Source organism: Brassica rapa, chromosome A01 (assembly GCF_000309985.2).
Source record: "Brassica rapa cultivar Chiifu-401-42 chromosome A01, CAAS_Brap_v3.01, whole genome shotgun sequence".
NCBI lineage: Eukaryota > Viridiplantae > Streptophyta > Magnoliopsida > Brassicales > Brassicaceae > Brassica > Brassica rapa.
In genome coordinates, this window is record NC_024795.2 from 20489567 (window position 1) to 20633745 (window position 144179).

Sequence of the window (144179 nt, forward strand, 5' to 3'; positions counted from 1 at the left end):
GTCAGGCCCTAAATGTAAAGAAAAAACCTTTTTTAACTTTTGGTTTGTGTTTGGAAGCTAACCTTCCAAATTTTTAGGAATTTCTTTTCAAACTTACCTGTCCAGGATGAGAGTCTTTACAATTAATGTGTCATCTAATGTTAAAATATACATTAGCTTAGTGTGATATCTCGTGTAGAATATAACTTGAAAAGGAAAATAGATAACGGTTAGGAGTAAAAAGTATTTAGGGCCTGACTGGTTTAAACGCAGCGGTTGTGGTTGCGGTTGTGGGAGTTTGTGGATGCGGGCGGTTGCGGTTTCTAGCGGTTTTAAGAGATTTGTACGACTGGTACTGCGGTTAAAAATTGGTGCGTTTGCGGGTGACTTATGACTGGTTAACTACCAAATGCGGTAACAGTCAAATAATAAATTAACAATATTTACATTTAATATAATTATAAAAATATCAAAAAACTCAGAAAATTATAATACATATAAAATTTATATTTAGAAAGTTATAATTTTAATTTTTAAAAATTTATTGAAATTGTTTTTATTATAAAATTTTATAATATTAATTAAAATATAATAGATATATTTTAATATTTTCATAATTTCAATTTTAAAATTTTTATTAAATATTTTTACTTTTGTATATATATTGTTTTAAAAAAAGAAAAAAATTTTACCCTCCCGCAACCGCCCGCAACCGCAAACGCTAGCTGGAGCCAGCTTTTGAATTTATGAGATTCGGAGCGGTTTGAAACGGTTTAGAGCGATTTGAGTGATTGTTGCAAACCGCCGACAACCGCTACCAACCGCAAAAGCTGCGTTTGCGGGTGGTAGCGGGAAAACCAATCGCCCCCTTAGTTATACAAATTACATATATTTAATCTAAAATTATCACAAAATAATACACATAAGAGAAAATGACTAAAATATCATTTATTATCAAATGAAAAAAAGATTAATAAAAAATATTAGCGATATACATGTTTTTAAATATTAGAGATGCATATAATATATGGAAGAATAAATTATTTTTAAACTTAGAGATACATATGTTTTAAAATCTTTTCGTGAATATTATTTTTTTATGATTTTTATGTGCTATTTTTTTGAACGATTGTATGTGCTAATTTTAAGACAACCAAATATAATCTAATGTTTATGTAGCCAAACCGGAGTCATTGTTTTTTTTTTGACAAAAAAAAAATTCTTTCTCCACATATCGCAATCACATGTGTCAACATATACTTGACTTTCATCTAAGCTATTAGGATAAGTGAAATGCTACCAACTTAGTAAAACCATTTGACTCTTCTCGTTCTTTGAAAGCAACGAAGGTTGCCTAGACTTTAGGAAAAAAAAAATCGATCCCCAAATTTGAAACTTTAATCTTAGGGTTACTCATGGGCCATATCCATTTTCAGAATCATTTCCGTCTCGATTCAGAATCATCTCCATCTCGCCATTGCTAGCGCTTGATCGGATTGATTTGCTTCAGGCGAAACATGGTAGTGATTCCTCCAAAGATTTTGAATTTATTAATCTTTGTATGTGAATCATGTAATTCCCTTTAGATGCTCCGTCGCGGCTGTGGTGTCCAAATCGGTGGGTTTGACAGTGAGTTAAGAAGGGTAGTTCTGGTCAGTTGCCTCTGTGTTTTCTCCACAGCTCCGGTGAATTAAAGTTTGTCTCTTTGCTTCGTTGTCGTTTCTGCTTCATATGCCTCGGGAATGAACTACATAAAGCTTCTGGCCAGAATCCATGGTTCTCCGGTGAATTCCAAGAGAATTCAAATGGAGACCCAAGTAATCCACGTTTACGTCTCCGGTGAAACTTTTCCGCAATAATGAAAATGATGGAAATTCTATGAATCTCCACTGGCTTTCTGCTATTCTCGAATCAGAGAACACTTACATCGTTTCTATCGTCTGCAGGAGATGGGAATTCGCTAATTGTCGTAGCATATTATTTGAAAGGTAAGCAAAAGCAACGAAGTGGATTAAGCAATGAGATTTGTTATCATTTACATCCCTTTTTATTGATCAGAAAATCTGAATGACATAGAACGTGAGGAATCAAAATTAATTACACGTAATTAAGTTCTTGGAGTAAAGGCCATAATTGAGAAGAGTAATTTCTTGGTGTGAAAGTTAAAAAGAAACTTTTCGATGGCCCATCGACGATGGGGTTTGCAGAGTAGGCGAGAAGACAACGTTGTGAAAGATTATAGTTTTTCTATAATGGGGACAGGTGTCAGTCTCTCCTTTATCCAATTGATGATGTGGCATCACCGGGAGAGAGTGAACTCTACTTTATATAATTAGATTCTGATTTATTTCGATTAAAGTATACATAAAATGCATACTTGCTTTTGAAAAGTTTAAATTCAGGAACTATAAGGAAATGCACATCACGATTAGTTGCATCTATTATTCAAGATAATTCTTCAAGATGATGAAAAAACTAAATAAAACTTAGTAAAACTGATAAAATACAAAAAAATTGAAGATAAAAAATTCTAAACTTGTTTGGTTGTTTACAAGCATTATGCTTATTTTTTTTTTTTTTGACAGCAAACGGCTCTTCTATTACTCAAACTTGAGGTGGTCTGGGAAGCCAGACCGGAATAGAACAACCAATAAAACATAATGATCTATAAAAAGAACGTGCATTTCTAGCTAGCGCATCCGCAATCTCATTCTGCGTCCTTGGAATATAGATAATCTTGAAGTCTGAAAAACACAACCGAAGAGTTTGAATGTTTTCCAGCTCAGTTGAGAAGTTGGGCCAATCTTGTGGCTGCTCCATCATTGCTATCAAATCCTTGCAGTCTGTCCCAAACTTTTGACAAGTCGAGTGTTGTATCATGCTCTCCATTGCCCACTTTAAAGCTTCCAGTTCCGAGTGTAGCGATGTCTCCTTCCTCCGTAAGTTTCTTGACCCCATGAGTTGTATCTTTCCTATTGCATCCTTCCAGACCCATCCTATTCCACTAAATTGAGCTGTGGAAGTCCATGAACCATCCACCATGCAGATATTACCCAAGCTTAAGACTTGGGATTCTTCAATAGTCTGTACATTTGGCATAACCGGTACAGAGTCTCTTGCATTGTACCAAGCTTGGCACTCACTCTCTGCATATCTGACTAGCTCCAATGGATCTCTGTCTATGCCTCTGAACAACTTATCATTCCTAGCTTTCCAGATATACCAAATTATCCAAGGATAAGGATCTCTATCCTCTTCTGGTTCCAGAATATCATTCTTTCTCCAAAAAAGAAAATCCATATTAGCGTAAATACTCGATACAAGAAAGATTTCAGAGCTCGATGGTGTTGATGATAACTCCCATGCTTGTAAGGCCGGTGGACACTCGAAGATAGCATGAGTAACGGTCTCTTCTGGCGCTCCACATCTTGGGCAATAATTATCACATCTCATGTTGCGGCGTACCAAATTTCTTGTTACGGCTATCTGTCCAGATATTAGTTGCCATATAAGATGGCAGATCTTTTGTGGCGCATTCACCTTCCAATCAAAGGCTTGAAGTTTTGTGATGCTAGGCTGTAAAACTTGTAACTCCTCTTCGTCTCTCATCAAGTTTGTTGCAACCCAATATCCCGATTTGACAGTATATTGTCCAGTCTTTGTGTAACTCCAGCAAAATGTATCACGTCGATGAGTAGGACTAATGGTCAGACTCAGAATCATCGGGATATCTTCTTGAGCTACATATTGTTCCAATAGTCGAGTATCCCACTCTTTGGTAACAGGATTAATAAGGCTGCTGAGAAGCATCTTAGGATTCACCGCTGGAGCTCGGGCATGAGCCGGCCTAGCTGGCATCGTAGGGATCCAAGGATCTTCCCACACATTAATTTTGTACCCTGAGTGCACCTTACTTCTAATTCCCAGAAGTAATAACTTCCTCGCGGCAGTTATACTTGTCCATACATAAGATGGAGAATCCACAGTGCCTATTCGCAACGGCGAACTGAGACGGTAATATCTTCCTCGGAGAACTCTCGCTACTAGTGAATCCGGAAATTGCACAAGTCGCCACAGCTGCTTTACTAGAAGAGCTAGGTTAAATTCATGGATCATACGGAAACCAATTCCTCCCTCTTCTCTAGGTGCACACATCTTTTCCCATTTTGCCCAATGAACTCCTCTTTTCGGAGGATTCGAGCTCCACCAGAACTGTGCAATGGCACTTGCTAAGTTCTCACATATCTCCAAAGGAAGCAGGAAGCTGGACATAACATAGGTCGGGAGAGCTAGCAATATCGTTTTAATCAAAACCTCCTTCCCACCCTTCGATAACCATCTACCAGTCCAGCCATTCACTCTATGTAGGAGCTTCTCCTTTAGGAAGGCAAATAATTTGCACTTTGAACCACTAATATCCTCTGGGATTCCTAGATATGAGCCCATCCCACCTTCATTTTGTATACCAAGAGTGTCCTTGATCTGCTGTCTAACGTTCGCTGGAACCCTTTTACCAAAGAGTAATGAGGATTTGTCAAAGTTAATGCGTTGACCTGATGCTTTCTCATATTTCCTTACTACTTTCATAACTTCTTCACATTCACGGGGCTCCGCCTTACAGAAGAAAAGACTATCATCAGCAAAGAGGAGGTGGGATACCGAGGGACAAGCACGAGCGGCTCGCATCCCCGTTATCTTCCCTTGATTCTCTGCTTGATTTAGAAGGCTAACGAGCGCTTCCGTGCATAGAATAAATATGAAAGGAGACAAAGGATCTCCTTGTCGTAAACCTCTCCCTGGGACTATGTTTCCCCTTGGTTCACCATTCATGAGGACTTTATACTTGACCGAAGTAATGCATCGCATAATCCAATCAATCCACAATTCGGAGAAGCCCATCTTTCGCATGACTGCTTCAATGAATGACCATTCCATCCTATCATATGCTTTACTCATATCAGTCTTAATGGCCATCCGTTTAACTCTTCCTCCCGGCTTAGTTCTCAAAGCATGGAACATCTCCTGAGCTATCATGATATTATCCGTGATTTGTCTCCCAACAACAAAGGCTGACTGGGTCTCTGATATTCTTTGTGGGAGAACCTTCTTCAACCTTTGGCATAAGACCTTAGATATTATCTTGTAGCTGACATTACATAGACTGATAGGTCTAAATTTAGTCATCTCATTCGGTTTTGTCGTCTTAGGGATTAAACAAATATTCGTATCGTTAAGGCCCTGTGCCATTGTTCCTTCAAAAAGGAATTGATTAACCATACGAGTTAAATCATCTTTGACAATATCCCAGAACTTTTGATAAAAGAGAGCTGTCATTCCATCTGGTCCTGGGGCTTTTTCCGGATGCATAGCGAATAATGCTAATTTTACCTCCCATTCAGTTACAGGGGCTGTGAGATCTGTGTTTATTGCCCCTGTGATCGTTGTTGGAACCTCTGATAGTGCCTCAGCTATATCCTCTGGGTCAGAGGATTCAAATATTTGCCTAAAATAACTAGTAGCAATGGCTACTAGTCCCTCCTCATCCTCCACTATATTTCCATTCTCATCCATGAGTTGCGTTATCCTATTCCTTGCTCTTCTTTGCTTCACCAACGCATGAAAATATTTTGAATTCCTATCGCCCTCCCTTAACCAAAGAACCCTACTTTTCTGTCTCCAAAACATCTCTTCTGCCTTAAGAGCAGTAGATAATTCCTTCAGAGCTGCCGATATTTCCTCTGTAGTAGCATCATCATCCAAATACAGTCCCTCCACCTTCTCCTTTAGCTCCTCGACTTGCTTTGCCGAATTCACATTGTTTTGTATCCTCCATTGACTCAGTGCTTTCCGACAGCTAGCAATATGCTCCATTATAGTCGCATCTGGAGGCAAGTCCTCTGACTTCCAACCTTCGAGAATGACATTCCTTAATTCCTCATTATCCAGCCACCGCTTATCAAATTTAAATTTTTTCTTTCTCCTGACTGGCTTTGTGAGAATATCCGCAAGGATCGGACGATGATCCGATCCCCACAGCCTAAGGTACTTTGTCACGGTGTGGGGGAACTTTTCATGCCAATCCTCATTACCCACTGCTCTATCCAATCTGCATCTAACAGTTATTCCCCTTGATCTTTTCCCCACCCATGAAAGCTTATTCCCAGTAAATGGAAATTCCAGCATTCCACAGTGACTTAACATCTGCTTGAAAGGTAAGAAGGAGCTATCAGATCGCTTTCTCCCTCCCTCTTTCTCGCTGTGGTCCGTTATTTCGTTAAAATCACCTATCATGAACCAAGGTCCATTTCGTGTTGTCGAGAAACGCGTAAGACGTTCCCATACTTGGTCCCTACGTTCTAATACAGGGTCTCCATAAACAAACGTCATGAAAACTTTTATTCCATCAATGACTGCCACAATGTCAATCATTCTGTTATTTGAAAATAAAACATTAACTTGGAGTTCATCCATAAATAAAATAGCTAAACCTCCGCTAAGGCCAAGTGGCTCAACGGTAAATAAATGATCAAAGCCTAAGTCGGTCTGAATGTTTTGCAACAACAGCCTCATATTCTTTGTCTCAGAAAGAAACACAAGTCCTGGGCGATGCTTCTGGCACATCTCCGTAAGGCGTCGAACTGTGAGGTCGTTTCCAATCCCTCTACAGTTCCAACTGAGTGTCTTCATTGATATCTGTGTGATGAGTTTTTGGAACTCATCGATCCATCACGTTTGGATCCTCCACATCTAGTACTGTTTGATTCCTTCTTTGAACCTGACCGGTATCGTCTCGACTTGTCAGCTTTCTCTGAGACAAGTGACTCAGAACGAGCCGTGCGTTTGCTTGGAGAACCCCGCCGGAGGATCTCGAACTTCCGGCTTGAGCTGCCCAACGGGACACCTCGCCTGACGCCAAGCTTCTTGTGCTTTACCGTCCTTTTCACATCATTCGAACCCTTCGCCTTCGTGACATCGTCAATAACACGATCAGCTTTCCATGAATCATCACCTTCCATTTCCATGAGTTCAACACCCAAGAGATCATCATCATTAACATCAGTTTCCATCGATTCATTACCCTGTTGTTCCACCAGCTCCATATCACTTAAAGCTCCAATAATCTGTTCATCCATGGGTTCCTTCGCTAGTGGAGAGAACGTAAGATTCCTTCCCTCTATCACATCAACAGCCCTGCTCCGAACCGTCACATTATCTGTAGATCCCAATCTTGACGGAGTGACAATGGTGCTTGCCAGCTTCCTAGTACCAAATGAGTTCTCTTTGTGTTCCTTACTGTGCAGCAGATCATTACCAATACTCAAAGAACTTAAAGGTTCCGCGCTGGAGAGATGTTCATATGGAACCATCACATTGTTCCTAACAATCACCTCACCATCATTCTGTTCCACATTTGTTATGTTAACTTGCTTTGCCTTAGCTCGCCACGACTGACCGTCTTTGCGGTCATAAGGCCCTGATCGTGCACGTCCACCACCATACCTGTCACTCCTCTTGTACTCATCTCTTCGCCGAATAATCCTCTCAGCATGACTTCCAGCACGTCGATCATTTTCCCTAGACCGAGGGTAGTTATTGTGACTCTCACGTAATCTACTACGCAGGTCCGGCCTTGCCCCAGCAGCCCGATAGTTACGAGAATACATCTCTCTTCTCATCAGCGAAGACTGATGATTGTTACGGTCCGTTCCTTGATTATCACGGTCGTTTTGACGCGCCGGTAACTGCATACGTGCGAATACATCTGAGTGGTCAACTGAAGATTGTCCGGTCTCAATGTAAGGGCAATGCGCTTTCTCATGTGAGAGCATACCGCAAGTAGCGCAATGTTTAAATAGCTTATCATACTTGATCTCAATCGTGACCTCATCACCTTCATATTCAACCTTCCGGGAGAACTTTAAAGGACGTCGCGAATCAACATCAATGAGCATACGTCCTTCCGTGAGCTCAATAGTATCAATATGACCAATTCTGCGGCCTATATTCTTTAGATTCGTGTCTGTCCACAGATGGAGAGGAAGCCCGATCAACTGGACCCAAAACGGAATGATCCACGGGTAATCGTCATGCACGATAGGCTCCCACCGAACCAAAACGATCATACAAAAGTTATAATGGAACGGCCCCTTAGCCATTACATAGTTAAGGTCCTCCTCATTCGTGAAGTTGAACAAAAACTTCCCATTTCCTAGATCGTTGGCTGTGATTCTCTCTGCCAGACCCCATTGAGAAGGCATCGTCTGTAGTAACTTCTCCACGTTCTGTTTCTTTGGGTTTAAGACCTTTCCGATCAAGGTCAAGCCAAATTCTTTAATAGCAAATGAATCATCTTGATCTACCAACTTGATTGGCGTATCATCATCATCTTCGTAGAGAATTCCCTTGCCTTTGATGTCCGCATGGTGAGCCGACTTGTGACGAAATGACGACCCCATATAACGATATGGAGTGTTAACCACCGTTGCAACGGTACGAAGTATCAGCAAAGGCTGAGAGATAGACTATCCCAGCTTGAGATCTCAGCAAAGACTGAGATTTGAGAACACACCACTGAACGATGATCGGGCTGCAGAGATCAACAGAATACACCAAAGAATGTATTTCTAAAACGAATCAGAGAAACAGAGACAGTGTCTTGGGGACTACGTTAGTGATCTATCTCCTCCGTTGCTGCGAATCCAAGAAGGCGACAAGGAGTGTATGATAGTCTCCCTTGTGCCGGAGAGGAAGCTGTCGAGTGCGTGTTGAGGCTGAATCGACGTCGAGATCAGATAGATCTTGAAATCGCCATCTCTGTCGCTATCTCGAGAGCGGCTAGGGCTTCGTTTTTTTATTTTTATAGCATTATGCTTATTATTTGTTAGTATTTTCTGATTTATATTCAAAATAATTATAATCAAAATTTTCATCACATAGTTGTGTACTATTTATAATAGAGAAAATACATGTTCTCTTATGTTTTTTTTTTTTAGTACTGACCTTGTGACATTACAAAACTTGTATACGCCACAAAATTAATTATATTACAATATGATTTGATGGGAAATGATTGTAGAAGACTAAATATAAATGGTATAACTATAATATAAATCTTTTGAGTACAGTAAAACTAAAAATAATGCAAAAAATAGAAAATTAAAACTTTGAAGCTTTTTGTAAAACTACAAACTTGGTAAAATTTCGACCCTAAAAATGCTGTAAAAAATTTTCCTGCCCAAATTTCAGAATTTTTCCTCTCAAAATTTTCTTTTTTTTCAGACCTCAAAAACAAAGTTGGTAACTATAATTGCTTTAATTTTTAGGGTATCTCATTTCTACTATCTTCTCAATTCTCTCAACCCATTTTCTCTCATCCCATTTCTCATTTTTCATCTTTCTTCACCTAATCTGCAATTTTCAAGTTTTTTTTCTAGAAAATAGTGGTCAATCAAGAGTCAAAACTCTGAAGCTACCTATTAAGTGTTGATGCAGCGGCGAGGGTATCATCGAGAAGTTCTCCAAATCTGATCCAAATTCTTATTTCCAATACTATTGATGTCTTTGTGTGGTTTCTCAAATGACCATGCAGATTAATAACCCAATAATGAAGAAAAGTATTGATAGTTGTATGTTGTCTTATTCCTACTGTCATGGTATTTATGAGATTTTGGTTATACAGTTAATCATAACTTCTATCAAATTAGTTCAGTGACGAGTTTTTTTTTTTAATTTTCGAATTTTAACAAATGAAAAACAAAAATTCTGACAAAGTTTACTGAATTGTACAAAAAGAAAAAAAAATACTAAGTTATACAAAGTTTGACGTACGAAAATGGAAAACTTTGGCAAATTTTTACCTAATTACACAAACATGAAAAGAAAAAAAGTAATACTAAATTTTACGAAGTTTGACAAACAAAAATGAGATACTTAACCAAAGTTATCCTAAGTTACACCAAGTTCTACGAACATAAATAACAAACCAAGTAACATAAACACAAACAACAAATTTAGTGTGTTAAAAGAAGAAGTTCTATTTCTTAAGGCAATTATGAAGATTGAGAAACCCTATAGTGCAAGGAAAATAATGATAGTTCTATGTTGTCTTATTTCTAGTAGTTGAAAGAATTTGGATGTATAACTAATCAAAATTTGTATCACCTTAACCAAATTTACACAAACACTAAAATAAAGTAATAATAAGTTTGACAAACAAAAATATGAAACTTTAATAAGTTTTTACCGAATTCAACAAACACAACACAAAGTAATCTCAAGATCTACAAAGTGACAAACAAAAATGGAGAACTTTCGCAAAATTAAACCGAGTTACATAAATATAAATGACAAAATTTTATTACAAAAACCTGTATTGGTTGACAACTATTGGTTTTTTTTCTTTGTCACTTGTATTAGTTACCAATGGTTGATTTGTTCTTCATTGCTTCTTTCTCGCTTTACTCATCTCCATGATAATTTTTCTCCATATTACTTCTATTATCATTCTCTACACACTCTTATCCACATTCTTTTTTCATCTCTCCACTACCTAAACCACCATCATTCTCACTTTACTCCATGTCTCTATTATCAGAGGTCAGATAGTTTCATTTTTGTCCTTTGTAAGCAACACTTCATAAAAAAACATAACTATCAAATTAAGTCATCATCATAAAATTCACAAAGTATTACTAAGTTATATAATCTAAACTATTTAAAGTTTTACTAAGTTGTACAAAGTTTTATAGTTATATCAAACTCAACGTCATATAGTTATATCAAAATCAACATCATATTCTTAATTTGTTACCGAAAGATGGCTAGTGGGCAAATAAGCCCTTTTATAAATCCATGCCAATTTTTTTTTTTTATTCATGCCAAAATTTGTTTAACAAGCACCCACCAACTACACATAATAAGCCTAACTTCCCATGAAAATTAACTCGAACGGAGGTGTAGTCACATATGCTTGGAAAAGAATATCCTGAAACATGGTGGCCAATAAATAGAAGAAGTAAAGGAGAGAGGGCCCTCTGACTTCGAGGCTTCTCACTACTTGCCTCTCTTTGTGCTGACGTGTACTTACCTCCCTTATTTAATTCAGTTTATTCATCTTCACAAATCAAAATTCTCTTCTTCTAACTCTTCTATATCTTCTTCTCCCGTTCTCAAGTTCTCTCTGCAACCAAATTAAGCAAAAATGCTTCATCAAGAAGATCCCATGGCTGATCGCATCAACACGGCCACCCCGTTGTTAACTGATCATGAAGGTGGAGGAAATGATAGAGGAAGGAGAAGCTCATCTTGGGTTCAAAAACTGATAGACGTAGAAGAATCAAAGGCTCAGATTATGTACTCTCTTCCAATGATATTCACAAATCTTTTCATCTATTGCATCCCTTTAACCTCTGTGATGTTTGCTTCTCACCTCGGCCAACTCGAGCTCGCTGGTGCAACCCTCGCCAATTCTTGGGCCACCGTCACCGGTTTTGCCTTCATGGTACCATTCCTCCCTATCCCTCAAGCTTTGTATCCACCATTTTCTATTTATTTCAAGGTGCATAGATTACTTAAACGGTCAAGTTAAACCCACTTATTTCATCTCAATGGTTTTAGGAGTCAACAAGCTAAGTCTTTTTTTCTAATAGTTGCGTGTAGATCTTGACCGAATCATAAGGGACGTAATGAATCAATTTCATATTATTTAAGGCCTCTATAACGAACCTATGGACGGCTTGTCTGAATTTTCTTCAAGAATATATTGCTCATTAATGATTTATACTTAATATTTGGCTCATTAATGATATTACTTGTGGCTAAGCATGTGAAAATATACTTAATACTGTACTTCTAAATAACATAGATTAATGTTTTTAAATTTATTTCAGACAGGGTTAAGTGGAGCACTTGAGACATTATGTGGTCAAGGCTTTGGTGCAAAAAGCTACAGAATGTTGGGGATTCATCTACAATCATCTTGCATAGTATCATTAGTCTTCACCATCCTCATCTCCATCTTCTGGTTCTTCACAGAACCGGTTTTCGGACTAATTGGACAAGATCCCAATATCTCAAGACAAGCTGCACTCTATATGAAATACCAAGCTCCCGGTCTACTCGCTTACGGGTTCTTACAGAGCATTGTGAGGTTTTGCCAAACACAATCCATCGTTACTCCACTAGTCATCTTCTCGTTTGTTCCCCTGGTGATTAATATTGGTATCGCATATGTTCTGGTCTATTTAGCTGGCCTTGGATTCATTGGTGCTCCAATAGCTACATCTATATCATTGTGGATCGCTTTCCTTTCTCTTGGAACTTATGTGATCTGTTCAGACAATTTTAAGGAAACGTGGACCGGATTTTCATTAGAACCATTCAGTTATGTAGTCATAAACTTGACATTGAGCCTCCCTTCTGCTGCTATGGTATGGTAAGTCACATCAATAACCATTACTAACTACTTAGCTTCGTATGCTTGTTGAAGCTTAAGAGTGGACTATGTTGTTGCAATAGTTTGGAATATTGGGCGTTCGAGATACTTGTGTTCTTGGCAGGTTTGATGCCTAATCCAGAAATCACCACCTCTTTGGTAGCTATATGGTAAGCCTTTATATCACTCTTTAGTTAACTAATGTTGTATTTCATATCAACAAGAATAGCTCATCGTTGCGTAATGTTAAAAAATAAATTCAGCGTCAACACGGAGTCCATTAGCTACATGTTAACATATGGACTTAGCGCAGCTGCAAGGTCAGCCATCTCATCAATTATTTAAAAACTCTGTTTTCCACTTGTTATAACATTATTTTGAAAAGGTAATAATGAAAACTTAACTAACACCCCATGTAGCACGCGTGTGTCCAATGAACTTGGAGCAGGAAATGTACAAGGCGCAAAGAAGGCGACTTCTGTAACCGTTAAGCTGTCTTTAGTCCTTGCTTTTGGTGTAGTGCTTGCTTTACTTGTAGGTCATGATGGTTGGGTTGGGTTATTCAGCAATAGTCCTGTCATCAAAGAAGAGTTTGCATCATTGAGATTCTTTCTTGCTGCCTCTATAACTCTTGATTCAATCCAAGGTGTTCTATCAGGTATAAGATCATTCTTCTTGTCTGGAATTGCCAAACATAGAAAAGATCATGTTTTCTATCCATCTATCTATCGTTCGACAGGAGTGGCTAAGAGGATGCGGATGGCAGCATGTAGTCACGGTTATAAACTTGGGAACATTCTACTTAATTGGAATGCCTATTGCAGCCTTTTGTGGTTTCAAGTTGAAGTTATATGCCAAGGTACTCTCTTATGAAATTGGTAACAGTGAAAAAAATTATGTTTTTTTATTTGTGGTGTTGTTTCTTTATTCACTGTTTTGGTGAAAATAGGGTTTGTGGATTGGTTTGATAAGTGGAATACTTTCCCAATCTTCATCACTCTTGCTTATGACAATTTTCCGGAAGTGGACAAAGATAAATGCGTCGGTCTGAAGATTGTGTCGGAAGTGGGCAAAGCTAAATGCTTCGGTCTGAAGATCATGAGAACAAATTTAAGCAGTAATCCTATTCCTGAAGTCTACCTGTTTCCATGGCATTATATTACACAGGGCAAAGGCTTTCCTCTAGGTCTTTCAACTACCATGTAATGATTATACTGAAGAATATTTCCTCCACTGTTTTTAACCTGCCAAGGACGCATCCGAATAACACACTTAAGCTAGGAAAAGAAAAAAACAAAACAGCTAATGAAAACACTTTTTCCTTACTAATTAGGATTTAGGAGTTCACTTTTGTTATTACCATTACTAAGGAGTTTCCTTGCCTCATCCGAAGAAATAATAATCTTAAATATAATATTTTTTTTAAACTTAGTTTACATTTGACATAAATATTTTTTATATTTAAAATTTATAAATTTGGAAAAAGATAAATCGTAAATATATTTTTTATTTTGTTTCTTTTTATTTGGTTTAACTATTTCAATGTTATTTTATTTAAATTTTAGTAGAGTTATAATTACATTTAATAAAAATAATTTTATTATATCATATTTATTGATTATTTGTTTTAAATATGTCTCTTATCCCCTAATCTTAACTTTGTCTATATTAAAATATATAAATTATAATAAATTTTAGATTTTCATTTGTTTAAGTTAAAATAATTTTAATCAACAGCAACAAATAAATTCTATAAAAGTTTTAAACATTTAATCATCAGCAAAAAATAAATGATTAGTATTGTTTTAATTATTTATTTGCTAATTAACATTTATAATTAATTTTAATATAATATATAATTATCAAATATGATAAATAAATTAATTTAAAATTTATAATGTAGTTATATTTAGTTCATTTATATTAATGTGATATATATATTTATTAATGTGATATATGAGTTTTTAGTCATTAATATATTTCAAAAGTCTTCCCAAAAAATAAATGTAAATACATAAAAATTGCATTTTTAATAATTATATAGGAATTAATAGTCATTATCATATTTAAATTCTTTTACAAAAAAATATAATTTTTTATAAAAAAAAAGTTTACATGTCACTATTAGGTTGAAGACATGTCACTTTTTTGCAAGTCATGTCATCTTTTTTTGGTGAAAATAAATGTGGTGATGGCTCGTATATAAATAATTTTGCAAATAATATTTAGGAATACATACAAAATATATATAGACACAAACAACTGTGGAGACTCCAAAGTTGCAAATCACATTATTGGTGATTGGTATACATTTGAATATAATATATATATATATATATATCAATACTATTAAAAGGGAAGGAGTCTAAAAAAATCTACCTATAAAAGTTGTTTGGACCCTTTCATTTAACTCATTATTTTTTGGTCTTACCTTAAATTTATACTAACAATATATTACCATATATTTCTCTAACAATAATTTAGTCAATTATTTTATTTATTTAAATCTCACTCCTAAATCTTAATCATTACTATTACTATATTTATCATTTTGATTTTTAATCGTAAAATCATTGAAACTAATATTTTATATTATCACTTTTATCATATAATATATGATTTAAAGCAAGATAAATTACAAGACATATATGTGTACATTCTAATAATCATATCATATATAAATGTTTCCACTAAAATCTCATATCATATACTAAACTTTCAACCGTCTATAGTTTGATAATATTTTCATATTTAAAAATAATTTTTCTGAATATTCATGTTACCTTCACAAAAATAAAGAAATTCATTAGTTCTATTAAAGCTAACCTGACTTCACGATATCAATATTGATTATTCAAGATTTTGAAAATTATTTGTTTAAATATTATACTTTTATATACTTTTCACTTAAAACGAATCAAAACTATTAAAAAAGAAAGAGTTTTAAAAAATCTAATATAAAAAAGTTATTGGAGTTATGTGTAACTATTTATTATTTTTCTGATAATACATTAATCATTCTAAACATACAATATTTTAAATATTTTTAACAGATCTTAATATTATTTCTTATGATACCTTTACTCAGAAAAATATTTCATCAACCATGTTTTTGTACAATAACGTTAAAAATCTATATCAAAAGGTTGTTGGACCTGATATGTACGTAATGGGTCTACATCTGTTCGAGTATTTAAGATCCTAAAAGAATTTGAAATATATGAAAAATCTGAAAAATATCTGAAACACGAAAAGTATTTGAAACTCCAAACAAATACCAAAAAAATTCAAATACCTAAAAATTTAAAATTTTATTCAAAATCTGACACGATGAACTGAAAAATACCCAAAATTTTATCCAAATACCTTTTTTTTTTAATTTGAAAAATTTACCTGAAATCAAAACTCTAATCGTAAACCAAAAACTTAAAAACAATATCTATAATACCGGAAACATATTTGAAATATCCAAATATACCTAATAAACACATACTTATGATCGGGTCTAGGGTAGGACCCGGACTCAAACAAAGACCTGCGGGTAAAAAAAAACCCAATAGGTTATCTTCTCCGGACCTGAACTAAACCTATAATTTTGAGTCGGTTCGGTTTGTTTTTTTGATCCGGATATAATTCTCATGTCGAAAAGAAACTTACGTAAAAGTGTACATATAAAATCTCAAATAAACTAATTTGTAGATTATATAGCTGTTAAAAATTATGTTTTTTCGATATAATAAAACTTTGTATTATAATATAATCCAACAACTCCGCGCTTTCCAAGCGCGGGTCAAAATCTAGTATATATATTATTTTCTATAAGATTGGGTTTAATGGGTCCACTTGAGACATTATGTGAACAAGACAAGGGTTCATCTTGCATTGCCTCATTAGTCTTCAGTCTTCACCATCCTAGCATCCTCACCTCACAAATATAACACACCATCACAAACAAACAAAAGCATAAATGTTGCTGCTACTTACCTTCCATATTTAACTCTCCTTCACGTTCACAAATATTATACCTCCTATTTAACTTTTATTCTAGACTCTCTTCTTCTCATTCTCAAGTTTCCCCGGCCACTGAATTTAGAAAAAAAATGCTTCATCAAGAAGATTCAGTGACGGATCCTCCCATCACGAAGAGCCCCCAACTGTTGGATGATCATGAAGATGGAGGAGATGATGGAGAAAGGATAAGATCATCTTGGGTTCAAAAAGTGATCAACTTAGAAGAATCCAAGGCTCAAATCATTTACGCTCTGCCAGTGATATTCACAAATCTCTTCATCTATTGCATCCCTTTAACATCTGTGATGTTTGCTTCTCACCTTGGCCAACTCGAGCTCGCTGGTGCAACACTCGCCAATTCATGGGCCACCGTCACCGGTGTTACCTTCATGGTACCGTTCCTCCCTATGCTTCAAGCATTTCATACAGAATCAAACAAAATAATAATAGTATTACTCTGAGAAGTAGAGAAAGATAACTTTGACTAAAAAGAAATCATAAAGTTATCTCGAGTCTTCATGCTACACTCAACCAAAACAAAATTAAAATGAAAAGATTGAGAATAAAAGAAAGATGAAACAGGATGAAAATAGAGAAATTTTGGAGAAGATGGAAAAAAAGAAGAAAGATAGTTAAAAGCCACTTAATAATGTGTTTGATTCTAAGATTTTTTATAAATCAGAGTTATTAATTTAAAAATAATTGTTTAAATCTATTTTTTAAAAATTTTCTATTTAAAATAATTAATTTTAGGTATTAAAATTTTCTGTATCGTGAATAGATATAATATAATATAAATATTTTTTGATGTAATTCGATAAAATAATATTAAAATATTAAATGGAAAAGATAATTCAGAGAAAAAAATTAAAGAAAAAACAATACAAGATGTTGTTTATGCAAACTTTAAATAAGTTTATTAATTTAGAATTTTTTTGAGACTATATAATTATCTTTTTTTTAAAGAAAATATTTTTTATTTTTCAAACTGTGTCATATTTTATAATAGTTCAATTAAGTCTGAATTTTTTCTATCGTATCTGTTAATTTATTGATTATTAATTTGTAGAGCTTATATTGTATTTCTTCTCAATGATTTGCTCAATTTCATATCATGATTATTATCAATTTATTGATAATTTATTTGTAGAGTTTATATTGTATCATGATTTGGTTTCTGGAATCAACAAAGATTTTTAAAAGTCTTGACGAAAATATAAGAAGGGGAGTGATTAATCAGTTTTCTTGTTATTTAAAGTGTCTAGAAGACCACAACGTAACGAACGTGTAAATCCAGTTTTGTCTGAATGTTTTTTTAACATATCTACAAGAATATCTGGCTCATTAATGATGATTTAAAAGTTATGGATAACACTCAAGGAGGTGGTTATGGTATGTTAAAAGCATTTGTCTTAGGCTCCCATATAATAGAAAATTATCAAAGCTTTGTTCTATTATGTTTTAGCTAAATTCTAATATTTTTAATTTTATTTTTTAAAAATATCCAATATAGTGTTCTTAACTTTCCATGTCACGAACTTAGTTTCCAATTTACAAATTTAGATTCGTTCTAAATAGCTTTATTATGCTTTAGTGATAATTTTATTAATTCTAATTTAGTAATTATTGGTTGGGATGTAAAATCTGTATATAGTTTAATTTTTATCTACAATCTTTAAACTTTTTAATCATGCCTTATACTGATTTTATAGGTATAGCAAGAAAAAACTATCAAAACTTTATTTTCTTAAGCAATATATTATTTTTTTTAATTTTTGAGCTGTAGAAAATATGTGTGGATGACTTGTTGGGTTATAACTATAGAAAATTTGATGTATAAATTATTTCGCAAAATATTTTAATGTATGTGTATTTAATGTAGGTATAAGATTAAATAAAAAAAAAAGATATTTCTACAACAATAATTTTGTTCTACAACTTGCTAAATAGTGTTTTAGAAAATAAAGTTATTACATACATTTTGTACCTTTAAAAATTAAATAAATCATGATAGATTATTTGATACAGCCCCACCAGTTAACCCTTGTGCTAAATAAAAAAATCATACTGACTAAATTTTGGAAAAATAATTCTACAGTTACTTTATTAATTACAATTCAATCAATCATCACCATTGTCGTCCCATGATCAGGGGCGGACGGAGGAGAGGAGTGGGTGTGGCACATGCCCCACACTCTTTTTTTTTTCTTTTCTTAATAGTAAATAAAACTTTTTTTTTAAACTTGGTTTAAGTTAAATTAATGAAAAAAATAAGAAAAATGCCCCACCCAATTAAAACAAAAGATTGCTCCACTCAATCAAAACAAAACAAAAATGTTTTAGTCCAATTACAAATAAAATGAATATGCTCCAGCCCATATAATTACCCTAATATTTTCTAGTTGAAGTTGAATGTTACGAGTCCTATGTCTATTTTCTTTTGTAAAAAAAAATCTACACACAAAAGAAGCTTTCTTATTTCTACTAAATTTTTTTTTGTTGTAAAAAAAAATATTTGTACTAAATAGCACAAATCTTTGTACATGGAATATGGTGTTGACATTAATTATAGTTATTAATTTAACAATTGAACATTGTTGAATCCATCAAAATTACTTCTTTAGATTATCTTCTAAGTAAGATTATCTATCATTTCTAATAGTTTACCATATATTTAATTTCAGCTAAATTATTCACTTACTTTTCACTGTTTACCGTATTTGAAATACTATTATAGTTATTTTTATTAAGTGTTTATGGAACAATATTTTAAGAAACAATGTCAATCTACATTGAAAACCAATGTCTATAGTATAATATAAGTTTCTTAATTATATATATTTTTTATGTTTTTGGTTTGTTGTATACTTTTAGTTTATTTTGAGCTTTTATATATATGACTATGTATATTTTGAAAAAATTATTATATTGGATATAATGAATATAATTATGTGCCCCAGTCTAAATCAATTTCTGGATCCGCCCCTGCCCATGATTATCTTTTGTTTTAATGAAAAGTTCAAATTTTCTTGCCATGATTTGGAAACAAATCATAAAATAACATTTATGTGATCGATTTTTTTTAATTAATTTTTTAAAGATGTTTCGTGTCATTTGAATGTAAGTTATAATCATTATTTTAAAAATCTATAAAGTGATCTCACTTTAAAATCATACCTAAAGCCTTCAAAAATTGTCATTCGTCACGTGCACTGACTATAATTAATAATTAAAAACATATAGATTAATGACCTTTAAATTTTTAGATAGGGTTAAGTGGAGCACTTGAGACATTATGTGGACAAGGCTTTGGTGCAAAAAACTACAGAATGTTGGGGCTTCATCTACAGTCATCTTGCATTGTTTCATTAGTCTTCGCTATATTCATCTCCATCTTCTGGTTCTACACAGAATCCGTTCTCCGACTTGTCGGACAAGATCCTAACATATCAAAACAAGCTGCCCTGTATATGAAATACCAAGCTCCCGGTTTACTTGCTTGCGGGTTCTTACAAAACATTCTGAGATTTTGCCAAACACAATCAATCGTTACTCCTTTAGTCATCTTCTCGATTGTTCCCTTGGTGATTAATATCGGTATCGCATACGTTCTGGTCTATATAGCTGGCCTTGGATTCATTGGTGCTTCAATAGCTACATCTATTTCAACGTGGATAGCTTTTCTTTCTCTGGGAACTTATGTGATATGTTCAGTCAAGTTTAAGGAAACATGGACAGGATTTTCGTTGGAGTCATTCCGTTATGTAATAATAAACTTGAAATTAAGCCTCCCTTCTGTTGCTATGGTATGGTACGTCAGATCATAACCATTATCAACTACATGTATGACTTCATATGTTTGTCGAAGGTTTAAGAGTGGACTATGTTGATGCAACAGTTTGGAATATTGGGCGTTCGAGATTCTTGTGTTATTGGCAGGATTGATGCCGAATCCAGAAATCACCACATCTTTGGTAGCTATATGGTAAGCTTTATAATATCACTATTACGTTAATTAGTGTTCTATTTCATATCAACACAAAGATGGCTCATTGTTGTGTAATGTTAAATAAATTTCAGTGTCAACACGGAAGCGGTTAGCTACATGTTAACATGCGGCCTTAGCGCAGCTGCAAGGTCAGACATCTCATCAATCGTTTCAAAATTCTGTAAATGTCCTCTCTATGATTAGAAAAATATAATTTTGAAAATGTACTAACGATTGTTGCAGTACGCGTGTGTCCAACGAGCTTGGAGCAGGAAATGTAAAAGGCGCAAAAAAGGCGACTTCTGTTACCGTTAAGTTGTCTTTAGTTCTTGCCCTCGGCCTAGTTGTTGCTTTACTTGTAGGTCACGATGGTTGGGTTGGGTTATTCAGCAGTAGTCATGTGATCAAAAAAGAGTTTACATCATTGAGGTTCTTTCTTGCTGCCACTATAACTCTTGATACAGTCCAAAGTGTTCTATCAGGTAAAAGATCCTTGTTGTTTCGAATTACCAAACAAAGAAAAACTCATTTTTTCTATTTATATGTTCATCGACAGGAGTGGCCAGAGGATGCGGATGGCAACGTGTAGTCACACTTATAAATCTGGGAACTTTCTACCTAATTGGAATGCCTATTGCAGCCTTTTGTGGTTTTAAGTTGAAGTTGTATGCCAAGGTACTCTCTTATGATGAGACGGTGATAAGGCAAAAAATTATATTTCTATTTTTGATTTATTGTTTTGGTGAAAACAGGGTTTGTGGATTGGTATGGTAAGTGGGATATTTTGCCAATGTTCATCACTCTTGCTTATGACAATTTTCCGGAAGTGGAAAAAGCTAGATACTCCGGTCTGAAGATTTATGTCGTTGTGGACAAGATTAACAATATTATTGTTTTTTACTATTTTTGAAGTTTCTTTTTTCAAAATTTTCTCTGTTCCGGATAATTTTTTCGGCTAGACATTTAATAAAAATGTATATTTTTTTAAAAAAAATTGGAGCATATATACCAGAATCAATGTTTTATTAGGTGTATACAAAACCTGTCCTGGTTGGAATTAAGAAAAATGGTCCTCAAATTGGGACCGTGGTCTGAATATCGCTGATCACTCGAAACTTATCTTTCAAACTCAACTTCTTCTAGAAAACCCTCAAATACTTTGGACTGGTCCTCAAATAGTAGACAAATACACATAAAGAACTAAAGAAGGTTATACTGTGGGGGTTGAATGCACTTTGATCGGTAAGTAAGCGGATAAAATTGCAAAACGAAAAAAAACATTAAGGGTTCGACTCCAATTACTAATTAGCGATCATTATAATAATGGTAGGAATGAAGAGGAAAAAATGAATAGAAACAAAATAAGAAGAATGAAAAAAGAATGACGGTAAAAAACTATTATTACTCCCTCTATTTCAAAATACATAATAAAGTTTTAAGATTGTACACAATTATTAAAAAACTTATCTTTTATCTTAAAAATATTATTAAAATATAAATTAAAAATTATTTAACTAATCACAAAATAGATTACAAAATATCATTGATTACACAGTTTTTAATAAAGTGAAAAAGTGCATTGATATATGAAAACATTATATATTTTGAAACAAAAGAAACTCCCTAAAACATCATCTATTTTGAAATAGAGGACGTATTTTTTACCAATTTTATAAGAAATATTTATTGTTCTATCTATACTACTAAAACGGAAGTACAATTTGGATAAATATTTTAACATTTTAAAAATAAAATAATTTTAAGCAAATTCAAATTGATTTTTCTAATTTTTCTAAAACTGCAATTCTAATAAAATCTTACTATATCATCACAAAAATAAATATGCATTTTCAAAAAATATAAAACTTTATAAATATCTAACAATTCAATAATTTCAAATAATTAATTTACATTAATATTAATTTGACTTATATACACAATAATGTAATATATTATTATATATATTAAATGCATAAAATTATTTAAAATTAAATTAAATAACAAATATAGCTCAATAAAATATATACAATTAATTAATATCTCTATGATTTATCAGTATAGCGAAACATACTGTTGATATTTTTATGATTACATATTTGTATCGATTTATCAGCAAAGAAACATTAGCTCATTTATATTAAAAATTTATTAAAACAAAATTTAATTATTGCAGCACATATTAACAATGTATTGATCCACTTAAATTTTAAAATAAATATGAGACACACCAAATAAACAAATTATTCAATTTTTAATATTTGATTATTATGTGTTTTATTTATATTAAAAATTCATTTGAGTATCGAATATTAAAAACACAAATACAATTTTATATGAAAATATGTTGTTTTATAAAAAAATTAATTATAAATAAACATAATACATATTAAATTTACAAGATTATTTATCAAAAGAAATATTACTTTTTAAAATCATGATATTGCGTTATAAATATTTTTGTAAATTTTCTTTTAAATTAGTCTTCACAAATCTAAAAACATGAATATATAATAAACATCTCTAATTAGTGCTTTAATTGCCTTTTCACAAATTTAACACTGAAATCCAAACTTGCATCTAATAAACTAAAAATTGATATTTATATAATTTATTTTCATCTAATTTCAAAATATATAAATTAAGAAAAATTATATAGAACAGTGATTATGTTTTTTTAGAATTTAAAATAAAAATAAAAATAAATAAATAATGTGCAAAAATTCTAGTAAAATTATGTAAAACTTAAAATACATAAATTATGGATAAAATTATAATTTTAATTAAATAAAATTTGTAAAAAAATAAGCCTGCATTTTAAATGTGGGGGTCAAAGTAAACATGTCAATTAGAGCTGAAGCCCGAACCCGCCCAGCCCTAAATATTATCGGGTTTGGGTTTAGTTTTATAGGCCCAAAAAAAATTGGGCTTTTTGGACTTTGGGTATTTTGGGCTTAAGCCCGTTTGAGCTAAGGGTAGCCCGAATATCTAAAATTTTATATTTTAGCATAAATATTATCGTTTTTGCAATCAAAACCATTATTATTATCGACATATTATTTTAATATTTTTATCCGAACCCTAATGAAGCAAATATAAAAGTTGTTAATGTACTTTATTGTTTGATCATTACAAGTGTCACATTTTAAATTTTGCAAATGTACCATATTCTTTTATGTACAATATATTTTTTTTTAAATACAAAATATGTAACGTTGAACCATGTTTATTATAACTTTTTTTCTCTTATATACTTAATTTTAGTTTATATTTGATTATTTAAATCTTAATAAATTTGGATTGTTTGTAATAAATTTTTAAAGCATACGAAAAAATAAAGCCTTTTTGATAAAGAAGAACAGTTTAAACTCACTTCATATTCAAAAACAACAAAAAATGAAACTGTTTTCTATGAAAATTCACATGTATTAAAACGATGGAAGTGATAATGACAAAATTTTTCAAAAACTCTAAAAAGTCTGAAAATCCCTCTAACCCTATAAGGCCCGGACCAAGCTTTGAATTCTATACCTAAAATATTTCTGGGCTGGACCGTGCCAAACTCAAATATTTAAGGACTTAGCAGGTTTGGACCGGGCCAGCCCGGACCAGCCCGAATTGGCACCCCTAGTCAAAATATAGTTGTTCATTAAAATTAAAAGAAGGACAATGAACTATATGTAAAAAAATAATTCTCATAAATGGTGTAAATGTTAAGAAATGAATATGAATGTATTACTCCCATTAATTCCTTGTCATTATTTAGAGCCTTCGTTTTTGCAACACTTTTTTTTACATAGCTCCAAGAATATTTTCCTTATTAATGGTGATTGTTATACATGAGAATATATATAATATTTTTTTATAAAGAGAAATGAAGTGTTAGCCCTTGAGACATTATGTGCACGAGCCTTTGGTGCAAAAAGCTACTGAAGTTGTACAATCATCTTGCATCGTCTCACACGAGTCTTCACCATCCTCATCTCACAAACAAGCACAACGTCACAAAGAAGCAAAACATAAATTTTGCTTTAACCAGTGGATCTGACTTCAACTCTAAACTAGTGGCTCGCCACATGCTTTGTGTTGCTATTTAATAACGTGTTGCTACTTACCTTGCTTGCTTAATTCTTTATTCATGGACTAACATAGTCCACCATCACTCCAAAACTTAACTTTGAAACCAACTTATTGTCTTCAAGAAACAAGACAGAAAGCAGTACAATGCAAAAATATAATTGAATCATCATATGAAGTAAACTTAAGCAAATACTTGGAATGAACAAAGGTGCAGACCCAAGAATACAAACATTTGGATGAAAACCATAACCAAAGACAAAGAATGTTAACCTATCATGAACAAATCTTTGAAAAAGAAACCAACTATTTTTTTGGATATATATGCATTTGCATTGACTTCACCCAGTTCCAAAACCAAACTCAATAACTGGAATTATTTGCTGTTTTTGAAGAAGTTGAAATCCCATTTACTACTACTACTACTACGTTCAACTGTCACCGTGGGCTTTGCAACCGCTGACATGTCACCTGTCTCGTTTACCTTCTCGCTCGAAGAGCCAGACACAGGTAGAGAAGAAGCAGGCGTCTCACTTGGTGCACTGGACTCGGAAGAAGATGGTAATGCATCCCCGGAACCAGAATCAGTCTCTGGTTGGTTCGCTTGAGTTGAAAGGAGGGATTGTTGTGCGGTTCGAAAAGCATTGTTTCCGTAAACTCTCTTCTCTGGAGCTTCTTTATTCTCAAGACTTTGCACTTCCAAGTCCTTCAATGATTCCATCACCGCTCTCATAAGCATCTGAAATGAAGTAAATAACATTATTAAATGAATGTCAAAATAAGAACAAGAGACATATTAGTTAGAATTAATATGTCTGCTTTTTGATCGATCTCACCCTTTCTTCTTCCTCTGCATTAGATGGGATGTCCTCCAAGTGATATTCTACATCTTCATCGCCGTTTAACAAATCAAAGCTTATCATATCAGGAGATGATGAACTGTCACGACCATCATGATTCTCTTTTTCCTGTTTACAAAGAATATTAGATGGCCACTATGATACATCTGTCTCTACTTTTCTTTTGTTGATCAAAGTTAACATGGTGAGTAGTAGCAAACTAGCAACCAATAAAAAACAACACAAGAAAAGCAAATAAGAAAAAAGGAAGAGAGTGTTTCAAAGAAAAAAGAAAGAAAGAGAAACTGATCTAATACCTTAGTTTCTGATGCAGAACCGCTAGATGTAACATTCGAAGGAACCTGATGAAAGTAATATACAAACCCCATCAGAACTGTCTTAGTGGGCATTAGCAATTTTAGAAAAGCTCAGATTAGTCAGAGAATTACTGACATCTGTGCGACTCATCGGTCTTTTTGTACGGACTTCATTAATTGCGTCAGAGATGCTGCTACTCGAGGCTAAACCTGAATAGTAGACAAAAAGATGCGTTTGAGCTCAAAATATCAGAAACTCAAGAGTATGTATGACTCACTTTTCTGCATTGAGGATTCTGGAATAGTTGTGTCATGCATACTACTCCAACCGCCCTGAACATAAAAAAAAAGAATAGACATCAATATTCTGATTAGAGAAGAAAAATAAAATAAAATAAAATAAAACAGTCATAGGATGCGCCATGGTTGGTTGCATTACCTTTGCAAAGTAATCATCCAATGGGTCATATAATGTTGGCCCCACCACCTCTGGAGGTTGAAGGACGTTATGGAAAAATATATTTATCGAATCAATGAAGAACTGAGGCCTTGGTGAGTTATGGTCTCCCTCAAACTTTACTATATTTTTGTCTCCCTACAAATAATCATACAAAGCCAGAGATGTTTATGGCAAAATCACATAGAAGCTACAGCAGAAGAGAACATATAAGACGAAAGGCTATCAACTTACTACGTAGGCTTCATATATACGATCTGAATGATGAGGGCGGATAAAGTCATCATTTAAGGCATGTCCAAATAAAACTGGAACAAAACTAGATTTTGCCACCTGCAGCAATGGAAGATAAACAAACCAACCAACCAGCATCATGATCATGACAAGCAAAAAATGCTGCTTGTTACAAACATCATAGTTACACACAACCTTGATGGTGTTCAGATCCATTATATCAAACTTGGCTTTTTTCTGAATAGCTCTACGCATAAATTGTATTGCAAATTTCACCTAAATATACAGTGGAAGACAGAAAAAGAATCCGACAAGGAAAATTACTTACAGTGAACTTTGGTAGAGGGAATTTATAAGTATCTACAAGTTCCATCATCAGATCAACCAAATCGGAGAAGGGGCTGTCTAGAATCATTCCTGCAATGGAAGGATCCTCAGCTCCATACATCAAGCTGTAAACAGAGAGGATGATTCAATCAGAGTTTAGCATGCAGGACCACGTGATTGCAAGAGACAGAAGAAGGAACCTAGTAACAGCACCCATCGAACGCCCCCATAACCCAATCAGGGATACATTTCCATCCTGCCGCAAATACTCAACCACAGCCTTCAGATCATCCTTCTGCAACAACTCCCAACAAAATATTTAACAATTATATATTAAAGATCAGAAGAGATAAACAAGGACGAATAAAGAAGCACATTACTTCGTTCCAGCCCAAGGTGACATGTTCCCCGCCAGAGAGACCAGATCCGGAAAAGTCAAGGGTGAAAACTGTGATGTTTGAAAGAAGCAACACAACTGCGGCTTCACTACCATCCGCTCTACATCCACTGAATGACAGAAAATTGCAGTACAATTAACAAATACTAAAAATGAAGTTAAAACATATTCGTGATTCACTGTGTGTGTACCTACCTGTTTCCATGGCAATATATAACACAGGGCAAAGGCTTCCCTTCAGGGAGTTCAACAGGCATGTAATGACTACACTGGAGAACATCTCCTCTGCTGTTTTTAACCTGCTATGCCATTCGATTTAATTAACAAGTAAAGAAAACAATTTTAAATAGCTAATGGAAACACTTTTGACTACTTCCATATGCTACTTATAGGAACAGAAACTATATAGAGACACCTTACTTGAATAAATGAGATTTGACTTTGCAAGAAGAACAACTATAGGGACCTACCTACCTAAATCCCATTTATTACAAGAAACAAATGAAGAAAGGATTGGTTACCTCTAAATCTTTCCTGTGATACCATCTGCCTTTCATCATGAAATCCTTTTCCAAGAGATCATGTTCAGGGTCGTACTCAGCTCTGCATCACACACACACACAAAAAGGTCAAAATATAACTAAACTGACAATTTATTGATGAAGTGTTTGTAATCTCTTTATCTCCAACCTAGTAAACAGTGAACATGGACACGTTCTTGAAGATTTAGAATTAGGACCCAGTAGAATCTGAATAGTAGTAACTAACTCTTCTCACAGAGAGAGAGAGAGAGAGAGAGATCACGTGTGTGACAAAAGAACAAAATAAAAAAAAATGATTCTTGTAATGAGAAGAAGAAGGTCAATTAAAGTAGTTTTGTCAGGGAATCTCAAATTCAGAAGAAACCCAATTCCTAAAACGATTGAATCTCGAAATGGAAATCGAAAGACAAAAACTTTCAAAATCAAATCGTAATTGAAGGAGAGAGGAACCTTGGAGGTCGAATGATGAAGTTGACAAACTGCTCCATCTCGAGGAATCGAATCGAATCACTCTTTTCTCATATGCGTTCTCTCGATTGGCAATTCGAAGAAACCCGAAACGAGATAAATTCGATTAATTTAAATCCACAATTTCGCCTGAAGAAACCCTAATTGAAAGAGACGAAGATGCTTTAGTACGGATTTTGTTCTTGTTATATTGTGTTATTGTTGAGGCTCGACTCTTGTTTGTTTTTCCTTTTTTCAATTTTCTGTTAACATATTTTATTTTTAAAATATTTAAACTCTTTCAAATCCACTCCTTCGATATACCCCGGAAAAAAATAATGGGCAAATCTCTAAAATAGCACATTTCTAAGTTTATATCACAAAAATAACATTCAAAAACTAAAATTACCAAAATAACATTTTATCTTTTGAAAAATTTAAATTTTTTTATTTTTCAAAATTTGAAATCTTATCCCCAAAACCTCACTTCTCAACTCTAAACCCTAAAACCTAAGCTCTAAACCCTAAACTTTAAATTATAAACCCTAAACCCTACTCCTTCAGTGCTATTTTTGTGACTTTTGATCTTAAGTGCTAGTTTGAGAACAAAAACTTGATTTAGTGCTATTTTAATCTTTTTCTCAAAAATAATCGTTGGAAAAAAGGTAAATAAAATCTAATAAAATTTTTACATCTGTTTTTAAAATACGTTATTTATTTTTATTCCATACTAGATTTGTTACTAATTTTCTTACAGTAGATTGCTATATATTACATTTACTTTAGTCAAATGATTCAACAATATTATCTTCTGCTTAATTATTCATTTAACTATAATAATACTAATATAATATGGGGAAAAAAAGCAGTTGTTCAAAAAAAGAAGAAGCAGATTTGATCCAACAATCAGAGGTTTCACATCATGATCATTAAAAAAAACTTTATTTAGTCACGGTAATAACTCTAACAACCAAACAAAATTACTCATGATCTATATTTTAACAGAAAATCTCTGAACAATTCCAATGATAAATTTTGATGGAAATACCATGGCATTAAAAAAATAATAATAAAAAATTGAAAAAGTGAGTAAAATGAGGTTCTTAAATGGAAGACTTTTAAGAACTTTTTTAGAACTTCATTCAACACATGTCAATTTACTGATTTAATTTTTAGTTGAAAACTTTATTTTTTATTTATCTATCTTATTAAAACAGAAACATTACAACATTTTTTAGGTAAATTTTAAAATTGGATATCACATTATTATTCTTAGTGTAACCTTACATTTAAATATTTCCTTAATCAGTTCAATATCAACCAATTATCATTTAACTCCACCATATCTCCATTTAAATCCACCGTAAGATCTATATTATTATATGTTCACATTATACATCTATTATTTCGTCACATTATGCATCTATTAAAAAAACATCTATTAAAAATATCTATTTTATTGTCACATTAGCTTTAATGTGAAACGTTAACATATATACATATAAATCACAGTGTCATACTTATATTATATCATATTACAATATATCACAAACCCTCTCTTTACATTGGTCCATATCACATTGATGGAAGCAACATTGAGTAGTTATTATATTATAAAAAACTTCATATTGCCGTATATCTAAATCATTGTTTGTCATTATTTTTAAAAAACTGTCTATGGTCTGTATCACATTGATGGGTTAGCAACATTGAGTAGTCATTATATTTTTAAAAACTTCATATGATCGTATAATTTAAATTTAAATCTCCGGATTTGATTTTAATGTACACTAAATATAATATATCCCCGTATATTCTTATTTCAATAACAGAAACATCAGTTTATACTTACAAAAAACGTTTATAACAAAACCCCTTCTCCAAGTTGTGCATTATATGCCTAAAATCTCGGTAACAATCAAATATGGAGATTTAAAATTCTCCGTCAAAATCGATTTGCCAGATTTTAAAATCATTAATATGGAAAACCCCCTTCTCCAAGTTTATTCCACTATACCTAAAATCTCGGTTTCAATAAAATCATGAGATTTTGTATTTATTATACCTAACTTAAGAGGTTAGCGAATATTCATTACCTCCCACTAAAATGTTTATGTCTGTAGAAAAAATAAAGCAAAAAAAAGAAAAATAAAGGGTAACCGTTTTTATTCTTTCTTTTCCTGGACAACTGTTGTTACTAATGGGCTTATTGTTTTGATATGGACATGTGCATTTACAATAAAATTTTAGTTTATGGATCATAATAGTTAGATTGCCATTAAATATAAAACAAAAACAATTTTATTATTGCACTTAATTTTTTAACCAAACACATTGTTATTCTTTATTTATTGGAATTCTTGCATACACATTGAAAATACTATTCTATTAATAAAAACAAATTAAAACAATATTTTTTCCGATTAGTACACTTTATTTAAATTACTTGACCAAATAAAAATTGTTATATCTTTAAACATTTATATATCCGCATGGGATTAATCTATTAATTATTTTTTTAAAAATATACGCATTTGTTTGTTTATCTATCTTATTATTACAATTATTTTATTAGAATTATAATGAAGACTTCAGGGATGTTTGGTTAATATTAGATTAGTATTTTCACCTTATGTTTATGTTTATAATACATATATAGATATGTTAATCCAAATCGTATTGGTTACTATTAGGTTAGTGTTTCACAGTACATCTATAATACACAGTTTTTTTGATCCAAATCGTACTTAATATTATGTTAGTGTTTTCACTGCAAGGTTATATCTCTAATACACCGATGAAAAACTACTAATACAAAACACAGTTTTAATATTGTTCTTTAAACAAAAAAAAGGAATTGAACAAACTCGAAATGTATTAAAAAAAAAATAAAACTCGCGCGGTCGCGCGGATCATGATCTAGTAATATATTAAAATATTAATATTTTTTGTTTAGAAACTCCAAAAAAAATTTCATGGAGGGGGTTGTTTTACGCCGGGTGATAGTTAATCATTTCAACTCTGAATAACACGTATGACAGTTTTATGAACTAACATCTTCATAAACTATTTTAAAATACCATATTAGTTAAATAATATAAGGTTGTACAATGTATAGTTTTTGATATTAAGATAGGAAAATATTTTGGGCAATTCTCCTAAATACACCATTTACAAATTTTGGTCACAAAAATAGACCATAAGGAGGAAAATGACCAAAATGTATTATTTAATAGGTAAAATTACACTAATACTCCAGATATAAAAAAAAATTAAAAAAAATAAAAAATTGAAAAAATAAAAAAATAAAAAATAGTTTTAGATTATATGTTTTCAAAATCAAACTTTTTTCTAAATTTTTTTCGAATTTTTTTTTTCAAATTTTTATTTATTTTTCATATCAAATTTTATTTTTGTAATTCGAAAATACTTTTTGAAACTATTTTTATAATTTTTATTTTCAAAATTTTAATATTTATTTTTTATTTTATAAAATTTTAAACCTTAATCCCAAATCTCCACCGCTTAACTCTAAACCCTAAGGTTTGGATTAGTTAATCCTAGGGGTATAAATGTATATTTACCTCTTTAATGAAACATTTTGGTCATTTTTCTCCTTGTAGTCTTTTTTAGTTCTATCCTAGGGTATTTCTCAAATATTTTTTTCCAATAATTTTGAAAATTTTAATTTCCAAAACTTGTGAACTCATTAATACCTTGAAAATATAAGTTAAATATGGATTTTGTTGTTTGTTGCTTGCAAGTTTGCAAAAACCTGTTGACTGACAATTTCATATTTTCTAGGTGGAAATACAGTACAATCTCGTGATCTATTATAAATTTTTGCTTGGCGATTTTCAAGTCGAATTTGATGTGTTAATCAAATCATACTTGATTATGTTCTTCATGTTTCTTATCCTTTTCGAGTTGGTTTGATTTAATAAAGTTTCGTTTTCTCTCTTTTCTCCTCTATGTTTCAAATCAAATCCCATTTGATACTCAAGGTATGTTACTCTAGCTGGTTATGCTCAGACTTTATTCTCGAGATGGAATCAATCTTTGTAGTTATACTGACATATGCAAAGTCTCCAAATCAGTTTAAGAAATGAGCTGTTGGTTTTATTTTCATGGTTTTATATAGATTCAGCAGAATCGAAATTTTCTTTGAAAACGTTTTGATAAAATATATGTTATGAGCCATTGAAAACTGATCGTTGTTCTTTAATACCGTCTACCGGCGACCAGTGATTTGAGCTTGTTGATATCGATGGCGATAGAGAGGAGGAAGAATGCAAGTGGTAGCGGGTTACGCCAGCACAAAATCTTCGCTAGAAGAGTTTCGTGGAGGAGGCTGCGGAGGAGAAGCATAGCGGTGGGCCGAAGATCGAGAGTCCTGCATGTTTGGCGCGTATTTTCAGCCTCTTTAGAAGCTGCACGTGAACACATAAAGATAACTCTTTTGATTGGGATTTAAATTTTGTTGTCTTGTTGGGTTTGAAATGTTAAACCGATTTTCACTTGTATTTATACTTATCCATTGGGCTTTATCAACGAAGTTGTTGGGTTGACAAAAAAAAAATAAGTTTTTTTTAAACTTTAAAATAAACAAGTTGATAATGAATTCTTGGAAAATGAGAAAGTTTGGCATTTTAGGACCGTACAAAATTGTGCATAGAGTGTATGGATCGGATCAGGCTTGGACCAATGTTAAGCCTATGAAAATGTATTTGACTTTCGGTTTGCTAAACTGAGGGGAGAAATTTCCAAAACAACTAAAACTAATAAAAATCTATCTATTTTATTAAAAGAAAAGTACAAATAAGAAATAATCCTAAAACTTACAATTTATTTACAATGCAATGCCACTGAATTAATTTTTTAACCTACCTTAAATATTTATGTGTCTTTTTTCTGTTCATTAATGCATTTTCCTAAATCAAATTTTAACCCAAAAAATAATACGGCAACAATCAGTTAACAAAATGAAATTGACATTGCTCTTATACGGATATTACTTTCCACACTTTCAAATGTTCAGTCTACTGTTATGGATGTACATAACTTTCTTAAGTCATTGATATACGTAACTTTCAAATTGACATAGCTTTCTTTTAATATAAGCCACAACAATTTATCTTTTTTGTTCTTCTTCACCTATAGCTAGCTGATGGAACTTGTATACAGAGCAATGGAAGATTTAAGTTAGTTATTTTTTTTATCCTTTCTAAACAAACAAAATCAATATATTCAAAATCCAAACAAAGTAGACAAATTAATATATTCATACATATATATTATTAATTTTTATATTAGATACAAACCAACATATTCATATGTATATATATATATATATATATATTTATTTTTGTATTAAATTCAAACCAACTATACAAATCAATATGTACATTCATGCGTATATATTAATTTAGTTATTTTTTACCCCAATTTTTTCGTAGCCTTTCTAAATAAAAAAATCAATATATGAAAATCCAAACTATAATATATTTCTTAGTCCCTCCATACGTATATATCAATGCGGAATCTTTATTATAACATTAAGATTTAGAAACTAAAACACACAAAAACAATTATAATGTTACCTATTACTAAATCACATGATTTGTTTCCAAACTCATTTTTTCCCTCGACATGTATAAAATCAATCCAAAAAATCTACACCTTCTGTATATCGATAAATTAGTTCCAAAAATATCTATATTGAATACTATGAATAATTAGCATCCACACTATTGCCTAAATTTGTGCTAACCAATATATTTTATACAAAATTTACGTGATTTTCCTTGCAAAGCTGTTGAAATATATTTTCTACTCTAGTGTTTTTTTTGGTAAAAAATGTTAAGATTTCATTACCAGTTTTAAGTTTTTTTACAGACTTGACAAAGATAACTAGTAGCAGACTTGCAAAATAAAACTAACAGAAACTCAAACCTAAGGAAACAAATGAAATGACTCAAGCACATACGCAGTACACGAAGGATACATCGGAGAGGAACCGTCACTTGCCACAGAATCGACCCGCAGTTATAGCGAGAGCTGGACCCGGAAGAGTTTGGCATACCCGGTGACCAGTTCTTTATGATCGGGTTGTCAAAAACAGCTCGCTAAGCCCTCCCAGTCAGCAGACTTCATATCCCTATTATATATAGTTTCACTTGATTTACACCAAATAATAAGATAGAGAGAGAAAGAGAGTATTTCAAAAAAACGTTCAACTACAGACACATTAAAAAAATATTTGGTTATTAACTCGACAGAAATACATGTTTTGTTATTAGGTTTTCCGGACAACAATCGGTTTTAAATAGGCTTTGAACTAATGGACCACTAACAATTTAATATTACGAAAATTATTAAATGAAATATACACAAACTTAATCCCATTATTAATTTATTATCTGTTAAATTAAATTTATATTTTTATTTTTATTTTCTTACAAATTATAATCTTTATTTGTTTTATGTTACAAATTTGATAGAAGTTGAACAATCTTTTATTTTCTCATAAATGTTATAACTAATGTATCAGTTTAAATAGCATACTAGCTCATAGTTGTCTATTGCTGGTACTTTTAATTCAGAAAAAAATGTTTTCTATATATCCTAGAAAAAAGTCTAATTATATAAATTTTGGCATTTTTATATGATATCCAATATAGGTGATATATAATTTACTGTAAAACGCAAAAAAAAAAAAAAAATACTCGATGTAGTTCAAAAAATGTTATCTTTCGAATGTTATATTATAAAATTAATGTAATACGATTAAATTTTACAACTACAATATTTAGTACAAATAAAAATAAAAAATGAAAATAAATATATGCGCGGTTACGCGGATCAAGGTCTAGTTATTTTATTAATTGAGAGTATTTTTAACTGGTCCCAAAGACTAAGTAAATTCTAACTTCAACATTTCTCATTGTTTTTTCTTACCTGAATTTTGTTATCTCGTCGGTTTCATCATAAACTAACATTTATTTCAAATAAATTACATGAACTATCAAACTCAAGCCGAAATCAATTTTGACTGAAATAATGTTGGTCAAACATGCTAAATCAAATGCCACACGTAGACTTTCCGTTGATTCAAATACAACATATTTAATTTATTTTTAAAAAACATATTTAATTTATGCTGAGTCAGCTACCACATATAATTTTTTCTTCAAAATTTACTCAAAAATTCAAAAATATACCGATTTTTTAAAAAATAATCTAAAATCCGAGAAAACCAAAAACAATCCAACATAAAACCAAAACCCTAAAAATATAGTCAAAATCCCAAGCAAAAAACAACAAGTATCTAAAAACTCAAAAATATACTCGAAACTCCAAGAAATCTATAAATACCATATATATATATATATATATATATTAATAACCAGAAAATTTAAATATATTATATACCAAAACATATCCAAAACTCCAAATTTACTAGAAAACTCATGAAGACAAAAAAAAATTCACGAGATTCTAAATATATATTTTGATACCAAAAGATAAGTGGAGTACATTAGATTATTCATGTATTTGATTGAATAAATAGTCATATGTGAACCCGGATCATGTACTCTCAGAATTTTTGTTTTCTCAGATTTATATTTTAAAAAAAAATTGGAACATTTTTGGATCTTTGGGTAAATTTTGAAAAAATATTACATGTGGTAGTTGACTCGGTAGATATTAGACATGTGGCACTTGACTCAACATAAAGCGTATATATATATGGTGTCTGGCTCAGCATAGTTGACCAATATTATTTCAGCCAAAGTTGATTTCGTCTTGAGTTTAATAATTTAGGTAGTTTATCTGAAATAAATGTTAGTTTAGGATGAAATCAGCAGGGTAACAAAGTTTAGGTATAAAAAGGTACGACTGAAAATTGTTGAGGTTGGAATGAACCCTTTTCCCTATTTTTATATACTGATAAAAAGTTATCATTTGTTCCACTAGAACACAAGTCACATATAGTTCCAGTTTTCAAAGATTTCAAGGCAATAGTGGAAAATCGCTTCAACAAGAAAATCAAAACGATATATTCAGATAACGGAGGAGAATTCGTGTATCTTGGTGAATTCCTTTTTCGGAAAATGGGATCTCTCATATAATCTCTCCACCACACACACCGAAACATAATGGTATGTCAGAACGAAGACATCGTCACATTCTTGAAACCGGGCTGTCACTTCTTCGTCACACATGGATTCCGAACACTTATTGAACTTAGCTGCGGCGGTTTATTTAACAAACATAATGACAACGGCTGCCTCTCCTCCTCTCTCACCATTTCTGAAGCTGTTCAACATCGTACCAAATTACTACAAGCTCAAAGTCTAGTAATTAAAAATGCCACAATTCGTCTAGTTCTTGGTACAGCAGTCGGTAAAGGGTGGCCTCTTCGCCAAACTAATGTTAACAATGCATTTTTACAGTCATCTTTCAACAGAGGTCTATATGATGCAACCACATGGCTTTGTTTATAAAGATCGTCATGATTCTGTCTGTCTATTGGTTTGAATAATTCGGAGTTCATTTTGTTGCAGAGATGGAAAATATGGTCTCAAGGCTGAACCACAAGGGAAGTGTTAGAATGAGAGAATTACTTGAGAGTTTATTTCTGGAGAATGAAGAACATGAAGAACAGGAGAGAGAGAGAGAATAAGAGAAATGGAGATTTCAAAATATAAGAGAGAGAATGAGAGAATAATTTTCAAAATGTAAGAGAAAAAAATGAATAAACAAAAACTAGAGGGGACCACTTCCAAAAGCTCCAAGATCCAAATTCAAATTGTTTCTCTTCCCTTCAACGGTCGCCGTGGATTGGGTGGCCCTTTTCTCTTGCCTCCAACGGTTATGCAGATGCGTTGCCGTGGATGCGTTGACGTGGTTCTCTTCTTCAAGGATCCATGTTTCTTCTTCTCAATAGGAAGTACAAACGAATGATATGAATATAAGCAAAGTGATCTATAACAGTGAACAAAATAAAAACTATAAACCCTTTTTTAATTTCCTCTTCAACATTTGTAAATTTAGTTTCTTATTCATACTGAATATTGATTGAACAACTTCCTAGCAGTCTTATATTCATATCACCTAATAAAATGGGTACCTCATTAATCAAATGTTGTAAAAGGAGTTTTCAGGGTCCAAGTAGAATTGATTTGTTGCTCCATCAAATGTTAAGTAAAAGTGTATGATATTACATTGTAGAAGAGATATTGATATATGGTCTTGAACAAGGTTGTTTAATCAATGGTGAAAGTAGATCTTTCGACAATACAAATACTTTTGCAAACAAACAAGGCAAGCTGACAAGGAAATAACAAAAGCAATGATTCATCTACTCTTGTTTTTTCAGAGCAGAAGGGAAACTATGGAATGGATGTCCGAATGCAGCAATGTTCCCTGGACGTGAAAAAACTATCTGCAATGTTTCAGAAAGACATAAAGTTATTTAAATGAAGTCTATGTTGAGTGACACTGAGGGAAGAAGCATGCTTTTAGTTCTGAATAAGGTTTGAGTGTGTGTGTGTGTGTTACCTGGTAGCTTCTAAGGGTAAGAGTTTTGAAACCAGCGGCAACATAGTCGAAATAATACTCCCATGTCCTTATGAATTTATCATCGAATCCAAGCTCCATGATTTGTCTACACAAATAATAGTTAATTGTCCTGGACGAATAATACTTGTTCCAATAGGGAAAACATGGGAAAGGTTTTCAAGAATTAACTTACTTTTGGTTCTCCAAGAATCTCTTCCTCCAACATCTCAGTGTATAGTAGTAATGAATCCCAATGTTCTCGACGTCTTCAATGCTGTGTGTTTTCAGGTGTTATATGGGTAGAGAAAGCAGAGAAAGTACCTTTGAAGCTAAAACATGATAAAGTACAGAATTTACCATAGCCTAGAGGAGGAGGACATGGCTGAAGTAACTCTGGCTAAAGAAGGAAGACAGCCACCTGGAAATATGTATTCCGTTATGAAACCTGAACTTAGTCTGGTCTCATCGTAAAGCTCTTCAGGTACAGCTGTGAACTGTTAAACATTAAAACGATCAAGGGTTGTGCAACCATGAGAGAGCCGTGATGGAGAAGCAAATGTTACCTGCATGACAAAAATGCCGTCTTTTGCAAGCGCAACTTCACAGCAGCCGAAAAACGCTTCATAGAACTCGTGGCCAACCGCTTCTATCATTTCGCTGAAACATCCGAAAACATGTTTCGTCATATCACAAATTTATTTTAATAACGAGGGACAAAAAGAAGTGTTTACCAAGCTATGATTCTGTCATGTTTCTGAGCATCAGACAGTTGGCGATAATCGCAAAGCTGAAATGTAATCCTATCCTGTCGTTTCAGAAGTAATATTGTTAATCATAAAGCTTGATTAATGTTTCTTGTATTAGATGGATTAGACAAAACCTCAAGTCTAGCTTCTTTCACTTTGGCTTCTGCATATTTAAGCTGTTCAATAGATAGAGTAATGCCAGTGTATTTGCATCCAGTTCTTCTGACAACTTCTATGGCCAAGGTTCCCCATCCGCATCCTAGCTCTAAAACCTCATGATTCTTTTCTATCCTTGCCTGAAATTTTCCCACCTTCGATTAGAAAATAACAAAGAAATATCGCAGTTCTTTGTTATTAAATCAAGAAAATGATCTTACCTTTTCAATCAAAAGAGTTATTTTTCTCATTTGTGCAGTTCTTAGATCCTCATTCACTGACTATAAACATGAAAATGGAGAACGGTTGACGTCAAATTCATAATCAAGTAAGACCGAAGCCTAAAAATAGAAAATCCTCTGATGTTTTTCAGTGGCCACCTTGAATACTGCAGAGGAGTAAGCCATGGTATCATCCATGAAAAGACTAAAAAGCTCGTTGCTCTGTGAATGAACAGAGAATGTGATTATAAACCCATAAGACCAAGGAATGTTTTATCAAGATTTCAAGAGCGATAGAGATTAAAGCCACTAACAAGGTCATAATGACGAGAAATGTTCCTTCGAGCTTGTGTTAGAGTGTTTTGCCTAGAGACATGCTTAAAAAAATACTTTGCAGATGCTAAACCGGCAGTTAAAAACATTGGTGTCCACCATCCCCTGTTAAAACCAAAAATAAAAATGAAAGCTTATTCCTTATCTTTGTTAATTTTGAAAAATCAATTCGGTAAAACTTTTAAATAAAAAGTTGATTCCTAAAGAAAAAGTAATTTTTTTTGTGGAGAACATCATTTAGTTGGTAAGATGGGATTCCTGAAAGGAAAAATAATACTGGGTTTCTGAAGAGTATAAACAACAAATCCAAAAACTAATATTTGTTTCAATCGAGTTTTGCTTCTAAGTTTGTTTTGCTTTCTTCCAGTTTAGTTGCAGATGTTTCAACAATCTTTTGTGTAGAGAGACCAAGTCCTTTACCTTTTCTTAGCAAAGTTTGGTTTTCTTGAGCTCAAGTCTCTATTAGCAATGAGAATCTGCAAAAAGTTTTGTCTAGTAAGCAGATAAACATTGGAAATAACTCGAGTGATTGAAGAAGTAAACATATTATGTACCATAATCAGATTCAACATTCCCAACTCTTTATCCACGAAAGAAAAATCTCCACTGATATAAGCATCTGCCAGTCCTAAATCCGCTTGTGTCATCACCTGTGAAGCAGGTTCTTTAGCTATCGATAGGCTATATTCTATTTTCTCATTGTCTTAAATATATATATATAAATGAACCTTCCAGTAAAACTGAGGACTGTGAATCTTGAGGATAGATTTCAAAAGACAATTAGAATAATTTCCTCCGAACGTGAACATTGTTCCTCCGTCTTCTAGTATCCTGTTCAATTTAAATCGGTAACTATTAGTGTAACATATTGTGCAACATTATATTATCTAACTCCTGGAGATAAGGGTGAGCCTCACGTTAAACAACCAATCGATATGAACTGTCTCAAGAATCTAGTAACGAAAAGCCGTGCCCCTGACTCGGTTACGGAAAGGGCCATATGTTGCAGGTTTTTTAGAAGAGTAATTCCTTTCCCTAACAAACTTCGTGCAGCTTCCATACCGGCCTAAAGATAACAATGCTGTGAGTATTTAACATAAGCAATATGGAGTTGAGAGATGGTGATTTAACTATATAGGATTTGATCATTGTCTTTAGTACGTCTTCATGGAAATTCAGCTAAAATTTAGACAAGACAATTTATGTTCTTAATAAAACAACAAGAAGAAACCAAGAAAACAAAACTAATTACTTTAGAAGTAGAGAAAACATTTATGGAAACATTTTTGATAATGTCCTTAGTAAAAATATTCAAAAACATGGATATGATAATACTTTTTTTAGTTTTTATTTTATTCTTATCATTTTATATTATTAGTTTAACTATGATTTTATGGATCTAAATTTGATTCATTTCCGGGTATCTACTGATATGAAAACTCATTCGGTAAAAAGAAGAGATGTAAGTAATATAAGGAATTTATGAATGTTTGAAAATATTTATGAAAATCAGTTCGAAAATCTTATATGACAACTTTTATTTAGTTTCTACCATTTATATTACTTAATATTATTATTTTAATTCATGGATCCAAATCCAAATTTAGATTCGGGCAGTTTCTTATACGCTACAAAAGAAATGGATCGTGAAACCTAATTTTAAAAATGTTGTTAAATACATATGTTCAAAAAAAATTGATGATATTCAGTTTGAAAACTGTAATATGACAACTCTTATTTATTTTATATTTTTATATTATTTTTAAAATTTGATACTGTTATTTTAATTTTTGTACAGATCTGAACACGAAATATAAATGGTTACAGTTTTGGAAAAGAAAAAAAAAGTTAATAGAAAAAAGAAATGTTGTAAGCAATTTTACCTTTATATTTGGGAATCTGGGACAAAATGGATTTAGATCTCGAAATAGTAAGGAAAGTTTGGTGGACCGAGTCTAGAGAGATACCATACCAAAATACAAAATAGAAAGAAAAGTTTGGTGGACAAAATGGATTTAGATCTCGAAAAGAGATATGTTGTAAGCAATACTCCCTGTTCTGTATTTATATACCACACACATGTGTACTTTTCCTTCAAATCTTTCCTGTAATATATAATTAAAATTATTTAGAATAAAATGTCTCATCTAACGTTCTCCGATGCTTCACGCCTTCATGTGAAGGATCGTGATCGAAGAATATAATTCCGTCCAGACAAACTTAAACCAATTTCGTCCCTTTTATAAATATGATGGCCAATGAAAGTTTAACCAATTTTTTTTTTTTTAAAAAGAAGAAAAAAAGATGGCTGACAAATGTGTTAAAGATCATGATTATCTAATAATCCACCACCTCATAAAACACTTGTCTTAGTTTTGATAAAGGTCACAACATCATCAGCAAGACACACGTCTCTTTCTCCTTATTAGTCTAAAAGATCAAAACATGTTTCCACACAAACTAAGATTGGCTTAGTTTTAATGGTTTATGGCGTTAACCAATAGTAAACCAGTTGGTATCAATTGATATTGAAAACTCGACCCAAACAAAGATCCAACTACAAATTGATTAAGTTTTAATTGGTGCATAAATTACACTTGATTAAATTTGAGTTAAGAGTATAACTCAAAAATGTTAGTTACCAATCATAAATTAGCTTTAATTTTTTGAATTACTGTTTAGAGTTAAAGTGTGTTATGTTTGAGTTATCCCTTTAGTAAAATTGATAATTCAATTGCTAACTCAAAATCAAACAAAATCTCATGTATTAGAAATTTGAGTTAGTATTTTTTTTTGCATTTTGTTAATAACTTACTGTTAATTCTGTTTTTCTAATATCTTTAATTTTTTAAATACACTATAACATGATTGATCACGTGGCTTGTCATTAGTTGGTAAATCAGTTTCAAAAAACTGTATAGTTATTAATTACATAAAATAAAATAAAAGCCGACGAGCTATTTTCCCACAAGAAATATCGTATAACATCAAATGTCTCCCAAACTATGACCTTGTTTTATATATCTCTGAATTAAAAGTTTTAAACTTATTTTCCCACAAAATAAAAGTTAAATATATAAATAACTTAATTAGCTTTAATTATGGGGTTATCAACATTCATGTTTATTAATGTTTCTAGATAATTCTAGAAGTCTTCACGGGAAGTCTAATTGGTTTAAGTTTTTGTAAAACTTGTATTTTCAGCTTCAAGATATATTTTTCACTTTCAAAAGTATCAAGTAACTTCAAGAATATCAAGTTATATGGTTTAATGTGTCTTCTTAGATCATAAGATATACTTTTAACTTTTATAAAATTTGAAATTTTAATTTTCACTTAAAATTTGAGTTTCCCGCTTAAATTTGAATTTTCCGCTTTAAATTTAAGTCTTACGAGAAGTCTAGAAGACTTCCCAAAATACTTCTAGTAAAACTGTTATATGTTTGAACTTATGTAATGTTTGATCTTTTGTGAATCCGACTAAATTTTCTTGAAAAAAATTCTTCCTTAGTTGTAGTAAATTTGACTAATTGTTTTTGTTATTGTGTTTTGCTACTGAAGTTGTATCAATAACTTTTGGCAATATAATACTGTAGACATGAACATATTTATCAAAATGTTTTATTAATATCTCTTCAAATTTACAAAATAATTCACAACTTAATGAGTACACCTACAAATCATAAAACATGCCATAAACAAAATTATTATAGATCATTTCTCCTCAAAGACAAACTTGGACTCCACTTGATATGGTGGAAGATTCCTGGAAGTTTTCTAGTACATTAAATGTTATAAAACTTCCTAAGAAGTCTTCCAAGTCTGTCTCAGATCTGAAAAACCTACCTATCCATAAGCATTCAAATGACTTTAAAACATAGAAAATTTTCAAAAATAAGGTAAGAGCTTAGAACAACCAAAAGAGTTCTCAAAAGGTAAGAGATTTAAGCAACAAGAGGTTACCAAATGGAAAAATATGATTAAGAGTTTTACCTTTAAAGGAGTGGAAGATGAGAACCATGTAATAAAAAACTTACAAAACAAGATGAATTAGTGAGAAAGACATGAGACAAAAAAAGATAAATTGATATAAAGTTTGGTGTTTTCAAGTTCTTAGAGATTATACAAAGATTGGAGAGTTTTAGTTTGAGAAAAATATAAGAGCTTTAAGCAACCAAATGTTACTAAATAAAGAAAAATCAGACATAAAAACTTACCAAAACACACATATCTGTTATGAAAGAGAAGACATGGAAGAAAACTTTTTCTAGTGCATTAAATGTTAGAAGACTAGGGAAGTCTTCCAAGTCTTTTTCATATCTGAAAAACCTGCATATCCAAAAGCATTTAAATGGCTTCAAAACATTGAAAAACTTTAAAAATAAGGTAAAAGCTTAAAACCACCAAAAGAGTTTTCAAAAGGTAAGACCATCTCCAATGGCTTACTCTATTTTACTCTAAAATAGAGTAATTCTATAATATAGTTTAAGTTTTCTCCGATTGTACTCTATTTTAGAGTAGAAAATAGAGTGATGAATAAAAAAAAAACAATTTGCTCTATATTTGGAGTAAACCTATTTTTCACTCTATTATAGATGAGGAATAGAGTACCATTGGAGTATTTTTACTCTAAACTCTATTTTAGAGTGAAAAATAGAGTGGGGTTGTAGATGCCCTAAGAGCGTTAAGCAACAAGAGTTTACCAAATGAAAAATATGATTTATAGATGTACATTTAAAGGAGTGGAAGATGAGAACCATGTAATGAAAAACATGTAAAAACAAAATAAATCAGTCTGAAAGACCTGAGATAAAAATGATAAATAAATATAAAGTTTGGTGTTTTTAAGTTCAAAGAGATTAAAGAGAGGTTGAAGTGTTTTAGAATGACAAACATTACATTTTTGTTGCAACCATTCGAGATGAAGAGAGAGAATGTGTAAATCTTCTTTATATATGGAGACAAAAATTCTAATAAAGTAAAATATTTTTGATACATACTTTCTAGAAGACTTAGTTGAAAGTCTTCTAGACCCTACATTTACTATTCGCCCACATGTCTTTCGCGAAAGTCTTCTAATGCATTATTTGTTAGAAAACTTAAGTCACATAAAATCCTAAATTCAAAATAACTAACTAACTACAGTATAACTTCTTTAAATTAATACTCTATAAATTAATATACACTAAAAATTTCTATAAAATAATATAATTTTATAGTCCCAAATTGAGTTTTTGGTTCAATTAGTATATCGATAAATTAATATCTCTATAAATTAATAAAAAAACTATAGTTTGGTATAGTCCCAACTTTATTAATTTATAGAGGTTTTACTGTAGAAACAAATAACTCATAAAACTTAAAATCAATTTTAAAAGTGTTTAATATACACAAAACTAAACACATATAAGTCAAAATTTAATTTTTCAAAAAAAAAGGTTATGTTTTCAAAATCTAACTCTAAAAATACATACAATACTACAACATATGTTACCAAACCCTTAACCAAAGAATACCATGACACACTACATTCACCCATCTATGTCAAATGTTTATAATTACATCATTTCAATTTTTTCTCCATCAAAATATTTCTTATAAAATTTATAAATATTTTTAAGATCTACTATATGAGAAGACTTACAAAATCTCAGAATACTTACAAAACCTCATAAATTAATAAAAAAACTATATTTTTGGTGTAGTCCCAACATTATTAATTTATAGAGGTTTTACTGTACAAACAAATAATTCATAAAACTTAAAATCAACTTTAAAAGTGTTTAATATACATAAAACTAAACACATATAAGTCAAAATTTAACTTTTCAAAGAAAAATGTTAAGTTTCCAAAATCTAACCCTATAAATACATAAAATAGTACAACATATGTTACCAAACCCTTAACCAAAGAATACCATGACACACTACATTCACCCATCTATGTCAAATGTTTATAATTACATCATTTCAATTTTTCTTCCATCAGAATATTTCTTATAAAATTTATAAATATTTTTAAGATCTACTATATGAGAAGACTTATTGAAAGTCTTCTAGAAGACTTACAAAATCTCATAAGACTTTACGAGATTATATTCGTAAAGCTGAATTCTGGATTTTTGTTTGGTCATAAGGCGCTTGTAATTTCACTAGCTTTTTGGGTTACTTTTGCATTTGATTCAAGTTTGGGTATACTTTTGAGGTTAAAATCAAGATTTGAGTCATATTGGAAAATTCTCCTTAAATATCTGCATTTAATTTATGCCTTTAATTTATAACTTTATATTTATGCTTTTAAATTTCTGTCTTTATTATATTTTTATATTATTTTATATGAAACAATTATCATGTCGAACTTGAAAAAGCTCGAAATAACTCCCCTGATATTACTCAAAATATTATATGACCTGTACAGTAGGTGCATAATTCAAAAATAGTGTCGGATGAGAAAAAGTTAAAACCCATGATATTCTTACAACACCACATACATGATTTTCCATTATATTTAAAAAAACATAAATTAATAAAACTATTAAAATTATCATATTAAAGTTTTGTTTCAAATGGCTTAATTTGTTTTTTTATAAAAGGATACAATGATCATAAAATTTTACAAGAAGGAAGTCTTATTTAAGAGATAGCTATATTGAAAATATATTAAAAATATATATTAATATTAATTAAATTTAACTATACACCATAGAAAAAAGGTAAAATGATTGTTTTGACTTATTTATCATAAAATGATTATAAATTAAAAAAAATATTTTTTGATTTATGTCTTTGTACCAATTTAATTATATATGTAATAGTTACAGGTTTTTCAATTATTCATAATATGTAAAAAAATAAAATAACAGTATACATAAAAGTAATTTTTTATAGAATGCTTATCCCGCGTGAAGCGCGGATCTTAACCTAATTTTAAATATCATTCTCAACTTATCATTGTTTTTGACACCAAAAAATACTTTTAAAAACAAAACAAGCTACTTACATAATAAATAAATTATAGCCATTTCCATTTCGCATATGAATATTAAATATTAAAATAAACTACTACCATTAAAAGTATATAAAGCACAATTTTAAAAATAATTCAAAAATGTCATAATTGTGGTTAAGATTTCATGCATAATTTATTATTGTTTCTAAACCTTTAAAAGGTTGGAGTTCGTGGTGTTTAGGTTTTTTGGTAATATTAAAAAAATAATAATGTGAGAATCATCATAAAATTCAAGTTTTGATAATGTTTATATTTTATGAAATTTTTGAATTTTCAATATTTTTTTTTATATTTTGTAAACTAAAAAGCATATGAAAATAAATTATTATTTTATTATTAAATATTATTCTCTCTTTATCATAATACTCTTTTTATTTTGTTTATTTTTTAGTTTCAAAATAAATGTCATTCAACAATTTTATTGTTACTTTGTACATTAAATTTATTTTTTACTCTTTTTTTGGTAAATCCTATCGGCTGATCCAGTCGGTATTGGAAGGGAATACACTTAGTGTACAGAATGGACTGGCTACCACACTGTCTGACCCGAGTTTGAAATACCTTCTGACTAATGTTAGTGGGTGAATTGATCATTTGTTACGATTTACCATGTAAGCCACTTGAGCCGAACCCCAAGTCCATACTGGCCAAGTGATAGATTATTTAGCTCTTATGGGTTCATTTTTACCTTTTTGAATAACTAATAAGCTTTTCTCTAATTCGTTTTTATTTAATTAATCATACATTAAATAAGAATATATTAGTCTACTACATAAATTTTTTTAACCTCCGTAAAAATGTTAAAATAATACTTAATATGAAACGGATGAAGTATATGTTATAATATAATTTGCTCCCAGCTAAAAGAAATTCTAGATATGAGCCAGCATCTTTGTTCTTTGGTTGGGCTTTGTTGATCTGAATCAGAGCATGAGTGGTAGCTAAATCGAACTGTCGATTTTGAAAGGCAACCCAAAACATTTTCCAAGATTAATCACCTTTGTAGACACAAGTCATGTGTAAGCAATTAATCTCTAACACGCTTTTTCTATGTCATCTCCCTTTATCATTGATTTGATTTGATTCTCCGGAGTCCACCATCATTGAAGTAATCTCCAAAGATTTCATCGTCACCACTTTTCTTTTCACCTTGATTCATTATTAGTTTCAATAGGGAAATGACACAAGTAGCAGGAAATGGGTTGAGATTGGAGCAAGGGCATGGAAAGGCGACAGGTGACTGTGGCAACCTTTATGTTTTGCTTTGTTTATGAAATGAATAGGGCACTCTTCATGCAGTATGTATTGTACCGATGGTGTCCGTTGTTTCAAACACAAATTTATATTATGCAAGCATTTGCATTTTATATGGTATAACTTTGTACAGGCCTGATATTACCTTTTTTTTTTACTTTTGTTCTTGTAACTAATGAATTTCAGAAAATAGATATGTTGTATTAATTGATCAAACTGTTACACGTAGAGAATAAACATGATTCTTTCTCTCACATGAACATGATTGACCAACTAAATGATATCCCTCTATTCTCACGATCGTGATCTTGATATACAACCCTTCACATGCAGTGGCGGAATAGAGAGGGGGCAGCTGCCCCCAGAAACTTTCAATATTTATAAACATTGTTACTAACATAACCAAATTATCATTAGATCAGTTGGTGTTGCCCCTATTATGATAATGGTTTTTAGATGATTTTATTACAAGAGCAATGTTCACAATATATACAAGTACAGAGGAGATAATTACGGAATACAAATATATACAGAGTTATGGTGATTGATCTTAAGGAATATATGATAATGAATGAGTATCTCCTCTCTATATCCTAATACCCCCCCCCCCCCCCCCCCAAGACGGACGGGCTTGGGCGAGTCCGATCTTGTTGCATAATGTCTGATGTTTGGCGCGAACTAGGGGTTTGGTCAAGGCGTCTGCTAGTTGGTCAGCTGATGTAACGTGAGAGACACGCATATGACCTGCTTGAACATGATTCCTGACAAAGTGATAATCAAGAGAAGATGTTTCATCCTAGAGTGAAAGACAGGATTTGCAGCAAGGTACGTAGCACCGATGTTGTCGCAGTAAATTGTAGGCTGAGTTGTAATCTTCAATCCCATTTCAGTGATCAGGGAAGTAAGCCAGCATACCTCAGCTGCAGTGTTAGCAATGGACCTGTATTAGCTTCGGTGGAGGAGCGCGCAACCGTCGTTTGTTTCTTTGAGGATCAGGCTATAGGGTGCTTGCCATAATAGACAATATAAGCGCCAGTGGAAGTGTAGTCGTCATGGTTCCCAGCCCAGTCAGCGTCAGTGAAGGCGTGTAAGGCTGGTGTGTTTGTAGTTGACATGAACAGGCCGGTTGTTATGCTGCCTGCTAGGTAGCGAAGGACACGTTTCACTCCATTCCAGTGTTCATCTGTGGGAACATGCATGAACTGAGATAATTTGTTGACAGCAAAGGAGATGTCGGGACGCGTCAGTGAGAGATATTGAAGGCTCCCTACAGTCGCACGGTATTGAGTGGGATCGCGCATAGGAGTGCCTGACTGAAGCGTGAGGGGTTTGTACGGACACATTGACGTAGAGACAGGATTGCAGTCCATCATCTTGGTTCTTTGTAATAAATCTGCAATATAACGTTGTTGTGTAAGAAGCAAACCATGAGAAGTGTGATGAGCTTCAATGCCTAAAAAATAAGATAAAGTGCCAAGATCTTTAAGAGAGAAACGAGAAGATAGGGCCTGGATAAACTGATCGAGTTGTTGCTGATTGTTTCCGGTGAGAATTATGTCATCCACATAAACAAGCATGTATAGCAGAGTGCCTTTGGCGTTGTAGATGAAGAGGCTCGCATCTGCAAAGGAGTTCTTGAATCCAGATGCAAGTAAGAACTGTTTGAGCTCATTGTAACATGCCCAAGGAGCCTGTTTTAAGCCATATATTGCTTTATTTAGTCTGCAAACTGCTGTGGGATGATCTTTGTTGATGAAGTCTGGTGGTTGCATCATGTAAACTGTTTCTTGTAGTTTTCCTTGTAAGAAGGCATGGTTGACATCAAACTGACGAATGGGCCATCTGTGAGAAGTGGCAACACTGAGAACTAGTCGGATTGTGGCAGGCTTAACCACTGGGCTGAAGGGTTCCTGATAATCAATACCCTGTTGTGACTGAATCCTTTTGCAACAAGACGTGCCTTGAATCTATCAACCGAGCCATCAGCTTTTCTCTTGATTGTAAATACCCATTTACAACCAACAATGTTAGCAGCATTGAGTGCTGACTCCAAATCCCAAGTGTGGTTTCGAAGCTGGGCATTTATCTCTTTACACATCGCTTTACGCCAGCGAGGGTCTTTCAAAGCTTCAGCTACGGTAGTAGGAATCTTCTCTGATAATGGAAGAACAACTGCTGAGAGGTTAAGTTTTTGAACTGGCTTGCGCGGCGTGTTGAAGCCCTTGTTGGTTGTTGGGCGATGGCTGGAGCGTGTTCCTGAGAAGCATTGGTGATCTCGGGTTGCAGGTCTGATGAAGATGGAGTCAGGTTTATTCCAGTGTCTGTGGTAGAAGCTCGTTGAACATTTGTTTCCGGAGCAGTAGGTGTAGATGTGGGTTGCGATGCCGTTGGAACAGACGAGGTTGATGGAACCGTTGCAGGAACAACAGGAGTAGTAGTTTGCAGAGGCGGAGATGATGTTGCCAATGGAGGAGATGACTGAACAGGAACTGCAGTGACTGTTGTAGTACCTGCATTTTCAGTCTCTACATCTAAATCAACAGCAGGAGCTTCAGAGATTAATGTGTTAGGCAAAGCACAAGGAAACACATATTCACGAAACACAACATGCCTAGATGTGTAGATTCTAGATGTTGTTCTATCTAAACAAAAATATGCACTTTGAGTTGTAGAGTAACCAAGAAAGGTACAGGGAATTGACCTAGAATCAAGTTTATGAGTAGTATAAGGCCTAGTCCATGGAAAACACAGACATCCAAAGATTCTCAACTTAGAGTAATTGGGTGCTTGACCAAAGAGACACTCAAAAGGCGATTTCAACTGTAAAACATGAGTAGGCATACGATTAATTAAATACACGGCTGTAGCTAAGGCATACGACCAATATTCCTTAGGTATTGAAGCGTGGGACATGAGAGCAAGACTAGTTTCGACTATATGCTGATGCTTTCTCTCAGATATGCCATTATGCTCAGGTGTGTGGGGAGGTGAAGTACAATGGGAAATGCCATTACTAGCTAGAAAAGCTGCAAGTGCAATGTACTCACCTCCATTATCTGTATAAAAAGTTCTAATTTTAGTTTGAAACCGATTTTCAACGAGAGCTTTAAAACGTTGGAAAACTTCAGAAACTTGAGATTTTCTTTTTAAAGGATAAATCCATGTATACCTAGTGTAATGGTCAACAAAAATAACATAATTTTTGAAATTATCAATTGAAATCAGTGGAAAAAAAATTGGATCTTTAGTGCTCTAATACCATATTATGATAATGGTTTTTAGATGATTTCATTACAAGAGCAATGCTCACAATATATACAAGTACAGAGGAGATAATTACGGAATACAAATATATACAGAGTTATGGTGATTGATCGTAAGGAATATATGATAATGAATGAGTATCTCCTCTCTATATCCTAATAGCCCCCAGGCCCCAGTAAAAAAAATTTCCCCGCCCCCAACAAACCATGGTTCGACACTAAAATCCTCTTCATTTCAGGCTTTCTTTTTCAAAATATTTATCAGTTATGGCAAATTATTGTTTCATTCCTATTTTGTTCACGTAGACAAATATCTATGACAAAATACTTAATGCATTTTTTTCTTTCCATATTTTTTGACATCTTCTATATTTTATTTAAAGAAGTTGTTTAAATTTTTTTATATATTTTCAGTTGGTTAACTAGTTTGAACTTTGAAGCTATAACTAGTATTTAAAAATTATTTCTCCATGTTTTGGTTTTTTTGGTTAATCTTAACAAATAAATAGTATATATATTTTTATAAAAAATATTAAAGTTATATGTTATAAACTATATAATAATAAAATATTTTGTTTTAAATACCAGTAGTTATCACTTTATATAATAATAAATATATATATATATATATATATATATATATATATATTTTATTAAAATATTAATTATTAGTAAATAATTTAATTATTTTTCCTCCGATAAAGAATATCTCTTACTCCGCCACTGTTAACATGTCACACATTTTCTCATGACCCCAACATTCCATATGCATCCAAGTCACACCTTTCTTGCATGATCCCAACAATACATGTGCAACAGATCTTTGCTAAGCCACATCTAAAAGCTTTATTCCCTCACTAGTAAAAAAAACGCTGCCATAGCCATGTGCAACAGATCTTTGTTTTCATGTTCTTTCTTCGGAGGCATAGTATTGTCAGAATCAGAACTGCTCTAATACCACTTTGTCATGATTTTGTACTTTGTTCTTGTAAACAATGAAATCAGAAAAGAGATATGTTGTATTGGTTGGTAAATCTTACACCTAGAGAATCAACATGATATCTCTCACAGATGAACATGATTGACCAACTAAGTGATACCCCTATATTCTCACGATTGTGATCTTTACTAATCATACAAAGATTACTAACTTGCTCAAAATAAACTTTAATTATGGTACTTCAAGATCACTAATTTATGATCATTTCAAAAAATTTAAAGATCTTCTAAGATAACCCAAAACATCTCTTATTATAAATGTCCAGTTTGGAATACATAACATTGTAGTCGTTTCAAGATCTTTCTTCCAAACAAACAGTTTGTTATAACTCTTCAAGAGTTTGGATTATATTCAAATTAATGATTCTATTGATTCATAATCTCTTGATAAATACAAATGAATACATTAGTTAACCTCATAATATTTTATATATCCTAGAAAATATTTTGTTTCATGGGGAACATAGTTTTCATATAATCAATCCTTCATGGATTTTATCTTTTGGAAATTATCATTTTTAGTGGATCGTATAATTCAAGTCTTGCTTTATTACCAGACTAAAAAAAAATCTTGAAAGTAGTTGCTTCTACCACATGAGACTATATCTCTTCATAATCAATTTTATTTTGAATTTTCTTTGGTGCAATGACTCATTTCTATCCTACTTATTTTACACCATTTAGTGGACTACTGGTCTAAATACTTCTCTCTTTCACAAGAGTGTATGGACTGCATGACCCCAACATTTCATATGTGTCTAAGTTACACCTTTCAAGTGTAATCCTAACAGTACATGTACAACAGATCTTTGCTAAGGTGTTGATTGTTTGCAGTTTCTACATTGGTTTTTGGTTTTTGTTTTTCAAAATCTACATTTTTGTCCAATCAAGATTTCTAAAAAAGTGATTCCCTACAATTTAGGGAAACTAAAACTTATATTATTGCCAATCAAGATTTTAACAAAGTAGATTTCCTAGAAAATAGGAAAACTAAATTTTAGATGTTTAACTAACTTTTCAATGAAAAACCAAAATCCTTGTTTTGTTGGCTTTTGAAGATATGCACGAGTACTACTTTTTGGCAAATATATAAATACAATATATTAACACTACTTAGATGTATATGTTTGTTAAACTCTACACTCTTTTCTTACGTATTTTATTGTATTATTTTTATATTAAAAAATTTAATCAGTAGGAAAATATTTCTTTTTTACAAAAATTCAATAATTAAAAAAAAAATAATATATTTTTCAAATAACATACATAATATTTTAATACATTTTAATAATAAAATATAAACTTTTACATAGTTTATTTATGATTTATTTTATTGCTATAAAATTCATAAAACTGAAAAATAATTCAAAAAAAAAATCAAAATCAAATTAAACATAAATATAAAAATAAAAATCTAAAAACTAATAACTAAAAATAAAAACTCTGAAAACCATTTTGTGTTGATTCTTTTTAGATTTTCTCAGTCATAGTATTTTGATATATTTTAATGATAATTTTAAAATTTTATTGATATTTTCTACATTTTAATATAAATTTCAATAATTTTATTAGTATTTTTTTTGTATTGTCTTAAAATAAATCATCTCATTTTATAAAAACAAAACAGTAATTTCGAAAAATAAATTTTAACCTAAAATACACAAATCAAAAACCAAAAACTAAAACTAAAAACCAAAAACTAAAAACGAAAATCAAAATCAAAATCTAAAAACTAAAACTAAAAACTAAAATCAAAAACTAAAATCTAAAAGCCAGAAACTAAAACCAAAAACTAGTGAAACAATCATCACCTAAGTCAGATCCCTTATTCTTCAGCTCTTCTAAAGCTTTATTGCTTTATAGTACCAACATTCATTTGGACCACATGCAGATTCCTTACTCGGTCTTTAAGCTTGCGGGCCCTTCCTCTTGTACTCGACAAGATTGGTGGGTGACACTGTTGAGATGGTTATGAACTTTTGATGTAGAATGAATTGATACATGGTCTGGACAGTACAATATTGTTGGTAAAGAGCGCATAATCAATCATGCAACGATTTTGTTTTAAAAAAAAAAAATTACATATCTACTTTCACACGCAAACTTTGAATCTTTTATTGGAAACAACACAAATAATGAGAATAGTGCATAAAGATTAAAAATGATTCATCTACTCTTGATTAACTCTGAGCAGAAGGGAAGCAATGAAACGGATCGCCGAGTGCAGCTACATTTCCCGGACGTGAAAACACTACCTGTAATGTTGTTGATACGGATCGATGATCAAGTACTCATATAAAGTCTTAATCGAGTGACACTGAGGAAAGAAACATATATGGTTCATGTTCATATGTGTTACCTGGTAGTTTCCAAGGGTAAGTGTCTTGAATCCAGCTGCACAATAGTCAAAATAATATTCCCATGTCCTTATGAACTTATCATCAAATCCAAGATCAATGATTTGTCTGCAAAGATAATAGTTGGACGTATAAGCAAGCATTTATGATTCCATAACAGTAATCCGAGGATTTGCTTTGGCTTACTTTTGTCTTTCCAAGAAAGTCTTCCTCCAGCATCTCAGTGTCTGGTAGTAATGAATCCCAATGTTCTCCACGTTTTCAACGCTGTAGTTTCTTCCGCATTAGATAGGTCAAAGGAAGAGAAAGCAGAGCAAATTTCACTTGAAGGCTTGAATTTAACATCTGATAATATAAATTTTTTTACCATAACCTAGAGGAAGATGCCATGGCTGAAGTAACTCTGCCTAAAGAAGGAAGGCATCCACCAGGGAATATGTATTCTTTAATGAAATCTGAACTTAGTCTGTACTCATCGTAACGCTCCTCCGGTATTGATATGAACTTTTATGGTCAAAACATTATAAAACTTTTATGGTTGTGATAACATGAGAGTAGAAATCATAAGTGAAAAAAAAAATTGTTACCTGCAATACAAAAATGCCGTCTTCTGCAAGTGCAGCTTCACAATGAGTGAAAAATGTCTCCATGAACTCGTGGCCAACAGCTTCTAGCATCTCGCTGAAGTATCCAACATTTTTATGCCATAAACAGAGATTAAAAAAGTTATATATAGCTGAGAAGAGAAAACCATATTACCAAGATATAATCCTGTCATATTTGTGAGCGTCAGATAGTTGGCGATAATCGCAGAGCTCAAACTTAATCCGATCCTGGTGATCCAGAAGTTTTATTGTTAGTCATAGCCTTAGACATCAGAAACAAGATCCAGAGATGGATTCAGCAAACCTCAAGTCCAGCTTCTTTCACTTTTTGCTCTGCATATTTAAGTTGTTCAATAGATAGAGTAACGCCAGTGTATTTGCATCCAGTTCTTCTCACAACTTCTATGGCCAAAGTTCCCCACCCGCACCCAATTTCTAAAACCTCATGGTTCTTCTCTATTCTTGCCTGAAATTTCCCACTCTGGCCATTAAAGAAAAGAGAAGAAAAAATCCTGGTTCTTGTTCTAAATCAAAAAATGATATTCCATATATGTTACCTTATCAATCAGAAGAGATATTTTTCTCATTTGTGCAGTTCTCAGATCCTCATCATTCGACTAGTACATGAAAATGGACAAATTTTAGTTAGATTTATGGGATAGTAACTAAAAAGCAAACAAAAAATAGTGTCACCTTGAATACCGCAGAGGAATAAGTCATGGTATCATCCAAGAACAAAGCAAAAAGCTCATTACTCTACAACAACACCCAATCCATGAAGCAAATTAATCACAAGCTTGGCGTGTGAATGTTTGTTTGAGACAGAGTCAATGTGGGCATAAGGAAAACTTACAAGGTCATAGTGACGAGAAATGTTCCTTCGAGCTTGAGTTAATGTGTTCTGCCTAGAGGCATGCTTTAGAAAATGCTTTGCAGATGCCAAACTGGCAGTCAGAAACATTGGTGTCCACCATCCCCTGTGAGACCAAACACAACTTTTTGTAAGCAAGTGAGAGCCTACTTAATAGCTTAATAAATTTAGGTCTTTCTTTACCTTCTCTTAGCATGATTTGAGTTGTTTGAGTTTAATTCTTTGTTAGCAATGAGTATCTGCAAGTTTATTGTGATCAAGAAGATAGATGTCATAAGGTTTTTTAACTCAGTCTTTATGCTTCATTAATTTGTGTTTTTACCATACCATGAGCAGATCCAAAAGTCCTCTTTCTTTATCAACAAACGAAAAATCTCCATTGATATAAGCATCAGCAAGACCTAAATCTGCTTGTGTCATAACCTGTGTGAAAAAATAATTAAGAATCAAGCTCTTGAGACAAAAAAAAAATAATAATTCACTGATTCAAAGAGCTCTTCTAGAATCTGTGTCCTAAGCGCTAACCTTCCAGTAAAACTGAGGACTGTGAATCACTAGGACAGATTTTAAGTGACATCTTGAATTCTTGCCGGCGAAAGTGTACACGGATCCTCCTTCTTCAAGTATTCTATTAAGGCCCAACTAATTAGTAAATGTAACACTGGAGAAGCTAATGACAGAAATAAAATATGAAGCTAGCCATTTCAGACAGAGGAGAGGACTCACGTTACACAACCCGTCGATATGAAATTTCTCAAGAATCTAGTAAAGAAAAACCTAGCCCCTTTCTCGGTTAGAGACAGGACCATGTGTTTCGGGTTGCTCAGGGGAGTCACCATCTGTTTCCCTAGCAAACCTTGTGCAGCCGCCATACCAGCCTGACATAATATTATCAAACTTCCAAAGTTACCGAAAAAAAACTCATCAAGAGGAACACTGAACTGTATTAATTATGTAATTGAGCAATGCCTTTAGTCCGTCTTCATGGAAACCATATCCTGCAAAAGGGTAAAATGAATATTGACAGGGATTAAACGAATGGTTAGCCATTTTATTGAAAGTTCTTGTGGATCACATGTACAAATGGGTTAGTCATTTTATGAATAAGAAACAACAAATGGGATTTTCTAGTCAAATTTTGTGTCCGGCTTTTCTAAGAGAAGGTACAATGAGTAATTTTTTTCTTAAAACAAATTTGAGTAGCAATACAAAATCAACTCGTTACCTTGATATGCACCACAGAACCATATACCACGCTTCCCTTGAATCTTGTGCAGCTCTTGAGAAGCTTTCCAAGTGGAAACAGAGGGCAGAGGGTGACCAGTGGTCCATTTGAACAATGTTTCCTTCGGGGTATGTTCAGGATTAATGGTGAGAAAGAATGGATCACGTTCTTCTCCAAGATTCTGCAACAGACACACACGCTTTCAATATCATTTTATGGTATGCTAATAGTCCAATTGAGCCAGTTTACCTGAATTATATTGAGCCAATATGTGAGGCTCGCTTTATTTTCAGAATCTCCTAGGAAATTCCAAGCGCTCCAAGCAGAAGTGTTCCGTGGCATCAGATCAGTGTCACGATGGAGATAAAGATCGCTACATATGTACGAAACTGAAACATATTAATGAATCTAGGTTAAGCTGGGTATTACAGATATGAGGTTACCTGTAAGCATACTGGAAAGCACCGAGAACCCTAGTTTCATCATGTGTAACTTGATCTCCAAGCAATTTCAGAGCATCTGGTGCATGCACAGCTAATATGCATTTATCGTATACTTCTTGAGATCCTTCTTCAGTAGTTACTATGACACAACCATCCTCAGATGTCGCAACAGATTCTACTTTGCAACTTGTTCTGATTTTACATCCTCGTTGCTCCAGTTCTGCCCTTACCTGATCCGCACGTAATACCCAAATATCTGAGAAAGAAATGATAAACGAAGTTAAGAAAACACTTCATTTTGGGTAAACACTTAGAAAACAGTTTAACAAATTTATGTATTAACCTGAAGCAAATGGTGATTGCGACAAAATGAAAGAACAGAATAAGCCGAAAAGTGAAGGACACTGTCTGCTGGACATGACCATATCAAACTACATACTGGTACCTGTCCAATAACATAACTTGAGCTTTGAGTGGATTTTTATTTTAAACATTGTTTAGGATTTTATCTGTTGTCCAAGAAACTCGCAAAAACATAATAACCCACCAAGTAAGCCTTTTGAAATAAGTCAGAGTAACCATGAGACTTGAGAAACCCTCCTAGGGTTTTTGTTCGGTCCATGTCAAGGTTACGCTCCTGATCTTCTAAATATTTTAGGACGTCTTCCTTAAACTTCTTTATTTCTGTGATCATTTTCCAAAAATACGGACTGAAAATGTTTCTCTTCTGAGCAAACAAGCTGGAAAGGCTGCGGCATCCCCATTCGCAACCTCGGCCACTGTCAAGGCTTACTGAGAAAGACATGTCTGAAACCTCCATGTCTACTCCTAGGTTCTTGAAGAATTCTATCATGTTCGGATACGTAACCTAATCACATATACAACTAGTTTATTACTTATGAGTTACGACCTATCATATCATAACCTAGATCGAACCGGCTCAGGGAGAACATAAACACCATAATCAAGCTACAAGAAATTTTACACATTTAGCCCACATATACATCATTTTATTTTTATCATTGGGATTATGAAATTCGCCTATATACAGTACTATAGTTTTTTTACTTAAATGGCAGTTTTGTTAAGTTGCTATTAACAAATAGATGATAACTCGCGCGCATGCGCAGGGTGTTTGTTAATTAAATGATTTTAACATTTTGAAACACTACAGTTTTTATCGATTGTAAAATGACGAATACAAATGTTGGTCTCTTAAATTTATCATCATTGTTGGAGAGTTAATGTATTACAAATCATTTTAATTATTCTTAAGACTTCACATGTACAAAAGAAAATTAAGTTTTTCGGCTGACACAAATCACCAAAACCAAATAGGCAAACATCGATTGTATAATGACGAAATATGATTAGGTTTTTCTGCTATCGATTTGTTTATTATTGACTCTTCATAAATGATTTCATTTTCTACCTCTGTAAAATTCTGTTTTCGTTATCGCCTCTGTTTAATTGATATGAGTTTAATTTCTTTTTTAACTTATTCTATGAATTCGGTAAATTACATAAGTGTCAATTTAAAAAGATGGTCATCTGTAAAATTAGTTTCACTCCAGATACATATCTAAGAATAAAAAATTTGAAGAAAATCACCGATAAACTCTTTTAACATGTTAGTGTTCAAATCTAATATGTCAAGTTGTTATAGAATATAAGTGCATATTTGAAATATAAATGTCTGTCTAGTATATATTCACCAGCTCGGTCCTAAAATCATCTAATTCTACAATAATAAAACAAATTACTTATTTTATTAGCCTACGCTTTTGAGGTTTAGTTATTTAAGAGTATACATATAAAAAAATATATAATCCTTTATAATTCTAGTATGTGTAAAGTATGTATAAACTAATAACTATTTGATTTATTAAATGAAAAACCAGAAAACTTATACTAAATAGTACAAATCTCTCATTTTTACAATTATAATAGCTAGATAGAGTATTAGAGAGAAACAAATATTAGACGAATGATCAAATCTCTCATTCTTCGAAAAAACTCAAAAGGAGATGATTAGAATTTTGTCATGATATTTCATTAAAACTTTTTAGGAATAAAATGCAAGACTAAATTACTTAATATGAATGAAATAATATATATAGTGCTTCCAATATTAAAAATCACTTTGATTTGAGGAAGTGTGTTTTTGGGATTGTCATAATCAAATAAGATATTAAAAAATACCTATTAAAAAAATAATTTATATACATAAGAGTAACACATAAATCAAAACCAATACCTTTTGTTAATTAACAATCATGTTTTTGATAAATAAATCAAAACAATCATTTTATTTACTTTATATGTTATAAATTAGACTTTAGTAATATTGACATAGATATATAGTATATTTTAATATAAATATTTATTATTGATACTTCCTACTCATATGATTTTTTAACATTTGTATATTTACTGTAAAAAAATTTAAACCGTTAATTACAAAACTTTTAATGTGATATTTTTCAATACAAATTTCAAAATTAATATATTAAGATCTCAATAACATTTTCATTGCAAATTTTGAAATTAACATATTTATGTACTTTTATATAGTATATAATTTATTTCAAAAGATATTAATATATAATATATATATTATATAAATATCTATTAATGAAACTTCATATTCATATGATTTATTAGGGATGGGCATTTTATCTGATACCCAACCTGTATCTGAATCTGATCCGAAAATCTGAACCGAAGTAGCAAAATATCCGAACGGTTATTGAATTCGGAGAGACTGGATATCCGAACCTAAACGGGTAATATTCAAACCCGAACAGATATCCGAAGATAACCAAACATAAATATACTTAACCATATATTTCTACTTTACTTCTCTCATTTTATTCAAAATAGTTATATTAATGATGCACATTGCTCAAAATTAGATAATATATATATAATTATGGACAAAATTATTTGCTACTCACTTAAAATACATATCAACCTCTTGTTTCTTGCATTAACAAAAGTTCATCTAAAATTTTAAAAAACAACTAAATTAGTTTCTGTCTATTTTTAAAGTTTTATCTTCAAACTTATTAATAGTTTAATCTTATAAACATTTTAAAATCATTGAAGTTAAAAGTACATTTTAAATACAAAAAATTAAACAATAAATCATTTATTTATTTTTTCTTCAAAATTAAAATATTCGAATCCGACCCATAATATTTGAACCCAAACCGAAGTGTAGAAATACCCGAACGCGGTCTATACCCTTATACTGAAATATCCGATACGAATCCGAACGGGTATCCGAATGTCCACCCTACGATATATGATCATTTGTATCTTGCTTGAACAAAAAAAAAAGTTAAACCATTGATCACAAAAATTTCAGTGTGAGACTTTTACCATTTTTAATAATTTGAAGTCATTTTAAAAAATTCAAAATATAACATATAAAAAATATAATTTTTTATTATATGCTTAATGTGATTGTTTAATTTCTTTAATAATATAAAATTAAACAAAAGAGAGAGAGATGATACAAAAATTGTTATCAAATATGTATTATTCATAATCATTAATTGTCATATATATGTTAATCATATTAGGTAATTCCGTAGCTTTTATTTAAGGAAAGAAAAAATATTCTTTTGTACACTATTAATTATTTGATAGTTAGTTTAATAAAAGTTATAGTATATGGTTATATGGACCCTACAAGAATATCGATCGACGAGCGTTAGTCAAGCTTTACGCACGGATTGAATAATGCTCACTAGGCTTCCTATATCAGCTTTCGCCTTACTCTAGCAATCCTAGCTCAATTAGGACAGATTCATGGTGAGATACAAGTGATAACTTGTGTTTACAACTTCTAGGTCAAGTTCTAACTAGCTAAACTAGAAACATCTACATTAATGACAATCCTATTGATGAATATCACAACTAGCAATCTATAGTTGCGGTTAATCTCTCATAACCTATTTAAACCCTAAAACTAATAATTGAACTACTCAGACATTGCTTAGTAATTCATAACATCAATGATAAGGTAAGAAAACTGTATGAATAGATAGATAGATAATAATAATTGAGTTCCTATCACAAATCTCTTTGGATATTTTCTCCAACTCTACTAAAATCCTAGAAAGCCTTTGTTGTGTAACTAAAAAAACAAGAAAACACACTATGCCTCTAACATGTTGGCAAGCTATAAATATTAGGTTAAAACTCGTCAGGGGTAATCTAAATGAATTTATATTTGTTTTTCCATCTTTGATTTTATAGTTTAATAAGTACATCTAGATGATCCATTTTAACGAAGAAACGAACAATCCCTTAAATTACAGATTAAAATAGTAACATCATAGATATCATGCAAGTTCATATGATGGAAGTTCATTTCATGAGAAGAAAATTTCCTTATTGGATTACGAACCTCTCATAGACAAGATTCGGAGTAGACTTCTTTCTTGGTCCCATTGGTCCAGAGTTCTATTGGAATCATGTATGTGAGTTTTACATTAAAAAAAAGTGCAAATTAAATAGTATGAACACATTTATGAATATAGTGTGAACACGTTAGCATACTTATTATCAAATCATTGTAAAACTGCCACGTGTCTATTATAGTGTGAATAGATTTATTACAATGCTTCATTGTAAGAGCACCTTCAATGGTGTTCTCGGTAGCTCGGAATCATAGGTAAACTTTTTAGAATTTTTTATTATTATTATTTTTGTCTGTTTTTTTAAAATAAAAAATAAAAATGGAACCAATCGCGGGTCGCCACGAGTCGTGGGACCCACAAATAATGTAAGGATTTACTAACAATCAGTCTTTAATTAAGGATTTTAAGTACCTAATCTTTAAAAAAAATGTGAACCCCACCAAATATTTTAATATTATGTTGCTAAGGATTCTTGTTTAAAATCCTCCATCGGAGGTGCTGACAAACATACAAACAAAAGAAAACTTTGGGTGGCCAAAATGATTTCGTTTTATAACAATTCCAAAGAGTAAGGCAGAGCTAATTATAACAAGCGTACGTACAGTATTGAAGACTATGAATCCAATGTCGATGTCAACGCCATCAAAACGCACCGTTTTAGCATGACCTCCTAAAGACTCCTCCTTTTCGAACAACACCACTTCCTCGATTCCATATTCTTTTGCAAGAACGTAAGAACTTCCCAACCCACTTATCCCACCTCCGATCACCGCCACTCTCATTTTATGCTTTTTCCTATTCTTGGACAAAACCGACTATAGAATGATTCAATGAAGAATTAATCATGTAACCAAGAAAAGTACCTTCGTGTTTCTTGCACAAAGTAATTTTAATCTAAAGATGGGGATATGTTGAAGCAACATTACATCCACTCATATCCGGCTAACTTATATAGAAATAAGCTTAGAAACTAAAGCGTGTGGGACGAAACATTTTATTTATGACTTCTACAAATCAAGTCTTTAACAAATAATTTCAGATCGATAAGTTCATTGTTGTTTAATGCAAGAAGCAAGACCACATGATCCGGTTTAAGCTTGATCGCCGCCACAGTTCATTGGTTCCTAAAACGATATTAAATTTGCTATATGGATATATTTAAGCAAGAGTAAATGACAAGTTCATTCATGTAGTATCTTAGCTGGTTATTTCTTAAATGAAAATAGTCTATATACCAATTCATAACAGCAACTGTCAAATATTTTAACGCTCTACTTGTGTTATATATATCATGGATTGATGTTAGATTGTCAGTTTTGATACTATTGAAAGTTGAAAATAATTTGATAATATTTTGAAGCAGAAAAGATAGGTAGTTCTTCGAAATATTCATTTGACCGTCACTCTTTCTTACAGCAGCAGCTTTAGTTTAAATAATGGAGGACCTTGACGGCGAGAATCACATTGATATTTCATCGAATAATTTTTTGTTCAATAATATTATAAAGATTATTATTTTTGATTTGTTCATATTTTACTCTCACTATCAAACCAAGTGTACGTGAGGCATGCATTCAATACAACGTAATGTGTTTCAGCTTAGTGATGTCCGATTCCACCACCCCCTCCACCTCCACCTCCACCTCCACCTCCGCCTCCAAAGCCTCCACCGCCAAATCCTCCGCCCTTACCAAATCCACCACCTCCACCAAAACCCCCTCCTTTCCCAAATCCACCCCCGCCACCAAATCCTCCGCCTTTGCCTATTCCACCACCGATTCCCCCGCCTTTGCCAAATCCACCTCCACCGCCAAAGCCTCCTCCACCTCCAATGCCTCCGCCTTTGCCTATGCCGCCACCAATTCCTCCTCCTTTTCCAATACCGCCACCAATGCCTCCGCCTTTGCCTATACCTCCCCCTTTCCCAAAGCCGCCATCGCCGATACCTCCACCTTTGCCATTTCCGCCTCTAATGCCTCTTCCTTTGCCAATTCCACCACCTTTTCCAATGCCACCGCCGATACCTCCCCCTTTCCCAATTCCACCGCCAACTCCTCCACCTTTGCCGAAACCACCACCAACTCCTCCACCTTTGCCGATACCACCACCAACTCCACCGCCTTTGCCGATACCACCGCCAATACCTCCGCCTTTACCAATACCACCCCCAACTTCTCCGCCTTTGCCAATACCACCTCCAACTCCTCTGCCTTTTCCGATACCACCACCAATACCTCCTCCTTTACCATAACCACCGCCAAATCCTCCACCTTTGCCTATACCGCCACCAATACCTCCACCTTTTCCAATCCCGCCACCAACTCCTCCACCTTTGCCAATTCCACCACCAAGACCACCGCCTTTGCCTATTCCACCACCAGCTCCGCCGCCAACCCCGCCACCCTTTCCGATCCCTCCGCCTTTTCCAAACCCACCACCTGCTCCAGCACCACCACCAACTCCTCCACCGTGTCCACCTCCAAAACCACCGCCAACCCCACCACCCTTACCAAAGCCACCACCGACTCCGACACCTCCCCCCTGTCCACCACCAAAACCTCCTCCACCTCCACCAGCGCCACCGCCGCCTCCAAAACCACCGCCTGCTCCTATTCCACCGCCAGATCCTCCTCCAAAACCACCGCCAAAGCCACCACCCTTGCCGCCTCCAATTAACGTTTTTTCCTCTTCATCTTTGCTAGAACTCACACCATTTCTGGCAGTAACATTCACAGCGAAAACATGAAAACATAATAAAGCCAATAGAGTAGCTCCATTAACTAGACGCCCCATGTCTTCCTGCTTTTTAGTTTGCTTGTTCTATGCAGTGTTCACTGCCCGATGACGAAAACATTTCCGCACTATGGTCGCTTATATAGCAACACTTAATCATCTACTTTAATCTTTGCATTAACTTACTCCAACCAATTGTTACAAAAAAGAACTTACTCCAACCACTAACAACTACTAACTGCATTCAATTCCTAAATCCTTTTGCGATTTCCTCTCCACATGTTTTCTCCTAGCAAACCATATAATAGATATATTATCTCCTTGATTTATACAGCGAAAATATTAAGAATACGAGTGTTTTACTCAAATCTACCAAGTAGACTTTACTTTCAAAAACCATACAATACATATATTATCTCCTTGATTTATACAGTGGAAAATATTAAGAACACGAGTATTTTACTCAAATCTACCAAGTAGACTTTACCGTTTCACCCAAGTTACCATAGACTTCCTGACATTAACGATTTCTCAATCTCGTGACAGTTAGTTAGTTCTACCTACGTCATTTTATGTCTACTTATAGTCAGAATCTTTTCATTTTGTGTTTTAAATAAAAATTCCACATAATTCTATTCAAGTGCCTCACAAAACTGTAAGTTTTATAGCTTAGTTCAAATACTAATGCTTCGTAGTTGATGAATAAGTCATGCGGATGTAATATAACTTCTCTTTTTTTTATCAACTGATGTAATATAACTTACAATTCATGGGATGATAGTTACTTCATTAACTAATATAACTAAGCCATATTTGGATATTTTACGAGGGAAACCTAACTGACTTGTGATCCATGTTTGGAAATAATAGAGTAATTAACTTATATACGAGCCAAATGTTCTGTAATAATTATCATACTAGATGATAACCCGCGCTCATGCGCGGAGTGAGTTTTTATAATATATTTGTTTACGAAATGGTATTAACATTTTGCAACACTACAATCTTTATCGATTATAAAATGAGGAATACAAATGTTAGTCTCTTAAATATATTATCTTTGTTCAAGAGTTAACATATTAAATCTCATTTTAATTATTCTTAAGACTTCATATGCACAAAAGAAATTTAAGTTTTGCGGCTCACACAAATCACCAAAACCAAATAGACAACATCGATTGTATAATGAAGAAAGGGATTATGTTTTCTGCTCTCGAATTGTTTACTATTGACTCTCCATAAGTGATTTCATTTTCTACCTCTATATAATTGTGCTTTCGTTCTCGTCTTTGTTTCATTAATATGAGTTAAATTTCTTTTTTAACCTCTTTTATGAATTCAGTGAATTCCATAAGTGTCAATTAAAAATATGGACATTTGTAAATATTAGTTTCACTCCATATACATATCTTGTAAATATTAGTTTCACTCCATATACATATCTAAGAATCAAAATTTTGAAAAAAATCACCGGCAAACTATATTAACAGGTTAGTGTTCAAATCTAATATATTAAGCTGTTATAGAATATAAGTATAGACTCAAAATATAAATGTATGTCTAGTATATATCCACCCGCTTGGTCTAAAAATCATCTAATTAGAATAACAAAACAAATTACTTATTTCACCAGTTCGAGTAATATCTGAATCCAAATGGGTAATATCCGAACCCGAATGGATATCCGAAGATAACCAAACATAAGTATATTTAACCATATATTTCTAGTTTATTTCTCTCATTGTATTCAAAATATTTATATTAATTATGCATATTCCTCAAAATTAGATAATATACATACAATTTTAGACAAAATCATTTGCTACTCACTTAAAATACATATCAAGCTCTTGTTTCTTACATTAACAAAAGTTTCATCTAAAATTTTAAAACAACAACTAAATTAGTGTCTTTCTATTTTTAAAGTTTTATCTCCAAGCCTATTAATATTTGAATCTTTTAAAAATTAGAAAACCAGTTAAGTCAAAATATATTGTAAATACAAAAAACTTAAACAATGAATAATTTATTTACTTTTTCTTCAAAATTTAAATATCCGAATCCAACCCAAAATATTTGAACCCGAACATAAAATACGGAACCCGACTCGAAGTGTAGAAATACCCGAACGGGTTCTATAACTTTATACTGAAATATCCGATACAAACCCCAACGTGTATCCGAACGCCACCTCTATGATATATTATCATTTGTATCTTGCTTGAACAAAAAAAAAGTTAAACCGCTGATCACAAAATTTTTAATGTGAGATTTTTATCATTTTTAGTAATTTATAGTCTTTTTAAAAATTCAAAGTATAACATATAAGAAATTTTTTTTTATTATATGCTTAATGTGATTGTTTAATTTCTTTTAATAGTATAAAATTAAACAAAAAAAAAGAGAGAGGTAAATTTTTTTTAATCAAATATGTATTATTCATAATCATTAATTGTCATATATATGTTAACCATATTAGGTAATTCCGCAGTTTTTATTTAAGGAAAGACAAAATATTCTATTGTACACTATTAGTTAATTTGATAGTTAGTTTAATGAAAAACATATTATATGTTTATATGAACCAACTTATTTTTCTAACAATTCTAAAAATCATTCTCGTGATGACACGTGGCTACGAAAACATGTTGTAATGCCCCAAGATTAATATATAGGGGATTACAATAATTAAATAAGTAAACTATGATATTAAAAATGACCATACATTTAATTATGATATATTGGTATCAATATTGCATTTTGGTAGACTTGTCAATCAAGCATCAACGATCCAAGATGATTATATATAGCTGTCATTTTGGAGATTTTTGTTCCTTATATGGTATACTTATATTGGACTCAATAAACATTCAATATGTTTCCAAAATACATGACTTTGAATGAAATTAGTATTAATTATTTCGAGACACGCTTATGATTGTACAAATGTAAATTAAATTTGATTATTTAGGCGCCACTTATTGTTCCATGCAGGCTATGAAACATACAGAAGTAACACAAAGCCAGTACGTCTTGTGAAACCTTCTAAGCAAATGTCATACTTGTCGATACTGAAATAAACAAAATTGCTCGAATATTTGCAGACCATGTTACACTCAATGGTCAAATGGCATGCTGAAGTTTCAAAGTAAAATTATCCAGGTAAAAAATTGAACAACATTTTCATGACTGTTGTTAATTCATAGTGAAAAAAGTGAATAACATTTTCATGACTGTTGTTAATTCATGGATTGTCTTGCGATCTTGAACCACTCAGTGTGGAAAGACCCTTCCACATCAGTCCTTTCATACGTATGAGCACCAAAGTAATCTCTCTGAGCTTGGACAAAGTTTGCCGGCAACCTCTCTCTCCTTTTAGAGTCAAAATACTCCAGAGTCCAGACTCGCAGACATACCTGGCGTGCTAATACCCGAGTTGATACTCAAGCGCAGACCACTCTTCTCCAAGCTGACTGTCTCTCGATGATCTCTTTTACAAACTCAAGATCTACCAGAAGGTTAGCCAGTTCTGCTTGCTTGATCCTGTCTAAGAAGATTGCTCTAATGATGCACCCTCCTTTCCAGATTCTAGCCAGCTCACCTAGCTTCAGTGACAAAAAAAAATGCCAGCTCACCTAGCATAAGGCCCCAGTCTTTTTCCATGCTCTTGGCACGGATTAGGTTCCGCCCTTGTGTGTAGCTGCAGATTTTCGACGCGTAAAACACCTTCCTCACGTCATCTATGAGCTGTTTTTGTCAATGGTTTGGTCGGTTAAGATATCGCCAAATCCACCTTCCTTGAAGACCTTAGCGGCTTCCACATGCTCATCTTTTAGCCCGCTGAGGAACCTCGCATCAAGAGAGGACTTGATGGTGAGAGAAGGAACATATAGCTCAGCTTCTTGCTGCACAGTCCATTTTCGAGTACCTTTCATTCTGTTTTTTTTTTCGAAACCTTGTCAATCAAATGACCATCACCCCTTATCGTCCTTAATCCCAAAGATATCCGCTGTGATCTCAAGAAACTCTCGAGCTCACTTTTGTTCCATACATTGTGAAGCTCTTCGTTAGATAGTTGTCAAGCAGCCTCTACGGTGCTTTGTGGTATGAGTTAAACCATAAAACGTGTTTGTGTTTTGTTTAATCAAAATAGGAAACTTTTTGTCGAAATTTTGTAAGAAGTTCTATTAAAGCGACAAGTCAGCGTTATTATTTTCAAAGTAATGTGAGGCTGCCATGTGGACAATATAATGTAAAAGCATTAAAGCCAAATGCTTCTCTTTTAATATATAAGAGATTTTTCGTAAGTCCCAAATTTGTTTATCACAATTCACAAATGACAGCAAAACCTGCGTACTCCTGCTTGTTCCGGCGTATAGGTGCCTTGCAGATCAAAAACGTTGTTAATACATTTTTTGATATAAAAGTAAATTATACATGTCTTGTTCTTATTGCTTAACCTTTTGTTATGTAATGAGCTATTAACTTGCCGACTACGCAAAAGGTACTATTAAGTTAAAATCGATCATTGTACCTTACATACGCAATGATAATTTCCTTACAATTGGTAAACAAGTAAACTTACTGACACTACTGAAATACCTATCTTTTTTTCTCTTATAGATTTTTAAGTTTATTGAAATAGTTAGTATTCCCTCCATTTTTTTATATATGACGCTTTAAGATTGTGCACATAGATTAAGTTTCTAAACAAAAATATCATTAATTGTTTACCTAACCACAATTTAACCAATAATAAAATAGAAACTATAATATCATTGATCATCTAGCATTAATTAGTGATAAATTTTACATAGAAAATTGAAAACGTCAAATAATTTGGAACAAAAAAATTCCTCTAAAACATCATATATAAGAAAATGGAGGAAGTATGTCAGAATCTTAAATTTAACTCTACTGAATTGTATGAACGATTAAACAATAAAATCAAATCACTTATGAAACTTAAGTCCTGGCTAAGTTACTGTAGTTTAATAACTTAGAGTCTAAAGGTCAAAGAGGTTGGACCGTCCCGTCCCGTCCCGACCCGCCGCGGGCTCAGTATCTCGCGGGTCCAGGCGGTCCCATCCCGCGCGGACTGCGGTCTAAAGAAAGTCGGCCCAATCCCGTACCACCTAATTGCACAGTCCCTTACAAGCCGTCCCGCGGGCTGCGGTCTAAGTCTTAGACGTGTGGTATCCGCACCCAACCATGTGCGAGTTAGATGATGAATTTATTGCGGTTTGAACAAAAAAGGCCATCATTTATTTTCCAACCTAGACGTCCTAAACGCAAATAGTATTTAATAAATACAGACCAGTTATGTTTACTCCTCCTTCAATTAGAAATCGCTACATGTCATCCCAGAACATGGTTGTTAGTGACTCTCTTATGTCCGACAATCTCTTGGGTCTATTAATAACTACGGAGTATTTTAGGGTCCTATTGGTTTTCTCCATTCTTTCTTTGTTTGCTTATTATTTTTCTTTTATCATTAAAAATATTTATTTTTATTTTTTTTATAACAAATGCTGAATGTGTAGTTTACTCGTTTCAGTCTCAAGATTAACTAAGTATCTCTTGTATGAAAAAATATAATTCATCATATATTCAAAACATTAAATTACTTCACTATTTTCTGTCTATACATAAAATTGGTTAAGCTTATACTCTCTCCTTTTCGATTTAATTGTTGTTCTAGGGAAAAAGTTTGTTTCAAAATAAGTATCGTTTTAGTGTTTCAATGAAAAATTTATTAAGAAGATTCTCCACTTTATATTTCTATTGGTTCAAAAATGGTTAGATGTATAAGTAATTGTGTTTTAATTTTGGAAATATACAAAATCATATGTTTTCTTAATCCGTGTGCATAAACCTAGAACGATAAATAAAATGAAACGGATGAAGTACTACTTTATTAGGCCAAATGCAATAAAAAGGCGGTGCAATCAAGAATGAAACAAAAGTAAGCGCTTGGATGCGGGAGTAATTAATAGAATGCTGAAAATTAGGAAAATAAAATTGCTCAACGATAAATACTAATTGGCCAAAGCAATTAAAAGGCAGTGCCATATAAAATATTCCTCATGTTTCATTAAAAACGTCATTTTGACATTTTTCACACATTAAAAAAGTAGTTGAAATATATTTATGTTTTTACTAGATGTTGATCCGCGCTTAAGAAGCGCGGATATTTTTTTGGTGACCGTAAACTCAAATATTAAATGACTTTATGTTTATTATTAGATATCTAAAATATTTAAAGTTGTTTTATTATTATTATTTCAGTCGGGTACAATGTTTTCATTAAGTTTTCATATCTGAATCAAACTTGTGGTCGAACCGTAAGATCTAGTAACTCATATATAGTGGAATATAATATAATAAAATGAATATAGTAAAAGTATCTGAAAATCAAAAAGACCGTTATTAACCCATTGAGAATAAATATAATTTGTTTTTTGTTTTATAAATTTTTGATATATTTATATATATTTGACTTGTATCAGAAATTTCTTTTAACAAATATTGTTAAGTTTATTTATAAATATATTAATTATCAATCTACCAAAATAGTGAAGCAAGTATTTTTTTTTTCCTTTTTTAATTTTCTATCAAACTATTATCAATTTTTTTTAAAAAAAAAATCAGTTTGTGACAGATATTTTATTATTAGAAATCCATACAATTTAAATAATGTTACATTTATATGTATTTATGTATAAAATGGACTTCATAATTTGGGATTTTGTAAAAAAAGGGTCTAAAGTTAATTTGGTTAATTTTTTTTTTCTGTAACAAAAGTTAATTGGATTTATAATTTTCTTTTCTGAATGGGTTGTATCAGTTAAATTATCTTTTAAAGTTAAATGCCCAAAGCCCAATTAATAATATTTATTTTGCTGATAACAAAGTGAGATTAAATAGGAATAACATATAATATATAAAGAAGACCAGAAAAAAAAAAGGTCCAAACAACCTTTATAAGTAGATTTATCAAGACTGCTTATAATATTTAACCAATTAAATGCCCATAATTAATATTACACATATTGAACCAATAGTATTTAATACATATGAAATTATTTATAAAATCAATGCATTTATAATTAATATTAAACTGAAAATTGCATTAAAATCTTAAAATGACATTTTTTGTATCAAGAAAAATGTAAAATAACACTCTTTTAGAAATAGAGGGAGTATTAAGTACATAAAAGTGTACTAAATATTTGTTTTTCGTCAAAATGAATTTTATTAATATTAGTGTGGAGAAGGTGTTAAAAAAACAAGTGTAAAGAAGTTACATAAAATATAACAAAAAAGTTATGAACAACACTGGCCGTAAGTTAATTAACAAATCAATTGTTAAATAAAAATATTCTCTTATATAATAAAGCGCAAGTCGTCTAGCAAATGAAAATTAAACATTTAGCAAAAAAAAATTGAATTTTTCTTTTCATCTTCCTTTTTTTCTGGGGTCAAAATATGTCACAACCAACTTCCTTATTTTTCTCAAAATAAATTAGGGGTGAAACTTGAGCAGATTCTAAATCATTAGTTCAAAATAAATCAGCATATCCCTAATTTTAACCTAAAATTTTCAGCAGATCCTAAATTAATGCAACACTAGAATTATTTACGTTAGTTTATATATTTGATATGTTTTCTTCATCTCAAAGGCAACACTAATTTTCTTTTCTTCTTTTTGGTATAAATTAAAATCCTTACTATTTCTCATACACCATGATCTCGGCACGTTCTTAAAACAGTTATTTTTCTTTGATATAAGAGAGTTTTTTTTTTTTTTTGATAACTCTGGTATCTGGGCAGCCTCATTCCCAACTATTCCCCGAAAAAGGTCCAGCGCCCCAACGGAAGGGATGTTAAATCCGTTGTGGCCAAGACTCGAATCCGGGTGGCGGGCAGTACAGATGTACCTCCTTTACCACCAAGCTACGAGCTCTTGGTTAATATAAGAGAGTTTACTCAACGATGCTATAAAAATCATCTCTAATGCATTTTCCTAAATTATTTGAAATGGTTCCACTGATTTTCTCTTTCTGAAAGTCTGATGAAATGTCAGTTTTAACATAGATCGATAAATTCTGAGCTCTAGCGATCGTATCAACACTCCGGAGTCTACAATTCTATTATCTTGGTAAACAGTTGCATGACAATAGTCTCAGTGAGATTTTTGTTTCACTCAAGAAGAAAAAGAAAAACGAAATTTCTGCTGCAAAGCTTCCTACGAAATTGACAAATGAAAATTAAGTTTCTTGACAGTAAGACTCAAAACACTCGAAGTCTTTATGACTCAAATGTCAACCATACAAGGTATTTACGTTTTCTTTGTTCTCTTTTTCTTTTCTCAAATGTTTTAAGACATTTTTAATTTTTTTTCTTTTATAGATCTTTTATCTTCCTTTGTTTTCTTTAAACCAATTTATCTTCCTTTGTTGTTTTGCAAAGGATAGACTACGCAATGCCTATCACAGTTCACAATAACACTAAAGACCATCAAAAGGCACATGTTACGTACTTCTCTGCAGTAAAAAGTACTATGTTTCGGGTGTTAAGAAAAAGGGTATTATGTTTCGAAAATGGACTAATTTGGTTTTCAATTTGCTGAACATGATTATTTTTTGTGTGGTGGTAGCAATTCAAGTAAATAAAGTAAGAAGTTCACCTGACGCACACATACAAGACCGAGTTCAATTTGAGACTTGAGTGGTAGAAGAACGAAAAGGACTCATGTCTACTTTTATATCAAGACCTAATTTAAGGTGGGCCTTTCTTATTTTTATATTAGTGATATTATTTTTGGATTAACATACATTTTGTAGCTTTCTCATAGACAAAAACTTAAGATAAACATAGCATTGAAAATGAATTTGGAAACAAAAATGCAAGATGAAAAACATAAATATATATAAGAGAGAAAAGACGTCAGTTATCTAAAAAGTAAAGTTAATATTTTAAAATTTTACTTCTGCCATATATATGTTTCCCCTCAATTTTCGTATTTATTGAAGTTAAGTGATCAATATGTTACATGCATTTTGGATCCATATTGGATGTTTATAAGATATAGGTGATGATTGTTTACTTAGGTGATGATTGTTTCAGTAGTTTTTAGTTTTAGTTTTTGGTTTTTAGATTTTAGTTTTTGGTTTTTAGATTTTGGTTTTTGGTTTTCAGCTTTTGGTTTTTAGATTTAGATTTTGGTTTTTGGTTTTGCAGTATTTTTTTTTATTTTTGCAAAAATTAATTAATGAGTTACTTTGAAATAATACAACAAAATAGAAATAAATATTTATATTTACAATTAAAATTATCAAAATATTGTGATAATTATTTTAAATTAAAATATAATAACATATTTTAATTATTATAGTTTTATTAAAAATTATATTATAATAAAATATTTATCATAAAATTTATATAAATTGCAAAAAAATAAAAATATTTAAAAGTTTGAAACTACTTAGAAATTTTTCTTATATAAATTATTTTTAATTTTATAAACGTATATAGCAATAGTTTTTTTAAATATTATAAATTATATAAAAATAAAAATACTTAAAATTTTGAAACTAATTATAAAATTTCTCATATAAATTATTTACATTTTCTTAAAATTGAATGGCTATTTTTATTTTTCATGACTAATACAATATATTGTATTACTAAAACATATTATGTTTTTATAATTTTAGTTATTTTTAATGTGACTAGTAATTATTAAAATTATTCTATTATTTTATATAGAGAAATTAATAACTAAGTTTTAAAATTAATTAATATTATTTATAAACTATATAAATTTATTTTACAGATATTAAACACAAATAAGTTACATTTGTATGATTATTTATCTTTATGAAAATATTATTTATTAATTAATTAAATTTCTTTCCAAAAAAAAATCAAAATTCGTTTTTTCTTTTAAATGCTCACAAAAGTTGGTTTTTGGTTTTTCTTCACAAATTGGTTAAACTTTTCAAAAACTAGTTTCCCTAAATTTTAGGAAATCTATTTATTAAAAATCTTGATTGGCAAATCAAATGGTTTCTACAAAAACAAAAACTAAAAACTAAAAACTAAAACTTGATTGGATGAAAAATGGTTTTTGCAAAAACAAAAACCAAAAACTAAAGCAAAAACTACAAACAATCAACCTCTTAGATTTTAGATTTTGGTTTTTGGTTTTTGGTTTCTAGATTTTAATTTCTAGTTTTTGGATTTTAGTTTTTGGTTTTTGATTTTGCAGTAGCTTTTAGTTTTTTTAAAAACTTGAATAGTTTTCTGTATTTTTTGTTTTCTCTAGATTTTTGATTAGTAATTTATTTAATTTTAAAATGTGTCTATTATTTTTAAGAACTTGACTTAATTTTACATAAAATAATTTTTGAATAATTAATTTTATTTATTGACAAGTTTTTTTTTAAATGTTCTTATATAAAAGTATTATATTGGTAATAAAGTCTTATAGTTTATAGACATGAAATAGTAAAATGGTGAAACCTAATCTTCCTAAATAATACAAAAATTTATCAACAGTAATACTTACATATTATTTTAATAGTTAACTTTGAATTATTAAATTTATTTATTCATAAGTTTACAATTGTATGAGTTAGCTATCAAGATTGTAAAGAAAATGATGTACTATTAGATAGAATATCATTCACACACTGTAATAATTCTATTACATTTTAATTAGCATAGATATAAAATTGATGCTTATGTATATACTCTGCTAACCAAACACGTATCTCCTATTTATTTCAAATAATCAAATTTAAAATTTGCTTTATCTTGACAGCCTACGAATATAATAGTAGACGCGCACTGTCTCATGATAAACACAAAGATTAGTAATCCTTATTTTTATAATAATTAGTACTTTTCTTTATTTTCCCTATATTAATGGATAAATATAGAAAAAAACAAGAAAATTGAAAAACCAACGAAAATGAGTAGTGAAAACTGATTAAGATATTGATTGTTTGTAGTTTCTAAAATAGTTTTTGGTTTTTGATTTTTTAAAAGCTACTTTTTTGCCAATCAAGATTTTTGAAAAATAGATTTCCTAAATTTTAGGAAAACTAGATTTTGAAAGAACTACCTACTTCTTAGCAAAAACTAAAAACTACATTTTCTTGGATTCCTTAAGCAATGTACGTGATTTGTTTTCTTTTTTTTTTCTTTCTTTTTGCTGAATTATTAATATATCTATATCTATGCATCAATATAGTATAAACAATAAAAATACATTAGTGATAACTATTCCAAAAAATAGTAAGAATCACTAAGAAAAAATAAACAAAATTATTTTTGTCTATCATGTAAATTTAAATTCTAAAATTACAAAATAAAAATCATCCAAACAATCATCACCATTTGTACATATCAATAATATTTTAAAAAATTTCAACAAAATAAAATTAATTAAAAATATAAATAAATAAAAAATATGTAGAAATCAATGTTTTTTAATAATAATAATTATATATTAAATTCAAAAACAAAAAAAATTACCATTTAGGTTTTTATAAATCTAAATTCTACAATGATGTTTGTGAAATTTTTTTTGCATTTATATAGATTTATGATAGTTTTATTTGTATTTATAGTTTCTGTTTTGAAATAATTTTATCAAATAAGTTTATGTGTATTTTGATGATAATATTTTATATTTTGTTATTTTAGAGGAAAGTGTTAATAATATTTTTATATTAAAATTAAAAACCAAAAACCAAAATCTAAAGCAACCATTCATAATTTTCAAAAAAATAAAAGCTACTGCAAAATCAAAAACCAAAAACTAAAAACTAAAATCCAAAATCTAAAAACAAAAATCCAAAAACTAAAAACTAAAATCCAAAAACCATTAAAACAATCATCACCTAAAACTTGTTTTTGGTTTTTATGTTAAAAAAACAGTTATTTGAAAAAACTAGTTTTCCCTACATTTTAGAAAATCTATTCTTTGAAAATCTTGATGGGATGAAAATTGGATTTTGAAAAAATAAAAACCAAAAACTAATCCAAAAACTACAAATAATCAACCTCGTAAACTTTTTTTGTTTGAAATATACGATTAATAACTCTCAAAAGAACATTTATTTTCGTTGTAAATTATATATTTGTTACATAATTCAAAATAAAATAAAAGATATGTATATATATATAAATAATAGTGCCCGTGCATGGCAGGGAAGGTAATACTAGTAATTTATAAACTGGACGAAACATGTCAAATATGAAAATCCAAATTCCTTTTTTATGTCGACATATGCAAATCTTATTAGTCTTAAAAAAACGTTATAGATCCTTTAATAAGAGGCCCAAATAAAATTTAATTAGATTTTTTTTTCAGTTAGGCATTTTTTTCTTACTCTCTCTCTCGATCCCGACAGTGACATCTTTTCTACCGTTGGTCCCAGCGCCAGGCATGTGGGGGTATGCATAACATTGGTATGAGGTCCACAAATTTGTGAGGCCCATAATTTTAAAAAATCAATTAAAAGTTTTTTTTTTGCTTACTTTTTATTTTTTTTATTAAAAATATTAATACATTAAATTAAAAGTTTTTATGTAAGAAAAACTAACATATTAATTAATGTAACATTTAAATGTATAAATATATACATTTCAATTGGTTATGTTTTTATGAAATGTAAATATTATAATAAATAAAATTTAATATAATTATTTAATGTATATTATTATATTAAAAAAAATTTGTATGCGTCTCCAAAATCTCAGAACCGGCACTGGCGGACCCCAAGCTATTCACTGATCCTTTACGGTGTAGTGTTTATGCCATCACCAGATTCACCGCTACGTACAGATTTATCTCCTCCGGCAACTGCATCTGAAGCTTTTCTCCGGTTAAATGTTTGAATTGACGTTTGTACACCTTTCTTTTGTGGATTGATCATTATATCCTTGATCCAACAAACCATATAGCATAATCTAAGAGCAGGATTATCCCTGTCTCTTAGATGGGTCTCTTAACCTATTTAGGATTTTAAAAAAAATGAAAAATAGAAATAAACCTTACAGACGTCTCCTAATTAAGAGAAAGAAGAAACGTATCTTGTTTCGTCTTCTGCTTACCGGAAAAGAGGAAGGGGAGTTGATTACTCTGTAAGAGCCATTGTCTACGTCAATCTGAAGAACAAAAATAATAATCTGATTGATTTCTTTCTAAATCTGAATCTAACACTCTCTGAATCTTCAAAAAATCGAATCATTGCAGATGGATTAAGCTTGTCGTGAAACTTCCGATGTTGCATTCGGTGACGGTTCCGACAGGAAAGCTAATCAGAGACGAAGAGCTCGGAGCGATATCAGACGACGACGACGATTTCCCCTGTGGAAAGCGATCAAAGCTCGACCGGTTCCCTCTCAGCGTCTTCCTCGTCTTCTCCTCTGGTCTCTTCTGCATCTACATCACCATGCCCGCTGCAGAATCCGGAAAGCTCAAGCTTCCCAAGAAGCATCTCTGATCTCCACTCGCTCAAGTAACTGTTAAAAACTCAAACTTTATTATAGCAGTAATCGATATATTGATCAATGCTGAGCTTCTTTGAGGTTGATTAAAGGTTTCCTTCACGTACCTGCTCATGAATTTATCATTGCTGATCTGTTTTTAATGGTTTTGGATAGGTGTTTGAAAAGCTCTTCGAGGCATTTGAGAACTACATTATGGATATACACAAAACAAAAGTTTCGCAGGTAGGCTACACAGCTATAAATCACGGCCCTTACATGACATGTCTCATGTTTTAGACTCACTTTTTGCAATTCATCTGCAGTTTCTGATGTTCTATGCATGTTCACTCGATCCTGAAAACTGTGGTGTGAAATTTGCGGTTAAGCTGATGGACATTGGTATATACTGCTTTCAATCCCAAGCTCTACCAGACACAATATTATACACTAATCATTTGCTTAGATCATGTTCTGTGAACACAGGCGATCATGTATGTGCTCTGCTTCCGGATGACATCCATCCTAGCTGTTCCTCGCTTTCGGTCTGAGCTTATACCATTGGAGTCAATTTTAATGCACAAAGTAAACCCGTTAAAAGTGAGTTATATTGTTTTTCCACCGAAACTCAACTGTTAAGTATCAAACGCATAATAAGCTTTGCAACCGATTTTGTTTTTGAGAATAGGAATGACTTCCATTGATACAATAATCAAAATGTTTAATTTTTTTTTAAGAGACTCCCATTGTAGCACAAAAATATTGATGTTTCTTAACTAGGTCTCTTAAGTAACATTTAACATTTAAAAATTATTAAGAGACCCAAAGTGGGGTTTTGGGTTAATGATGCTCTAAACACAACACTAAATAAGTCAAAACTATCATGCGCATATATTTCCGACGCATGGCGCGTCAAGAAAACGCAAGCTGACAACATAGAGTAATTTTGGTTTTTGGTTTTGATCTAAGTGCCACTACTCCGACTGCACCGAACTGGCTTTCAGTAAATTGATAAGAAACATCCCACATCAGAAATATAAGAATTAATTTATTATTATATAAAGGGTTAGGACCAATTCATTCATTGTCAATTGGTTTTAAATTAGAAACCCAAGAAACTTATCATGGTATCAGAGCCGGCCCAATACCCTAACCCATTAATTCGGTCCGGACAGTGGCCTGATCATCTCATTAGCTGATGGCCCATAGAAGGCTCAGTTCCACCGAAATTGCTAGAAAAAAAAAGGATGATTTCGGAGGGGGTATGATAGATTTTTTTTTTTTGTCGGGGATTTATTTAGATATTACAATTATGAGAAAGATTACAAAGACGATTCGATTACCGACAATACTACCTGCCTTATGAGGATCTACGCCTAACTGCCTCATTTGAGCCGTCCTATGAAGATCACGCCTGACTGGATTTACTTGCACCATGTTGAGAAACTCTTGTAAGCCTTTCTTCCGTAATCGCATAATTGTTGAATAAATCGCTTGCTCCGGGAATTGAAACCTGGATTTCCTGTGCAATCTGCAAGAAATTGCATAGTCTGGGATTTGAACCCCAGACCTGGGTGTAGAAGCCTTTAAACCATAACCACTAGGCTACGGTGCTTCCACATCGAAAATTGCATAGTCTGGGATTACGGAGGGGGTATGATAGATTATGCGAGATTAATGGTTATACGCACCATTATCTCGAGGGAGGGTATTGGAGAGAAGATCTCACATCGAAAATATAAAAGAGACTTGAATAATATATAAGGGACTTGGACCAATCCACTAATTACCAATTGGTTTTAAGTTGAAAGCCCATAATTGGCCGATAAGAGCTATCATCTCGAAGAGGGGTATTAAGGGATATGTATCCCACATTGGAAAAGTAATGGGACATTAAATAATATATAAAGAGTTAGAGTCAATCCACTAATCGCCAATTGGTTTTAAGTTGGAAGCCCAAAAAACTTATCATGATATCATAGCGATAAGATCCTTTGACCTAATTTACTACAACAACTACTACTATACTGATGTTGGGCCTTCTGTGAATGTTATTCCCACATTGTTCACGCTTCAGACCTAGATGTCTGAGCGTGAGGGAGGGTATTGATGAGAAACATCCCACATCGGAAATATAAGAATTAATTAACTACTATATAAAGGGTTAGAGCCGATCCACTCATTGTCAATTGATTTTAAATTGGAAGTCCAAAAAACTTATCAGGTTACATCTCTCACGAGTTCCTCACGTGCAAGACCATGTTGGGCAGGAAACTATATGCTTGATGGGCTGAAGTTGGCCACTGGACTCGCCGTCTCCGCAGAACAGGGAAGTGAAGAAGGCTCGCTAGAGCTACTGTGTGGCAAGTGTGTTAAAAAAAACGGGACACATGTCCCTAGTGTTGTTAACCCGACCCAACTTACCAAATGGATCCAGATGTTCAGAATTGTGTTATGCGCAACACGTGCGTCTGGTCTGCACTTAGCAAATTGGAAAAAAAATTGAAGATTAACCAGAGATTTATTTTATACAGTTTTACTATATATATATTATTATTTGTATGGAGAAAATTAAGATATGGCATAGTCTAGCGGGTTTGAGTAAGCGTATATGCTTATAGAGGCCATGGGTTCGACCTATGCAGCAGTTGGTTTGGCTATTTTATTCCTTTTTTCTTTAATGAACATGAAAATAATGTTGTCTTTTTAGGTCAGAAACCTTAATTCTTCGTATCTGATTTTTACGTGATTCTTGGCCGTTTTGATCTTGAACTTAGCACATGATTTTAAGCTTCTAACTTAGGAAAAGGTTGATTTTTGGTATGAAATCTGATTTCTTGGATGATTTAGTGCAAAACACCACGGTTCCTTGCCGGTTAGCGTTTAAACGTCTAGTAAACGTCCAAATCGGCCGTGTTTTAGAAACTTGTGTTGATAAGTCTTTTTCAATCTTTATGATCTTTGAACATGTCAGTATTAAAAATGATTAGACTTGTGTTTATTGTTTTGTCATTCTGTAATTGATGGTTAAGGTAGCTAAGCTTAATTACTATGTACAATGACATTACATGGCCTCATGAGTAAGCATTGACTTGGATCTAGACTGAAGATCATGAAGACTACTATATATATATATTCTGCAGACGTGTGTGGTACGCAAACCAAAATGTAATGTGGACAAAGAAACATCTTGTTGTGTAGACTCCAATTAAACATAACATTCTATTAGTAAATGGCAATTATTAAATTTTCATAATCATAGACATCCAAGATCCCATGTTGACGTCCAAATACTAAAAATAGTAAGTACATTGAAATAGCATTTCCCCCTTTTGATATTATACCTTTCACTTAATGGAGAATTAAACTGTACAGACGATCACTATGAGATGGTCTTATTAACCGTTGGAACGTTTTCTCCCGATTGTGCTCCCAAGTTTTGAACTTCACCTGAAGATTGCAAACATCGGTTTGGATTTAGGCCAGATGAAGAACCAACTGAAAACACTTCACCAACACCAATATGAAGGCTTAGACGAACCATTCATTAAAAAGAAGAAAAAGGAAGGATAGACGAACCAATCAAATTTTGTCAGATCACCATCAAATTATCATTATAGCGACCAAATCAATAACACATTTTTTTTTAATATTACATTCCTTTTCATGCAACTGAAACTCGCCAGAGTAAACGTATATAACTTTAGAGAGAAATAAACCGAGTGTTTTTAACTTTCCTAGGAATGAAAGCCTAACAATTTAGCATATTTTCTCAAGCATATTTCATATTGTTCTAACCAAGACATGTTACTCTTATAACATGACTAAGGGGGCGACTGGTTTTCCCGCTACCATCCGCAAACGCAGCTTTTGCGGTTGGTAGCGGTTGTCAGCGGTTTGCAACAATCACTCAAATCGTTCTAAACCGCTTCGAATCTCATAAATCCAAAACCTGGCTCCAGCTAGCGTTTGCGGTTGCGGGCGGTTGCGAGAGGGTAAAATTTTTTTTTTTTTTAAACAATATATATACAAAAGTAAAAATATTTAATAAAAAATTTAAAATTGAAATTATGAAAATATTAAAATATATCTATTATATTTTAATTAATATTATAAAATTTTATAATAAAAAAACAATTTCAAGAAATTTTCAAAAATTAAAATTATAACTTTCTAAATATAAATTTTATATTTATTATAATTTTATAATTTTGATATTTTTATAATTATATTAAATGTAAATATTGTTAATTTATTTTTTGACTGTTACCGCATTTGGTAGTTTACCAGTCATAAGTCACCCGCAAACGCACCAATTTTTAATCGCAGTACCAGTCGTACAAATCTCTTAAAACCGCTAGAAACCGCAACCGTCCGCATCCACAAACTCCCGCAACCGCAACCGCAACCGCTGCGTTTGAACCAGTCAGACCCTAAGTTCACCGTCGTATTATATTTTTATGTGAAAGTAGGACGCTTGGATCTGAAATTTCTCTTATAAAAATAATTCATCTTAGAAAATTATATTTTATTAATTAACATTTTTGATATTTTTGCCTTTTTCTGAAAACAAATGATAAAAAGGCACTGGCAAGATAATTTTTTTAAAAAATAATAATTTACTTGCAATTAAATACGAAGAAATCTTTTTTAGAATTCAATATTATAGCATATACAACTATGAACCAAAGCAAATGGGAGGTGGAATAAGAAGGTAATAGGCTAATAGCGACCTCTAGAAACGAAGTGGGGAGCATTGAAATAAAAATAGTAGTAAGCACAAATCAAAAGGGATGATAAAAGGCATAATCACCACAGTGAAGAGAAGTGGAGGATTTAACCTTTTGCATCTTTTAGAAATTTTATATCTCTTTTAAATAAAACAAAATTTATAGACACAAATACATACATCCCTTCACATTCATAAATCGATCTGTTGGACCATATTTGACTGGAGAGAAAAGTAGGTTTAAAAGGTAAGTTTCAACAATAACTCCCACCATTGGATTTGTTAATACAAGCATCTTTTCATAAAAAATCTCTATCATGGTTGGCTGAGAAATATAATATGGTGATGTGGTGCGCTTTGCGCAAAGTGAATTTATATGAAAATTATTTAAAAAATATCATATAGAAACATAAAATTTATATTCTTGATCGAATTAATATTTTAGGCTCTTAAACCTTTTAATTTTTTTTTGTTAATTACATAATTTTTTACTCATGAGCTGATCCCATTTAAAAAAAAAAATTTAAGTCAAAAATCACTTATCATATAAGAACCTAACGGTTAGGCCGAAGAATCTCAGTCCTACTATTTAGTTAAAATGAAACTATTTCAGCTCGGTTTTATATCATGATTTAGCAATTTAAAAGTTATGGTTATGAGAAGTTTACGTTCACGTGCCAATTCTATCTATCTTCAATATTTTTCTCAGTTTTGTGTTGTTTTTTTATTTTGGTTATTCCTCGAAATAAATATTGATTTTTGAGTTTATTCTCATTTTGTTATTTTGTTTTGGCCTGAGATTTAGAAAATGTTTAAATTGTAAATTATTAAACAGCTACATACCTAGGTTAAGATCCGCACCTTGTGCAGAATAAATATTTTTATATTTACTACTTATTTTATGTTTTTCTGCATATTATGAAATAATAAAATAATAATTATATATTAAATAACTAAGAAATCAGTTACTATTATGTAATAAATTGGCATGCGCATATAAATCAAATGACCGCTCTTGTTTATTCGCAATCATTGCAGGGTAAATAAATCAAAACAATCAATGTTTTCTATCGTATATGATATATAATTAAATTTAAATGATATTAACATAGATATATAATATACTTTTAATATGGATATTTATTAAATGAGGTTTCTACTCATATGATTTTATGATTATTTACATATTTATGTAACAAATTTTACACTAACGATTTTTTTTAATGTGAAATGTTTAGTGGCTTCAATAATTTATAATCATTTAAAAAAACAATGAAGAGTTCAAAATTAAAATATTAATGTTTCAATATATATTCAACGCATATATCAAAATATAAATATGTACTAGGTGGGTGCCTGCGGTTTCGCGGGTTTGAATGTTTTGTAACAATATATTTATTATAATGTTTCAAATTAAAATATGTTTTTATCATTATGTGCTTTTTGTTAAATATTTATTCTAAGAATAATTGTTTTAAAAAAGATAAATATGATATGTATAATATTCATGATTCAGTTTTTAATAAAATTACTTAAGTTTTGAAGGTATATAATAGTGAAACTTTTGAAATATTTTATATAGTTTAGAAATACCTGATTGCTAAAAATGATTTTATGAAGCATTATATATATTATATAAATCACATATTTAATTACCATAAATTATTTTGTGCAATATATTTAGGTCGTTTGGATACTGATAAAACTCTTTCTAGAACTAATTTTTGTACTCATAAAATAAATAAAAATTAAAAATCCATTAACAAGTCAAATTATAATAATTTTTCTCAAACTTTATATATGATCGTCACCTAAGAAAAAATAAATTAATTGATTTATCATTTAATATAAATGAAATTTAAAAATATATTTTATAAATTAATTTATAACCTTGTATCTATACTATTAAAAGGGCAGCATTCTTAAAAAATCTACTTATGCAAGGTTGTTTGGACCTATTAGTTAAACTAACACCATATAATTCAGCATATTTTTAAGCCAAAGTAATATTCCATACATCAACTCATAATTTCCTTAATGTATAAAAAGAAGTATTCTAACTAACAACGATATTTTACCTAAAGATTTTATTATTATTTTCTTAATACAGAAAATAACTTAAGGAAATAGTCAACAAATGGATTAATATTAAAGTACATATTTTTAAATATTAATGTCCCATTTTAAAACTAATTTATTTATATATGTAGTAGAAAAAATATTAAATTTTGATGAAATCTTATTAAAATTTGCAATTTTTTTTTTATTTTTAACTTGAATTTGCGAAAACTGGGTTTTAACATTAAACTAGGTCTGATTTAACTCAAATTCAGTTTTTAGCACAACTCAGACCCAGTTAGAAGAGCGAGCCAGGATCCGACTGGTTCGATCGTAAGGTCCGATCAGATTTTCAAAATATTGGTTAATACAGTTCAGTTATTAAAATATATATTTTTAATAATGAATATCTTTACTACTAAAAACATACATATCATCTTTAAATCTATTTCAAACAAATCTCACACTATAAAAAATAATGGATAATAAAAACATTAAAAGTCAATAGTTATAATGTGAAACAAAAAAAATTATACTGGATTTAAAATTCGTTAAAGATTAAAAACCTCAAACCCGCGCTTCTTAAGCGCGGATCAAAATCTAGTAAGTAAATTAAAACCTCTTATCATAATTTAAAACATATGATAAGCCAAGATAAATAATTTTATAAATGTATTCATGATTTTTATAAATCATTTATAAAGCATGTATGAATTTTATTAGATATTAATAGTTATTATAATACTTTATATACAAATAAAAGGCTATATATATATGAATATAAAATAATTATATCGATTTTAATAAACTTTTTTGTTTACTATTTTATGTAGTTTATAAATATATAAAAATTGATCAAATATTATTACTCTTTGTATAGTTTCAACAATTAGTTACCATAAATAAATATTTTAAATATTTTGTTGATATTTTGGCAAGTAATATTAAATAGACTTATTTTTTTCTTTTAAATCTAATTAAAATAAATAAAAATAAATTGAAATTGAAAATTATCGACAATCAATTTATAACAGATTTTCTAAGATTTCATAAATGATCGACATATAACCAAAAATATCTTAAATTACTTTTCAATTAATATATAGCAGGATATAGTAGGATATATAGCTTTGATTTTAAGCTCTTATAGATAACTTACAAACTCTTATAATAATTTAGAATATACAATAACCCAAGATAAATAATTTGATAAATGTTTTTATAGATGATTTATAAAACATATAATATGAACTTTAGAAGATTTTAATAGTTAGTATGATAATTTATATAAAATATAATTCATCTCATTCCGACAGGAGATGAATGATGTATTAGGGATACAAAATATATGTCGTATGGAATCATATTTGGGATCCTAGAATAATTGGGTAGTTAAAAAATCAGATCTTTGGATTCTTACAAGAGAGTATGCATGGAAACGTTAATGGTTGGACGGTCAAATATCTCACCAAAGTAGGCAAAGAAGTGATGATAAATCAGTGGCAATGGCAATGCCAAATCATGTTGTGTCATGTTTCAGACTTCCAAAGATAATCACTTCCAAGCTAACAAACATTATATCACAATTTTGGTGGAGCTCTGGAGGAAATGGAAAGGATATGCATTGGATATCCTAGGATATGTTATGTCATCCCAAGATGAGGGAGGTATAGGTTTTATGTCTCTTGTCGATTTTAACACAGCGATGCTTGGGAAACAATTCTGAAGATTAATTTAAAAGCTAAATTATTTATTTGACATAGTGTTAAAGAACAATATTTTAGGAATACAAGTCCGTTGGAACCTATTCGCTCATACTCGTCATCATACGGCTGGTAGAGTATTGTTTCAGCTAGACCTCTGGCTAGCAAATGACTAATAAAAATGTGGGACATAGATTCTCTATCTCAATTGGAATGATCTTTGGATTCCAGCCAATCGCCTAATACCAGCAAATAGTAAATCACCTTTTTGATCCAGATCTTACGGTAGATAAGCTCATCGACCCTACGACTCATAAGTGGAATATGCAGGTTATAAGTACCCAACGAAATAGCACTCATTGGAAGTATTCTAATATGTCGATCACAATTGATGGACAAAGATGGATGGTACTTTACTCAATCAGGAAAATATATGGTTAAATCTGCATATGAATTTGAACAATCTTATCCTGATGGAGGATGTCTGGCACCATGTCTTAGTCCAGACGTTAAGGCTTTGCAAGCTTACTCTTGGAAAATAAAATGTTCACCAAAATTGAAGCATTTTCTTTGGCAAATTATTTCAGGATGTTTACCAGTAAAGAAAAACCTAAAAGCACGAGGGATAAAACGCGACTTACACTGAATCAATAAATTATGTTCACTTTGAGTGCCCTCCAGCGATACAAGTTTGGTAATCCAGGTATTTTTTCCATGCAGTCAGTTTTTGCAAACATAGAATATTTTTTCTAGAGAATTTCACCACATACCAAAGATGCATGCTTTGCTTAGATTCTTTGGTATATTTGGAAAGAGTAGAAAGAAAAGATCTTAGAGATACGGTTAGCTTGGCTTAGACAGAATCGAGACTATGGAAAGATACACACTTTAAAAAGGGGGTAAATGGGCACAAACCAGAGAGGAGGTGCCACACATTAGAGGTTAGGGAGATGGTGTTATATGGATGGATTTGGAAGGATAAAGACTCATACTCTGGAAGTGGTTGGTACATCATTAGAATGTTTTGATGGTTTAAAGGGAGCAAGGAATACAAGATGCAGTTTGAATCTCTTATTTGGGTGATGGAATGTATGAAAAACCTTTGACAATTCCACATGACGTTTGCAATAAATTATTCTCAATTTCTGAAGATGTTTTTGGAACCAGAGGAATGGCATGCGCTTGCATCCTATTTTGAAGATATCCAATGAATCAAGAAAAGCTTCGGCACTTTCGTGATCGTTCATGTACCCTGTACTCAGAATAAAATGGCGGATAATCTTGTATGCGGTGCTCGTGTTAAATGCAATATATTGTCTTCATAGACTCATAGTCTCCTAGTTGGTTAAGAGATACTTTCTAGAGTCTATTCTTGTTAGCATTGTACATTGTTCTGTAAATTTACCGATAGTTAATAATTCTTTATAACTAGTTGTACGCTATTATAAAAGATTAAAATATTAATCATACTTTATTTTTGAACGGTTATAACTGATTTTATTATATTTTATAAGTGATTTTAGAAGATTTTATAAATAATTTTATAAACTTATATCCATTAAATTATTTAATACTATTGTCAAATTTACAATTTTTTTATAAATTGTTTTATAAAACCTCCTTAACTAAAATACATAATTGTTACCCATTTAAAATAGATGGTATTTTAGATAGATGGTGATTAACGTTAAAAATTTGAAAGTCTAGAGTTTAAATGTTAAAATATTAGTTGAAGGATTTTTTTGGGATTCAAAAAAAGTTGAAGAAAAGTCCAAAAACTAGACTAATACTAAATACAAGCGAGGAATTCATCACATAACTCCTTAATCAAGGACATGTTCGCTCAATTTTAGCCTAGATTTCAGGTTTGGCACAACTAAATGTGTTTGGATATTTATAAATTGCCCCTGTTGAATATGATCTTGATTTTTAAATTTTAACTTGACATTGACCGGCGCATCCGCACAGATATTGGTTCTTACATTTAACTAATCGTATTCAAAAGACCTGGACCGAATCGGATAATATGATCATTTTCGGTACAAATATCTGAATCTGTTTCAAATACATTTATTGTTTAGATATTTTTAAGTTCCTATACATTAGAACTGAACTCATCCGGACCCACAAGGACCCAACTCAAAACTCACGTATAACTTTATAATATTCAAAGATGGCCGAATTTCAAAAAAAAAAATGATACCCGAAAAGAACAACTCGTACTTAAATGGATAGCCATTGTTCATGCTTAATTGCTTTTATAAACTAATAAAATGGACTCTTTCTTTGTGTTTGGCTAAATTAATTAAAATAGAAAGAGTTTTTTATTTAGTAAAATAATTATATTGAGTGAAAAAACTAATTGACAATAAGTTTGATACATTTTTATTATTTTGATTTAAGCTAATTATTTTATTCACAAAAACATGTCTTTGAATTATATTTTTGGCTACGTAATTTTCCACTAATTGAAACTAAAACTAAAAATAAGTTTTAGTAAAACAAAGTAAACCGAACGTTTAGCTGTATGCAAAACCTAATTATTTTACATTTTTTAATTTATAATATGCACATATTTAATATTGATTAACTAATAAATAAAGATATGTACTATTATTTTATGGTAATATAGTTAATGAAGTGATGTATTGTTAAGGTAATATAATTAATGAAATTGTTAAATTGAGTGACATATGGAAAGATAATTAATGTAATTATATTAATGAAATTACTAAAAGGACATTATACTTTTTTTTATATTGCTATCCATGTTTCCTAACAATTTTCATTTATATTAATATACATGTTTCCAAACAATACCAAAAGATACTTCAGTTTTAATATTATACTAGAACATGACCCGCGCCTCCGCGTGGATGTTTGATTTAACTTGTGTTCAACGTAAACTCATAAATCGCTAGTCTTATAAAAACATCCATGCATATTTTTATGTTTTGTAATTGACATATAGAGTATAATAGAGAATATTATAATATAGATATTTAATAATATATTTTTTATTTGTACATAATATTATATTAAAAAATTTATACCTTGATGCAATTTGATGTAATTCATATATTAATATGTTGTTTTTAATGTTGATTTATTTTAAAATGAAACAACTTACTAAAAAAATTAATGTTTTGCATTTGTTTTCTATGAATTATTATTAATTTTATGATATTTTGTTTTCTTGAAAATTGAACTCTCTAATTTTTTATATTTCAATAAACTAAATAAGGTAATACTATATTTAAAAATTGTTTTATACAATATATACTATATATTTCAGTTTGTGTTATATCTTTTTAATACATGTGATTTAGTTAATATCCGTATAATATTAATAATGGTCAATATATGAATATCGATTTGGTTAGATAAACTTTAGAATTGTAACTAATTAATTTAAATTTATTTTAAATAAAAAGAAATACAAAAAGGAAGTACTTAATTTATTGTAAATGTAATGGATAAATAGATAAATGAATGTGTTAAAAAATGGATAAATGGATATATGTGTAAGTAAAAAATAAATATTTTTTTATACTTCTATCTATGTTTTCAAACAATTCTTATTTATATTGTAATATATCGTTCATGTTAAATTAGGAATAATTGAAACTAATTATTTCAGGTAAAGGATGAGTCTAAAAAAGTCGATGACGAAAAAATATATATATATTTCAGGTAAAGGAATTTTGAATCCATTTAGACACCCATGTAACTTTTGTTCAGTCTTTTTTTTTTTTTTGGTAAAAAGGCATTCATATTAAAGACATGAGAAATAAAATGTTTTACATGCCTAAAGGCCATAGTTTAAAAGGGCAAGACCCAATAGAGTTAAATTAAAACACATATCAATGGAACTTTTCCGACCCACTTCAATGAAAGGGGCCATGTGGATACCGAGAGAGTTACGGTGGGGGAAGGGAACCGACGATGGAAACGATGATCTGAGAAACCAAAGTTGCATCATCGCGGTAGAGGCTCGAGGGTTTGTATGGCGAAAGCTCTGGACACGGTTCCGCAGCTGTTTGTCGAGGGTGGAGAAGATTGCTTCTGCAGTTCTGAAGGTTTGTTCATGAAGTCTTGTGTTCCTTTCATGCCAAAGCCAGTAGATTGTTCCCTGAACCGCTAGGAGAGTTAATCGGCGAAGATCCTTATTGCGAGGAGAAGCATGTATTTGCTGGATTACGTCCTCCCAAGAAGAAGTGAACTGCAGCTGACACCTATCTGATATTAGTCTCCAAACCAATCCACTGTAGGAGCAATCAAAGAACAAGTGATTCCTTGATTCATTACAGAGTTGCAGAGTAGACATTTGGGATCAACATCAAGTCCCCACTGAAGTAGTCGGTCGCGTGTAGGGCAACGGTTAAGCATGACTAGCCACGTTAAGAAGCTATGTCGTGGGATCCCATAAGAAAACCAGACCAGCTGCGTCCAAGGAACTAGAGGAGTGGGGCCTTTCAAGTAAGTGTAGACCTCACCAGTACTATAACGGGAACTAGTTTTGCTTTTCTGATCTTGCAGGTGGGAGGAGCCAGTGATCATGATCATACAGCGAAGCAACCGTAGCAGATCTTTTGTTTAGTTTTAGATCGATTCTACTTTGTAGATTGTTTTGGTTCCAAATTTTTTATACCTATGAATGCAAAATTGGGTGCCATTCTGTTCATTTTATTTATTTGATATCCGTCACATTTACTCTATGCCATTGTATTCATCTTAATTTTTGCAAAATAATCAAAAATAAATTAGGAATAATTGATATTAAACATTTCTATTCCAAATTTGATATTTAAAGTTTATACTACTTTTAAAAGAAGATCAAAAACTAAAATTTATTACAATTAAATCATAAATAAAGTTTATAAAAGAGAAATTGAATCATAGTCTTGGGTATTTAGATTTTCATGTCGGATTTAGATCATTTTTAACCCAAAAAAAAAGAAAAAAATGTTTCTAACCGAATCTGGTCCAAGAAATTTGTTTGGGTCAGGATTTATTAGGATTGATACTTATTTGATATTGGTCTTTCATGTAGTAAATTTCGAGTCTCCATATATATATATATATATATATATATATATATATATATATATATATATATATATATATATATATATATATATCTGTAGAATTTCATTTTTGTTTTGGTAAAAATGTTTTTATATATATATATATATATATATATATATATATATATATCCGTAGAATTTCATTTTGGTTTTGGTAAAAAAGTTTTGAGTTTGTTTCGGTTTAAATTTTCAGGTTTGGATAAAATGCCTGATCTAGTTTTGGTACTAAATTATGAAATGAACCATTTACATAATCTTATCTTTAGTTGGACTATTTATATTTCGCCAATAGACAAAAATTCTTTTATATGGCGGTGTTTCTTAGTTTAGTCCATTGGTTTCCTGATATACTGATAAAATTTATTTTTATACATAACATTTTTCGCATGCGATGCACATTGTATTACACGTCCAGTGAGAAAAGCCATCAGCGGACGTAAAAGAAGAGCCATCGGCCTTCCATGCACTTTTTTAAAGAACACCAGCCTTCCATGCACTTTAATCCATTCTTTATTATTATTATTATTATTATTATTATTATTATTATTATTATTATTATTATTATTATTATTATTATTATTATTATTATTATTATTATTATTATTATTATTATTATTATTATTATTATTATTATTATTATTATTATTATTATTATTATATCTTACATTTTCCTTTTCAACCATTTAGATTATTCTAGTCTTCTAGTCTTGAGCGTGTTCTCGTAGGTTTTAACTCTTATTTTGGTTTTTCTTCAGTTAAAGGTTTTAGAATGCGGCTTAAAATATACATTCCCCTCTCAAAAAAGTTATTAATTTTATTGACTTTCTCGTTTCTACTGCATATTTTTAATTTCATCAATTTCAAAAGATTTTTTCTTTTTTATTTCAAAAGATTTTCTCAAAAATCAATTTCAAAGATTTTTCTTTTTGTTATTGTGCATTATAATATTAACATTGTGCAAGTTCTCATACGGTTCTACATGAACTAGATAATAACTAAAATGTGTGTTCAGTAAATTCGACTGATAGTTTAATATTTTCTCAGTATGATTTAAGAATGATGCAAAACATATATATCTCGAATTGGTGATTTTTATTAGTTCTACACATTAAATTTCCCGAACTCATTAAACTTTACATTTCTTTCTTATGAAAATAACTTCAAAATATATACTATTATATGCGGTTGAGTAAAAACTGAGATGCAAGATTCTCAATGCCTATTTATAAAAATTAGAAAAAAGATTCTCAACACCTACAAATCCACCAGGAATATTAGTGATTCAGACTTAAAATAAACAAATATCTAGTGGACTAAATAAAACATTAATAAATAAATTTTATGGAGTGTACTGTTCCATCGTCATTCGAATACATTAGTGCGATTAATAATTAAAAAAAAAACTTAAAGGAAAAGAGTAAAAAACACCTTTTTATATATTCCCTAAAATGGCTTGTTAATTTTCCATCACCCAAATCTCTCTAGCACAGTGTGCCCTTTTGATACTGTGGAGGACAACTAAACCACAATACCTCTTTTTCTTGAATATTCTGATGGGTAATTGCATCCAGTACACACAAAAAAAAACAAAATTCATTAACTAACTAAAAACACCCCCTCTCTCCTACTTTCTCTTCCTATCTCTTTCTACTCTCTCTCTAAAAAACTAATTTCACTTTTTTTTTGGTTATTTAGCAAATAAACCCTATTTTGATGACTTGGTTCTACCAATATGTGCACACTGTAATTATATATTTTCGCATATCAGCATATGTTGTGTTTTATATTGACTGGATTCAAGCTTCCAAAAGGACATCGGATGTGATCGAAAACAAAGAACACCAAGGATCATATGTTCTAAGAGAGCGAAAGAAATTATCACATATGTTGAGATGAAACATATGCCTATCCTTTTGATTCTAAGGCATTGTCCTCGGGCCCCTTCTCATATCAGTTAATTTTTTTTGGAGGGGGGGGGGGGTCCAAATTTACAGTTTATGACACAAATAAAATGATAATAGTTACCGGAAAATATGATTTTCGTTAACCAAACCTCCATTTATAGTCTCATTTGTTGTTATGAGCTTTAACTTCCACTTTTAATTAATGTTAGAAAACTTTTTTGTCTATGAAGAATTTGGTTTTGTTAATAACAAAACATATAATGCTTTCCATTAAAAGTTTTTATATTTTTTTCATAAAATAATTTCAAATTATGAAATAACAAAAACCCAGTTTTTATTTGTAAACTTATATTAGATTATTATTATTATACTAATATTACTATATTACTATTATTGAAAATAAGATGAATTATTTTTGCCGTAGGCCCCGATTGTTCTAAACACGGCACTGCACATACGTTGAGATGAAACTAATTTATAAATCGTTTACGAAAAGTAATTATTTATAGGTCATTACCTTTACATGCAAGCATAATCATTTGATCTTGCTTTAATTCCAACTCCGTGAAAGACCTATCAGTGTAAGTATACCGTGTAAAATAATGATGGGATAAGTAGTTTTTCGATAAGTAGTTAGACATTCTAGAATATGTGGTTAAATTCTTTGTTACAGATCCAATTAGTTACTTAGATAGTTAGATGTAATAGCATAACATGTGCGTGTATCGCAGTTGGGACCATATTCCATAACAAATCGATTGGGAAAATATGAAATACTGACGCTTACTAAATTCGCAGAATGATTCTCAACTTTGTCATTAAGGAAATCTTTTTAATAAACATTGGATTAACTTAGACAAATAAATACGAGTCTGGTTAATATTTAGAGTGTTACATATGAGTTAACCCCCCCCCCCCCCCAGAGGCCCTAGAGGGGTCAATTTCATCAATCACATATATTATAGAGGTCAATTAACTAGAACTTGCACTACAAAAAAACAGCGGTATTCTGACGGACGTTCCGACGGAAAATGAATTCCTCGGAATATACCGAGGAGTTTCCGAGGAAATTCCGAGGAAATTCCGAGGAAACTCAAAATTGGGTTTCCTCGGAATTTCCTCGGAATATACCGACGGAATTCCGAGGAAAATTCATTCCGTCGGAATATTTCGACGGAATACCGAGGAAAATTGTATTCCTCGGAAAAAACCGATGAATTCCGAGGAAATATTATAGACGTTAGAGAGCCGTTGGGGATTTTAAAAATTCCGAGGAAATTCCGACGAACTAGTCGTTTGCATCGGAATTCCGTCGGAATTTCCTCGGTCTGTCGACAGGATTTCAACTATAAATACAAGCACCCCTCTTCCTCTTCATTCACTCCATATCTTCATCCTCCCTCTCACTCTCTTTACACACGAATTTGATTCATAAAAAACATGTCTTATTCAAATTATTTTCGTTCTTGGATCGATCGACCTCATTTGGATCCGAACACGAGATTGCTTACGGAAGAATACCAACAAGGTATAACCGAATTCATGGGGTTAGTTCACCGACAACCGGAAGCAAAAACAGGTATGTTAAGATGTCCTTGCTCTAATTGTAAAAATAAAAAAGTTATTAAACAGTGGGATGTTTGGACTCATCTATATTTGAGTGGGTTTACACGAAGTTACAAAATTTGGTATCATCATGGGGAAACTGATTATGAACATGGTAGTACTAGCGAACCTCAGCCAGCGGTTAGATTAGAAGATCCAATTAGAACGGATGTAGATTACGGTGTAGGTACTGAGCAGATGGTAAATGATCATTTTAGAGGGGAAGATTTACCCAATGCCGAAGCTAGGAGATTTTATGATATGTTGGATGCTGGAAAGCAACCATTGTACGAAGGTTGCAGAGATGGTCATTCAGCTTTATCATCTGCTACAAGATTGATGGGCATTAAGACGGATTATAATTTGGCTGAAGACTGTGTGGATGCGATTGCTGATTATGTAAACGGTATTCTACCCGAAGATAATGTAGCTCCTGGCTCATACTACGAGGTTCAGAAACTCGTAGCTGGTCTTGGTTTATCGTATCAGGTAATAGATGTATGCAGAGACAACTGCATGATTTATTGGAGGGCAGATGAACAGCGGGTTTCATGCAAATTTTGTGGGAAGCCTCGTTATAAAGATACGAGTGGAAGAGTTCCAGTACCATATAAAAGGATGTGGTATTTGCCTTTGACGGAAAGGTTGCAGAGGCTGTATCTGTCTGAATGCACAGCGCAACCAATGAGATGGCATGCGGAGCACTCAACAGATGGTGAGATCAGACATCCTTCAGATGCAAAAGCGTGGAAGCATTTTCAATCAAAGTATCCCGACTTTGCGTATGAGAGAAGAAATGTCTACCTTGGATTATGTACTGATGGTTTCAGCCCGTTTGGCAAGAGTGGAAGACAGTATTCTCTATGGCTAGTCATTCTTACACCATACAACCTACCCCCAAACTTGTGCTTGCGACGAGAGTTTTTGTTTCTCTCGATTCTCGTTCCCGGACCAGAGCATCCTAAGAGATCACTTGATGTGTTTCTTCAGCCACTAATATATGAGTTGCAACAACTATGGGCTCAAGGTGCTGAAACATACGATGTTTCGTATAAAGAAAACTTTCAAATGCGGGCAGTACTAATGTGGACAATAAGTGATTTTCCAGCATATGGTATGTTATCTGGATGGACAACGCATGGAAGGCTATCATGTCCATATTGTCAAGATAACACTGATGCTTTCCAACTAAAACACGGAAGGAAAACGTGTTGGTTTGACTGTCACAGGAGATTTCTACCACCAGATCATCCATATCGTAGAAGTAGGAATTTGTTTACGAAGAACAAGAGAGTGTTTGACAGTCCACCTCTGGAAATTCGTGGGAAAGATTTGAAGACACAACTTAGAGATTTTGGTGCAGAAAGGACGCCAGACGTCGGTGGACATGAGCATTTTCCGGTAGATGGTGTTGGAAACCTACATAACTGGCACAAAAAAGTATTTTTTGGGATCTGCCATACTGGGAGGATCATCTACTAAGGCATAATTTAGATGTCATGCATATTGAGAAGAACTTTTTTGACAATCTCATGAACACGATCTTTAATGTTCAAGGTAAAACAAAGGATAATTTGAAGTCAAGACTGGATTTAGTCGAAACATTACGAGGAATATTTCGTCGAAACTTCTGAGGATTGGACCATCGGAATTTCCTCGGTATATTCCGAGGAACCTTCCGACGAACTTTGTGTCCTCGGAATTTCCTCGGAATTTTGTTTCTTCGGAATTCCGTCGGAAATTTCCGACGGAATTCCGAGGAAGTATGAATTTCCGAGGAGATATTTCCGAGGACTTTTTTCGTCGGTATGTCCTCGGAATAGCGTTATTCCGACGACATACCGACGATTTTTTCCCTCAGTATCCTGATGTTTTCTTGTAGTGTTGCGGCATTTATCCAGTTTTTAAAGAATTAAACAAGTATATTTTTTATAAGAAAAGTCACCTAGGTCAACTGACAGGCCAACGAGCGGGCTCCGCCACTGAACACAACAGTGCTATTAAATTTGGTTTTTTGTTTACAATGTCACAGTTGAGATATAGCTAACATGAAACATCAACGTGAGCCCGACAGTTAAAAATGAGGAAACTCGTTGAATGGATTGGCAAATTTACTGTCGATCTTGGAAGTCCCTCGCCTCTAAAAGAGAGTCATTTTTGTCTTCCGCCACCTAAGAGAAAAGGAAAAGCCTTGAAAGTAGCAACCAATTCGGTTTCCACAAAACGTGTCTGGTACAATGAAAATTACGAAAAAGTAAAAGGAAAGTTGAGAACCAATTCAGAAAAGCACCTGGCAGTGGCACAACATTAACGCCCCGCACTAACACAACCTTATGGATACGCCTTATTAATTTACTATTTGTGTCATTATTTATTCCACGTTGATCACAGTTACCATTTAATGATTTACTCTTTTCTTTTCTTGAAAATGGTTAATGATTTACTCTTACTGCTTCCGTGCTGCTTTTCTTTGCCAACGCGATTGAGTAGATTTCTTATATGTACACGCAAGCTTACACCACTTTCGCTTTTGAAAGTTAGGGCCTGACTGGTTCAAACGCAGCGGTTATGGTTGCGGCTGCGGGCGTTTGCGGATTCGGGTGGTTGCGATTTCTAGTGGTTTTAAGAGATTTGTACGACTGGTTCTGCGGTTAAAAATTGGTGCGTTTGCGGGATAATTATGACTGGTTAACTACCAAATACAGCAGCGATTAAATAATAAATTATCAATATTTACATTTTATATAATTATAAAAATATCAAAAATCATAATATTATAATAAATATGTAAATTATATTTTCAAAGTTATAGTTTTAAATTTTTAAAATTATAGAAAATATTTTTATTTAAAAATTTTATAATATTAATTAAAATATAATAGATATATTTTAGTATTTTTATAATTCCATTTTAAAAAATTTATTGAATATTTTTATTTTTGTATTTATATGGTTTTTAAAGAAAAAGAAAAAAAATTATCTTCCCGCAACCGCCCGCAACCGCAAACGCTAGCTGGAACCAGCTTTTGATTTTAAGAGGTTCGGAGCGGTTTGAAGCGATTTGTAACGGTTTGGATGATTGTTTCGAAACGCTGTCAACCGCTACCAACCGCAAAAGCTGCGTTTGCGGGTGGTAGCGGGGAAACCAATCAAGCTTTTAGTAGCAATTATAAAAAAAATAGACATATTATTGATTTTTTTTTGTAAAAGAAACATTTTTTTGGCTAAAATAAAAGAAACATTATTGATTTATATAGTGTTAAAAATATTACGTAAACATCTTTTATACAACCTTCTATCAAGTTTCCATAAAATCGTTACCCAAAAATAATACGATACGCACGAACAAAATTTAACGTGATATAAAGTTATAGTAGTGGGTTTAGTTGAATCAGCAGGTAGGAACTTCCTTTAGCAAATCTTGTAAAACTTTGATGCGGTAAAGATACCAGTCCCATCACCGGCTGGACAGAAATATCATTTGAGTTCTTCAACAATTTTCCTATATAAAAAGTGGATAATCACATATATTAAGTTAGAAATTTTATTCCAGCTAAACGTCGCTTGTGTTCTATAGATTTTCACGAGTTCCTTTTTCATTTGATTATCCTTATTTTTAAAGCTATAAAATTTTAAGTACATCTACTACTATTAGAAATTACATTAATAACATAGTTAATTCTAAAGTTATTGTAACGCTCCGACCGTCCACGGCTAATGGCCACCCACGCCCGCTCTCTCGGCCCGTGGGTTCCATCTTATTCCAGCGATCGGTTCGTTAATTTTTCTAAAGGTTTGAAATCATTGCTTAGTGACCCTGCAATCACCACTCGACCTTTTCCCATGCTTTGGCCTCACTCGCACGCTATCGCGAATCACTTCCCGATAAGTCACCCATCCTTCCACTACTCCAGCTCAAGCATGCTTAACTCTGGAGTTCTTTCAAAATGTGTTCCAGAAAAGGTAAGTCAACTTTGGTGTCATAGGTAGCCAAATCAATCCTCTTAAGCTATTTCATATATCACAACTCGGGATGTTACAATTCACCCCCTCTCAAAAAACGCAACGTCCTCGTTGCACCCCACAACAGGTCTCAAGACGCCTCTTGGGCCAGAACCGAGATGGCTAACCAGCTCTGATACCACTTGTAACGCCCCGACCGTCCACAACTAATGGGCCACCCACACCCGTTCTCTCGGTCCGTGGGTCCATCCCGTTCCAGCGATCGGTTCGTTAATTTTTCTAATGGCTCGAAATCATTGCTTACTACCCTGCAATCACCACCCGACCTTTTCTATGCTTTGGCTTCACTCGCACGCTATCGCGAATAACTTCCCGATAAGTCACCCAACCTTCCACTACTCCAGCTCAAGTACGCTTAACTCTGGAGTTCTTTCAAGATATGTTCCGAAAAAAGTAAGTCAACTTTGGTGACATAAGTAACCAAATCAATCTTTTTAAGTCTTTCTATATATCACAATTCGGGATGTTACAGTTATATTAAAGATAATTCAAAATCTCAAGAATATATTGATAGTATAGCATGCAGAGTAACCAATTCCTTAAAACTTCGCTTTTTGGGTGCAAATGTTAAAACTTAGTTACAAGCACTGCTAAAACTAGCTAAAAGTATGAGCATTAACAAAACAAAACTAGCTACAAGTAACTAGATTTTAGTTAACAGTTTTTGTTGTAGATCAACAAATTTTACATTTCAAGTAAATATATTTAATAAAACTTTAAAACGTCAATTTTACGTCTACGTCAACTTGTGTTCTATATATTGAAGTTCTTGGTTTCAAGGTTTGGCTATGGGTGACAATCCGAGCGGTTGGCGCCTTAATCAAATTATTTTTTTAGCGTTAAACTAAATATACTGGTACATTTAGAAGGATAAAAATCATTTTCATGTTGAAAAAAAAAAACAATCAATTTTTTTCTAGTTTTTTATTTTATTTTAAATAGTTAGTGGTATGTGTGGCTTTGAGCTGTATGTTAGCATGAGACCCTAGAAGACCTTTGGGATTGTTTACCCGTACATTGTATATAGAGTTAATTAATTTAAAAGATGACAAAAAAAAAAGATTTGACCTACATTCTGATTCCTTAATTATTAAACAGAATAAATATAACTAAATTCACACACTGCAGTCAAGTTGAAGCCAATCAACCCTTATCATTATTTGACCGGCCCTACATCAGTACATGATAAATGGTCTTTAGTCCTAATATGTATTTATTCTTAAACGAAGATCAAAGTGACTAATTTATAATTCATTATAAAAAATGGTAATTATATCTCATTCTCAGATCTATAAAATAAATAATTTTTAAAAAAATTTTGAAAACAAAATTCAAAATTTTATTCTGAGAGATGGTTTTTCAAAAAGTTTAGAAGATATTTACCAATGTGTATGATATATTTCTGAATTTGAATTATATCTATATTTAGGGAAAAAAAATACTAATATGTATAACATATTCCTAAATTTTGGAAAAAAAATTGATAAATATATATAATATTTTCATAAGATTTAGGAAAATTTTCATAAATACATATTTCAATATACTTTCTTAAATATATATTTTTGAATATTCTCGTAAATGAACGTACAATTATGAATATCTTACTAAATTTTAATTACATTTATATTTACGAAGATATTCTTGAATGTTTATAAATTCTTTCTACAGTTTATAAAAATATTCATGTATTCTTTCTATAATTTTGGAAAACCTTCATAAATATGTATCTAGTCTTCATGAATTTGAATTATATATTAATTTAGAAAAATATTCATAAATATGTATAAGATCATCCTGAAAGTTTTAAAATATATTATTAAATACATATAAAATATTCCTAGATTTTTGGAAATATTTTTGAAATTTTCTTTATAAATTTATTCTTAAATGTGTATTTATGAAAACCTTTTATGCATATATATTTATAAAGACTAGATTCTTTTTCCGCGCTACGCGCGGATTATCTATTTTAAATTATTATAATTATATAATATTTTAATTAGTTTTTATTTAATTTATTGTTTTTTTCTTTTTCATGTCTCATTTTCCCAATATTAACTTAATAAGTTACTACTTTCGTAAATTTTTTGGCTGTTCATTTTGTAAATATTTCGTAAATTATTTCAATAGCTTTATTGATGTTTATTTTTAATATTTTTACATAATTTAGAACTAATAAACCAAAAAATGTCTACAACATTAAAGAAGATTAAGATAGTTTGGATTTTTTTTATTGTTGTGTTGTTAAATTTAAGTTTGGTCTTTTATACTTTGTCTAATTTTAATAATGATTCAAAATAGTTTAATTTGTATTGTTTTGTTCTTCTGAAGTCAAATAACATCAATAGTGGTGTTATAGCATTTTTTTTGTTTCAATTATTGAAGAGACTAATAATTTTCATCAAAAAAATTATATATTTAAATATATATATATATATATATATATATATATATATATATGTATAATAAACCTAAAACAACATTTTAAAAAATACGGAAAGACTATAATACCTGGTGTGCCCAAGCTGACTAAAAAAAGATAGACCTCAACGTGATGTAATGCTAAGTTGATATAATAAAAATATGTATGTATATAAGAAATTGTATAAATGCTCAGTACCAAAGCTTTTTTCTCAATAGCAACAAAACTTTTGCATTACTATATTATTGCTTGGTTCAGGATTGGTTAACACTCACTACTCAGAAATCAGATTGGTCCACACATCTAGCGTCAAGACTTTAAGCTCATATCTTCATGATGTAACCAATGATCCATGTGAACAAAATATGTTCAATACGAACCCAAATTTCTAGTCTCCCTCAATATTACAAAAAAATTCATTATAATATATGAACTTTTTTATCATCAAAATAAAATTAAATGTAGTGGCCTTTCTGAGACCCTAGAAGTTGTGACAGGAGTGTAATAATAGAGAGTTAATGGTTAAGAAGCAAAGAGACCAAAACAGAGCACAACTTAGAAAAAAGTCTCCGGAGAAATAAAAAACAGAAGAGTTTCGTGAAAACGCAAGCAACACAAAGTTGCGTGAGACAGGAGCAAAGTGGAGCAAAGTGTTACCTAGAGAAGCATTAATACATGATCAATCTTAAAATACTCTTATACCAAATATCTCTCAGTGATCACCTCTCTGTGCTTCGTATGGAAGCTGAGAGTGAAGTACCTTGTCTCCTCAGAACCTGAGCTCGTGTTGGATTGATCCTCACGCTGGCTCACATTCGAAGACCATGTCACCTTCACACCGTTAAACAATAAACACATCTTCAACAGCTTCGTGATCGTCCAAACTAAGCACCAGAGATTTTCCGCCACTAATTTCGTTAGCCATTAGTCTACTTGCACGAGCCGTTGACTTGGAAGACAAGTAATTGCGTATGGAGTTGTAAGCTTCGCTCTTCTTGAGACCTGTGTACTCGTTGAACTTGATGTGAACAGAAGTAGAAAACCCATCCCATCAACTTGTAAACGTATTTCTCAATCAGGACTCGGACGTGGTAAGGGAAAAACTGATTGTACATCGCCTATAAGAACATAAGGCTTGTCATGGTCGAGCCTGTGAACCCCCATACTCCTCCTGTCTCACGCATCTTTATGTGTTCAAGAAACTCACCATGCATCTGATCAACAAACAAAATATTTATGAAAAGAGAGAACATGCATCTCACAGGCCAAGCAATTTTAATTACAAAAATAACCATTACCACAGAAAGACGAATATCTTCTCAAATGCAACCTTTAGGAGTTTTATGCCTACCTCTCGCTTACATAAAAGTGGATAGCATCTTTACTAAAAAGGATATAAGAAGTGACGGGAATGCAGCATCAGAATACCTTATTGGAGCTATATAAGCTATGGATCACCGGCTGAGATATGTTCTGCCAAGAATCGTGTCATCGGACTGGAGTTGGAGAAGTAGTTCCGAGAGATATGAGAAAGATATATAGGGTGAATCTGGTGGAATTGAAGCGTTAAGATGCCATTGGAGTGTTATAGTAATGATGCTTTGATGAATAGGAGTGGTGGAGAAGCCATTACACCGAGGAATCAGAACGTCTGAAGTTAGGGCTTGTTGGTTAGGAAGAGGAAGAGCAAGAGACATGTTGCCTTAGTATATAGAAGAAACTTCATAGTTTTGATGGGCTTTCTACAGGGCTTAAAATAATGATATATTGAATTATAGAGTTTGATTAAGCTCGAAGTTGGATTTGTTCGTGGTATTTGGAAGAAGAGATTTAGATATGACGTGGCAAAATTTTAGAACTTAATTGGTTGATTTAATTTGCTGAGGTTGACACTCTAAATGTTGAGCATATTCCCCTTTTAGTATAGGTTAGATACCACAAAATTTGAATTAGAGGTATATATAGGAGCACATTTCTGAATTGTTTCCACTGCATAACATATGCCTAAAATTTAAGAATACATTCATTAATATGTATAACATATTCATAAATGACAAAATTAACCTGCTAAATAATTTATAAATGTTTAAGAATTATTTATAAAATTTTATAAAATCAATCCACCCCCTAAATATTAAACCCATAACAATCATGTTAAATAATTAAAATACCCTAAGTTTGCTATTAATTTTCAAAAATACATTAGCATTTGGATTTAGGATTTAGTGATTATTGTTTAGGGTTTTGTATTTAGGAGGTGGGTTGGATTTATAAACTTCTATAAATAATTTTTAAATATTTATAAATAATAAATAGAAATTTTTGTTTTCATCACAAACTTAGTGTATTTATGAAACTGGTTATCACTTAAAGTTAAATTTGAAAAGTGGTAGTCAACTTATTGTAAAGCTAATAGATCAAAATACACTAAATTGGCTAGCAATTTTCAAAAATACACTCAGAAAAAATACCTTAATAATACTTTAGCAATAATCACTAAACCATAAACTCAAATGTTATGGTATTTTTGATTTATTGTGTTTTTGAAATGTGGTTATCAACTTAACGTATTTCAAGCAATTTCTAAATATGTATAATATCTTTCTAAAACTTTGGAAGAAATTTCTAAATATTTATAATATATTATAAAATCTGGGAAAACTTTATTAATGTTGCATAAATGAATAACAAAGTGTCTAAGTATCTTTTTACAAAATATTTCTTAATATTTCGAAAGATGTCATACACATTTAGACAGACCTTTCTAAATATACAAGTAACTCATGAAGTTTACACATTCAAGAAGGATTTCCTGTATTAGTAAAAAAAGTTGGAAAATTTGAAAAGGAAAATATTTTTGCAATAGAAAATTTATTTTTGATTTTAATATTTTCAAATTTTTAATATTTAGTAAATAATTATGTAAGGTTATAATTATCTTTCTACTCATTAATGAATACTAATTTTGAGATTTTTGTCCTTGATTGATAGTTTTGATATAAACATGTTTTAGTGATAATTAGGAGAATTGTTTTTTCTTTTGTAAGCTAATAATTAGGAGAATTGCCTATATATATATATATATATATATATATATATATATATATATATATATATATATATATACATATATATACATGTTCCTTTCTTTCTTTTTTCTCGAACGACTTGTGTATATGCATTTAGAACCTTTATTTCCTAACGATGGAAACCATAGAAATTGGATTACCATGTGGCTCGTGGAAGATGAGCCACCAATTAACACTACTTGTATATGCAATAATTTGAGGCGAAATTATGCGCCTATGACGTTATATTTAGTTCAATTTATGAATATACCATCTAAATCTGTAATATCATTCCATAATTGTCATACCACTTTACTATAATCTCTACACTATTGACATTCAACTTTATTAATACATTAGTGAAATTGCTGTTTCACCCACTAATAGAATATGTTATCAACTCATACCACTGTTTCAGAATTGCTTAAGAAGTTGTTTACCGCTAGTCACTATTTCTTTGTCGTAATGAATTTCTAGGCAACTAAAATATATTTGTGGTAGGAGCAAATAATTAAACGTTCTAAGTGATCGGCTATGAGACAATTTTATTGTTGGTTATACGTTTTAAAAGATTTTCAATTGACATAATAAAACAACAATTATTAACTCCAGAAGAAGATGAGACACATGAGTTGATAAAGGGCTGGAAGATGTGAGAGACTGAGAGTACACATATGGAGTTGATCAAAACATTATAAAGTATCAGTCGAACACAAATGATGATATAGAGCGCTACTTGAAGACTCTTAATATCCGATGATTACAGTCTTGATCCGTGATGAAATTTCGTTTAATTTACATAAGTGGAACGTTTGATCCAAAAAAAAAAAATTATATAAGTGGAACGATCCATAATAATCAAAATCTTAGTGTAGAAATGATGTGTATGTTGAAAGGATTACTGTAACGGACTATTTGTATTGTTAAAATGTAATTGTACCCAAAACCTGCTAATTAGCCAAATAATCTTAGGATTGCATATTACGTTTGCAATAGATTTTTCTCAATTAGTAAAGATGGTTTCGAAACCAGAAGAATGATTAGCTTTTGCAAGCTATATATTTAGAAGATATCATGACCTTGAAAGAAAGTTTTTTTCAGATCAGATATCATTTATGTACCAAGGACGCAAAACTTAAAGGTGGATAACCTATCACCGCAGTGTCAGGAAATCAACTGTTTTTCGTCGTTCACATGGATGCAGATTTTTCGGTTTGGTTTACAGAGTCAGTATGAGTCTATATAAGTTGATAATAAAAAAAAATCTTAAGATGATATACATTTTGAAAAATAATTTTCTATATGATAAGGTTAGAGCAAGTATACGAAACCAAATTATAATAATATAAAATTCTGATTGGTGATTGTTTGATAAAACCTGAAAAAAAAAGTTCATTTGAGAAGAATACAAAATATTATTTTTTTCTTTATCGGTTCTTTATCAAATTTTGAGAGATTTTTATTTTTTATTAGTTCATCAATATATAATTAAAAGAAAAGATGAAAATCATATATCAAAACACCCATACATCAAAAACTTGACAAAATCCTAACTTAATTAGTATATAATATTTTGTGTGAAAAAACAGTATATAATTTGAACAGCATATGGTATATTTGGAAGGCTCGCAATGATAAGCTCTTCAGGAATATAAACAGAGATTCTTTAGAACTCGTTCGATATGCAGAGAATGAATGTCAAGCCTAGTTTAACGCGAATGAGATGATACCGCCACAAGTCCAGGCCAGCAATAATGATGTAAACCAAGTCTTAAGCTTGGGTAATATCTGCCTACTAGATGGATCTTGGACAGCTTCTGATCGCTTTAGTGGATGTGGATGGGTCTGGATGGATAATAGGGAGGACATACAACTTATGGGAACACGAAACTTCACTCGATGTGAATCAGCGCTGCATTCAGAGGTAGAAGCGCTGCGATGGGCGATGGAAAACATGCTTCAACACTCTTCGTGCCAGAGCTTTGGGACTGACTGCAAGGAGCTGATTGCAATGATAAATGAATCCCAGGAGTGGCCAAGATTTGCGACAGAGCTGGAGAAGATAGAGACGCTGCAGATTTGTTTTCCGGATTTCAAAATCACCCATGTACCACGAATGCGTAATCAGCTTCCTGGTTTTTTTAGCTAAGACTGCTAGGAGCTTTGGTATGGAGTTACTTTTCATTGGTTGTTGTATTCCGGTCTGGTTACCCAGACTACCTCAAGCTTGAGTAATAGAATGGCCGTTCGATGTCAAAAAAAAAAAAAAATTGAAGAGCATAAATTTACCTTTTAAAATTTTCGATTACTGCAGTGAATAGGATGACATCTACTTTCTGCATCTTTTAAGAAATATTTTCATTCCTTTTGTTATTTGGATAGGGTCAAGGACTCAAGGCCATTTGATCCCATCTTAGGAATATTCTCTGCAGCTGATACCATTTACAAAGCAAGATGCCGATTGTTTTGGGGAAAAGAAAATCTTTTTCGTAGTTTATGTTTGCTATTACCTCTAAAGTGGTGATGTGTGCATCATCGGAAACAATTGCCATCCAAAGAGAAACTCCAAGGGCCATCATTGATCTTTGTTTATAATCATTTTTCTTACCCATTTTGGCTCTCATTTAAATCGAGTTTGAAAGTATATCTTTATTATTGATAGTTATTAATCCACTAAGTGATTTAAATAAATTCCACACTAGACGACATAGACGAAGTAACTTACCCGTACTGATGTTTTTGATTGGATAAGGAGGGATCACCTACACTGAACGATGGATCCCAATGGTTGAATAGGCAATTTGCAAATGAGAAAAAAAAAAATTAGTTGCGTAATTCATGAATGAACAAAATTTTGAACAATCATGAAACCTCGCCATTTTACTCATTACAGAAATAGATTAAGGGGAATTAAGGGCCATATTCATAATATATCAACAATTAAGAATATGCACATAACAACGCTTAGGCTATGATATAATATATATTATTAGAAAATTGAACAATAATGTCCTTGACTGCGCATGAAAAGAGATGAGATATCTTTGTCTCTTGTTCCATGAAATTGATAGAAGAGATAAAAGAGGTACATCAGAGAATTACAATTGTGGAGTGTTCGAAGAAATTGGAGAATCACCTTCAGGATTACAATGGAGATCGAAGTTCACGACAACTTCCGAGAAATGACATGTATCTCAGTTCGCAAAGGCAAACTCAGACGGTAGTATTTTCCCCGAAGAACTCTCGCCACTAATGAATCAAAAAATTGAACAAGACGCCAGATATGTTTAGCTAAGAGAGTTAAATTGAATTCATGGATCATGCGGAACCTAATTCCTCTCTCCTATCGAGGTGGACACATCTTTTCCTACTTTGTCTAGTGAATTCCTCTTTTTGGTGGATTTGAGCTCCACCAGAATTGTGCAATCGCACTTGCCAGATTCTCACATATCTCTAAAGGGAGCAGGAAACTGGACATGACATAAGTCGGAAGAGCTAACAAGATAGATTTAATTAAAACTTCCTTTCGTCCCTTAGACAACCATCTACTAGTCCAACCATTCACAATGTGTAATAGTTTATCCTTTAAAAAAGCGAATAGTTTACACTTTGATCCACTAATGTCTTCCGGGATTCCTAAGTAGGAGCTCATTCCGCCTTTTTTTTGGATACCAAGTGTATTTTTAATCTGCTCTCGATTATTCGCTGGAATAATTTACCAAAGAGTAATGAGGATTTATCAAAATTGATACATTAACCTGATGCTTTCTCATATTTCCTGACTACTTTCATAACTTCTTCACATTCACGGGGCTCTACCTTACAAAAGAAAAGACTATCATCAGCAAAGGAAAGGTGTGATACCGAGGGGCTAGTGCGTGCGACTCGCATCCCCGTTATCTTCCCTTGATTCTCTGCATGATTAAGAAGGCTAACGAGCGCTTCCGTGCATATAATAAATATGAAAGGAGACCAAAGATCTCTTTGACGTAAACCTCTTCCAGGGACAATATTTCTCCTTGGTTCTCCATTCATGAGAATTTTATACTTGACCGAGGTGATTCATCTCATAATCCAGTCAATCCATATCTCTGAAAACCCCATCTTTCTCATGACTACCTCAACGAATGACCATTCCATCCTATCATATGCTTTGTTCATATCAGTTTTTATGGCCATCCTCTTAACTCGTCCTCCCGGTTTGGTTCTCAATACGTGGAACATCTCCTGAGCTATCATGATATTATATGTGATCTGTCTACCAGCAACAAAGGCCGACTGGGTCTCAGATATCCGATGTGGAAGAACCTTCTTTAATCTTTGGAATAAGACCTTAGATATTATCTTATAGGTGACATTGCATAGACTGGTAGGTCATAAACTTTGTCATCTCATTTGGCTTCGTTGCGTTTGGGATTAAGCAGATATTCGTGTCATTTAGGCCATGTGCCATTGTTCCTTCAAAAAGGAACTGATTAACCATATGAGTTAAGTCATCTTTGACAATATCCCAAAACTTCTGGTAGAAGAGAGTTGTCATTCCATCTGGTCTTGGGGATTTTTCTGGGTGCATAGTGAACAACGGTAATTTGACATCCCATTCAGTTACTCGAGCTGTAAGATCTTCATTTATTACCCCAGTAATCGTTATCGATACCTCTGATAGCGCATCATCTATATCCTCTGGGTTGGAAGACTCAAATATTTGACTAAAGTAACTAGTAGCAATGGCTACTAATCCTTCTTCATCCTCCACCACATTTTCATTTTCATCTAAGAGTTGTGTTATTCTATTCCTTGCTCTCCTTTGCTTCACCAGCGCATAGAAATATTTCGAGTTTTTATCACCTTCCCTTAACCGGAGAACCCTACTTTTCTGTCTCCAAAACATCTCTTCTGTCTTAAGGGCAGTAGATAGTTCCTTTAAAGTGTCTGATATTTTCTCGGAAGTAGAATCATCATTCGAATAAATACCCTTCACTTTCTCCTTTAGTTCCTCCACTAGCTTCTCTGAATTCACATTGTTTTGTCTCTTCCATTGGCTCAAAACTTTCCGATAGCTAGCAATATGTTTCATTATATTCGCTTCGGGAGGCAGATCCTCTGACTTCAATCTTTCCAGAATGACTTGCGTTAGTTTCTCATTGTCCAACCAACGTTTATCAAATTTGAATTTCTTCTTTTTCTCACTGGCTTTGTGAGAATACCCGCAAGGACCGAACATGATCTGATCCCCAAAGTCTAAGATAATTAGCCGATGTATGAGGAAGCTTTTCATGCCAATCTTCATTACCCACTGCTCTATCCAATCTGTATCTAACAGTTGTCCCTCCTGATATTTTTCCAACCCAAGAAAACGTATTTCCTGTAAATGAAAATTCCAGCATACCACAGTCACTAAACATCTGCTTGAAGGGCAAGAACGAGATATTAGACCACTTTTTTTCTCCCTCTTTCTCGCGATGATTAGTAATTTCATTAAAATCACCTATCATGAACCAATGTCCATTTTACCATAAGCTTGTTAGTGTAGAGACGAGAGGGAAAGTGTATACCATAAATTCCCTTTTGACTCTTTGCTATTGTTACACTTTTCATTTTGACTTTTACCTATTTACAATATAACCTCTATAAATTAATACTCGATAAATTAATAATATCTATAAATTAACAAATTTCAGCGGTTCCAACATGGGCAAATGTAAAATATGACACAAATTGATAAAATAATAAGATAATAATATTTTAAATAAACTCCCATGTAAATATATAGTCTCATTAAAATCATAAATTAATAATCTATCTATATATTATTTTTATAAAAGTTCAAACTAAACATTATATTGCTGTTTTTATATTGACAATGAAAATACCTCGATTTTTTTTAATATTTCAATATATTTTGATAATATTTAGTGAAATTATATTGAAAACCAAATAACAATTCTATAAACATAAACATATAGACCAAATAAGATAATAAAACACTATAAAAGTCAAATTTCTAAAATTTAAATAATTTATATACGGTAAAATCAAATATTTTCTTATTTTATAGATAAAAATATTTAAAATGAAAAATAATCTTAAAAGAAAACTTTTGTAAATTAATATCTCTATAAATTAATAAAATTTAAAAGTCTCAACATTATTAATTTATAGAAGTTTTACTGTATATACATTACAATTATAATTACTTCCCTTTAGAGCGAAAATAAAAACGTGTGATTAATATAAATGATATGTTTTGATCGATGCTTACAAAATCAAGACTATGTTGACGCGGTGGTTTTCTTCTGGTCGTATTTATGTTTGTATGTGCGTTTATGTTATAATAATGTCTCACTTCCAGTCTTCCAGAGAAATCGATAATTTTTTTGTATTTTATCAACTTTACAATATGAAAAAACTTTTTTTTTATGTACACACATATATGGAACTTTTTAGTATTTTAACAGTTTGTTTATTGCCTTTGCGTTTGCAATTTCTAAAAATATTTAGTTGGCGAAAATAGATAGTTTTTCTTTAATTAGAACAAATATTTCAACAGAGAAAGACAAACAAAAGTTTAAAAAATGTATGCATTTAATAAAATAATTAGAAAACGCAGCTCGGATATATTTACATTTACACTGAATCCACTTATATATTAATTGAAAAGTCATTTAATTGATTTTTGCTGACGTGTCGTTCATTGGAGAGCTTTCCAATTAATTGTTATAAATTGATTGGTTGATGGTTTTTAATTTTTTATTTATTTAATTAAAAGTTTTAAAGGGAAACTAATCGTAGAATTACCTAATCTAATATATGTTTCCAAACATACAATTAAACATCTTAAATATAGATGAACTAATATAATTTCTTTATAGAATCAATTAAATATCATATATTACATTATATAAATTTATAATATACATTTAAATACATATGACACTACATAAACAATTACAAAAATGATTTTAATATATTTATATTAGTATTGAATACAATAAATCATAGATTCCAAAAAACTAATTAATGTAAACCTAATAATATTAATTAAAATCACTCATTCACTATATATATATATATATATATATATTCTAAAATGTTTCAAATGAATGCAAAACAGTCAAATATACAATTATAAAAAATTCTCATCATTTTCCAATGACAATGTGATATCATATATAAGTTATCACTTTTTAAAATGATTAAAATATTTTTATATTTTAAACATAAAAATTATATGGTAAGTCATTTAAAATTATATTAATCAAGAAATGTTATTTAATTCATCTATTAATATAAACAGATGAATTAAAATTATTATATGGTAAGTCACTTAAAATTATATTATATGGTAATTCATTTAACATTATTATATAGTAAGTCATTTAAAATTAAACTAATCAAATTATTTTTCACATGCTTTTCCTAGAGTTAATACTCTACTAAAATAATTCATATAGCTTTTATTATAATAAAATTAGCATGCTTATTTTGAATAGTTAAAAAATAAAGGAGACATTAATAAAAAACAAGAGAGAGGAATAATAAAATATGTTTGTTGATTTATTGGTTCTTTTATATTATTATGTATTTAATTTTATTTGTCTGTCGAGATGCATGTATTTTTTGTGTTACTATAAATGTGAGCTAATTAATTTTATATGTTTTTAAAAAATTGTGATAAATTAAGTAAGAAAAATCAATAAAAATGATTGTCTTACAATTGTAAAAGTGAAAGATAGAAAATATAATGTAAATTGCAAGTAGGATCAATTATTTAAAAATAGAGTTGTATATTTTGCGGTATAATAAACTTTTAAAATGTACAAATAAAAAATATTTTATTTTGATATAATATTGGATCTCACATTAATATTAAGTATAAATGCCTAAAATAACAACATTTCGTTATTTAAAAATTATTTTTAATCATATTTAATTCAAATAGGTATGTTTTAAAGGAATAAATGGTTTTTTAACTCATTTAAGTTTTATGTTAAACACTAAATAAAAATGTGTGAGAAAGTGTGATTTGTCAATTGACAAAATTATGAGAGAAGTTACTTAGATTACCATTTTCCTAATACATGTTTTCTTGTTTACATTAACCAAATTTCTCATTGGTTTTAAAGAGATAAACCATAGTATATATTAATTGAGAAGTCACTTAAGTGATTTTTTCTTATGTAATGTTAATAGGTTAAGTTTTAAAAAATAGTTATAATTTGAATGGTTGGTGTTTATTAGTTATTTATTTTAATCAGATCTAAAAATAAAAGATAACTATAGAACTAATTAATATGAATTACCAAATAATACATTTAATATTACAAATAATGATTTATGGTAACTAATTGTATAATTCGAGAAATGATATATATGTTTTATCAATTTCTTTTTCTTTATCAATTATTTCTATATAATTAAATAAAATACTTTAACTTTTTTTATTAAAAAAACTTTAATGATTATATATTCTTATATAAAAGAATTAGATTTGTAGGTAAAAAAATATTAGAAATTTTATGTTTTCTAAAGTCCACACAAAAACATTTACAAAATATCTTTATGTTAAAAGCATCTGATCATTGTATTGGTCCTACACAGAAAAAAACTCTATTTTTTATTTCTTGAGAGTTATTTCCAATTTTTTCACGTGTTAAAATAAAATATAAAGTAATTCTACAACCAGTTATCTGAATTAATTATAATATTACTTTTCTGTAAGAGAAATATTTGTAATGACTAAGGTTAACGTTGTTGAACTATTTTAAATCTCACTGATCTTCTAAAAATATATACTGAAATTTTGATTGTCCAACTATTTGAAATTAAAAATTAAAAATTAAAAATTTGAATTATTATTCAAAAATTATAACAATGTAAACATAATATATATATTTCTTTATATAATATAATTCTCCGCAAAATTGCGGGCAAACACGTAGTTACAATAAAACTGTATTCAGTAAAAAAATAGACTCATCTTGAAACATATATAAACTGTTATTTAAGCTTTATATAGTGAAAAAATGTATGCAGAAATTGATAATCGAAATCTGGGCTCGATTAACAAAACAACCCTATTGGAATACAACCGTTTGGATAATGTGCTAGGATTCATATATAATTAAAAGTTACGTGTAGGTGTTATACATAATATTACATCATAGATCATATTATAAATCGACATTTACATGTTTAATGTATTTAAATATCATTTTCCAAAAGAATGCATACAAGATAAATTTAAATATTATCCTTGTTGAATGCAATAGAAGTGTGTATTTGTGTGTGGGGTTCGTGACGAGTTGCACTACTCACACCTTTCTTTATAATTCCTTAATACTAATGAGTGCGTTATATTCAAATCTATAAATATAGGTGAGTGTAATTAAGCTCGCATAATGGCCAAGCGATTTAATATAATATAATTTCCACCTCCATTTTCCCTTTCCAATACTTTAAATTTTTACAAATCGCATTAAAGTTAAATCGTCTCGTAGCTGCAAACCCATGTTTGTGAGAAAGATATAAATCCATTAAGTTAATTAGTGCCAAAAACAAAAAGAGAAAACTACATTTACCTTCCCTATACGTCTTTCTCTCTATATATACCAACTTTCTTCTTTGCCTCTAAATGCCTCTGTTAAACATTAAACCTCTCTCTCTTTCTTTCTCCTTCTTCACGTTTCACAAAATCGACATATATACTAATTAAGTGGGAAGGGATTATATGTGAAGAAGATGGTGAAGTTCTCAAAGGAGTTAGAGGCACAACTCATACCAGAGTGGAAAGAGGCCTTTGTTAACTATTGTCAGCTAAAAAAACAAGTAAAAAAAATCAAAATATCTCGTAAACCAAAACCCGCTTCTCTTTACCCCATTCCTCATGATCCTGATTTTGGCCGATCTCTTTTCGACCCGGTTCGGAAATTGGCTAGGACCTTCTCGGACAAACTATTTTCGTCCTCGGAAAAACCAGAGATTATTCAGGTAATTATCAATGCTCTATATTAATTTATCTTGAAAAAAAGCATGATGCATTCTCCTGTTTGTTAGAATGATTAAATTCCGTGTGACTTTTGTAACCTCTTTTTATTCATCTGATAATTAAAACCCTTTAAACAAAAAAAAAAGTAATTAGAATGATAGTCTAAATGCACATTACGTAGAAGCTACTTAGTGAGACCATAGGTCTTGAGTATGTCGGAAAATATTGTAAATTTAGCTGCATTTACATTACTCATTTCTTTAGCTTAGCAAATTCAGCATATGATTTTTGAGAGAACGGAAAAGTACTGATTTAACGATTTAGTTTATTTTGGTAAAGCACCATTTTTTTCGTCTTATGAATGTTTCTATGGAGTGTCGTGTCTGCTCACGTCTTTGTATTTCCCATTCCCATTCTTTTCGCGTCTTTGCTTACGCGTTAGAATCACCGGTTAGTTCTGCTTTGTCTACATATTGCCCATGAGAAATCTGCTTTTTACTCTTATTAAAAATATTTATTTGCTTTTAACAAATATGTATATTAATCTTTTTCTGATTGAGATATGCAAATAATGCATATTTGATACGATTTAGTAGAATTTCAATATGTTAATTAAGTCGTATAGCGCAAGTTGGGAAACTTTCTGAAGTCTTTTTGTGTATCTAATACGTAATATTTGCATATTATGTGTAATGTCTATTGAGGAAAACTATCATTAAACACATGATTGAGACCATTTAGTTCATTTCTTAACCTAGGAACCTACATGCTTCCTAAATCTAGAAAATCCCTATAGGGTTAACTAACTCTAAAATCTGTAATATATTTTTTTGCGGAAATAATTGCTAACTTATTACACTTCGCTACTCTACATCTTTGAATATGTTAGCCACTAATTCCAAAATAAGGTATGTTTTTCCTTCATACGCATCACGAAAACCAAGAAGCGAAAAACGGTTGTTAAGATTGTGAATATCTCACGAAACCATCGTGACAAAAACTATATATAAAGCCATAACAAACTCACAAGTCACCACCGTAAAAAAAACATTCAATTCAGTGACACGTATAGGAAAATACCAACAGATATAAATATGATATTTACATGGTTTGTTGGACTAAATTAAATGAAATTTAATTCATGTCATTTTTCGCGGATGCACAGGTAAGGAGAAGAAAAAGCTCAGAAGATGGGGATGACGTTGAGGAGATTTATCAAACTGAGCTTGTTCAGTTGTTTTCTGAAGAAGACGAGGTATTAACTAATTACATTTTATATAATTTTCGTTGTTATTAATGTTACGAATTCTTATTTCTTACTTTGAAAAAGAAGCAAAATTAATAAACGGCCAATATATAGTGGTTAAATTCCTAGTCTAATTTGCACAACACCCACTCCCTGAATCCTAATGAAAATAGTCAAAATATTAAACTACTTTTTAGCTTTTCTTACAATTATAATATAATTGTTTGATAAGTGTTCGAATGCTTTTTGTTATTTGTTGCTTTAGGTTAAAGTGTTCTTCGCAAAATTGGATGAAGAGTTAAACAAAGTGAATCAGTTTCACAAATCCAAAGAGACAGAGTTTGTGGGAAGAGGAGAGATTCTGAAGAAACAGTTGGACATTCTTGCAGAACTAAAACAGATCTTAAGTGATCGGAAGAAGAGAAGCCTTTCTGGCTCTAATTCACAACGCTCCTTCAGTTCTTCTGCTCGAAATTCTGACTTCTCTACAGGTCAGTCTCCTTATTTTTTTTTGAAACACTGTCAGTCTTCTTATCTAGGCCTTTTTAACAAGTAGGTCGGGTTGAGGGTGGTTTAGTAATTTCGGAATGTTGACATTGACTCTTAAAAGCTACTATCATTTTATATATCTGAACTATGTCGTGGCATGCATCCATTAGAAACCATAAAAGTGCAGGTCCTAAAGGCTGATTTACGTAGTGCAATTAATAAAAAGAAAAGTAGTTTATTAATATAATTACACGATTTTTTTTTTTTGAAAAGAATATAATTACACGATTTACGTTACTATTTTTTTTAAAATCAACTATAGTTCGTATGCTTCGTTATATAACAGAATAGAAATATGCACTGTTGAAATGACAAGATTTGTTAGACTTTTTGATTTTTTTTTTGAAACTAACTTTTTGAATATTTTTGCATGTGGATAACAAAACTCAAAGCTGCTAAAATATTTGAGTTTTGAGAATTTATGTCGACATATATAGTCAATGGCCGATAAGTACATCATGAGAACACAATTCGATTCTACTAACAAACAAACAAATCGTTTGTGAGTAAGAAAATAAAAATAGACCGACAACAAATGTTGTTTACGTATGGGCAAGATCAACACAAAAAAAAAAGAAGAAATTTTATTATCTTTATATACTGTATCTTTTGTTATTAGGTAACAAAATACAAACATGTTTTTTTCTTGGTTTTAGGGTCACCAGGAGAACTAAGTGAGACACAAAGTGAAACATCAAGAACAGACGAAATCATAGATGCATTAGAGAGGAATGGTGTGAGTTTCATAAACTCTGCTACGAGGCACAAGACAAAAGGAGGCAAACCCAAAATGTCTCTCCGCGTCGACATTCCCGACGCCGTGGCCGGAGCTGACGGTGGTGGTGCAAGATCCATCGCTACGGCCACTTCGGTACTATGGGAGGAGCTTGTTAACAATCCAAGAAGTGGCGGAGGAGATTTCATCAACCGGAAAAAGATTCAGTGCGCAGAGAAGATGATACGTAAAGCCTTTGTTGAGCTCTACAAAGGTCTTGGCCTGTTGAAGACTTACAGGTAAATTCATTATTCACTAAATATCTTCCTTTTAAAAATATATTTTATTTTCTAATCGCATGATTATAGTTCTTGTTTTGATATATTATATTTTTTTTGGCAGTTCATTGAACATGATAGCTTTTACAAAAATATTGAAGAAATTCGACAAGGTAAAGAAGCTTTATTATAATTTGACTAGTTACGATGAATCGATGATAAACAAAAAAAAATATTTGAGTAAAAAGAAGATTATAGTGCTTAATGATGGACTTTGATTTATGGACCAATAGGTTTCTGGTCAGCAAGCATCATCAAGTTATCTAAAGGTCGTCAAGAGATCGCAGTTTACCAGCTCTGATAAGGTATTATATGACTCAAAATAAAAAGGAGATCTATATATTTTGTAATGTCATAGTAAATCATTTTATAAAAAAGACTAGAAAATAATTGGTGGTTATGATTAAAATAAAAACAAGGTGGTAAGACTGATGGACGAAGTGGAGTCCATATTCACAAAGCACTTCGCAAACAATGACAGGAAAAAGGCCATGAAGTTCTTGAGACCCCACCAGCAGAAAGATTCTCACATGGTCACTTTCTTTGTTGGTATTGTTTTATATTTTCTCTGTTTTTTCACCTCTTTTATTATTATTATTATTATTATTATTATTATTATTATTATTAGTATTATTATTATTATTATTAATATTATTATTATTATTATGTATGTTTATAACATTCCACCATGAATTCTTGTAACAAACTGAAATGTTTTTTTTTTCTTTTGCAGGATTATTTACGGGTTGCTTTGTCTCATTGTTTAGTATTTACATAATACTGGCTCATCTTTCTGGAATCTTCACCTCTGGTGCTCAAGTTTTATATTTAGAGACTGTGTATCCTGTTTTCAGGTATTTTATTTATAATTATTAATTTTTGTTAAAGAACACAGAGTTTTACTACTAAAAGTAACTGGACAGAAGAGCTCATTAGAAAATTTGTTTAATTATTTTGATTATCTGATTTTTTTTCGTAATGCAGCGTTTTTGCGTTGCTGAGTCTACACATGTTCATGTATGGATGCAATCTGTTTATGTGGAAGAGCACGAGGATAAACTACACCTTTATCTTCGAGTTCGCACCAAGCACAGCGTTGCGTTACCGAGACGCGTTTCTAATGGGAACCACGTTTATGACATCAGTCGTGGCCGCTATGGTTATACATCTCATCCTCCGCGCCGCCGGTTTCTCGGCCAGTGAAGTCGACACCATTCCAGGCATCCTCCTCTTGGTAAATTATTTAGTTAGTTAATATATCGCATAGCGCGTTCCAACCGCGATAGCAATTCAAAACGCTGATTCATGTTGGTGTGTGCAGATCTTCATTTGTGTCTTGATATGCCCTTTCGACACATTTTATCGTCCTACAAGATTCTGCTTCATTCGCATCTTACGGAACATCGTTTGCTCGCCTTTCTACAAGGTAACAGTTAGAACTGTTTTGGTTACTTGTAGCTCAAAAAATCTGTTGAAATTTATTTATAAAAATGTTTTGTTGTACAAAAACAGGTTTTGATGGTCGATTTTTTCATGGCTGATCAACTTACTAGCCAGGTAATTAACTATCTTAACTTCAACTTGAGCTACATAACTTTAGTTCAAAATTAACCAATCATGTTTTTTATTATTTATATTCAATTCAGATTCCATTGCTTAGACATATTGAGTCAACTGCGTGTTACTTCATGGCTCAAAGCTTTCGAACACACGAATATAATACCTGCAAAAACGGAAGAATCTACAGAGAACTTGCTTACTTGATCTCTTTCTCACCTTACTTCTGGCGTGCCATGCAAGTAAGTTCCCTTCAGGTTTTATTTTCTTTCAAGATGAAAGCCCCCCTCAAATAACTTTCAAATAACATTTAATTTACAGTGCATAAGGAGATGGTGGGACGAATCAAACACCGATCACTTAGTCAACATGGGGAAGTACGTTTCGGCGATGGTTGCTGCCGGAGTCCGCATAACCTACGCAAGAGAAAGCACCACCGGGTGGTTAGCCGTGGTGCTTGTGAGCTCGGTCGTGGCCACGCTTTACCAGTTATACTGGGACTTTGTCAAAGATTGGGGTCTTTTGAACCCTAAATCCAAAAACGCATGGCTAAGGGACGATCTAGTTCTCAAGAACAAGAACATCTACTATCTCTCCATTGTAAGTCGAACCACATAATTGTTTAACGTGTCTCACAAGTTATGATAATTTACTAAATGCTGGTGTATTTATTATTCAGGCGTTAAATTTGGTATTGCGAGTTGCTTGGATCGAGACAATAGTAAGATTCAGGGTCAATCCTGTTCAGTCTCATTTGTTAGATTTCTTATTGGCATCACTTGAAGTCATTCGTCGAGGCCATTGGAACTTTTACAGGTAAACAAAGCTTCACCTAGGTTTTTAAGATTTGTCTAATAAACTTGATTTTTGGATGTTATTAAGTATGAAATTTATTAAACTGTTGTGATTACAGAGTGGAGAATGAGCATTTGAACAACGTAGGCCACTTTAGGGCAGTGAAGACCGTACCACTACCGTTCCGTGACATGGATTCAGACGATTAAAGTTAATAATAAATTGGAGGGTCTAGTGTCGAACCAGGTTCCAGGAAGCATCTCGGAGAAACCTTTTGGGGAAGATCCTGAAATTGCTTAACCATTTTATCCTTAAAACAAACAGAACAGGGGACTACTGGATTCTTGATTTTTATAAAACTTTCCAAGTGCAAAGACAATTTAACTTCCAAGTTCGTATATTAATTTTCTGTAAATTTTGATTTGAGGTTTATGTTCAACTCTTCTCTTCTTTTCAAATAAAAATGTCACTGTTTGCTATGCTTAAGAAACAAACACATAACTTCTTTAAGTTCTACGTTTGATAAAACCTTAACCACAAACCGAAGGAAAATGTCAAACATTACGTTATCATCTATATATATGTTTTTATAACCATGTACATTTAAGGTCAAAACTCACCTCAATGTACAAATCACTTTAGTTATAATAGATTTGGGTACCCTGAATAAGTACAAATATTCGAACAGTTTCTATATTATTTTATACCCCGAAATATTTGAACCAAAGCACCAATACTCAACATATTATTATTCAAACTTTTGGTTGAGCATGAATGGTACCAATGACCAAGAAGACTATGGGTTTTGGCAATGTCACGTGTCCAAGAATCACTACAAAGCAAAGGCTTTTTTTAATCTCTGGTTTTCGATTTGAGGTATGTAAAAACTGTATAAAACAGTAGAAGATGTGTTTAGCAAAAGATTTCCATAACATAGCATAAGTGGTATGTTATGTTGGCTTCCTCCTCTCTGGGCAAACCTAAGATTTCAAATTCGTCAAAGAGACTCTGGCCTTTGGCTTGCATTGTCGGGAAACGAGGCAAATATCTCAAAAGTAACCATTTCAAGTGCAAAGAAAAACAGCAAAATCATGTCTAGATGATTCAAAATATAGAGTGACAACCAAAGATGAGGGGACAATCTTATACGAGGGCTAAAACAGATGGAATCAGATCCAAACGAAATAGAAAACTTGTAACAATTAAGACGATGACAACAGCTTAGAAAAGAGATGTTCCCTTGCCCTTCTTGTCTCCACCGATCTCAAAATGCTTACACCTCTGAAGAATTCAAGGAAACAGAAACCGACAGTGTAAGAATAACTACCGAGTAAATGGTGAATGAAGAAGATAGTTAGTGTTTACCTTGATTGAGTGCTGCGAAAAGTGCTTGCAAGTTTGGCACTGAAGCCTGAGGACAATCTTCTTCGTGGTCTTAGCCTGTTCAATTACATTAGAAGAATATCAGTATTCAAATGGATCTTGAATCTGAAAAAGCGGAGGTAACAAGGAGAGAAAGATCACCTTCTTGTGGAAGACAGGCTTGGTCTGACCACCATAACCAGATTGCTTACGGTCATAACGACGCTTTCCTTGGGCGGCGAGACTGTCTTTACCCTTTTTGTATTGGGTAACCTTGTGCAATGTGTGCTTCTTGCATTCCTTGTTCTTGCAGTACGTCTTCTTTGTCTTTGGAATGTTCACCTAACCAACACAATCTCAGTTTAACCAACTAGCATTTCAAAATCAAAATGACTCAACAAAGAGTGTGTGTATTTATTAAAATTCATGAGCAGTAACTAGTAAGCACTACATGTCGACAAAAGTGTTTGGTCAGAGACAGAAAACTCAAAATATAGATCTGTAATCAATCACAGGACTCAATACGAATCGAATCAACAAGTTCAACGAATGTATTAACGAGTCCAAAAATACAGAATCAGGTCGAAAGAAATACCATTTTCGCTACTCTGATCTCTCTCTCTCTCGGGTGAAGATTGTGTGCCGTCGTCCGCGAACGATACGTTGCTTACAGAAAACTGAATTTATAGTAAAGCTTTTTAGATACCCTAAATATGTTAAAACGGGCCTTCGTTTAAGGCCCAAAGTTTGTATAATAACTTCGGCCTTTGCACAGAGTGTCTAGTTGTCACATAAGGATAATTAAGAGTTTGCTGGTATCTTTACATTTGATGATAAATAATTTACATAACATAATCTTTGTTTCTTTTAAAAATGATGATAAACTACCTTTAATTTATGCAATATTAATGAAAAATTTTAGTTCTACCACACGAGCTCTTTCCATAACAGTCAGTCAATAGTTTGACAGTTTACACGATTACTTTTTTTTCTTTTTAAAGTGTTTTCAGATCGATCTACAAAACTCACAGCTATTTAACATTAACTATTAATAACATCTTTCACTTTTTATGTTTATGTTTATTAATGGTACTCAGTTAATTTATTTTAAATATAATCAAACACAATTATTGTTTAACATAAATTAAACATTATAATATAATAAATTTATTACATAACATGAATAAACAAAGAAAGAATATCATATTTTTATAAAAAACGACATATATATATATATATATATATATATATATATATATATATATATATATATATTTCTTCTATAATGATTAATAAATGTTTTTGAAGTAAAAGATGAACTTATTTATTTTGGATTCTTCTTAATCGAGTTAAAAGGATATCTTCATGCTTTTGGATATAAACATGTAATTAGATGATAATAATAGTTGAAAGTTTGAAATGACTTGGATAATACTAATGTACATAATTTATTTTAGCAAAATATAATAGTAAGTAAAAACTAAGGACTACTTTATTATTAAGAAAGTTTGTCTTTGAGAAATAACGATAAGAATATTATATGTTCAAATTTGATGTAATATTGTTCATTACTTCATTTTGAAACAAGAAATGAAATAGAGTTGAAAAAAAATTTACTTCAAAATGAAAAATAAAGTAGGTTTGGGATGGTTTAAAAGCACTTCCATTCCTTAGAATGGAAAAGAATTTCTCACAATTAGTTAATTAAAAATGATATGATTAAGGAGAGAAAGTGATATTGTATTCTGTATAGAGATAATATCATAATGCTTTAAGAAACCCAACATAAAAATGACATATTTTCACTGGTTTAATTTTAAGAAAGAAAATAAAGTTTGAATCATATAACAAAATGGTGTTAAGATATTTGCATAAAATGATAGAGAACCTCTAGTGGGGCGGGTTCTTAGCCAATGAATCAGTTTTAATCACACAAATTTGGAAAACTTGAAAAGTACGAAATACCCAAAAATATTTCAAAAAAGTGAAAAAAAAAATCAATGGAAATGGAGAAAAGATGGTGGTGTCACATAAATAGAGAATGAAAAAAACATACTCTTATTTGGAGTAAAGACATAGCTGTGCGAGTATTAAAACCATATGTAAGCGTGAGAAAAAAATATGCCTTCATTCATAAAAATATCTTATAAAGATTCACTTCAAAAAAAAAACACTGCTTAATAATTCTAAAACATAATTTGTCTTCCTTTCTTCTCTAAGAACTCATTGACTAAACTTTCAAAATCAATGTTCCTTAAGAGTTCTCTCTCGATAGATAAGAGAGCCAAATCACTCAATCTTTCTTGTGACATAGTCGAACGAAGATAAGATTTTATTAGCTTCACCTTCGAAAAACTCCTCTCAGCAGATGCAACCGAAACAGGGATGGTCAACAATATTCGATAAGCAATCCATGAATTTGGATAAAAATCATGAACACTTTGCAAAAAGTCTAGCACTTCAGTAGGCTTCTTAACTCCTTCTGGTAAAGCTTCTCTTATAATTTTAAGCTCAGCAAAAAGATCACTACCAAAAATATCTGAATGATCACTATGAGTTAGAGAATCTTCAAAATTGGCACAGGAAACCATCAAACTATCATCACTTGCTGACTGCAGTTTCTTCAAATCAAACAAAAATCCAAATATTTTTCATACTTCTCGAATTGTTCAAATCTTGTCCCAAACGAGTAGAGAGCTTGGTCTGATCCATGATCTGAATGAAGTAATCAACTCTAAATTTCTCTTCGGGTGATAATGTCACACTCCCCTCTACATTCTCTGAACACTCGCCATATTGTATTTTTCTTTTGATTACCCGCTTTCCTTGCTTGGGGAACACAGCCTCAATCTCCATAAGCCTCTGCAAGTATTTTAGCCTCTGATTTTGCTTTCTCAAAACCTGAATCTCTATATTTTTTAAAATAAGAAACCAGCCCCTTAAGTTGAGCAATAGCAACATCAATATCCATGTCTTCTGACTGCAAACTCTTACTCACAATGTTGATAACCGATAAAAGATTGTACCAAATAACCAGGGAAACCAAGAACTCAAAACTTCTAATTCCATGTGTTTCACTTGTTGCAAGATATGCAGCTTTGCTCTGCTCTGCTCTTGTGGATCAACACTATTTTCAGCAATGTAAACTAAAGCGTTCATGATTTTATGAGCTTGAAACCGTATCTCCTTAACACTTTCAACATGGCTCTCCCAACAAGTATTCGACAAAGACTTAAGTGTTAGACCATCTACATGATCTTCAAAGATTTTCTAGCGCTTATTTGAAGCTGAAAAAAAGTTATAAGTATGCTGGATGATTCCAAAAAACGAGATCCCCTTTGAAGAAGTCCTTGCCATATCACATAGTGCAAGATTCAAACTATGACAACTACATGGTGTATAAAACGCTCTAGGATTAATCTCAAGAAATCTTTTTTGTACTCCTTTATGCTTTCCCTTCATATTAGAGCCATTGTCATAACCTTGTCCTCTCACATCATCAATTTTCAAATCAAAAGCAACTTTCTCCATATGTATCATCAACTTTCAGAAACGTTAAAAAAAAATTTTCAACCTTAACTGAAACTGTTGACACATCTACACGCCATATAACAACAGTCATTTGTTCATGATGACTTATATCTGAAGTGCAGTCAAGAATAACAGAGAAAAATTTTGCACTTTGAATTTTCTTGATGATCATACCTTTGATCTCATTGCCCAACAAAGCTATTAACTCATTCTGAATTCTGCCATGAGATAATGAGTACGAGATTCACGTCTTTAAATCTCCTAAGATGTTCGATCATCACAGGATCAAAATCAGCAATCATCTCGATAAAGCTTAAGAAATTCCCACAACCTTCTTCTCCAATCTTTTCGTAGCTTCCACGAAATACTAAATTTTGTTTAGCAAGAGTTTTCACTACAGAAATTATCCTAAGCAGCACTTGTCTCCAATGGATTTTCTCTTTGTTGATTTCATCTTGAGCATATTTGTCAATGGTCTGATTCTTTTGCAGCCTGAGATCTAGTTTTGCCCACTGCTTCATACATAATATAGGTTCACGACCAGATTCATGTTCTTTAAGCCTTTTCAATACATTTCTCCAATCGCTGAACCCCACAGATGCCAATTGACTACTGTCACTCTTACTGAGCAATTTGCAGCAGAAACAAAAGATTTTGTTTATTTTCTTTGAATAATGTAGCCAACGCCGATCTTGTTTTTTTTCATCACCCAATTGTCTTGTATAATGCAAATGAGAGAAATGTCTCTTAACACCATCCTTGGGAAAGTTGTAATCTATTGGCAATCTTTTCGCAGGACCTTGTACAACCATAAAATCTCTCCACTCAGTCCATCCTTTTTTTATGTTGTCCCAATTTTCAGGATCATACATATCTATGTATCCACAAGGCTCCTCGAGATTACCACTCTTTTCACTTCCATTCTTATCCCCATCATCTTTTTCTTTCAACTCTTCCTCATTCACAACATTCATATTATTTGGCTCAGGACTCGGTTTTTCTCCATGATCCTCACTTATATTTTCATCTACTTTATCTTCTCTAGACGTAGCATGTTGTTCTTATTCATCATTATTCTCTACAAAGGTATCAAGAGTTTCAGATTTTTTGAAATACCTTAATAAACCATTCTTTTAAAATTTTGCTTCCTCATCTTTTTTGTTCTTCTTTTTTTTCTGTTGTCTGCTCCACACGGTTGATGTCTTTTGTTCGATGACATCGTTCTATCAACATATAAAATTCTGATTGTTATTCACTATTTCACAAAATAGATATTGATACGTAGTACTTTTACCTTAGTTTGAATTGTAAGAGAGAAAGTGAGATAAAGCTACTTTGTTAATATAATAATCTGAAATCTTAAACTTCAAAAATCAGAACTGCAGGTTTGTGTGTGAGAAGAAGACGTGAGCAGAAGTCGGAAGAGACAGAAGACGTCGTGAAGTTGGGGTTGTTACCCTAATTTTTGTAAAATTACATGAATAAACTTTTTAAGCAAATTTAACTTTAATTAGTGAACTATTAATGTATTAATGAATGTCTTTATGTGTTGTGGCCCATATTTAGCCTACTGATAATATTATAGTTTAAAACTCAAGCCCATATAAAATATATATTAGTACTTATGATTGGTAATATTAACCAAACATATGCTATTAAGTGTTTTTAAAAACAAATGATGCCCTAAGCCCATGTTTCTTTTGGTCTCAAGGTCGTACGACTCTGAGTAAAGATAGTTTTGTTGCTGGACCTGAGAAAAAATAAATATTGATGTGTGTAAGGAATGTGCGTTGAAATCTCTCCTCCTACATATATGAGCAAGAGTGCATGAAGATGTACGAACAACTACATGTAATGTTTGCAACAAAACACTTTTGAATTAATGAATATGATGTTTAGACCTACATACACATTAATTTATTTATTTTCTCTAGGCGATTTTCATAAGTATAAAGTTCCTACCATTATTTTACCATCCAACATATTCCTTGTACTATGAACATTCAGGCAGGCAGACAAGTTAACAAGTAATCAAAGTCTTTTTCAACAGGATATATGTTGGGTTTGAACCGTTTTAGTTTTATGTATAGTAATTTTTGTTGGCAAAGAGAAATCACACAAATCTCTAAAGGTGAAACTAAATTCAATTGTTAAGATTTTATAGTGAATGCTGATTCTAGCTTAATGCATGCTATATATACAGTTAAGAGACAAATGATTCTAAAAGAACACTATTATATAAAGAGCCGGCTTTGGGTCCAAGCAAATGAAGCCCATGCTTCTGACCGTCATTTATTAAATACTAAAATGACTACAATCTTACAAAAACTTGCAATGGTCTAGTGGTTGTTCATTCCCCAAGTCTATGTTAGAGGCTGGAGTTTGAATCCCCTAGGCTGTGAATATTTTTTGTTTTTAATTTTTTTAGCCATTTTTCTATTTTGTACTTATGGCCTTAAAAAACCTAGGACCGGCTCTGATTATATATATGCTAGCTTTATAGAGATATCAGGATAACAAGGCTGCAATAGTATGGAAAGAGGTATTTTCCTCAAGATTTCACATAATATATATTATATGGTACCACTTTTATTGCTATGTGTAGTTTGTTAAATATGTTTTTTTGTTATTTAATCCAATTACCATTTTTATACACTGCATTTTTGTTTGATCTCAACAAAACATTTTAACAACAATTTAGCATAATATTCAGAACCAAAGAACTGAACCATACCGAACTGAAATAACCAAAAATGAAACCGAACATAATTTCATAAATATCTGGACGGATCCTATATCTCTAAAACCGAAAAATAAAAACTGAATCAGAACCAAACCGAGAAAAATATCAATTATACTTAGTTTTTAAATAACTAGATATCCTAAAATAATATTTATAAACTAAATTACCTAAATTACCCGAATATTTTTACCCAAAATATTTATAATTATTAAAATTACCCGACGTTTTTATATGAACAATCCGAACTACCCGATATTTAACCTGAAAAAAATCTGAATTATCCGACGTTTTTACATGTATTATCTGAAATTACCAAAAAACTAGAACCGAACTGGAACAATATTGGACCGAATTTTTTTGAATATTAACCAGTTTTCAACTTTGTTACGAAGCCAAAAGCCAAAAAAATAATCCAACATAATTTTGTATATAAGTTGGGTTTAATATATTAAAAGCTGTGGTTACGTTTACTAAGAAAAAAAAATTCATAATGCAACAAACAACCGAAATCTCATAGAAGTCAGACTCAAGTCTATACTAATCAAATAGCTAAATACAACCTTGAATCCTAAGAACACAATACAAAGGTTGTTGGAGTATATATTTGACCTAAGTCATTAAGCAAAGCATATGTTAGACATCTCTTATTCATAATCACCAATGAGTTCTCTCCCTCTCTCGACGTAAATCGGTTTGATACAAAACTGGTCTTGTTATGCAAAGACATCTCCAAAAAGATGGAAAGAAAAGACAAAAGTGGGTAGATTATGAGAAGAAAAACAAAACCACCACTCTAGTCTAAACTTGAAGAAAAGAACTCCATTTTCTCATCTCTCATCTTCCTGTAGAACTTTCAAGACCTCCCACAGAAGGAATAACCGCACGAACGGATCTATCTGTCTTTGCAGGCCCAATAGACGATCCTCCTGTTGTTCCTTTTGACTTCTTCTGCCTCGACTGTTTCTGTCCCACAGACTGATCATTCTGTTGAGGTAAGTCTAACCCTGAACCTGACTCCGACCCTGAACCCGTGCTCTGCTCTCTCTGTTTACCCGTGCTACGTCTTGATGGCCTTGTTGAACCTCCTACCCTTGATGGAGACTCTGCAGGTGAGTTATTTGTGCCTGTGGATGCTTTACGCCTCCCCTTGTTCCTTTGCTTATCCCTGGGTTTCTTGTTGGAACTTCCTTTAGCCTCAGCCGTCGGAGACTTATAATCATGCATCTACAGATTCCCATGAAAGATATGAGTTCATCTACAACCAATATATGTAGTGTAAGGTACTATTTACCCAGCTTGGGGTCGTAGCAGAGGGCCCTTCCCATCCTATATGAGCAACATGTTTCACATCGGTCGGTTTTCCAATCTGCATCTCTGGTTCCTTATCATCCTCTGCATGCAGCAGTTTTTGTAACTTTTTAAAATCTGAAATTCATGATGACTATACACAGACATGTATTAATAAACTGATAAGTGAACTCACCGAAGATGCGAGCAATGTACCTCAATCCTTTTAATAGACCCTTCATTGGTGAGGTCAGCTTCAACTTGCAAATGCATACCTAACTTGCATGTCAAGCAATCAAAAACCTTTTTTCATAAATTGTTTTTAAGAGATTCTTCTTATTTCTCTTACAGTTATGTATTCATGTAATAAGTAAGGTTGTGATATGCAGAGGGGGAAGGTGTGAATTGTTTTTGGGTGAATCCTACTTGAAATAAAACCCCTAAGAAATCGATAAAATGAACTTACATTGTTATGGGAGAAGATAAAACCCTATTACCAAAGGAACGGAATCATATATATTCCGAAGATCTGTAACTCCGCTCCTGCAAATGTAAGAGGAATATATAAACAAATAAGAACAATAGCAAAATAAAATATTCTTTGCGTTAAGAAGAAAAATAACAAGATAAGTTTAAAGAAAATAAATTACCTGGCTACAACTTGTAAAACGATATGTTCTTTCCAAAATGTTTCAGGAGAAAATCAAAAGGCCTTTCTCTACTTCTTTTGTTATTTTCTTGGTTCGTATTGTGTTATGGGTCGCGAATAGAAGAGAAAGGTAACGTAATGAAAAAAAATAAAAATCTCAAGATGTGTCTTCTTTCTTTGAGAACAAGGAGCTATTTTTCTCTTTCCTGTCTATTTCTACATATGGCTACTAAACATGGCGGATGATTATTGGATGTAAAAGTTGTAAGTCAACGGATAACCAGAAGATTTTCCCTTATTTGGTGGTTTCTATATTAAGGTTCTCTGAGTCATCTTATGGTCGTTTTTTACTGGCAAACGCGGGAGGTACGGCTATTGGCTTTTTAGGGAAAGCTTAATAAGATCTAGGAAGTTGATCGAAACTTCCACCTAAATAGTAAATACTTCCACAAAAATACTAAAATCTAGCATGTAAACATTTTTACATATCTACATATAATTTTCTTCCTTTAATATTATCACTTTTGTAGTACCACGATATCTCATTCGCAAACATGCTAGAAGTTAAGCCAACATAAACATTAATTGTTCAAACCTTGAACAAAAGAAGACAAATTCGGGGGAAAACAATAGATTTTGTTTCTGTCAAATTAAATCTAGTTAGGGCATGACTGGTTTTTCCGCTACAACCCGCAAACGCAGCTTTTGCGGTTGGTAGCGGTTCACAGCGTTTCGAAACAATCACATAAACCGCTACAAATCGCTTCAAAGCGCTCCGAACCTCTTAAAATCAAAAGCTGGTTCCAGCTAGCGTTTGCGGTTGCGGGCGATTGTGGGAGGATTTTTTTTTCTTTTTTATAAAAACCATATAAATACAAAAATAAAAAAAATAAATAAAAAATTTAAATTGAAATTATAAAAATACAAAAATATACCTATTAGATTTTAATTAAAATTATAAAATTTTAAAATAAAAATATTTTCTATAATTTTAAAAAATTTAAAACTATAACTTTCTAAATACATTTTCATATTTATTATAATATTATGATTTTGATATTTTTATAATTATATAAAATGTCAATATTGTTAATTTATTATTTAACCGCTGATGTATTTGGTAGCTAACCAGTCACAAGTATCCCGCAAACGTACCAGTTAATTTGCTTATTCATCGCATCAAAGATTAAAGTATATAAATAATTACTTTCTCGTCGATAGTTAAATAGTTTAATCTATATTGATTTTATTACTCAATGTAACCATAAGCCTAATCAAGTTTCTAAATTACTGAACATTTAAAGTTTTATAAATAAAAATTAGAAGCTAATTTTGTTTAAATAAAACTAATAAAACTAAGATACATTTAATTCTATTTTTAAAGAGAAAAAGATTAGTATAAATTATTGTTTCATAAAATGAAAAATAATTTTATTAAATTAATCTAATTTACATAAAATCAGAATATAAAATTAAACTAAATAAGAACTAGAAATAGTTTACTTATAATTTTTAAAAATTAATGAAGTTATTAAATGTAATGTAAATATATATTTATTTTAAATAAAATATCTTTAGACATTATTATTTCTGCACATGACGCAAGAAACCATCTAGTCTTACAATATTTCCGAAAGTTCAATTTTTCCATTAACCAATTTCATCTTTTATTATTATCCAAACTGACTATTATAAATAACTAACCAAAAAAAAATATTTCATAAATATAAATAATTTTTTAAAAAGAAACTGTCAGTTTTTTAAAAGTTTATATTTCTCTTTCATGCACTTCCATCAGATTTGTCGTCGTCGTTATTACTTTTCTTTTTCTTGATAAACTCGTAATAGCAAAGTAACACAAGCATTATGACGCCCACTACAATGCCAAGGATTAACAAACATGTCAACCATACTTCCATTCTAAAAAATATATAGAAAAGGTATGACTTTGGAAGGTGAAGCTATCTCCTCTGTCAGAATTTTCAACGGTACTTTCCCCTGTAGGCACCAAATTTACAAGATGGAAATACAACAATTTGTATTGTTTGTATTGGATGTGTATTTTCAGAATGGGATGAGCATGGCTTTTTATAGCCCTATAAAATAATGTGTGCATCTAAAAGCACCAAATGGAGATTATATTTTGATTCTCCATAATGACAATATCATCAGATCTATACTATTATTTGAAAAGTGAATTTGTTTATTTGTCATCTTCTCTATGATTATAGGATAAGTCATTAGTTTCTTTAATATTATTATTTAAAATTAATTTTAATATATATATTTTCATGATATTTAAAATATTAATAAACATTATCCTATTCTACTGATATATACTATATATATATATAATTAGGACATTTAATTAGTAATAGATATTAACAATATCTTCAATTAATATCATAATTACGATTATCTTTTATTTAGTTTATGATTTTAATGAATAATATTATGACCAGTCTATTGATTCTTAGTGGAAATATTGATCCAAATACAAATTATTACAATATTAAAATTAAATTAAAGGTAAAGAATCTTTGAAAATATACCATAAAATATAAATTATATACTTATGTTAAATATTTTATATATAGTTAATGTTAGACAATCATATTCCTAACCTAAATTTTTTTTTTTTTATTTGTACATGACAAAAATCAAAATCACAAATGAATTTGTGCTAATAAAGAATTTAGCCGTAATATCACAAACATTATCAAATTATATATATATCACAAACATTATCAAAGAGTTAGTCTAGGTTTTCCTATTCAATACAGTTAGAGAATATATATATGCAGTTAGTTTAGTAAATTAATGGAAATTAGAATTTTAAGTATATTATAATAGTTATTTTCGTTACCAAAACTGGTGGTTTCTTGTTTTGATTTTCTCTTATTGATATGTTGAAGATATGCAAGTACAATGATTGGCCGGATATTTATGATTTAGTTATTCATAGTGTTCTGTATATCTTTTTCAGAATGAATTTACTTGCCGATTTTTTTTTGCTTTTGATTATGTATATATCTTATTTTTTAATAATTGCATTTGAAATAGATTTGCAAATACAATAATTTGGCGAGTATGTTTCAAAGTGCCGTATTTTTCTCAAAATATGGGTATTTTGTATAGAAAAAGTTTATTCCATAGATGGTACTTTTAAACCCAACTAGAGCTTGACCCGCGCGCCCGTGCGAGTATTTATTTTTACTTTTTATATAAATGAATATTATTTAAGCGTTTATTGGTTTATATTTTAAATATTTATCATATTTTAAAATTTTAATAAACACTACAATCAAATAGTTTATGTGCTCTAAGAAAATAGTGACCCATGTCTGATACTAAACTTTCAAGAAATATTGATCTATTCTATTGATATGTTTGAGTAATATTTCTTTTAACATGAAATTGTTTTTCAAATGTAATAAGAATTTAAATATTTTGATCATATATGAGGCATATGGTGAGATTTAAATACGTTAGAAAATAATATTTGGTTATAAACATTAAACAGTGTTTTATAAGTAATTCAAAGATATTTAAATTTTAATATATTTTTTTGAAAATAATTAACAGTAACTGAAATGGTTAAACATATGTTTTAGAAATTTTTTTAAATATATATAATCTTAGGCGAGATTTAATTATCTTAAAAATAATATTCAGTTACAAATATTTCATATTGTTCTATAAGTAGTTTAAAGATATTTAAATCTTAGCATATATAGATTTTATTGTTCAAAATAATTAATGGTAAGTTAAACATATATTTTAGGAATATTCATCACATTGTTTAATATCAATTTAAACTTGAATTTTGTTCAAAAATAATTAATGGTAACATTATCCAAGTTTAATATTGTTAAAATCAATTTTAAATTTGAATATTCCCAAAAATTAGCTAATTTGTTTTAGAAAATATATTAAATACGAAAATTAAACTAAATTTTATTTATGAAATGGTTTAATAAATATGAAAAGACAATGATTACTTAAAGATAGGTTCATTAATTACTTTCGTGGCATACCATTGTAAATAAGTAGGAAAACTTAGGGGTATTTTATAATTGTACTTCTCTTTTAATATATTAGATTGCTAGTTTTCTACTTAATATTAATAAATAAATTCATGAAATAAATAAAAAATAATTGGAGTGTAGGGGTTCGTCTGTATCTCAATCTATACATCTAAAAATGCAAACGTACAAATATATAAACACAAGTATTTCAACCATTCATAACGTCGACCATACATATATTGTTTTGTTGTGAAGCTTGCCAAAATTGAATTCTGGTAGTGAAATAAACATGTAATCGTTGATGGTACTTGATGATCTGAATTTAAATGTACAATTTTTTACTGCCATATATTGTTTAAGCAATGGAAAAGAGCGTTATAGCAGTTCAAGATGGTTTCAAACCTAATGTATGGTGTTCAAACAAACACATAATCAAATTCTGCTAATGAAAGAAACATGTCATCGTTGATGGAACTTGATGATCTGGATTTAATTGTACATTTTTTACGTGAATATATTGCATAATCAATGGAATGATTGAAAAGTATAATTGTTTACGTGAATACATCTTTTAATACATATACGATAGAAGAGATATAGTAAAAGTAAGATTACACATGGTAAATTAAATAAAAGCGTTGAAAAAAACTTGAAAAACTGGGATGGTTAAATAAAAGAAAATTCAAAAAATAAAAGATTTAAATAAAATCATAGCTTAAAAATAATTCAATGGCAGAGTCATGTAAATACTGTTGAAACAAGAGGACATTTTAAAAAAGGCATTATGTTTTAATAGTATTGATTAAAATATTTACGTATTTGTTCAATTTATGTTAAAAAAATTGTTTTGGCCTTATTAGAGGCTCATGTCAGTACGTATCCGATTTTTTGAATTTTGAATTTTCTCTTATAAATAGAAAAAATTATTATAAAAACATACATTGGAACATTTTCATCTTTATAATAGAATTTCTTTGTTTTAGAGAAAAATATAAAGATGAAAAATAGATGTGGGTCGAAGATGGTATAAGCTTTGTCGACAAAAAGAAGAAAAGAAGAAATTGTTCCTCGTGGAGATGCCACGAGCACCGGCCAAAAAACAGGTAGCACATTTTCCACAGACTTTCCCAGATTTAAGAAGAGATTTTATTTCAAAGTTTTTATATAAAATGGAGGCAGATAGTACGACCAAATTATAAAACAATTTCCCCTTGAATGCCACCATGTTTTTGTTGACCACTAACCAATAAAAAATATTACACTACAGATTTGGATGACACACGATTCAAACTACAGTAAAACCTCTATAAATTAATAATGTTAAAACTTTGAAATTTTATTAATTGATAGAGATATTAATTTACAAAAATTTAATTATTTAGATTTTTTATTTTAAAATATATTTACTTTAAGATAAGAAAAATATATGATATTATTGTATAGACATTAATTGTTATTTTTTAAATTTTGAAATTTACAATAATTTTATTATATTATTTGATGTATATAAATATAATATATATTTCATATAACTTAAATGTGGTTTTAGATATACTATCACTAAATCTCATCAGAAATTTATTAAGTATTAATAAAATATAAAGATAATTTCATTGTAAATATAAAACAAACAGTATAATAATAAATTCTTACTTATATATGTATACATATAAATTATTAATTTATAATTTTAATTTTAATGGGACCATATATTTACATAGAGTTTTCTAAAAAGTTATTATCTTATTAATTTATCGATTTGTGTCAAATTTTGAACTGGCCCAAGTTGGGACCGGCAAAATTTATTAATCTATAGAGGTTATTAATTTATCGATTATTAATTTATAGAGGTTCTACTATATATTTAAGAACAGAACAGAGGAGAAAGCAAATAATTCAAACAAGGTTACAAGGACGAAGAGTAACTAAACAAAGAAAATGGAGATATGGCTACTCATCTTGGTCTCTCTTTCCGTATCTCTCCTTTTCTTTGGCCGTAAATCCTCATCCCTTCCGCAGCTACCACCTGACCCCAACTTCCTCCCATTTCTCGGAACCATCAGGTGGCTCCGACAAGGCTTCACTGGTCTCAACATCTATCTCCACTTCGTCCACCACCGTCTCGGACCAATCATTTCCCTCTGCGTCAGTTTATTACTCAATGTAAGCATAATCCTAATCAAGTTTCTAAATTACTGAACATTTAAAATTTTATAAATAAAAATTGGAAGCTAATTTTTTTTAAATTAAAACTAACAAAACTAAAATTTATTAAATTCTATTTTGAAAGAGAAATAAAGTAGTATAAATTATTGTTTCAAAAATGAAAATTAATTTTATTAAATTAAACTAATTTACATAACATCAGAATATATTAACCAAGTGGTCTTGGTCTAGTGGTAAATGGGCCTCTGCTGAAGCTTCCGCACTAGGTTCGATTCTCCTTGGCCACCCATAGACGCCTTAAGTGGCAAGAATACCCGAATTTATGTGGGCCTTTGGGATCACACCAAGGTAATAAAAAAAATCAGAATATAAAATTCTACTATATAAGAAATATAAATAGTTTATTTATACTTTTTAAAAATTAATGAAGTTATTAAATGTAATGTAAATATATTTTAAATAAATATCTTTTAGACATTATTATTTCTGCACATGACGCAAGAAACCATCCAGTATAATTATTACAATATTTCTGAAAGTTTAATTTTTCCATTACCAATTTCATCTTTTATTATTATCCAAACTGAGAATTATACATAACTAACCAAAAAAAGTATATTTCATAAATATAAATATATTTTTTAAAAAGAAACTGTCAATTTCTTAAAGGAATGACATAAGTATATACGTCTCGTTCATGCACTTCAGTGCCGTGCCACAATATAAATAAATGAAACCTTCGCTTAGGGCAGCAGAAATATTAAAGATCAAGGGCATCATTTATTACTTCAGAGATATGATATAATTATAAGAATTTGAGTTTATACATTAAAACACTATGATAATTAGGACTAAAAAGTTGGGCTTATAATGTTTTTCATGGATTTCCTAAGTAACAAACAATATAGATAATTTTTAATTGTTAAAGAATTAGAGTAATAAGATGCTGGAGATTATAGATTCAAATGCGTTTTTTGAAACATTAAAAAACTGAAGTTAAAAATTGTATCTTTATTCAATTATGACAAAAATAAAACATTGAGTAATTTGATAATTTTATCTTAAAAATAGTTATAAAATTGAATGATAATTAATAATATTTTTTACAAAATAAAACTGTTATAAATTGATATTTTTGTAAGTTATAGTATTTCTATATTTTATTCGCAATTATAATATGTATCATTATTTTTAATGAAAATTTTCTATTATTCGCTTTGGGCAATCATTAATGCTCGCACGACCCTGATGAACTTCCATCAGATTTGTCGTCGTCGTTATTATTTTTCTTGGTAAAGCCGAAGAAGATCATTTTAACGCAAACAAACACAAGCAGTATGACGCACACTACAATGCCAAGGATTAATAAACATGTCAACCATACTTCCATTTTAAAAATATCTAGAAGAGGTTTGTCTTTGGAAGGTGAAGCTGTCTCTCTCCTCTGTCAGAATTTTCAACCGGTACTTTCACCTTTAGGCACCAAAATTTACAAGATGGAAATACAACAATTTGTATTGTTGTATTGGATGTGTATTTTCAGAATCGGATGAGCATGGCTTTTTATAGTCCTATAACATAATGTGTGCATCTAATAGCACCAAATGGAGATTATACTTTGTTTCTCTCATAATGACAATATCATCAAATCTATACTATTATTTGAAAAGTGAATTTGCTTATTTATCATATTTTCTATGATTGTAGGATAATTCATTAGTTTATTTAATATTAATATTCAAAATTGAATTTTAATATATATATATTTATCATGATATTTAAAATATTAATAGACATTATCATATTCTACTGATATATACTATATTTTAATATATATATATATATAATTAGGACATTTAATTAATAATAGATATTAACAATATCTACCAATAATATCATAATTACGTTTATCTTTTATTTAGTTTATGATTTTAATGAATAATATTATGCCCAATTTCACTGATTCTAATAGGAACTATTGATCCAAATAAAAATTATTACAATATTAAAATTAAATTAAAGGTACAGCTTCATTGAAAATATATCATAAAATATAAATTATATACTTATGTTAAACAATTTATATACATTTAATGTTAAACAGTCATATTCCTAACCTAAAATAAATTAATTTTTATTTGTATTTGTACATGACGAAAATCAAAATCACAAATGAATTTATGCTAATAATGAATTTAGCCGTAAAATCACAAACATTATCAAATAATATACACATATATATATATATATAAAGCCAAATAATAATATTACATAAAACAAAAATGAAAATTAAATAAAAATATATGGAAGAATTAAAAACTAGGATTAAAACATTAAATAACACAAATAATTTAAAAATAAAAATCATAATATAAATATAATCAAAGAGAATACAGACATAATGTTTTGCAATTTTTTTTGTTTTTGTCTCACTTGTTTTAAATCTAATTTATAGAGAATATAAAATGTTTGTTGGCTATTTTTATTTTGTTGATGTTTTATAGGTTTTGATTGTTTATAATCCTTTCAGTGCCATTGAATTTTTTCCAGTCCACAATTACAATAAGTGCTTAATTTTAAATCTAAATTTCCTAATTTGAGCATTACTACATATAAGGTTTTGATCCAAAATCAACATCACAAAATATAATATGAAACAAAATAACATAATTTAATACACTGATTACCAATATGAATTTTGAAGTTTTATAATTTATAATATTAATTTAAAATTTGTATCTAATTTAATAATTTAATTATTTATTAAAATAAAAACTAGAAATAAAATTAGGTATATATATATATATATATTAATCCAGACCATCAACTAGTTGCCATTACTCGAAGATTCAGGCAAAACTTTAGTCAAAAATGAGACCAAAGAGGTCTTACACTTTGTTATTAAATAAAATAATTAGCAAAAGATTTTGGGCTAAACAAGATAAATCTTAGTGGTTTAATCCAAAATTTAGTCCAGCCCAAGTATCTCTTTCTTTAATACACCAAAGTGTTTACAAAATTTTAACTTTATATTAATTTATACATTTCATACACGAGAATTTTTATCTCATATTTCTTATATGGACATTTTATAAATAATTCATTTTTAGTTTTAAATATATAAATATAAGATAAATGAAATTGTTCATTTTGACTTAATTTTACTTAATTTAAATAAACTAAAAATTAAAATAAATTTTGTTAAGTCAAACAATATTTATTTTAATGAACAATAAAATTTAAATCGATAAAATAAAATTTATATTTATATCTATATAAAAATTATTATGAAAGATTTATTTCTGCCGAAACCAACTTGTGTAACCATATTTCAACTGATTCAAAGTGTCCTTAAACAAGATTCAGAATTCAAGATAAGATTCAAAAACAACACAAAACAATTCAAGTTCATTCCTTATGATTCACTCGAGCATCTCTGCTTTCACCAGTTACAAACTCCAAATAAAGAACTTTGTTTTCATCATCTTCATAACTTAAGAACGTTTGCCGATTGCCAGGATCTTCTTTGAGATGTTGAACTGATGACCACATTCTTATACTAGTCAGCGAATGTAAAACCTTCATAGCCTTACTACAACTATAATCTGGGTGGTTCTCTATCAGCTGATTCCTGTGGGAAAGTATCTCATGAGTCATGACGTGATTGGCTATTGTCCCTAATCACTTGTGCTACAGCTTGGAAAGTAGAGACAATAACATAGACAGGTCACTATCAAATAATCAGTTTAAGATGATTCAAAGATGAAATTCATACCTTTATTTGTCCTTAGCATCTCTCAATTAGGATTAACTCCATAGAGTTGTTGGACGGCCAGCATACATTGTTTCTTCATCGTCTAAAATCAAATCCGTGTCATCATCTTCAGTTAATAATTTGAATATATTATGCACATCCATTGTCTTCTCACTTCTAATTTCTTAATTTGTAGTAGAAGAGAGAAACCTAACCAAAAAGCAATGCACCAGATCAGTTTCTCAAAGAGAAAATAGAGAAGAAGCTCAATGCACCAAATCAGAGTCGATTGAACTGTTTTGGAAAGAGAAATACAAAGAAATGCTCAGCATATGGGTTAACCTTAATTTGTAACAAAAGCTCAGCACTTAAAATACACATGAATGCATATATGAGAGTTATTGAGAGCAAGGAGCGATTGAGAAGAACTGAAACACTATCGCATTTTGATCAGCTTCAGATTAATCAAGATGAAATTCAAAACCCATGATGATAAGTACCTCTGTAGCTGTTGTGGAAGAAGGTAGTCAAGATTGTTCGAGCGCGGTTCCTTCAGCTCTCACTTGAATCTGAAGATTCCTAGCCGTAGAATCGAGATCCTTACGGATACTCTTATGTCGAACATTTAGGGTTTCGAGAAATGTGGGGTAGATTTTAGGGAGGAGCAATAGCTGGATAACCCATACACCGAAAATGATTCACTTTTTTTTTTTTGCTAATTGATTAAAAAAATCATGTTAAAATATCGATAGTAAACTATTAATTTGTTTAATTTATGTCAAAAAAATTTCCATATAACATAATTCACAAAATATAAGAATACATAAATTAATTTAAAATAAATAATTTCGTACATAAATAATGAATTCTAATGAACTATTGAATTTATGAAATATTATATACTAATAAATTTTTTTTTAACGATGATTTATTACGATCTTACAATTATGAAATGAGAAAGATTATATAGACGATTCGACAACCGACAATATTACATGTCTTATGAAGACCTACGTCTACTGCATCATCTGAGCCGTCCTATGAAAATCCACACCTGACCAGATTTACTTGCACCATGTTGAAGATCTTTTGTAAGCCTTTCTTTGTAGTCTGCATAATTGTTTAATAAATCGTTCTCTCCAGGACTTCAAACCTAGATTTCCTGTAACTGCAATAAATTGCATAGTCTGGGATTTGAAAACAAGACCTGGGTGTAGACGTTTTTAAACCTTAACAATAATTTTTTTTAAGTTGCGAATTTTTTTTGGAAACTTTAATATTACCTAAATTTTAAGACTTCAATTATGTTTATGTTTTTGAAGTGCTGTAACTGTTGAATTTATATGGCATATAAACCAAACTGAAAGCTATATAAATTTGAAAAATATGACATATTATTTTATTGTTTTTTTTAATGTATTAATATATACAAATATATTAAATGGTTAGATTTATAAAGAAATACTATAAAAGGTCTATACAGTTAAACTGACAAATAACTTATGTAACATTTCCCTTTTGTTGATTTAGTATCTAACTATGAGCAATTAACACATCCCCTATATATTAAAAGAGAAACATTACAACATTTGAGGTAGCCATGTGTCATCACCACAATGATTCTTAAAATCTCTAGAGAAATATGTTGGTCCATTTAAATATATAATAAGCTTTTTATTAAATTAACCATTAATTAATTATTAATGTTCTTCATTCTTTCCATAAATAAAAATTACGAAATTGCCTAATGTGGCTAAAGTATATATATGACATTTAATAATTTTAAATAATAAAGATTTGATAAAAATTTGTGTATCTTCTATCATTTCTTTTCAATTTCAAGTTATTAAGATTTGATAAAAAATTAAGTGATATTTTTAATTTTTGAAAACGACTATAAATTACTAAAACAGTTAAAAGTCTCACATTAAAAAATATTCGTGAACCATGATTTAACATTTTTATTATGACAAGATACAAATGATTACAAAATTATATAATTATTAAGTCTCATTTAACAAATATTAAGATTAAATATATATATTAATATCGTTTATATTAAACTATATACCATATAAAATATATAAATATATAAATATTTAAATTTTCTTTTAACATTTTTGATAATAGCTTTGAACAAATATTGACAACATAATATTTAAATTTTAACTTTGCATTGAATTATTTTTATAAAGTATAAATTACTTAAACATCACACAATGAAATTTTTTGCTATCAAAAATTTTGTTATAAAAAAATACAAATGATCAAAAAATAATTTGAGTAGACAAAATTATTTAATAAATATCAATATTAAATATTTTTTTTTTAAAAAAAATATCAATATTAAAAAAAATATATATATATATATATACTATATATCTATGTTAATCTCATTTTTTTTTTTTATAACATCTGATTATTATTATTAATGAATTTGTTCCGAACTTACAAAGTCTCTGTGTAAGTAATGAGTTACACAAGAAGGAACATAATTATAATAATGAAATCTTTCATTTCCTGGTAGCGATTGCTTGGCTAACAAGTCAGCCACTTGATTAGCATCTCGATGGGTCCATACAAATCTGACTTCCTCAAACTGGTTTTTCCACCAGTTGATATCCCGCGTCCAGTTATAGATATCAAATTGCAGAGTCTCTTTATTTAAAATGTCAATTGCCTTCTTGCAATCTCCTTCTATGATCAAACGCTTCACTCCTCTTGTCCACGCATGTTGCATTGCAATTAAAATACCTTGTAGTTCACTCTCAAGAGCGTTGTTGACTCTATTCCCAATAGCTTGCCCCGCTCCACAATATCGACCTCGATGATCTCTATAGATCCAACCGGCTTTACTTTCCATTAGATTATTGACAAAAGAGCCATCAGTATTGCATTTTATCCATCCTTCTCCGGGTCTCTTCCATATTTTCCTGCTAGAATGATGCACATTACTCTGTTGTCCCGAAGTCAAATCTTGAGTAAGAACAATGTTATCCTGCCATTCTTTTGCATCTTTTTTTGCTTGCTGCAGTAGAACTCTCCACGGTAAGTGTTTTGTCTGAAATATGAGAAGGTTTCGACTCTTCCAAAGTCGCCACAGTATCCAAATGGGTAGATCTTGTAGGTGAGTCAAAGTTGTAGATGTACTGCATCTGATACATTCTTCAATCTTGTCCTCAAATGAAGCCGTCGAGCCATTGATTATTAAATTTGACACTCCTGAAGCTCTCCACGTAGCTTTCGCGTAGGTGCAATCAAAGAAAATGTGTTGCTCTGTTTCTTCTCCCAGACAGCATCTTTTACATTGTGCATCATTGATTATATGTCTCCTTACCAGATTGTTGCTTGTAGCTAAACTTTGTGAAGTCATTTTCCATAAAAAGTGTTGTAGCTTGGGCGGGATCTTTGTCTTCCATATCTTCTGCTTGATTAATGGATTTCCAGGTATTGGCTGGATAATGGGATTAGTTGGTAAGTGAGTACTGAGCCAATATCCAGACTTCACCGAGTATAACCCATTGCCATTGTATTGCCATCCCAACAGGTCTAAATTTGCTCTGGAACTGACCTTAAGATTTAGTATTCTTTGAACATCTTCATCAACAATGACCATTCGAAGCTTGTTTTCATCCCATCTACTTCCATCTGGTGTCAAAAATTGATCCACTGTAGTAAATCCATAACCATTTCCATTAGATCTCGGGGGTCGTGGTGGATGACATGGTATCCAAGGGTCAATCCAAGTGCTGACCGTTGATCCATTACCAATTATAACCCGCAGTCCTTTCCTGACTAAATCTCTTCCATGTAAAATAGATTTCCAAGCATACGACGCTTTCTTTTTTAGCACGGCAGTAAGTATGTTTCCATCTGGAAAGTACCGATCCTTCAGCACTCTAGCCATTAAACACTCAGGGTGTTGCATGATCCTCCAAACTTGCTTTCCCAGTAAAGCTTGATTGAAATTTGCTAAATCACGGAATCCTAGCCCCCCTTCTTTCTTTGGTAGACAAATCCGATCCCAAGAGAACCAGTGAGTGCCCTTCTTATCTCCTGAACCCCACCAGAAGCGAGCTAATATTCCATTAATTTCCTCACAAATTTCTTTAGTCAATCTAAAGACATTCATGGAATAAATAGGCATAGCTAGTGCGATTGCTTTTAGTAAAACTTCTTTTCCTCCATGTGATAGATATCTCTGATGCCATCCTTGTGTGACTTTCTTGACTTTGTCTATAATGTATGCAAACATTTCACTCTTTTTTCTGCCAAATTGTTCAGGTAAACCAAGATACTTGCCCATTCCACCATCATTGTGTATCCCTAGAATGTTTCTCATTTGCGTCTTGACACCTTGTGAAACTTTACTCCCAAAAGTAATAGATGACTTCGTAAGATTAATAGCTTGACCAGATACTTGCTCATATAACTCCAATATCCTTTTAAGCTGCGTTCCTGATCTTGCATTAGCCAAAGAGAAGAACAAAGAGTCATCTGCAAAGAGCAGATGGTTGATGGCTGGCGCTTGATTTGATATTTTAACTCCTAGTAGTCTCCGACTGAACTGAGCTTGATTCATTAGGTGTGATAAAACTTCAGCACACAAAATGAAAAGATACGGTGATAGAGGATCGCCTTGTCTTATGCCTCGTTGCGGTGTGATAAAACCCTCTGGTGATCCATTGATGAGTACAGAGAATGTGACTGAACTTATACACTTCATAATCCAGGAAATCCACTTATCATGAAATCCCATTCGCCTCATCGTTTCTTCAAGGAAATTCCATTCAAGCCTATCATAAGCTTTGGTAATATCTGTTTTCACAGCCATATATGACTTAGCTTGTCTCTTTCTGACCTTCAGACTGTGGAGAACCTCATGAGCAAGAATGATGTTATCAGTAATCATTCTTCCTGGAATGAAGGCGGCCTGGTTCTCTGTAATAAGACCAGACAGATGCTTCTTCAGCCTATTCACCAGGACCTTAGAGATGATTTTATAGGCCACATTACATAATGCAATAGGCCTAAACTCAGTCATGCCCGTCGGTGGATATACTTTTGGGATTAAGCATAGATGTGTGTGGTTCAATCGACTATCAAGACTTC

The 144179-nt window shown here is 31.2% G+C and overlaps 9 protein-coding genes, 3 long non-coding RNA genes and 2 pseudogenes across 24 annotated transcripts; 4 read left to right on the forward strand and 10 right to left on the reverse strand.

Moving 5' to 3' along the window:
- Positions 1 to 2424: 2424 nt before the first annotated feature.
- On the reverse strand, positions 2425 to 6666 carry LOC117126904. The gene is made up of 3 exons (XM_033276191.1): positions 4823 to 6666; positions 2658 to 4486; positions 2425 to 2435 (listed from the first exon to the last, which is right to left on the reverse strand). Exons 1-3 carry the CDS (start codon positions 6664 to 6666, stop codon positions 2425 to 2427), a joined length of 3684 nt encoding a protein of 1227 aa, XP_033132082.1.
- A 1859-nt stretch (positions 6667 to 8525) lies between these two features.
- Positions 8526 to 21794, forward strand: LOC103833615 (protein DETOXIFICATION 19). Of its 5 annotated transcripts, none has more exons than XM_009109708.3 (7): positions 8526 to 11479; positions 11868 to 12412; positions 12496 to 12582; positions 12676 to 12732; positions 12832 to 13089; positions 13163 to 13271; positions 13362 to 13463. In XM_009109708.3, the coding sequence occupies exons 1-7, from the start codon at positions 11180 to 11182 to the stop codon at positions 13461 to 13463; spliced, it is 1458 nt and encodes a 485-aa protein (XP_009107956.1). In that variant the 5' UTR covers positions 8526 to 11179. The 5 variants fall into 5 exon arrangements, with proteins under 5 accessions (XP_009107956.1, XP_033138522.1, XP_009107943.1 ...); XM_033282631.1 differs by lacking the exons at positions 13163 to 13271; positions 13362 to 13463 and adding exons at positions 20968 to 21086; positions 21164 to 21794 and having other exon boundaries at positions 8535 to 11479; positions 12832 to 13070; XM_009109700.3 differs by having other exon boundaries at positions 10487 to 11479; positions 12832 to 13070; positions 13152 to 13271; positions 13362 to 13798.
- A 2832-nt stretch (positions 21795 to 24626) lies between these two features.
- LOC103833638 lies at positions 24627 to 28310 on the reverse strand. Its single transcript, XM_009109714.3, has 14 exons — positions 28049 to 28310; positions 27578 to 27659; positions 27252 to 27355; positions 27040 to 27166; positions 26860 to 26954; positions 26661 to 26784; positions 26528 to 26608; positions 26333 to 26431; positions 26081 to 26236; positions 25920 to 25974; positions 25778 to 25851; positions 25642 to 25686; positions 25322 to 25453; positions 24627 to 25224 (listed from the first exon to the last, which is right to left on the reverse strand). Exons 1-14 carry the CDS (start codon positions 28084 to 28086, stop codon positions 24862 to 24864), a joined length of 1575 nt encoding a protein of 524 aa, XP_009107962.1. The 5' UTR covers positions 28087 to 28310; the 3' UTR covers positions 24627 to 24861.
- A 3131-nt stretch (positions 28311 to 31441) lies between these two features.
- LOC117129271 lies at positions 31442 to 34982 on the forward strand. The gene is made up of 2 exons (XR_004452931.1): positions 31442 to 32049; positions 32291 to 34982. It is a non-coding gene; the product is annotated as an uncharacterized LOC117129271 (long non-coding RNA).
- A 2243-nt stretch (positions 34983 to 37225) lies between these two features.
- LOC103833648 (tuberculostearic acid methyltransferase UfaA1) lies at positions 37226 to 44905 on the reverse strand. Its single transcript, XM_009109722.3, has 15 exons — positions 40949 to 44905; positions 39983 to 40131; positions 39794 to 39896; positions 39620 to 39715; positions 39486 to 39541; positions 39047 to 39170; positions 38892 to 38954; positions 38733 to 38792; positions 38490 to 38651; positions 38341 to 38414; positions 38173 to 38266; positions 37967 to 38103; positions 37803 to 37883; positions 37610 to 37715; positions 37226 to 37493 (listed from the first exon to the last, which is right to left on the reverse strand). The coding sequence occupies exons 2-15, from the start codon at positions 40123 to 40125 to the stop codon at positions 37410 to 37412; spliced, it is 1383 nt and encodes a 460-aa protein (XP_009107970.1). The 5' UTR covers positions 40126 to 40131; positions 40949 to 44905; the 3' UTR covers positions 37226 to 37409.
- Positions 44906 to 51171: 6266 nt separating this feature from the next.
- Positions 51172 to 62660, reverse strand: LOC103833656 (annotated as a pseudogene).
- A 228-nt stretch (positions 62661 to 62888) lies between these two features.
- LOC103833665 (glycine-rich cell wall structural protein) lies at positions 62889 to 64382 on the reverse strand. The gene has a single exon (XM_009109741.3). It carries the CDS (start codon positions 64312 to 64314, stop codon positions 63121 to 63123), a length of 1194 nt encoding a protein of 397 aa, XP_009107989.1. The 5' UTR covers positions 64315 to 64382; the 3' UTR covers positions 62889 to 63120.
- A 6477-nt stretch (positions 64383 to 70859) lies between these two features.
- On the forward strand, positions 70860 to 81925 carry LOC117129273. Of its 6 annotated transcripts, none has more exons than XR_004452948.1 (4): positions 70860 to 73040; positions 76680 to 78003; positions 78084 to 78159; positions 78244 to 81925. It is a non-coding gene; the product is annotated as an uncharacterized LOC117129273 (long non-coding RNA). The 6 variants fall into 6 exon arrangements; XR_004452992.1 differs by having other exon boundaries at positions 70860 to 72591; positions 72732 to 72841; positions 72914 to 73040; positions 76680 to 81925; XR_004452941.1 differs by having other exon boundaries at positions 78084 to 81925.
- Positions 81926 to 100829: 18904 nt separating this feature from the next.
- Positions 100830 to 102586, reverse strand: LOC117134173 (annotated as a pseudogene).
- An 11257-nt stretch (positions 102587 to 113843) lies between these two features.
- Positions 113844 to 120030, forward strand: LOC103833674 (phosphate transporter PHO1). The gene is made up of 15 exons (XM_009109750.3): positions 113844 to 114349; positions 115513 to 115602; positions 115859 to 116084; positions 116799 to 117156; positions 117260 to 117308; positions 117429 to 117500; positions 117615 to 117744; positions 117929 to 118049; positions 118180 to 118429; positions 118517 to 118621; positions 118708 to 118752; positions 118842 to 118994; positions 119074 to 119352; positions 119432 to 119568; positions 119666 to 120030. Exons 1-15 carry the CDS (start codon positions 114101 to 114103, stop codon positions 119754 to 119756), a joined length of 2355 nt encoding a protein of 784 aa, XP_009107998.1. The 5' UTR covers positions 113844 to 114100; the 3' UTR covers positions 119757 to 120030.
- A 562-nt stretch (positions 120031 to 120592) lies between these two features.
- Positions 120593 to 121644, reverse strand: LOC103833685 (60S ribosomal protein L36a). Its single transcript, XM_033292089.1, has 4 exons — positions 121505 to 121644; positions 121072 to 121251; positions 120913 to 120987; positions 120593 to 120828 (listed from the first exon to the last, which is right to left on the reverse strand). The coding sequence occupies exons 1-4, from the start codon at positions 121505 to 121507 to the stop codon at positions 120769 to 120771; spliced, it is 318 nt and encodes a 105-aa protein (XP_033147980.1). The 5' UTR covers positions 121508 to 121644; the 3' UTR covers positions 120593 to 120768.
- Positions 121645 to 122241: 597 nt separating this feature from the next.
- LOC103836015 (CRIB domain-containing protein RIC5) lies at positions 122242 to 129923 on the reverse strand. 4 transcript variants are annotated; one of them, XM_033292086.1, is made up of 5 exons: positions 129121 to 129923; positions 128937 to 129013; positions 128667 to 128749; positions 128475 to 128575; positions 122242 to 128407 (listed from the first exon to the last, which is right to left on the reverse strand). In XM_033292086.1, the coding sequence occupies exons 3-5, from the start codon at positions 128710 to 128712 to the stop codon at positions 128018 to 128020; spliced, it is 537 nt and encodes a 178-aa protein (XP_033147977.1). In that variant the 5' UTR covers positions 128713 to 128749; positions 128937 to 129013; positions 129121 to 129923; the 3' UTR covers positions 122242 to 128017. The 4 variants fall into 4 exon arrangements, with proteins under 4 accessions (XP_033147977.1, XP_009110472.1, XP_018514677.1 ...); XM_009112224.3 differs by having other exon boundaries at positions 128667 to 128745; positions 129121 to 129920; XM_018659161.2 differs by having other exon boundaries at positions 128667 to 129013.
- LOC103836003 (zinc finger MYM-type protein 5-like) lies at positions 124647 to 125414 on the reverse strand. The gene has a single exon (XM_033276199.1). It carries the CDS (start codon positions 125412 to 125414, stop codon positions 124647 to 124649), a length of 768 nt encoding a protein of 255 aa, XP_033132090.1.
- Positions 129924 to 132009: 2086 nt separating the features above from the next.
- Positions 132010 to 133457, reverse strand: LOC117125889. The gene is made up of 2 exons (XR_004448356.1): positions 133237 to 133457; positions 132010 to 132300 (listed from the first exon to the last, which is right to left on the reverse strand). It is a non-coding gene; the product is annotated as an uncharacterized LOC117125889 (long non-coding RNA).
- Positions 133458 to 144179: the final 10722 nt, after the last annotated feature.

Excerpts from the sequence above, each read along its gene's own strand:
- LOC117126904 (XM_033276191.1), bottom strand. The coding sequence starts at position 6,666 with ATGAAGACACTCAGTTGGAACTGTAGAGGGATTGGAAACGACCTCACA. Across the intron at positions 4,487-4,822 it reads CGATGCATTACTTCGGTCAA|GGTTCCAGCGAACGTTAGAC; the intron begins GTATAAAGTCCT and ends CTTTGGTAAAAG.
- LOC103833615 (XM_009109695.3), top strand. The coding sequence starts at position 11,180 with ATGCTTCATCAAGAAGATCCCATGGCTGATCGCATCAACACGGCCACC. Across the intron at positions 11,480-11,867 it reads TCACCGGTTTTGCCTTCATG|ACAGGGTTAAGTGGAGCACT; the intron begins GTACCATTCCTC and ends AATTTATTTCAG. Across the intron at positions 12,583-12,675 it reads ACCTCTTTGGTAGCTATATG|CGTCAACACGGAGTCCATTA; the intron begins GTAAGCCTTTAT and ends AAATAAATTCAG.
- LOC103833638 (XM_009109714.3), bottom strand. The coding sequence starts at position 28,086 with ATGGAGCAGTTTGTCAACTTCATCATTCGACCTCCAAG. Across the intron at positions 26,609-26,660 it reads TCCCTCTACCAAAGTTCACT|GTGAAATTTGCAATACAATT; the intron begins GTAAGTAATTTT and ends CTGTATATTTAG. Across the intron at positions 26,237-26,332 it reads GTATATATGAAGCCTACGTA|GGAGACAAAAATATAGTAAA; the intron begins GTAAGTTGATAG and ends GATTATTTGTAG.
- LOC103833648 (XM_009109722.3), bottom strand. The coding sequence starts at position 40,125 with ATGGAAGCTGCACGAAGTTTGTTAGGGAAAGGAATTACTCTTCTAAAA. Across the intron at positions 39,716-39,793 it reads GTCCTCAGTTTTACTGGAAG|GTGATGACACAAGCGGATTT; the intron begins GTTCATTTATAT and ends CCTGCTTCACAG. Across the intron at positions 38,955-39,046 it reads TTTCTCGTCATTATGACCTT|AGCAACGAGCTTTTTAGTCT; the intron begins GTTAGTGGCTTT and ends GTTCATTCACAG.
- LOC103833665 (XM_009109741.3), bottom strand. The coding sequence starts at position 64,314 with ATGGGGCGTCTAGTTAATGGAGCTACTCTATTGGCTTTATTATGTTTT.
- LOC103833674 (XM_009109750.3), top strand. The coding sequence starts at position 114,101 with ATGGTGAAGTTCTCAAAGGAGTTAGAGGCACAACTCATACCAGAGTGG. Across the intron at positions 117,309-117,428 it reads TATTGAAGAAATTCGACAAG|GTTTCTGGTCAGCAAGCATC; the intron begins GTAAAGAAGCTT and ends ATGGACCAATAG. Across the intron at positions 117,745-117,928 it reads CATGGTCACTTTCTTTGTTG|GATTATTTACGGGTTGCTTT; the intron begins GTATTGTTTTAT and ends TTTCTTTTGCAG.
- LOC103833685 (XM_033292089.1), bottom strand. Across the intron at positions 120,988-121,071 it reads AGCCTGTCTTCCACAAGAAG|GCTAAGACCACGAAGAAGAT; the intron begins GTGATCTTTCTC and ends GTAATTGAACAG. Across the intron at positions 120,829-120,912 it reads TTTCGCAGCACTCAATCAAG|AGGTGTAAGCATTTTGAGAT; the intron begins GTAAACACTAAC and ends TGAATTCTTCAG.
- LOC103836003 (XM_033276199.1), bottom strand. The coding sequence starts at position 125,414 with ATGAATGTTGTGAATGAGGAAGAGTTGAAAGAAAAAGATGATGGGGAT.
- LOC103836015 (XM_033292086.1), bottom strand. The coding sequence starts at position 128,712 with ATGAAGGGTCTATTAAAAGGATTGAGGTACATTGCTCGCATCTTCG. Across the intron at positions 128,576-128,666 it reads GTACATTGCTCGCATCTTCG|AGGATGATAAGGAACCAGAG; the intron begins GTGAGTTCACTT and ends TGCTGCATGCAG. Across the intron at positions 128,408-128,474 it reads CTGCTACGACCCCAAGCTGG|ATGCATGATTATAAGTCTCC; the intron begins GTAAATAGTACC and ends GGGAATCTGTAG.